General features: G+C 44.0%; 7 protein-coding genes across 9 annotated transcripts; 4 read left to right on the top strand and 3 right to left on the bottom strand.

Moving 5' to 3' along the window:
- The first annotated feature begins 12,240 nt into the window (after positions 1-12,240).
- On the top strand, positions 12,241-19,418 carry LOC110504664 (N-acetyllactosaminide beta-1,3-N-acetylglucosaminyltransferase 2-like). Its single transcript, XM_021583433.2, has 2 exons — positions 12,241-12,445; positions 17,712-19,418. The coding sequence occupies exon 2, from the start codon at positions 17,716-17,718 to the stop codon at positions 19,204-19,206; it is 1,491 nt and encodes a 496-aa protein (XP_021439108.2). The 5' UTR covers positions 12,241-12,445; positions 17,712-17,715; the 3' UTR covers positions 19,207-19,418.
- Positions 19,419-22,861: 3,443 nt separating this feature from the next.
- On the bottom strand, positions 22,862-31,201 carry LOC118946010 (leucine-rich repeat extensin-like protein 3). The gene is made up of 4 exons (XM_036969677.1): positions 31,193-31,201; positions 26,790-27,420; positions 24,411-25,012; positions 22,862-22,981 (listed from the first exon to the last, which is right to left on the bottom strand). The coding sequence occupies exons 1-4, from the start codon at positions 31,199-31,201 to the stop codon at positions 22,862-22,864; spliced, it is 1,362 nt and encodes a 453-aa protein (XP_036825572.1).
- Positions 31,202-31,562: 361 nt separating this feature from the next.
- Positions 31,563-45,152, bottom strand: LOC110504665 (cathepsin F). 2 transcript variants are annotated; one of them, XM_021583436.2, is made up of 13 exons: positions 44,582-45,152; positions 41,501-41,611; positions 40,640-40,721; positions 40,453-40,517; positions 40,268-40,346; positions 40,042-40,155; positions 39,134-39,282; positions 37,432-37,528; positions 37,122-37,322; positions 35,905-35,969; positions 35,683-35,773; positions 35,522-35,580; positions 31,563-32,988 (listed from the first exon to the last, which is right to left on the bottom strand). In XM_021583436.2, exons 1-13 carry the CDS (start codon positions 44,813-44,815, stop codon positions 32,914-32,916), a joined length of 1,422 nt encoding a protein of 473 aa, XP_021439111.2. In that variant the 5' UTR covers positions 44,816-45,152; the 3' UTR covers positions 31,563-32,913. The 2 variants fall into 2 exon arrangements, with proteins under 2 accessions (XP_021439111.2, XP_021439109.2); XM_021583434.2 differs by having other exon boundaries at positions 40,268-40,349; positions 44,582-45,137.
- A 10,471-nt stretch (positions 45,153-55,623) lies between these two features.
- Positions 55,624-59,633, top strand: LOC110504390 (inositol-trisphosphate 3-kinase B-like). Its single transcript, XM_021583156.2, has 6 exons — positions 55,624-55,627; positions 55,721-55,934; positions 56,358-56,562; positions 58,775-58,873; positions 58,964-59,035; positions 59,143-59,633. Exons 1-6 carry the CDS (start codon positions 55,624-55,626, stop codon positions 59,479-59,481), a joined length of 933 nt encoding a protein of 310 aa, XP_021438831.2. The 3' UTR covers positions 59,482-59,633.
- Positions 59,634-67,534: 7,901 nt separating this feature from the next.
- On the top strand, positions 67,535-112,551 carry LOC110504653 (autophagy-related protein 2 homolog A). The gene is made up of 40 exons (XM_036969695.1): positions 67,535-68,135; positions 68,550-68,712; positions 69,087-69,236; positions 69,470-69,572; positions 69,882-70,020; positions 70,286-70,474; positions 70,623-70,722; positions 72,391-72,561; positions 72,747-72,938; positions 73,050-73,293; positions 73,401-73,542; positions 73,670-73,768; positions 73,899-74,057; positions 75,093-75,366; positions 75,457-75,529; positions 75,691-75,859; positions 80,456-80,598; positions 82,055-82,179; positions 82,415-82,569; positions 82,810-82,960; positions 83,135-83,319; positions 83,455-83,535; positions 83,656-83,762; positions 83,884-83,976; positions 87,610-87,680; positions 87,789-87,865; positions 93,067-93,237; positions 93,414-93,540; positions 93,718-93,944; positions 104,226-104,455; positions 104,602-104,737; positions 107,349-107,573; positions 107,730-107,916; positions 108,089-108,254; positions 108,347-108,416; positions 108,521-108,603; positions 108,689-108,810; positions 109,006-109,160; positions 109,442-109,597; positions 109,735-112,551. The coding sequence occupies exons 1-40, from the start codon at positions 67,965-67,967 to the stop codon at positions 109,969-109,971; spliced, it is 6,018 nt and encodes a 2,005-aa protein (XP_036825590.1). The 5' UTR covers positions 67,535-67,964; the 3' UTR covers positions 109,972-112,551.
- A 2,942-nt stretch (positions 112,552-115,493) lies between these two features.
- LOC118946009 (multifunctional methyltransferase subunit TRM112-like protein) lies at positions 115,494-117,240 on the top strand. The gene is made up of 3 exons (XM_036969676.1): positions 115,494-115,655; positions 115,810-115,902; positions 116,501-117,240. The coding sequence occupies exons 1-3, from the start codon at positions 115,494-115,496 to the stop codon at positions 116,582-116,584; spliced, it is 339 nt and encodes a 112-aa protein (XP_036825571.1). The 3' UTR covers positions 116,585-117,240.
- Positions 117,241-124,606: 7,366 nt separating this feature from the next.
- On the bottom strand, positions 124,607-143,968 carry LOC110504391 (potassium channel subfamily K member 4). 2 transcript variants are annotated; one of them, XM_021583157.2, is made up of 8 exons: positions 143,628-143,968; positions 142,378-142,493; positions 134,179-134,462; positions 132,965-133,082; positions 132,511-132,671; positions 132,016-132,202; positions 131,702-131,838; positions 124,607-128,132 (listed from the first exon to the last, which is right to left on the bottom strand). In XM_021583157.2, exons 3-8 carry the CDS (start codon positions 134,365-134,367, stop codon positions 127,122-127,124), a joined length of 1,803 nt encoding a protein of 600 aa, XP_021438832.2. In that variant the 5' UTR covers positions 134,368-134,462; positions 142,378-142,493; positions 143,628-143,968; the 3' UTR covers positions 124,607-127,121. The 2 variants fall into 2 exon arrangements, with proteins under 2 accessions (XP_021438832.2, XP_036826269.1); XM_036970374.1 differs by having other exon boundaries at positions 142,409-142,493.
- Positions 143,969-144,179: the final 211 nt, after the last annotated feature.

Genomic DNA, 144,179 nt, shown 5'->3' with positions numbered 1-144,179 from the left:
TGTACTTTAATGTTGTTGTATGGGTGAAATTAAAAGAATCTCTGCTTTGCCTAGCCCCATTGAATAAAAAGTATTTCTTATAGCCCAACTTTTCTTTCTTTACAATTTAAACATTTAGCATAGACAATGTAATTGTTGTGGGAGTCTTAGGCAAACCATCTTCATTATCACAGTGGCACCTCCAAGTGCCACTCAGACCTTGGAGAAAAGTATCTGTCATTGAACTTGGTGGTAGTAGTTGTGTGTTTTCAGATAAGGAGCCCATCATCTCTATATATTTTACCTCTTGGTGATGTCATTCGGAAACATAATGTTAACTTTCACGGCTATGCGGATGACACACAGCTGTACATTTTAATGACACACGGTGAAGCCCCAAAATTGCCCTCCCTTAAAGCCTGTGTTTCAGACATAAGGAAGTGGATGGCGGCAAATGTTCTACTTTTAAACTCGGACAAAACAGAGATGCTAGTTCTAGGTCCCAAGAAACAAAAAGATGTTGAATCTGACAATTAATCTTAATGGTTGTACAGTCGTCTCAAATAAAACTGTGAAGGACCTCGGCGTTACTCTGGACCCTGATCTCTCTTTTGAAGAACATATCACGACTGTTTCAAGGACAGCTTTTTTCCATCTACGTAACATTGCAAAAATTAGAAACTTTCCATCCAAAAACTATGCAGAAAAATGTATCCATGCGTTTGTCACTTCTAGGTTAGACTACTGCAATGCTCTACTTTCCGGCTACCCAGATAAAGCACTAAATAAACTTCAGTTAGTGCTAAATACGGCTGCTAGAATCCTGACTAGAACCAAAAAATGTGATCATATTACTCCAGTGCTAGCCTCTCTACAATGGCTTCATGTTAAGGCTAGGGCTGATTTCAAGGTTTTACTGTTAACCTGTAAAGCATTACATGGGCTTGCTCCTACCTATCTTTCTGATTTGGTCCTGCAGTACATATCTACACATAAGCTATGGCAACAAGACGCAGGCCTCCTTACTGTCCCTAGAATTTCTAAGCAAACAGCTGGAGGCAGGGCTTTCTCCTATAGAGCTCCATTTCTATGGAATGGTCTGCCTATCCATGTGAGAGATGCAGACTCGGTCTCGACCTTTAAGTCTTTATTGAAGACTTATCTCTTCAGTAGGTCCTATGATTGAGTGTAGTCTGGCCCAGGAGTGTGAAGGTGAACGGAAAGGCACTGGAGCAACGAACTGCCCTTGATGTCTCTGCCTGGCCGGTTCCCATCTCTCCACTGGGATTCTCTGCCTCAAATCCTATTACAGGGGCTGAGTCACTGGCTTTACTGGTGCTCTTCCATGCTGTGCCTAGGAGGGGTGCATCACTTGAGTGGGTTGAGTCACTGGTGTGGTTTTCCTGTCTGGGTTGGCGCCCACCCCTTGGGTTCGTGCCGTGGGGGAGATCTTCGTGGGCTATACTCGGCCTTGTCTCAGGTTAGTAAGTTGTTGGTTGAAGATATCTCTCTAGTGGTGTGGGAGCTGTGCTTTGGCAAAGTGGGTGGGGTTATATCCTGCCTGTTTGGCCCTGTCCAGGGGTATCGTCGGACGGGGCCACAGTGTCTCCCGACCCCTCCTGTCTCCCCAGTATTTATGCTGAAATAGTTTGTGTCGGGGGGCTAGGGTCAGTCTGTTATATCTGGAGTATTTCTTCTGTCTTATCCGGTGTCCTGTGTGAATTTTAGTACGCTCTCTCTAATTCTCTTTCTTTCGCTCTCTCGGAGGACCTGAGCCCTAGGACCTTGCCTCAGGACTACCTGGCCTGATGACTCCTTGCTGTCCCCAGTCCCCCTGGTCGTGCTGCTGCTCCAGTTTCAACTGTTCTGCCTGCGGCTATGGAACCCTGACCTGTTCACCGGACGTGCTACCTTGTCCCAGTCATGCTGTTTTCAACACTCTAGAGACAGCAGGAGCGGTAGCGATACTCTGAATAATTGGCTATGAAAAGCCACCTGACATTTACTCCTGAGGTGCTGACCTGTTGCAACCTCTACAACCACTGTGATTATTATTATTTGACACTGCTGGTCATCTATGAACATTTGAACATCTTGGCCATGTTCTGTTATAATCTCCAAAGCCACCCTGGCCATCCCTCATAGCCTGGTTCCTCTCTAGGTTTTTTCCTAGGTTCTGGCCTTTCTAGGGAGTTTTTCCTAGCCACCGAGCTTCTACACCTGCATTGCTTGCTGTTTTGGGGTTTTAGGCTGGGTTTCTGTACAGGACTGTGTGACATCAGCTGATGTAAGAAGGGCTTTCTAAATACATTTGATTTGGATTATCTCCGGCTTCCAGACATTTCACCACCTAGAAGGGTTGGATTTGCACCAAAAAAATGAATGTACCTAGTATAATGTTTAGCCTCATATACATTGTCTACTGGTATCATTTTTAAATTGAGAACATATAGCTGAACAGTATGTAAACAATGTGTGAGCTAAACTATTCTCTGCTTCAGATGCACAGTGTCAAGGAGTGCATTGCAAATGCCCATAAGGATAATGCCATCATACTGTAGGCCAGTGGTTCCCAACTGCGGTCTTCGAATACCCCCAAAGGTACAGTTTATTGTAGCCCCAGACCAACACACCTGATTCAACTTGTCAACTAATCAGGCCCTAAATACATTAAATCAGGTATGTTTGTGATGTCTTGGTTGTTCCAAACTTCTTCCATTTAAGAATGGAGGTCACCGTGTTCTTGGGGACCTTCAACGCTGCGGACATTTTTTTGTACCCCGACACAGTCCTGTCCGGGAGCTCTACAGAAAACTAATTCGACCTCATGGCTTTGTTTTTGCTCTGACATGCACCATCAACTGTGGGATCTTTTATACAGGCGTGTGTGCGCGCGCCTTTTCAAATCATATCCAATCAATTGAATTTACCACAGGTGGACTCCAATCAAGTTTTAGAAACAGCGCAATGGAAACATGATGCACCTGAGTTCAATTGAGTCTCATAGCAAAGAGTCTGAATAATCTGAGTCAAAGGGGGGTTGGGTTAAATGCAGAAGACACATTTCAGTTGAATGCATTCAGTTGCACAACTGACTAGGTATTCCCATTTTCCTTATGTAAATAATGTTTATTTTAAATACATTTGTATACATTTATAAAAACCTGTTTTTTGCTTTGTCATGGGCTCTGTAGCATCACCATTTGTATTCCTGTTAGTATCACAAATAATGTGTTCAATGGTCACCAAGAGTCCATTTGAAGGAATTGTTGTACATGATGAAGAGGTGAAGATTTCCCAGTTAGCTGACGATACAACCCTGTTTTTGAGAAATTAAAAGTCAGGTTCCAGCAGCCCTACATAAAGTAGAGCAATTCTCTCAAGTGTCAAGTTTAGCATTGAATCTCAGGTATGAAGGGAAAACCCAGGTGCAGACCAAGTCAAATAAACAATAGTTGAATGTTCCAAACAGGGGTAGGCAATAGACAGGTGAAGGCAGGCAGGGGTTAGAAAACCAGAGGTGGGACAATGGTACCGGACAGCAGGCAGATTCAGGGTAAGGCAGAGATCGGTAATCCAGGGTAATCCAGAGGGGGGCAGCAATACCAGTCGGCAGGCAGGCTCAGAGACAGGCAGGCAGGCTCAGAGACAGGCAGGCAGGCTCAGAGACAGGCAGGCAGGCTCAGAGACAGGCAGGCAGGCAGGCTCAGAGACAGGCAGGCAGGCTCAGAGACAGGCAGGCAGGCTCAGAGACAGGCAGGCAGGCTCAGAGACAGGCAGGCATGCAGGCAGGCTCAGAGACAGGCAGGCAGGCTCAATGTCAAAACTGCGAAAAGAGAAACTGAAACGCAGGCGCTGAGACACAAAACACTGGTTGGCTTGAACAAACAAGACTAACTGACACAGAAATACAGAAAACACAGGTATAAATACACAGGGGCTAATGGGGAAGATGGATGACACCTGGAGCGGGGTGGAGACAATCACAAGGACAGGTGAAACAGATCAGGGTGTGACAGAATATTGCAAAATGTGAAAGTTTTGCACTGAAAGATACAGTGAGTCCTAGAATATGTGACATTATGTCAAATATGTTGTAACCTACTTAGCTGTCAATATTACCAAATTGAAATAAATGACTGTCAGTCCCTTAATTGAATCTATAAAAAATAAATGTAATTTATGGTTGGCAAGAGCTTTATCTCTTCAGGGTAGTATTGTCCTGTCAAAGGCAGAGGCTTTTATATTTTTACATCTTTAGAGATTCCCAAGTCTAAGTGTACCACTCTCCACAAATTATTTCATTTCATTTGGAAATATTTGCCACGCAAGATCAGGACTGATGTCATTACCAACAAGATCTGTTAAGGTGGTCCTAATGTCTCAGATTTTCTGCTGTTTAATCAGACTACAAAAGTGAACTGGATTAAGAGGTATCCCAAAAAACCTTATAGTCTTTGGAACCTAATACAACATTTTATTTTCCAGAAAATTGGGGGGCTTAATTATTTTACTCCAATGCCCTGATACTGTGGGTAAACTTCCTGTTAAATTAGCAACATTTCATGGCTCGCTTGCTACTTAGCTACAAATTAGCTAGCTAGCTGTGTCACTAACAAACTAGGCCTTGGCTTATTGTTGCGCGATAGGATGTCTGATGTCGAGTGAGCTAGCCGCGTCAGTTCGCACAAACTATAACCGGCCTTGTTAAACTAGTTAATGTTGGCTAGCTAATGTTAGCTAGATTGTTTTGCATGGGAGCTAACTTTAGCAAAATAGTATGCTTGCTGAACAAGCTTGCATTATTAGTAAAGAAAACATTCATGCTTGAAACACTGAGTTGACTATGTAGTTCTTTGTAAGTGTACATTTCTCAGTAGCTAATTACAGTGTCTTGCAAAAGTATTTATACCCCAAGGCATTTTTCCTATTTTGTTGCATTACAACCTGTAATTTAAATAGATTTTTATTTGGATTTCATGTAATGGACATACACAAAATAGTACAAATTGGTGAAGTCAAATGAAAAAAATAACTTATTTTAAAAAATTCAACAAAAAACACAGAAAAGTGGTGTGTGCATATGTATTCACCCCCTTTGCTATGAAGCCCCTAAATTAGATCTGGTGCAACCAATTACCTTCAGAAGTCACATAATTAGTTAAATAAAGTCCATCTGTGTGGAATCTAAGTGTTTCATGATCTGTCACATGATCTCATTATATATACACCTGTTCTGAAAGGCCCCAGAGTCTGCAACACCACTAAACAAGGGGCACCACCAAGCAAGTGGCACCATGAAGATCAAGGAGCTCTCCAAATAGGTCAGGGACAAAGATGTGGAGAAGTACAGATCAAGGTTGGGTTACAAAAAAATATAAAAAACTTTGAGCATCCCACGGAGCACCATTAAATCCATTATTAAAAATGTGAAAGAATATGGCACCACAACAAACCTGCCAAGACAGGGCCGCCCACCAAAACTCACAAACCAGGCAAGGTGGGAATTAATCAGAGAGGCAACAAAGAGACCAAAGATAACCCTGAAGGAGCTGCAAAACTCCACAGTGGAGTTTGGAGTATCTGTCCATAGGACCACTTTAAGCCGTACACTCCACAAAGCTGGGCTTTACTGAAGAGTGGCCAAAAAAAAAATCCATTGCTTAAAGAATAAAATAAGCAAACACGTTTGGTGTTCGGCAAAAGGCATGTGGGAGACTCTCCAAACACATGGAAGAAGGTACTCTGGTCAGATGAAACTAAAATTTAGGCTTTTGTCCATCAAGGAAAATGCACCTCTCACCAACCCGAGAACACCATCCCCACAGTGAAGCATGATGGTGGCAGCATCATGCTGTGGGGATGTTTTTCATCAGCAGGGACTGGGAAACTTGTCAGAATTGAAGGAATGATGGATGGCGCTAAATACAAGGAAATTCTTGAGGGAAACCTGTTTCAGTCTTCCAGAGATTTGAGACTGGGATGGAGGTTCACAACCCAGCAGGACAATGACCCTAAGCATACTGCTAAAGTAACACTTGAGAGGTTTAAGGGGAAACATTTAAATGTTTTGGTATGGCTTCGTCAAAGCCCAGACCTCAATCCAATTGAGAATCCATGGTATGACTTAAAGATTGCTGTACACCAGCAGAACCCATCCAACTTGAAGGAGCTGGAGCAGTTTTTCCTTGAAGAATGAGCAAAAATCCCAGTGGCTAGATGTGCCAAGCTTATAGAGACATACCCTAAGAGACTTTCAGCTGTAACTGCTGCAAAAGGTGGCTCTACAAAGTATTGACTTTGGGGGGGGTGAATAGTTATGCATGCTCTAATTTGCATCTTCAAAGTGGTAGGCATGTTGTCTAAATAAATCAAATGATACAACCCCGCCCCCAAAATCAATTTTATTTCCAGGTTGTAAGGCAACAAAATAGGAAAAATGCAGAGGGGGGTGAATACTTTCGTAAGCCATTGTATACGACCCTTGCTGTATTTATGGGTTGTTTGCCTACTTGGTCCAAGTTTCAAGCCGTGTTCGTAGCTACCAAGCAAATACAATGAAGAAAATTGACAGCTGCCATTTTGGCCAGAATGCTGATGAGTTGTTCAGGAATTGCTTTGGAAATTATTTGCGATTCACGTGCTGTAATATGTTGGGAATTTACTATTTTTAAGAATTTCAGTCTCTTTTTTTTTGGGGGGGGGGGGGGGGGGGGGGGTATTGTATATATTTTTTTGAATTGTTGTTACTTTCGTAAAAATAAAATGAAACAAACCCAAAACAATTGAGCTAAATCAATCTGTTAGAACAGACTGACCAGAAAGTCTTGAATTGATTCTGAATGGTCAAAAATATTAAGATTAGTCCTCCAGATGAAAGTAAGGTTACTGTATGTCAACTACAGCCCTTTAAAGTGGAACTGAAAGCATTTTAACAAAACAAACAATATCACACTTTTTATTTTATTTCTTCTGACAAGCGAGATATGGATATGGTCATTTTCACGTTTTTCATAAATTCTTAGAATGTTTGTGAGTTAAGTATACTAAGGCATTTGTGAGAATTCTATAGCAATATAGAGTGGGAAAGTGCCCATGTGTTTGGACAATTAATAGACATTACAGTAAATAGAACCTAATAAAATCTGTCTCCTCCGGAACTGGAGCCTACGCAGACCAGTGCGCCAAAGACAACAAGCCTTTATGCAAACAAGCAATTTTCCACAAGGGTCTGCCATCATTTACTTTTGAACTGGACTGTGTGTTTACAGGCAGTTGCAACAGTGCGACTTTAGATCTTTAGAATGCATTTGGCAAAAGCCACATAATACAGCTGAATGGATTTCTACAAATATGTAAATCCCACAGGAGTCCTCTTACATTTGGGAACTTTACAGTCCTATTGATCAAACAACCATAAAGAGGTAGGCTGTCTTTCCCTATACTTTGAGAGGGTTTATCTATTAATCTACCAACAATTCCTTACTGCATGTCATGGAATGTTGTTTTTTTTATATTTTTTTTTAATAACATTTATACTTACAATACAGTAACAAAAAAACATATCACTACATGTACACTACCGTTCAAAAGTTGGGGGTCACTTAGAAATGTCCTTGTTTTTGAAAGATAAATGTTTTGTCCACTAAAATAACATCAAATTGATCAGAAATACAGTGTAGACATCGTTAATGTTGTAAATCACTATTGTAGCTGGAAACAGCAGATTTATTTTATGGAATATCTACATAGGCGTACAGAGGCCCAATATCAGCAACCATCACTCCTGTGCTCCAATGGCACGTTGTGTTAGCTAATAATTTTAAAAGGCTAATTGATCATTAGAAAACCCTTTTGCAATTATGTTAGCACAGCTGAGAACTGTTGTTCTGATTAAAGAAGCAATAAAACTGTCCTTCTGTAGACTCGTTGAGTATCTGGAGCATCAGCATTTGTGGGTTCGATTATAGGCTTAAATTGGCCAGAAACAAAGTCCTTTCTTCTGGGTCGTGACTCGGGAGACCCATGAGGAGGCTCGCAATTGCCCAAGCGTCAACTGGGTTAGGGGAGGGTCTGGCTGTCCGCCAATTTGATATCACAAAATGTTGGTTAAAAAAATGTACTATTACATTTCTTACCCAGCAGGGTCACCCTTCAAACATAAATTGTGCATCTATCTTGACATGTTCTCCAAAACACAAATTAGATTAATTGATATAATTAATATGTCCTGAAGGTATTGCTTTGCATATATAATTCAATTATTTATAATGTACTGGGAAGTTATGTTTCTAAGAACTCTATAAGAGAGTATATTTCCTTCTTTATTAAATAAATCAAGCACAAATATAATATTTCTTTCAAACCACTTAGGGAAGAACAAAAACCATATATTTGTTGTTCTACAGCAGGGCCTTGTGTGGGGAGAAGTTGTGGACATAACATATTTTCCACACTAAAGGGCTTGTTCATGAAATTTGGACAGTTTGGTGGGTCATTTTGTTGGATAATGGTTGTATTTCCACAAAAATATGACAGGGAATGAAGTACCATATAGATTCAGCTCTAAGCATACATCTTTTTATCCAGTTTACTTATATCATGTCAACTTCAAGCCCATCATCAGCTCCATTTTTTAAATCTTTGGTGGCATTTTTAGAAACAATATTTAGTGCATTGAATTCAAAACGTTGCATAACCTGACAAAAAAAAATAAGAAGAAAACAAACAGTGTAGTGATATTAATAACTAGTTGAACTAGTAAGCTAGGTAGCTGTAAGGAAACCTGAGCTTAGAGAAAGAACTGGACTACCCTAAACAGAGGTAGCTGTGATCAATACGATGAACCCGTATTCACATTTCCAAACCTGGTGATATAAAATGGGGGAATGTAAAAATGACAATCAACTTATTACTCAAGAGTAATTTAGCTAACTCTTCACATTTTCATTTGACTAAGAAACAGGATGACATCGATTTCAAGTCAATCAAATCAAATGTTATTTGTAACATGAGCCAAATACAACAGGTGCAGTAGACCTTACAGTGAAATGCTTACTTAACCAACAATGCAGTTGAAAATATCTATAAAAAGTAAGAGATATGAATAACAAATAATTAAAGAGCAGCAGTAAATAATAGAGGGGGTACCGGTACAGAGTCAATGTGCGGGGGCACCAGTGTTGAGGTGATTGAGGTAATATGTACATGTAGGAAGAGTTATTAAAGTAGATAATAACAGAGTAGCAGCAGTGTAGAAGAGGTGGGGGGGGGGGGGGGGGGGCGGGTGCAAATAGTCTGGGTAACCATTTGATTAGCTGTTCAGGAGTCTTATGGGTTGGGGGTAGAAGCTGTTTAGAAGCCTCCTGGACGTAGACTTGGCGCTCTGATATTGTTTGCTGTGCAGTAGCAGAGAGAAAAGTCTATGACTAGGGTGGCTGGAGTCTTTGACAATTTTTAGGGCCTTCCTCTGACACCGCCTGGTATGGAGGTCCTGGATGTCAGGAAGCTTGGCCCCGGTGATGTACTGGGCCATACGCACTACCCTCTGTAGTGCCTTGCAGTAAGAGTCCGAGCAGTTGCCATACCAGGCAGTGATGCAACCCTTCATGTCAAATCTTTTCAGTCTCCTGTGGGTGAATAGGTTTTGTTGTGCCCTCTTCACGACTGTCTTGGTGTGCTTGGACCATGTTAGTTTGTTGCTGATGTGGACTCCAAAGAGCAATGTAGCTATATACCTGAGCACAATGTTTTCAAAACATTCAGTACATTCATGACGTCCTGGCAATCGATCTTCTTTCCATCGATAAATGCAAAAGGAATACTGTAGTTAACTGAGGGATGTCTCCCTTCATCTATGCCGCTGTAGTTAACTGAGGGATGTCTCCCTTCATCTCTGCGGCTGTAGTTAATTGAGGGATGTCTCCCTTCTTCTCTAGCCTCTTTTGCCACCGGTTAAAGTTTTTCCCTTGCATCAGCATCTTCTGGAGTGAGAGAATATTTGATTCGTAGTTTATTCTCCACGAGAAACCTGGACTCCTTGGCTTCTTGATTCTCATTGTGAACCACATGATGGTTGTCCGCGGAAATATGTCATCCCTTCGCTTTCTCAGGCTGCGCACCACGTCTACGATGTCCAACTGCTTGTCTCGAATCCTGGGCACAGAACGTGCAAAATAGAGGGCTTGCAGTTGCATCGCAAATCACCTACCAACCGCGGTGTTGGAAGAAGCTCTTGCTTCTGTTCCAACCAAGTACTAACACACCTGATTCAATGTATCAAACCTAATTAGTTTATAATTACGTGGGCTATTGCTGGGCTGGACAGAACTCTGCTCAACCAGTAGATCAGGTCTCAGTGGGTGGGGTTGGCCGCGTCCTTGTTTTTACTGAAATGTCTAACCTTTACAAACGAGTTAGATTACTTGTACATTTTGAAATTATATGAAAGTGTTGATTATTTGAAGTTAAGTGTTAACTTGTTGTAATTATTAACTTAACCTTTATTCAGGATGAACTAGTGTTGATGTTGATTAATCCCAGATCACAATCTTTCAATAAAGAGGGGAAGGGCATCTGTCTCTAATTAGTCTATTTCTGTGTTGTCTTATTTGATCGTCACTATTTTCTTCGGGATAACAGCCATGTGAACCCATTTTGCAGCTGATAATGACCTACATCAGTGGTTCCCAACTCCAGTACCCACAACATCACACATTTTTGTTGTAGCCCCAGACAAACATACCTGATTCAACTTATTTAGGGCCTGATGATTAGTTGGCAAGTTGAATCAGGTGTGTTTGTCCAGAGCTACAGTAAAACTGTACCTTTGGGGGTATATTCGAGGACTGGAGTTGGGAACCACTGGCCTACAGTATGATGGCATTAGCCTTATGGGCATTTGCAATGCACTCCTTGACACTGTGCATCTGAAGCAGAGAATAGTTTAACTCACACATTGTTTACATACTGTTCTTTTTTTGTACCTGCCTTGTGCTGACATGAAATTATTAGCATATCCAACTCTTGTGATCTAGGTTGGAATCAGAAGATGATGGGGATCCTTATCTGAAAACACACAACTACTACCACCAAGTTCAATGACAGATACTTTTCTCCAAGGTCTGAGTGGCACCTGGAGGTGCCACTGTGATAATGAAGATGTTTTGCCTAAGACTCCCACAACAATTACATTGTCTATGCTAAATGTTTAAATTGTAAAGAAAGAAAAGTTAGGCTATAAGAAATACTTTTTATTCAATGGGGCTAGGCAGAGCAGAGATGACACAATACTTTTTATTCAATGGGGCTAGGCAAAGTAGAGATGACACAATACTTTTTATTCAATGGGGCTAGGCAGAGCAGAGATGACACAATACTTTTTATTCAATGGGGCTAGGCAGAGCAGAGATTACACAATACTTTTTATTCAATGGGGCTAGGCAGAGCAGAGATGACACAATACTTTTCATTTCACCCATACAACAACATTATTAAAGTACACTATGTTTATAGTTTCAAACAATAGTCTTTTACATGTTCCAAATTACATTTTATATATTGATATGGTTTAAGGGGGCACATTTGTCATGATGACAAGGTGAAAGTGCTCTCCTCAAATGGCACAACAGAACTCTCAGATTGACCAAAGCACAGCATGTAACAACCATCTTGTGTAACTGAGGGATGTCTACTTTCATATCTGGAAAAGGATGAACTAATAGAAGTAGAAACTGATGCTGCTGCAGCATTGCTCATCTTCATTGTCGACATGGGTGTGGTTGAAATGTTGCCATCTTGGACTTCAAAATGTATGAACCCACATAAATCCCAACATGGCAACCACATGTGGGGCCAACATGGATACTGAGGACAACTTTATGAGAACCTTCTGGTTATCCTAGATGGGGGTCCAAGTGGTAACCATTCTTTAACTCACCTGGGATAAAACCTGGAGCCCATGTGGGTTATCACACAGTTGCCCACTAGGGTCCCTTAATAAGCCCAACATGGCAACCACACTTGGGGTCAGCTTGGATACTGAGGACAAAACTTTGTAGGTCCCTTTTGGGTTTACCTAATGTGGCCCATGTAACAGCCCTTTATTAACACTTATGTGCCCCACATGGAAATGTTGGCTGGGCTGGTTTTCAATTTAAAAAAGTTTTCATGAAGAAGGGCGTTTGTTTAGCTGCATTTAGTCATGGCTACCTTGTTTTGAGCCTGTTAAGTGTGTTTCTCATTGCTAGGTTTTATGGGTATTATGACTCAATAAAGCCAAACCTTGACTCAATAAAGCCAAACCCTTGACTTTCGCAATTGTGAAATACACGGTGTTGCTTACTGTATGTATACTTGAATGATCATTTTTCAACGGGAAATGTGCAAAAATGGAGTGGGACTTAAAAGTAAATAAACAACAGTAACATGTATGGTGCTGATTGATTGAAACTGAGTGATCGATCAGGTAAGGTATCTCTGTTCTCGTTTCTGACAATAGAGGGGAGTGTCCTTCATGTATATACCTGCAACTGGTTTTGCTGTAAACTGTAGGTAAATTCTTGCTCTGCCGCTATGCTGTTTCACAGTAGTTTGTATTGGTGGAGAACACTTCAAGGGGATCATTTGGTCTCCGGATCGTCTGAGAAGACCAAAGAAAAGATCATACCTTTGATTTATAGGCTATTATGTGATTATATAATTTACGTTTTGGCAAGCTCATTTTTATATCAATTGGCACACACGATGGATACAAATCCAAGTCAACGCTTATATTAGCCTATAATAGTCATATGGAAAAACATTTGTTTCAAAGGGGAAAATCAAGGTAGGATGTGGTCAAATTTACTAATTTTGAAGTACTCAGATATGCCTAATAGACGATCAATGAATTTTGAATATCATATAATTTTTAGATATTTCATTATTGATAAGGAATCTAAAGCCCTACTTTATTTTCCACTGTATATCCCAATACACATCACACTTGTTGTGCCATGTTTGTTACATACTCATAAATGGCAGTGCTTGACTTGGGATTAAATAAGTGCAGGGTCTGTCTTTTTCCAAGTCAATCCATTAGACTGTTCACCAAAATTCACAAATTACATTATGCTATAGAAACCTCTGATGGGTACATACACATTTTCCATGACTTAACCAACTTTTCATGACTATTATTATAGCCTACATGAAAAAGTAACCATTATTGACACTGAAAGGCAGCTGTGTCTGATCCCATGTAGGCCTACCATCTCCTGCCATTGTGCCCTTTATCAAGGAACTTAAACCCCCAGAAAGTAGAACTGTACTGTTAGTCACACGTTATCAAGATGTGGTCAACCTTCCACCTGGAGAGATCCTGTTTGTGCTTAGCTTTTGATCCAGCCCTGAAACACCCAAGTCTGCTTATCAAGGTCATGTTGAGCAGCTGATGTTTAGGCTATAATGTGGTTAGACTAGGGCTTGAACAAAAGCCTGCACACCCAGTAGCTATCCTGGAGGATGGTTGCCACCCTTGATATGCAATGTTACAGACTAGCGGCAAATAAACTTGAACAAAACGGAATCAGGAAATGAATGCCCACTCTCCATTTCAGATCAATGCAGATCCCACCTTCATTCAGCTTTGATCAACTTTGTGAATTTGGGCCGGCGATAAACTACTTTGTTTTATAGAGGAGTCAGTACGCAATTTCCCCAAAAATGATTAGAGCCGGTGTTGTGCCGAAAGTCTCCCCCGTCAGAATTATCCGCCCCTTCACGTCCTTCATTGCTGTGACTTGCTTGCTAGTTGATATTTCTGCTCTTCACTCCGTTGTCAGTTTAGCCTATATTTCACTGATCTTAGTAGCAGAAAGCAATTTATCTGCAGTTTTCGGTTTGGCTATTTGTTTCAAGTGTATGTGGCGGTTCTAGCTTGTATGGCGCTCTTGGTGACCCCCCCTCAGCCCCCGGTTCCGGTGTTGTGCAGAAAAGCTCCCCCTTGCCAGAATCCCCCCCGTCTCGCGTGAACTCGCACGCACTCAATTCTTCATTGCTGCGATTTGCTTGCTTGTTGGGATTTCTGGCCTGCATTTCATTATTTTTTTTTATGTCGGTTTGATCGCGTGGGAGGCACTAGTAATGTCTGCAGTTTTCGGTTTGGCTATTTGTTTCAGGTGTATTAGTCGATAAATACATCTCTTTGCTTTTCTGGCAGGGGGGAGCTTTTTGGCACAACACCAGCACCGCAAGATCCGCTACTGATTTTGTATTAGTCTATAAATAAATATCTTTGCCATAATTCGTCATCTCTCCCATGTCTTATTCGGAGAGTAATTTTTAAAGTGTAAGGATAATAATTCAACCACAGTTGTTCTGAAATGTTTATTGCTTGCCAACATTTTACTCCCTCCTCTATGTTTAATATAACACACATTCAGTTGAAGTGGGAAGTTTACATACTCCTTAGCCAAATACATTTAAACTCAGTTTTTCACAATGCCTGACATTTAATCCTAGTAAAAAGTCCCTGTTTTAGGTCAGTTAGGATCACCACTATTTTAAGAATGTGAAATGTCAGAATAATAGTTGAGAGAATTATTTATTTAAGCTTTTATGTCTTTCATCACAGTGGGTCAGAAGTTTACATACGCTCAATTAGTATTTGGTAGCATTGATTTTAAATTGTTTATCTCGGGTCAAATGTTTCGGGTAGCCACAAGCTTCCCACAATACGCTAGGTTAATTTTGGCCCATTCCTCCTGACAGAGCTGGTGTAACTGAGTCAGGTTTGTAGGCCTCCTTGCTCGCACACGCTTTTCAGTTATGCCCACAAATGTTCAATAGGATTGAGGTCAGGGCTTTGTGGTGGCCACTCCAATACCTTGACTTTGTTGTCCTTAAGCCATTTTGACACAACTTTGGAAGTATGCTTGGGGTCATTGTCCATTTGGAAGACCCATTTGCGACAAAGCGTTAACTACCTGACTGACGTCTTGAGATGTTGCTTCAATATATCCACATCATTTTCCAGCCGCATGATGCCATCTATTTTGTGAAGTGCATCAGTCCCTCCTGCAGCAAAGCACCCCCACAACATGATTCTGCCACCCCCGTGCTTCACGGTTGGGATGGTGTTCTTCGGCTTGCAAGCTTCCCCCTTTTTCCTCCAACATAATGATGGTCATTATGGCCAAACAGTTATATTTTTGTTTCATCAGACCAAAGGACATTTCTCCAAAAAGTATGATTTGCAGTTGCAAACCGTAGTCTGTCTTTTTTATGGATGTTTGGAGCAGTGGCTTCTTCCTTGCTGAGCGGCCTTTCAGGTTCTGCCGATTATAGGACTCATTTTACTTTTGTACCTGTTTCCTTCAGAATCTTCACAGGGTCCTTTGCTGTTGTTCTGGGATTGATTTGCACTTTTCGCACCAAAGTCTAGGAGACAGAACGCGTCTCCTTCCTGAGCAGTATGACGGCTGCGTGGTCCCATGGTGTTTATACTTGCATACTATTGTTTGTACAGATCAATGTGGTACCTTCAGGCATTTGGAAAGTGCTCCCAAGAATGAACCAGACCTGTGAAGGTCTCCATATTTTTTTCTGAGGTCTTGGCTGATTTCTTTTGATTTTCCCATGATGTCAAGCAAAGAGGCACTGAGTTTGAAGGTAGGCCTTGAAAGACATGCACAAGTTTTAATTTAATTTAATTTAACCTTTATTTAACCAGGAAGGGCTCATTGAGATTAAAATCTCTTTTTTAAGAGCGCCCTGGCCAAGAAAGGCAGCACCATTACAAAAAAATTACAGACAGACAACATGAAAAACTACAAGTAATCTAGTAAAAACCATTGAATTCACAAGAGTATAAAACAGCTAATTAAAAACATTGACAGATCAGGCATTCAGCCTCAAAATCCTTCATCAGTGATTTAAAAACACCAATCGGGACAAGTTCTTCCAATTTAAAAGTATTTTGTAAGGTGTTCCAAGATGATGGCGCAGAGTACATAAAAGCCCTTTTACCAAATTCAGTTCGGACATTTGGAACAGTTAGCAGGATAAAGTCCAGCGAACGAAGAGAGTACCCACCACATTTCTGAACAATAAAAATGCACAAATAAAAAGGTAGTAAACCCAAAATGGCTTTGTAGATAAAAGCATACCAGTGACTGAGCCTACGAGTGACTAGAGAAGGCCAGCCAATCCTGGTATACAAAGTACAGTGGTGCGTAAGGGTTTTGCAGTTTAAAATAAATCTCAAAGTGCCATGGTAAAGAGTGTCCATTGATCTCAAACACTGAGCGGAAGGAAGCATTCATATATAAAATATCCCCATAGTCTAGTAAAGGCATAAATGTAGCTGATACTAGCCTCCTTCTGGCTTCAAAAGAAAAACAGGCCTTATTCCTAAAATAAAATCCCAATTTCAGCTTCAATTTTTTTGTTGAGTTGGATCTCCCCCTTTTAAAAGTGGTAGGACAAATGCTGATTTCCAGATCTTTGGAATGTCATTACATTCCAGGGTTAGATTGAATAGAGATGTAAATGGTTCAGCTATGAAATCAGCTGCCAGATTTAAAAAGCAGGGATCCAAAAGATCAGGACCTGCAGGCTTTCTCTGATCTAAGGATTTCAGGGCTTTATGTACCACCTGCACTGAGAATGGCAAAAAGCTAAAAGTTTGACCAGCTCTCACTGGTTCACCCACACGGGGTTGTACAGAGACAGAGGACACTGAATCAAACAGCCTACCAGATGATACAAAGTGCTCATTGAAACAATTCAGCATTGAACAAGTACACCTCCAATTGACTCAAATTATGTCAATTAGACTATCAGAAGCTTCTAAAGCCATGACATAATTTTCTGACATTTTCCAAACTGTATAAAGGCACAGTCAACTTAGTGTATGTAAACTTCTGACCCACTGGAATTGTGATACAGTGAATTATAAGGGAAATAATCTGTCTGTAAACAATTTTTGGAAAAATTACTTGTGTCATGCACAAAGTAGATGTCCTAACCGACTTGCCAAAACTATAGTTTGTTAACAAGAAATTTGTGGAGTGGTTGAAAAACAAGTTTTATTGACTCCAACCTAAGTGTATGTAAACTTCCAACTTTATCTGTACATTAATTATTAATTTCGGTTGCCTATCGTGAAGTTTGTTCTATAGAAAGTATTTGACTCTGATGTGTGTCACAGAAAGTATTTGACTCTAGTCACAAAATTAAGGAAATTAGAGGGGGGGGGGGGATTCTGGCAAGGGAGAGATTTTCCTCAGGGGGGAGATTTTCGGCACAACACCTGTTCGGCGACGTGCCCAAGTCAAGCACTAATAAATTACTTAAAATAAGATGTATTCTTATCCGGTATTTGAAATTAAATATTTTACATTAAAGCAATTGTCTGAGGACGGTGCTGGACCATCTGACATAAAAACAAATGAGGACTGTTGATGAAAAAGCTTTAAATAAAGGTAAAAATCCAGGCATGTCACATGATTGTCCAAAACACAGGGCCCTAGTCATTATTCTTAGTTAGTCATGTAGCTGTATTGATTTAAGTGACAAAAGATTGCAATAATAAAATCTCCCACCTCTCTCCTCCCCTCCTCTCTCACTCCCCTTATCATTCCTCCCTCTCTCTCCTTACATCTCTTCCCCATTTCTTCCCTACTCTTCTCCAAATGTATCCCGCCACCTCTCCACTGCCTGCTCTCTCTCCCTTGCTCCTCTTTCTGTAGTTAAATGGCGTGCTACCATTGGCGGTGGCGGCGTGTTCTCCTATGCCTGTGCTGTACTCCAGGTGTCCTGGTGGGATCTCTCTGTGTGTACGTCACCCTGGCTGTGTGCTATGGTACTACCACCACCACAGGCCCAGGCGTTGCTGCCCCTATCCCACAAACTCCACCAGAGCGCTTCATTGCACTGGGGTTAACTAGTAATGGCACCGTGGCCCCCCATCCCACCAGCTCCTTCTGGGACCCCAAGCCCCACGGAGGAGCTCTCTGGAACCTGCTCCAGTTACACATTGACCGCCACTACAACCCCATCCTGATGCCCAGCAGAGAGTACAATTACCATCTTGATACCAATAATAACAATAATAAAAACTATTTGCGGTTTTCCTTCCCCACCTTGAGTGCAGGGTTCTCTGAGATTGGGAACTTGACGTCTCAAATGGCAGATTTCCCGGAGCTGCCCCTGCAGATGCAGATGTTTGTGCGCTCCATGCACTTCAGGGACTACCCTGTCCTCATTGAGCCTGCTAAACTGTGTGGGCGTGGGCCAAGGAAGGGACAGGGGCCTTTCCTAGTGCTGGCCATTAAGACCAAGGCTCTGAACTTTGAGAACCGTCAAGCCATCCGGCAGACATGGGGCCGGGCGGGATGGGTGGCAGGGGCGACAGGGAACGGCGGTGTGGTGCGGAGGGTCTTCCTCCTAGGGAAGAACCACGCAGAGTCCCGAGTTGACGTCAACGAGCTGCTGCAGCTGGAGAGCCGCCGGTACAGGGACATCCTCCAGTGGGACTTCCACGACTCCTTCTTTAACCTCACCCTGAAGGACGTGCTGCTGTGGGACTGGCTCTCCACCCGCTGCTCCATGGCACGCTTCGTCTTTAAAGGGGACGACGACGTCCTGTTGCGGACCCCTGCTCTCTTAGACTACCTCCGGGAGCAGACGATCCTGTCAGGTGCGCCTGGGTCAGAGTTTATGAAGGGATTCATGGTAGGGGATGTGATAGGAGCAGCCAGCCCCAACAGAGTCAACACTACCAAGTACTTTATTCCTGCTAGTTTCTATAATGGTCTGTACCCTCCGTACGGGGGTGGGGGAGGGGTGGTGTACTCAGGGGAGCTGGCCCTGAGGCTCAACCGTATTTCCCGGAGAGTTCACCTGTACCCCATTGATGATGTCTACGTGGGCATGTGCCTCCACAGGCTCGGGGTCCACCCCATCCACCACCCCGCCTTCCTCACCTTCGACTTCCCCAAGAAAGATAGGGAAGAGCGGTGTGCGTACCACACTATCTTACTGGTACACAAACGCAGCCCTGCTCAGGTGATGAAGCTGTGGTCAGAGATAATGAGGAACCAGACAGAGTGCAACAGCACCATCCTGAGAACTGAGAAGGAGAACAAGAATACATTTCTGATAGATTCATTTAGTGTGAAAGACAACAAGGGACAGGAACTTCTGACGGATCCATGGGGTAGTTCTGAAAATTCAGCTCTATAGAGAAGTAATCACTGACTGGTATGAAACTGACTTAAAGCTGCAATATGCAACTTTGTGAGTGACCCAACCAAATTCACAAATGTTAGCTATACGAGCTCAGGTGCATTTTGTTTCCAATGATTATCCTTGAGATTTTTCTACAGCTTGATTGGAGTCCACCTGTGGTAAATTAAATTGATTGGACATGATTTGGAAAGGCACACACCTGTCTATATAAGGTCCCACAGTTGACAGTGCATGTCAGAGCAAAAACCAAGCCATGAGGTCGAATGAATTGTCCGTAGAGCTCCAATACAGGATTGTGTCGATGCACAGATCTGGGGAAGGGTACCAAAAAATGTCTGCAGCATTGAAGGTCCCCAAGAACACAGTGGCCTCCATCATTCTTTAAATGGAAGAAGTTTGGAACCACCAAGACTCTCCCTAGAGCTGGCCCGGCGGAAGAAGGGTCTAAGTCAGGGAGGTGACCAAGAACCTCATGGTCACTCTGACAGAGTTCGTCTGTGGAGATGTGAGGTTCCCTGGCTGGGACCGAGAGACTGAAAAACAGCTTCTGAGTAACCGGCTACCACCCGGTTACTCAACCATGCACCTTATATACATAGACATGGAATCACTGGTCCCTTTAATAATGGAACACTAGTCACTTTAATAATGTTTACATACCTCTTTACTCATTTCATATGTATATACTGTATTCTGCTGTATTTTAGTCAATGCCATTCAGACATTGCTCGTCCGAATATTTATATATTTCTTAATTCCATTCTTTTACTTTTAGATTGTGTGTATTGTTGTGAATTGTTAGATACTACTGCACTGTTGGAGCTAGGAACACAAGCATATCTTGGCCAGGTCGCAGTTGTAAATGAGAACTTCTCAACTGGCCTACCTGGTGAAATATATATATATTTTTTAAAAGATTAGATTTTTTGAGGGAGAACCTTCCAGAAGGACAACCATCTCTGCAGCACTCCATCAATCAGGCCTTTATGGTAGAGTGGCCAGACGGAAGCCACTCCTCAGTAAAAGGCACATAACAGCCCGCTTGGAGTTTGCCAAAAGGACTCAGACCATGAGAAAAAAGATTCTCTGGTCTGACGAAACCAAGATTGAACTCTGGCCTGATTGCCAAGCGTCACATCTGGAGGAAACCTGGCACCATCCCTACGGTGAAGCATAGTGCTGTTTTTCAGTGGCAGGGACTGGGAGACTATTCAGGATCGAGGGTAAGATGAACAGAGTAAAGTACAGGGAGATCCTTGATGAAAACCTGCTTCAGAGCGCTCAGGACCTCAGACAGGGGTGAAGGTTCACCTTCCAACAGGACAATGACCTTGGCACACAGCCAAGATAGTGCTGGAGTGGCATCGGGACAAGTCTCTGAATGTCCTTGAGTAGCCCAGCCAGAGCCCGGACTTGAACCCGATCGAACATCTCTGGAGAGACCTGAAAATAGCTGTGCAGCAACGCTCCCCATCCAACCTGACAGAGGTTGAGAGGATGTGCAGAGAAGAATGGGAGAAACCTGTACATGTGATATCATTTTTGTTTTTGCTTTGTCATTATGGGGTTATTGTGTGTAGATTGATGAGGGGGAAAATACTATTTAATCCATTTTAGAATAAGGCTGTAACGTAACAAAATGTGGAAAAATTCAAGGGGTCTGAATAGTTTCCGAATACACCGTAGAGCTGTCATCGTCATTGAAAGCATGTTGGAAATTCTGAGGAAATGTTTATAGTAATATTTTTTTTATTATGATTTATCAGGAGGTGCTGCAGCACTCTTAGCACCCCACGGCTCTGCTGCCACTTGACTATGGGGAAGAGAGCTATTCACTGACTGGCTATCCTATTATGTAAAGCTGACGTGATGGTGATTGTCTATAGAGAAGGTGTGCTGCCACTTGACAATGGAGAGGAGCATGAGAATGGGGAACAGTACCGATTTATTAATGTAAACCCATTATTACTGTAAACCCATTATTACTGTAAACCTATTATTACTGTAAACACAACGATGTGAGGAACCTGAGGAAATACTAGACTGGTTGTTTTAAAACTGACTCAAATTATAGATGGTGATGGAGAAAGGTATCCTCTCAGCTGAGAACTGCCCTGTAATAAGGCCCCACAGTGTGATAAACGTGAACCTACGTTTGACAGAAATACTGGATGTCGTTTGTTTTTACTGATGTTGAAGAACTGTTTGTTTGTGACGGCATGTAAGTATTTGATGAAGTATTAAACAGAATGACCTACTTGGTACACAGTCAACTGTGAAGGCCATATACTGCATACATTGCTCATTGCCTCCTGTTGAACAGGTTTGGGTCGCATGCTGTGGGCAGGAATTGTCATGCTCAGTTTTTGGGCTCGGGGGCTAGTTATGAGCAAAGTCAGAATCATGAGGTGCAACGAACATGTTAAGATGAATTACATTTCATTGATTTGACCACTGCCACTGCATAATGGCTGAGTTAGATCTGAGGTTTGGTTATCCCAAACCAACAGATGAGTAGGTAAATAAGTGTGTAAATGAACCTCTCTGACAAATGTTGTGCACTTTCAATGTTTCTCTGAACAATAACCATTTTAATATTTGATTATTTAATTTTGAATCAGACATCTGGACAAAACTCTTAAACCTATCAGTCCTGAGACCCCCCCCCAAAAAAATCTGCTTTTAATTTATCTGCATGTCCAGACCTTATATTTAACCTCATAGTGATATGTTTTACCATTTTCTTTTTTAGGATAACCAGGGTTACAAAAATAACACAAAACAATTTGACAAACATGAGTTTTATTTGCAAATGTCAATAAAAAATGTCTGTCAAAGCAAAAACCTTATAAAAATGAATGTTTATGAATGCTATAAGTATAGAAATGGTTTGCTCAGTGAGAAATGAATATCCAACTAGTCAGTGATAACTATGTGGAGTTTGGAGTTGTGACCGCAAGTATGTGAGTTTATTACAGTATTATAGACACTATGTCCTGGGATTTCCTCTGATCGACGTACCTTCTACCGACTTGTATGGCTTGTGGACATCAGAGTGAGATTCTCAGCTTTTTTGTACCTCAAGCCATTCGGGATCCACTCTTGTCTGACAAACACCACTCTAGGTCAGCCCCCATAATTTACACAGTTGGTATCTATGGATACAAAAGAAATAGACAAATCCAACGATACAACCCAGAATGTAGCTCACAAACACCATGTTTAAAAGGGGTTAGAAGTCCAGCGTTGCAATGGGACTCATTGGGTTAATTATATTGTAAGTATTTTTCTGATGACACAATCATTATGTACATATATTATGACACAACCTCAGTCAGGGTGTCATGGACCAGTTCAATATTTCCACCATTCACCTCTTTTTCAACATAGCTTAGCAAAGCCTGCTCATGTTCCTCTCTAGGACAGGTGGTATAAGTACTGTATGATATACCTAACCTACATTATGTCCATGGGATGCTAAGTCCAACCCCCAAATACATGTTAAAACAGCAGGATGTTTGATTGGATTCATGGGGTGGGAGAGTACAATCCTCAATATATTCTTCAGCACCAGTGTATTCTGAGGGGGACATTGGTGTGAACATCTGTCCAGGGGATTGTCATAAACATCTCAACAATACAAGCTGCTCTACACTCTGTCCTCTTCTTCCTTCTTCTCATCCTCAGTGTCTTCCCCACTTTCACTGTAGTGGACATTACAGCGGTTGGTGTTGACGAAGACATCGCTCTCGTCATCCTCTGAGTCCCCCTTTCCAGGCAACATGCACACACTGCTTTCAGCTTGTGCCTTCCTCAGTGTGTGTGTGTGTGTGTGTGTGTGTGTGTGTGTGTGTGTGTGTGTGTGTGTGTGTCAGAAGTCAAATTACATCCCTTGGGGGGGGGGGGGGGGGGGGTTAGGATTATTTGAAACAATTGTTTTTATATTTGAACAACAGCAGGACAAACAATAGCTTATCAAGTGTGTTGGCCTTGCAGTTACCATGGTAATGCAGGTGCTGGCAAAATGGGGTTTACTGGTATGTTACTTCTATAGGTGAAGCTACACTATATGTACTAAAGTATGTAGACACCCCTTCAAATTAGTGGATTCGGCTATTTCAGCCACACCCGTTGCTGATAGGTGTATAAACTAGAGCACACAGCCATACAATCTCCATAGACAAACATTGGCAGTAGAAGGGCCTTACTGAAGAGCTCAGTGACTCGCAACGTGGCACCGTCATAGAATGCCACCTTTCCAACAAGTCAGGTGGTCAAATTTCTGTCCTGCTAGAGCTGCCCTGGTCAACTGTAAGTGCTGTTATTGTGAAGTGAAAATGTCTAGGAGCAACGACAGCTCAACCGCGAAGAGGTAGGGCACACAAGCTCACAGAACGGGCCTTCCGAGTGCTGAAGTGCGTAAAAATGGCCAAGCAGCCGCACACAAGCCTAAGATCATCATGCGTAATGCAAAGCGTCGGTTGAAGTGGTGTAAAGTTCGCCGTCCACGGCTGGAGTGGTGTAAAGTTCGCCGTCCACGGCTGGTGTGGTGTAAAGCTCGCCGTCCACGGCTGGTGTGGTGTAAAGCTTGCCGTCCACGCTGGAGTGGTGTAAAGTTCGCCGTCCACGGCTGGTGTGGTGTAAAGTTCGCCGTCCACGGCTGGAGTGGTGTAAAGCTTGCCGTCCACGGCTGGTGTGGTGTAAAGTTCGCCGTCCACGGCTGGAGTGGTGTAAAGTTCGCCGTCCACGGCTGGTGTGGTGTAAAGCTCGCCGTCCACGGCTGGAGTGGTGTAAAGTTCGCCGTCCACGGCTGGTGTGGTGTAAAGTTCGCCGTCCACGGCTGGTGTGGTGTAAAGTTCGCCGTCCACAGCTGGTGTGGTGTAAAGCTCGCCGTGCACGGCTGGTGTGGTGTAAAGTTCGCCGTCCACGGCTGGTGTGGTGTAAAGCTCGCCGTCCACGGCTGGTGTGGTGTAAAGTTCGCCGTCCACGGCTGGTGTGGTGTAAAGTTCGCCGTCCACGGCTGGTGTGGTGTAAAGCTCGCCGTCCACGGCTGGTGTGGTGTAAAGCTCGCCGTCCACGGCTGGTGTGGTGTAAAGTTCGCCGTCCACGGCTGGTGTGGTGTAAAGCTCGCCGTCCGCGGCTGGAGTGGTGTAAAGTTCGCCGTCCACGGCTGGTGTGGTGTAAAGCTCGCCGTCCACGGTTGAAGTGGTGTAAAGTTCGCCGTCCACGGCTGGTGTGGTGTAAAGTTCGCCGTCCACGGCTGGTGAGGTGTAAAGTTCGCCGTCCACGGCTGGTGTGGTGTAAAGTTCGCCGTCCACGGCTGGTGAGGTGTAAAGCTCGCCGTCCACGGCTGGTGTGGTGTAAAGTTCGGCGTCCACGGCTGGAGTGGTGTAAAGTTTGCCGTCCACGGCTGGTGTGGTGTAAAGTTCGCCGTCCACGGCTGGTGAGGTGTAAAGCTCGCCGTCCACGGCTGGTGTGGTGTAAAGTTCGGCGTCCACGGCTGGAGTGGTGTAAAGTTCGCCGTCCACGGCTGGTGAGGTGTAAAGCTCGCCGTCCACGGCTGGTGAGGTGTAAAGTTCGCCGTCCACGGCTGGTGTGGTGTAAAGTTCGCCGTCCACGGCTGGTGAGGTGTAAAGCTTGCCGTCCACGGCTGGTGTGGTGTAAAGTTCGGCGTCCACGGCTGGAGTGGTGTAAAGTTCGCCGTCCACGGCTGGTGTGGTGTAGAGCTCGCCGTCCACGGCTGGTGTGGTGTAAAGTTCGCCGTCCACGGCTGGTGTGGTGTAAAGTTTGCTGTCCACGGCTGGAGTGGTGTAAAGTTCGCCGTCCACGGCTGGTGTGGTGTAAAGCTCGCCGTCCACGGTTGAAGTGGTGTAAAGTTTGCTGTCCACGGCTGGAGTGGTGTAAAGTTCGCCGTCCACGACTGGAGTGGTGTAAAGTTCGCCGTCCACGGCTGGTGTGGTGTAGAGCTCGCCGTCCACGGCTGGTGAGGTGTAAAGTTCGCCGTCCACGGCTGGTGTGGTGTAAAGTTCACCGTCCACGGCTGGAGTGGTGTAAAGTTTGCCGTCCACGGCTGGTGTGGTGTAAAGCTCGCCGTCCACGGCTGGAGTGGTGTAAAGTTTGCCGTCTACGGCTGGTGTGGTGTAAAGTTTGCCGTCCACGGCTGGTGTGGTGTAGAGCTCGCCGTCCACGGCTGGAGTGGTGTAAAGCTTGCCGTCCACGGCTGGAGTGGTGTAAAGTTCGCCGTCATTGGACTCTGGAGCAGTGGAAACATGTTCTCTAGAGTGATGAATCACATTTCACCATCTGGCAGTCCAACGGACGAATCTGGGTTTGGTGGATGCCAGGAGAACGCTACCTGCCTGAATGAATAGTGCAAACTGTAAAGTTTGGTGGAGGAGGAATAATGGTCTGGGGGTGTTTTTCATGGTTTGGGCTAGGCCCCTTAGTTCCAGTGAAGGGCAATCTTAACACTACAGCATACAATGACATTCTAGATGATTCTGTGCTTCAACTTTGTGGCAACATTTTGGGGAAGGACGTCATCTCTAGCTGACACCTTTGTTAACAGGTATGGTGTTCATTTTTTTGACTGACATTTTAGATCTATTTTGGATCCTTAGGATGTCCCTACCTCTATCAAGTATACATGTAAAATGGTTAAGTTTAGTCTTAGTTTAAGGTTCAGAGTAAGGATATCCCAAGGAATCCGGAAAGCAGTGACTGTTCATAGAGTGAGAGACGGGCAGTGGCGACACAGACATTCATTTGTTTGTTTTTTACAAGCGGCAGAAGTGATTCTGAAGTGATTCTGAAGTGATTCAGAAGTGATTCAGAAGTGATTCTGAAGTGATTCTGGAGTTTCTTCCCCAGATAGTTTCCTTGGAGACGTTTATGTATTTAAATCCAAAATATTGCCAGATTGGTTTTCACAGCTGTTTCATAAATTGTTCATTATTGTGAATTGTAACGCATCCCTTGACGGTGTTTGTTAGTTCAACATTATTAATTGTTGTATCATAAGACATTAAATAGATATATTTAACCACAAGGGTCTAATAATGAGCTATGATAAAAATAAATCATAATAGAGGACTACTGAAATAATACTATTTCAGTGTAGATAAAGGAAGGCCTGTTTAAAATGAAAACATGCCAGACAGACAATGCAGTGTATGAATCAAAGGTATTTGCATACGAATGGAGTGGAAATTAGCTGACTTTGTGATCTGTAAGGTAAGTAAAAATTGTATTTAATTTATTTGTATTTTAATCCCAGCCCCCACAGGAGGCCTTTTGCCTTTTGGTAGGCCGTCGATGTAAATAACAATTTGTTCTTGCCTAGTTAAATAAACTTGCCTAGTTAAATAAAGGTTAAATAATTTGTAAAAATAAATAACATTAATGTGTGGGGGGGGGGGACTGTCCGCAATAGGCTGAGAGAGGCTGGACTGAGGGCTTGTAGGCCTGTTGTAAGGCAGGTCCTCACCAGACATCACCGGCACAACGTCACCTATGGGCACAAACCCACCGTCGCTAGACCAGACAGGACTGGCAAAAAGTGCTCCGTTTTGTCTCACCAGGAGTGATGGTCGGACTCGCGTTTATCGTCGGAGGAATGAGAGTTACAATAAGGCCGGTACTCTGGAGCGGTGGAGGGTCTGGAGCGGTCTGGACCGGTGGAGGGTCTGTCACGGTCTGGAGCGGTGGAGGGTCTGTCACGGTCTGGGGCGGTGGAGGGTCTGTCACGGTCTGGGGCGGTGGAGGGTCTGTCACGGTCTGGGGCGGTGGAGGGTCTGTCACGGTCTGGGGCGGTGGAGGGTCTGTCACGGTCTGGAGCGGTGGAGGGTCTGTCACGGTCTGGGGCAGTGGAGGGTCTGTCACGGTCTGGGGCGGTGGAGGGTCTGTCACGGTCTGGGGAGGTGGAGGGTCTGTCACGGTCTGGAGCGGTGGAGGGTCTGTCACGGTCTGGAGCGGTGGAGGGTCTGTCACGGTCTGGGGCGGTGGAGGGTCTGTCACGGTCTGGGGCGGTGGAGGGTCTGTCACGGTCTGGGGCGGTGGAGGGTCTGTCACGGTCTGGAGCGGTGGAGGGTCTGTCACGGTCTGGGGCGGTGGAGGGTCTGTCACGGTCTGGGGCGGTGGAGGGTCTGTCACGGTCTGGGGCGGTGGAGGGTCTGTCACGGTCTGGGGCGGTGGAGGGTCTGTCACGGTCTGGGGCGGTGGAGGGTCTGTCACGGTGGAGGGTCTGTCACGGTCTGGGGCGGTGTGTCACAGCGTCATTGGACTGAGCTTGTTGACATTGCAGGCAATCTCAATGCTGTGCGTTACAGGGAAGACATCCTCCTCCCTCATGTGGTACCCTTCCTGCAGGCTCATCCTGACATGACCTTCCAGCATGACAATGCCACCAGCCATACTGCTCGTTCTGTGCGTGTTTTCCTGCAAGACAGGAATGTCAGTGTTCTGCGATGGCCAGCGAAGAGCCCGGATCTCAATCCCATTGAGCACGTCTGGGACCTGTTGGATCGCAGGGTGAGGGCTAGGGCCATTCCCCCCACAAATGTCCGGGAACTTGCAGGTGCCTTGGTGAAAGAATGGGGTAACATCTCACAGCAAGAACTGACAAATCTGTTGCAGTCCATGAGGAGAAGATGCACTGCAATACTTAATGTAGCTGGTGGCCACCAGATACTGACTGTTAATTTTGATTTTGACCCCACCCTTTGTTCAGGGACACATTATTCCCTTTATGTTAGTCACATGTCTGTGGAACTTGTTCAGTTTATGTTTCAGTTATTGAATCTTGTTATGTTCATACATATTTAAACTTACATGTTAAGTTTGCTGAAAATAAATGCAGTTGACAGTGAGAGTTTAGGTCTTCATGTGGATCAAATCTGTAGGCTACTGTGGGCTAAATCAATAACAAACAGCTGAAATGTTCAGGCTTCATCCTGATCTGTGATCAAAACAGGCTGGGGTGTTTTCGGTTCCATTTAGTCTAAGGTTATGCGTAAGCACGCAACTGCACTGAAATGAATAGCCTGATTCAATGGGATTCTCCTGAATAATACATAATTTGTATCTGTTCAGATGTTTGGTCTATTCATAGACCCATAGCGATTCTAACTTTTTGGTATTTTGCGCTAGGCATAGCTCTAAATTGCAGAGCATTTAATAACCAACCACATTATCCTGTGATGTTGAGGCTGAGCAAGACCTTCCATAGGCTAGTAGACAATGCAGAAATAATCGTGGAGTTAATCATTATTATAGCCTAGATCACTTTATATAATCTGAACCATTGTTTTTCCTATGGCTAAGCATGGTAGCATACAGTGCCTTGCGAAAGTATTCGGCCCCCTTGAACTTTGCGACCTTTTGCCACATTTCAGGCTTCAAACATAAAGATATAAAACTGTATTTGTTTGTGAAGAATCAACAACAACGACATTTATTGGATATTTCAAACTTTTTTAACAAATCAAAAACTGAAAAATTGGGCGTGCAAAAGTATTCAGCGACAAGAAAAATTATTTGAAGCCTGAAATGTGGCAAGAGGTCGCAAAGTTCAAGGGGGCCGAATATTTTCGCAAGGCACTGTATGCTTTTTGCTTGTCGCTTTAACAAGGGTTAGGCCTATATCCTCACATACCCCCTCAATCTAAACCCTGCTTTTAACCATAATACATATCCACAGAAATCTACAGTCGAGGCCAAAAATTTTGAGAATGACACAAATATTAACTTTCACAAAGTCTGCTGCCTCAGTTTGTGTGATGGCAATTTGCATACACTCCAGAATGTTATGGCGAGTGATCAGATGAATTGCAATTAATTGCAAAGTTCCTATTTGCCATGCAAGGACAAGGCTGGAGATCACGCTGTCATGCTGATTGAGTTCGAATAACAGACTGGAAGCTTCAAAAGGAGGGTGGTGCATGGAATCATTGTTCTTCCTCTGTCATCCATGGTTACCTGCAAGGAAACACATGCCGTCATCATTGCTTTGCACAAAAAGAGCTTCACAGGCAAGGATATTGCTGCCAGTAAGATTGCACCTACATCAACCATTTATCGGCTCATCAAAAACTTCAAGGAGACCGGTTCAATTGTTGTGAAGAAGGCTTCAGGGCGCCCAAGAAAGTCCAGCAAGTGCCAGGACCGTCTCCTAAAGTTGATTCAGCTACGGGATCGGAGCACAACCAGTAGAGCTTGCTCAGGAATGGCAGCAGGCAGGTGTGAGTGCATCTGCACGCACAGTGAGGCAAAGACTTTTGGAGGATGGCCTGGTGTCAAGAAGGGCAGCAAAGAAGCCACTTCTCCAGGAAAAACATCAGGGACAGACTGATATTCTGCAAAAGGTACAGGGATTGGACTGCTGAGGACTGGGGTAAAGTCATTTTCTCCAATGAATCCCCTTTCCGATTGTTTGGGGCATCCGGAAAAAAGCTTGTCCTGAGAAGACCAGATGAACGCTACCATCAGTCCTGTGTCATGCCAACCATTCATGTGTGGGGTTGCTTCTCAGCCAAGGGACTGGGCTCACTCACAATTTTGCCTAAGAACACAGCCATGAATAAAGAATGGTACCAACACATCCTCAGAGAGCAACTTCTCCCAACCATCCAGGAACAGTTTGGTGATGAACAATACCTTTTCCAGCATGATGGAGCACCTTGCCATAAGGCAAAAGTGATAACTAAGTGGCTCGGGGAACAAAACATCGATATTTTGGGTCCATGGCCAGGAAACTCCCCAGACCTGAATCCCATTGAGAACTTGTGGTCAATCCTCAAGAGGCGGGTGGACAAACAAAAACCCACACATTCTGACAAACTCCAAGCATTGCTTATGCAAGAATGGGCTGCCATCAGTCAGGAGGTGGCCCAGAAGTTAATTGACAGCATGCCATGGCATGTGAACTATGAAAAAAATATTTTATTTCTCGAATGTGTTTATAGCGGCTAAGAAACGGAAAAAAACGTATGCGCTTTCTTTCCTTTTCAGCAGCTCTTACCCCAGTTTCACTACGGGACTTATGAGATGCTTGTAATTATACTTCAGTATTCCATAGTAACATCTGACAAAAATATAAATAGGTGAAATCATGTTATCAGTTTGTTTTGGTATTTTAACCTGCGTGTCCTGACCGCGTCTGGTGTGGGTAGACAAAATCAACCTGTGCGTAATGGCGCTAGTGCGGTCTGGTCAGCATGTAAGTTTGTAGTCACCATCACATGCTGACCACATGCTCAAGTGTCTGACCACACTTCAGTCGGTAGTAATGCACTGTAAAGTTTGTTGCCTACCTCCATATTAAGTCAAAATAAGAAAAAGAAGCCCGTAGGGAGGAGAGATGATGAGAAACTATTTCGGTTTACAGTTTTATCTGTGGATTAATTGTCGGTGTAGAGGACCTTGTGCCTTTCAAGTAAAATAACCCCGTGTTTATATCCCAGGATAAATTAGCTAACAGCAGCAAGCTAGCTAGCTAAATTTCCATAAATGTGTAATAATTTTCAACCTGCCCACAAATTCATATAATTGGTTCAGAGTATGTTCTGATATTTCAACCCGTGTGTGCCCATCGCTTCTAGTGTGGATGAACAAAATCAACGTGCTCGTGTCCGGTTTGGTCAGCATGTTATAGTGCAATTAACGTACGGTTAAGTGTTGCGTTGTGGCTTTGCCAGCATGCATCTAAAAACATTTTTTGAGTTTTCCCCACCAAGATTTACATGCTAAAATCACCACTGGGTATTGACTCATGTTGTGGTACTCCGAGTTAACAGATAGCAAAAATATAATGAGCATAACATTGTAGGTGGCATACATATCCAACAACAGGCTAACTAGTAATACATTTAAAAAAATGTCAGCCAGCGCAAGGTGATGCCATAAAATGAACAAGTTTTGTTTTGGGCCAAGTGGCAAGCTGTCCACACCCACATACACTTGAAATTGGCCACTTGCTACATACCTTACACATTTTTGCAGTTCAGATGTACATCTTCACTGTAGGTCAAAGATTCTGGGTTGTCGAATGGCATGTGAACTATGAAAAAAATATTTTATATCTCGAATGTGTTTATAGCGGCTAAGAAACGGAAAAAACGTATGCGCTTTCTTTCCTTTTCAGCAGCTCTTACCCCAGTTTCACTACGGGACTTATAGCAAAGAGTTAAAGCTAGCAAATATATTTATAACTAACCCTTCTGTCTGTAGTTGTATTATTTTCCTTGTCTGGGGAGCATTCAAGAACCGAATGCTGCTGTGAATAGATAGTATGTGTTTCTCCAATGAGCCAGACAACATAGATATTGACGTCAGAAATGACAGCTCACAAAAGATAAAGGCTAAAATATGTTTTATTCAACCTTAGTTTGTCTAGTTACACAGCACAGCAATATGTAACACAGTTAATAGGCTACACATCAGCCAATGTATGATCCTTTTACAATCCCAGAAACCATTGCAAACCCACTCATTCTAAATACTTGTACAGTGAAGTTGTAAATGGTAAACAAGGGAGAGATTGACATTACATGGTATTGCACTGAACAAGTTACAACAGAGGGGAAACTAGCAAAAATGCACAAGCATTAATTCTAGAGCATCAGCAGTGGTCACATTCAGGGGAACATAACGGACACCAAAAAGCATTACTGAACTCATTTAGACTCTGTTATTGTAAAGAGATAGATGCCAGAATTTACCTCTGCCTAAAACACAACAATTAAATAAAATATTCTAAAAAGACTACTATACTGAACAAAAATTTAAGCAACATGTAGTGTTGGTCCCATCTTTCATGAGCTGAAATACAAGATCCCAGAAATGTTCCATAAAAAGCTTATTTCTCTAATTGAGTGCACACATTTGTTTACATGCCTGTTAGTGAGCAATTCTCTCTGCCATGATAATCCAGCCACCTGATAGGTGTGGCATATCAAGAAGCTGATTAAACAGAATGATCATTACAAAGGTGCACCTTGTGCTGGGGACAATAAACACCCACAAAAAAATGTGTTGTTTTGTCAAACAACACAATGCTGCAGATGTCTAAAGTGTTGAGCAAGTGTGCAATTGGCATGCTGACTGCTACCCAGTGGGTGGGCCTGGCTCCCAAGTGGGTGTGCCTATGCCCTCCCACTTGGTCATAGGACCACCTATTCCCAAGTGGGTGTGCCCATGCCCAGTCATGTGAAATCCATAGATTAGGGCCTAATTTATTTATTTCAATAGAATGATTTCCTTACATGAACTGTAACTCAGTAAAGTTGTTAATTGTTGCATGTTTTGTTTATATTTTTGTTCAGTCTAGCTAAAATGTAAAAACCTATAGTAAAATCACAACAAAAGATCAGTACTACCTTGAAACTATAACTTAATCGGAGCTGGCTTGTTTTGGTAAAGAAGAATGAGGTGAGGTATGAATGAATACTGCCTCTTCTATTTCAAGGTGTCAACAGGTCTTCCAGTGCACTGTTCTGACTACACAATTATGGGGGCAGGGTGAGTAGCATTGCAGTTTGGTCAGTTTGTAGGTGTGTGTGTGTGTGTACATGTTTGGGGGAGGGTGTTGAGTTTGTTTTTTGTGCCAGGAAAAGATTGGCATCAACTATTATTCCGGTCATGTGTGTGTGTGTGTGTGTGTGTGTGTATATGCATGTTGAAATAAATGTGTGTGTGTGTTCTCGCCTAGTTCACAATGGCAGACGAGCACATCTTGTTGATCCCACAGAGCCTGGATCCCCTGTACAGGTAGTAGTAACCCTGGAAGGAAGGAACAGGCAACAAGACATGAACACAAAAATACACGTCAAAACTTCTATTTGCACAATATGTTCCAAGAGTTCAGGCTTGACTTCACTCAGAAAAAAAGGGTTCCAAAAGGGTTCGGCGGCTGTCCCCACAGAAGCTATTTTAGATCCAAGTAAAATTATTTGGGGTTCCACGTAGAACCCTCTGTGGAAAGGAGCAGGTAATGGCGCCGGAAGAGATGGCTGCCGGTTTACGGTCCCCGAACTAATTGTGCTAGTGTCTGTTTTTTCGCGTTATTTGTAATTTATTTTGTACATAATGTTTCTGCCACCGTCTCCTATGACCGAAAAGAGCTTCTAGATATTATCAGGACAGTGATTACTCACCCCGTACTAGAATATTTTTTTCTTTAACGAGTCAGACGCAAAGGATTTACTTCAGACAAGGCCCTAATCCCTGTCATTGGCATGAAAAGGAGACGGAGATATCAGGGACGTAGGTCTGGGTGCCTTGTAAGGAACCGACGATGAGTGTGTAATCTGCCTCTACCAACATAAAATCATTGGATAACAAAATAGATGCGCTACAAGCATGTACAGTGAGGGAAAAAAGTATTTGATCCCCTGCTGATTTGTACGTTTGCCCACTGACAAAGAAATTGTCCGTCTATAATTTTAATGGTAGGTTTATTTGAACAGTGAGAGACAGAATAACAACAAAAAAAATCTAGAAAAAACGTATGTCAAAAATGTTATAAATTGATTTGCATTTTAATGAGGGAAATAAGTATTTGACCCCCTCTCAAATCAGACGCGTAAACATTCATTCAAACAACACTTTAGTGCATTTTACCAGCTGCTCTTCGTTGTGCGTCAAGCATTGCGCTGTTTATGACTTCAAACCTATCAACTCCCGAGATGAGGCTGGCTAGTTAGCGTTTCAAACTTCACTCGCTCTGAGCCTTGGGTTGGTTGTTTCCCTTGCTCTGCATGGGTAACGCTGCTTCGATGTGGTGGCTGTGGTCGTTGTGTTGCTGGTTCGAGCCCAGGGAGGAGCGAGGAGAGGGACGGAAGCTACTGTTACACTGGCAATATTAAAGTGCCTATAAGAACATCTAATAGTCAAAGGTTAATGAAATACAAATGGTATAGAGGGAAATAGTCCTATAATAACTATAACCTAAAACTTCATACCTGGGAATATTGAAGACTCATGTTAAAAGGAACCACCAGCTTTCATATGTTCTCATGTTCTGAGCAAGGAACTGAAACGTTAGCTTTCTAACATAGCACATATTGCACTTTTACGTTCTTCTCCAACATTGTTTTTGCATTATTTAAACCAAATTGAACATGTTTCATTATCTACTTGAGGCTAAGCTGATTTTGATGTATTATATTAAGTTAAAATAAGTGTTTTTTTTCAGTATTGTTGTAATTGTCATTATTACAAACATTTTTTTAAATTTAAATGTTTTTTTATTTTTAAATCCGCCGATTAATCGGTATCGGCTTTTTTGGTCCTCCAATAAATCGGTATCAGCATTAAAATCATAATCGGTCGACCTCTAGTCCAAACACACCAAGAGTGTCGTGAAGAGGGCACGACAAAGCCTATTCCTCCTCAGGATACTGAAAAGATTTGGTATGGGTCCTGAGATCCTCAAAAAGTTCTACAGCTGCACCATTGAGAGCATCCTGACTTGTTGCATCAATGCCTGTTATGGAAACTGCTCAGCCTCCGAACCGCAAGGCACTACAGAGGGTAGTGCATATGGTCCAGTACATCACTTGGGCCAAGCTGCCATCCAGGACCTCTATACCAGGCGGTGTCAGAAGAAAGCCCTACAAATTGTCAAAAAGACTTCAGCCACCCTAGTCATAGATTGTTCTCTCTGCTACCGCACGGCAAGCGGTACCGGAGCGCCAAGTCTAGGTCCAAAAGACTTCTTAACATCTTCTTCCCCCAAGTCATAAGACTCCTGAACAGCTTTTCAAATGGATACCCAGACTATTTGTATTGCCCCCCCCCCCTTTTACGCTGCTGCTACTACTCTCTGTTTATCATCTTTGCATAGTCACTTTAACTCTACCTACATGTACATATTAGCTCAACTCACCGGTGCCCCAGCACATTGACTCTGTACCGGTACCACCTGTATTGTTATTTTACTGCTGCTCTTTAATTATTTGTTACTTTTATTTTTTACACTTATTTCTCTTTAACTGCAATGTTGGTTAAGGGCTTGTGAGTAGGCATTTCACTGCCTGTTGTTTTCGGCGCATGTGACAAATAACATTTGTTTTGAAATGGAACCCAAAATGGTTCTATTTGGAACCAAAAGGATTCTACCTGGAACCAAAGGGGGGTTTACCTAGAACCAATGGGTTCTCCTATGGGGACAGCCGAAAGAACCCTTTTTGGTTCTTGATAGCACCTTTTTTCTAAGAGTAGGTTTTATGCATGCATTGTAAACAAATACACTGTTTGCAAATCCCCACATAACTCCTTGTCATAGAGATTCACTGTGACAGCTTCCTCTTACCTGTTCTCCATAGTCCTCTCCCCAGCTGTTCTTGATGGCCCAGAAAGGCTTGCCTTGACCTGTACACAGAAACAACCAGACACACATGACTCACACATTCTGACTCATCAGTGTTGTTATTACGCTAGGCTAATGTAAGGTAAATAAGTAGTCAGTCTCACGTTCTCCGTAGCCCACGAGCAGCACTGCATGGTCAATCATCCAGGGGTTGCAGAATATCTTCAGAGGGTGGGACACGCCCTTCCTGTAGAACTGAGGAGAAACAAGGAGAGAAAAGCAGGTGGGATTAGATAGATAGATACTAGTCACTTCATTGTTCAGTTGTGTTTTAGTGATGCTAATTTAAGTATCAATAAGGAGCATACTGCAGTGAGGCCTGTTACCTGCATTGCGAATGCGTTCAGGGCCACAGATACTGGTCCGTTCTCAGCCAGCCAAGCAGCGATTTCTAAACATAAAAAGGGAAGGAAACCAAGATTAACACATGAAGCCAACCCTCTTCCATCTGTACCGCATTGTTCAATCTTCATCCAAACCTTCAACCTATCATCTGTACCGCATTGTTCAACCTATCATCTGTACCACATTGTTCAACCTATCATCTGTACCACATTGTTCAACCTATCATCTGTACCGCATTGTTCAACCTATCATCTGTACCGCATTGTTCAACCTATCATCTGTACCGCATTGTTCAACCTATCATCTGTACCGCATTGTTCAACCTATCATCTGTACCGCATTGTTCAACCTATCATCTGTACCACATTGTTCAACCTATCATCTGTACCACATTGTTCAACCTATCATCTGTACCACATTGTTCAACCTATCATCTGTACCACATTGTTCAACCTATCATCTGTACCACATTGTTCAACCTATCATCTGTACCGCATTGTTCAACCTATCATCTGTACCACATTGTTCAACCTATCAACCTATCATCTGTACCGCATTGTTCAACCTATCATCTGTACCACATTGTTCAACCTATCATCTGTACCACATTGTTCAACCTATCATCTGTACCGCATTGTTCAACCTATCATCTGTACCACATTGTTCAACCTATCATCTGTACCACATTGTTCAACCTATCAACCTATCATCTGTACCACATTGTTCAGTCTTCATCCAAACCTTCAACCTATCATCTGTACCACATTGTTCAATCTTCATCCAAACCTTCAACCTATCATCTGTACCACATTTTTCAGTCTTCATCCAAACCTTCAACCTATCATCTGTACCGCATTGTTCAATCTTCATCCAAACCTTCAACCTATCATCTGTACCACATTTTTCAGTCTTCATCCAAACCTTCAACCTATCATCTGTACCGCATTGTTCAATCTTCATCCAAACCTTCAACCTATCATCTGTACCACATTGTTCAATCATCATCCAAACCTTCAACCTATCATCTGTACCACATTGTTCAGTCTTCATCCAAACCTTCAACCTATCATCTGTACCACATTGTTCAATCTTCATCCAAACCTTCAACCTATCATCTGTGTCTTTCTCTCGGTGTACCCTACCCACTCGGCTCTCTCTCACACTACTTTTTTCAAAGTGTTGTTCTCCTTCCACTCGCCGTTCTCGTCCTTGGACAGCTCCACGGAGCTGTTGATGTAGGCGGTGACTTTGTCTGTGGTGAAGTCACAGCTCTGCTTCTTGCCGGTGTAGCTGTAGTCAGTCTCTGTCTCCAGACCACCCAGCTTCTCGATAGCTTCATATGCATTTGATGGAAGCCCGCCCCCACAGGCCTGGTCCACAGTATCACAGTCCACCAGCTCTGTGGGTGACAGGACATTGAACCAATCAATTCAAGGCTCTTATGGAGAAAAGGGAAACAGTACTGTTGTACAGGTAAGTGTATGATACCTACAAATGCTTGTGCTTACCTTGCTCAGAGAGAGACACTAGTTTACCCGTTTTCACAAACCACTGGCCCTCAATGTTTCCTGTCACTGAGAATGCCCAGCAAGAACCACACATGCCCTGCAATACAAACCACACAATCAGTCATAAACACACAGGCCTTACCTACCTCCACATTTTCCATGAATTGTGTCATATCTACAGTATGAATGAAAGTATGACTTTTGCGTACCTATAAATGTTTAGTGAACCATCAAAGCAGAGTCATTAATACTTTATGAATGCTATATAAAGCCTTAAGTTTATTTGCCCGATCAGAAATACAAATCATACATACAGTGGGGCAAAAAAGTATTTAGTCAGAAACCAATTGTGCAAGTTCTCCCACTTAAAAAGATGAGAGGCCTGTAATTTTCATCATAGGTACACTTCAACTATGACAGACAAAATGAGAGAAAAGAAAATCCAGAAAATCACATTGTAGGATTTTTTATTAATTTATTTGCAAATTATGGTGGAAAATAAGTATTTGGTCACCTACAAACAAGCAAGATTTCTGGCTCTCACAGACCTGTAACTTCTTCTTTAAGAGGCTCCTCTGTCCTCCACTCGTTACCTGTAATAATGGCACCTGTTTGAACTTGTTATCAGTATAAAAGACACCTGTCCACAACCTCAAACAGTCACACTCCAAACTCCACTATGGCCGAGACCAAAGAGCTGTCAAAGGACACCAGAAACAAAATTGTAGACCTGCACCAGGCTGGGAAGACTGAATCTGCAAAAGGCAGCTTCTGTCTGAAGTTTGCTAGAGAGCATTTGGATGATCCAGAAGAAGATTAGGAGAATGTCATATGGTCAGATGAAACCAAAATATAACTTTTTGGTAAAAACTCAACTCGTCGTGTTTGGAGGACTGGAGAATGAGAAGAATGGGAAGAATGGAGAATGCCGAGTTGCATCCAAAGAACACCATACCTACTGTGAAGCATGGGGGTGGAAACATGATGCTTTGGGGCTGTTTTTCTGCAAAGGGACCAGGACGACTGATCCGTGTAAAGGAAAGAATGAATGGGGCCATGCATCGTGAGATTTTGAGTGAAAACCTCCTTCCATCAGCAAGGGCATTGAAGATGAAACGTGGCTGGGTCTTTCAGCATGACAATGATCCCAAACACACCGCCCGGGCAACGAAGGAGTGGCTTCGTAAGAAGCATTTCAAGGTCCAGGAGTGGCCTAGCCAGTCTCCAGATCTCTACCTCATAGAAAATCTTTGGAGGGAGTTGAAAGTCTGTGTTGCCCAGCAACAGCCCCAAAACATCACTGCTCTAGAGGAGATCTGCATGGAGGAATGGGCCAAAACACCAGCAACAGTGTGTGAAAACCTTACAGAAAATGTTTGACCTCTGTCATTGCCAACAAAGGGTATATAACAAAGTATTGAGATAAACTTTTGTTATTGACCAAATACTTATTTTCCACCATAATTTGCAAATAAATTCATTAAAAATCCTACAATGTGATTTTCTGGATTTTTTTTCTAATTTTGTCTGTCATAGTTGAAGTGCACCTATGATGAAAATTACAGGGCTCTCTCATCTTTTTAAGTGGGAGAACTTGCACAATTGGTGGCTGAGTAAATACTTTTTTGCCCCACTGTAAACATTTACAGTCGTACCTGTAGTCATCTCCAGTCTGTAAGACAATCTCTAAACCCGGTCCTACCTGGTTCTTGACGGGGCTGACCGCTCCATGCTCTCTCCAGTCCCAGTTGGGCGGGGCGGGGCCACGGGGCATGGCTGCAGGCTTCATGGACTGCTGGAGGTTCTGCTGGCTCAGCAGGGGGTTCAGGTACAGAGTCCTAAACTCCTCCTCTGGAGGGAGAGAAAAAGAGGGTCGAGGGAGGAGAGGAAGAAGAGAGAAGGATTATTCACAGTGTACAGCTGAGGAGTTGTATTGTAGCTTTGTGGAACTAGCTTAGAGCTCTGCTACCCGACCAGAGCCCGACGGGCCCCGACATTATACATTGGGTTAGGGCCGGGTAGGGTCTGTTTTTTCATTAATAACTAGGGTACGGTCAGGACTCGGGTGTCATTAAATTGATCACTAACATTTTGAAGCTGAGCCATTTGCTCATGCTCTGCTGCCGACTAAGGTCAAACATGGTGTCAGAGGTGTTTCAACCTCGTCAAATACAAGTCAGGAGACACTCAGAGAGCATGCAGAACAAGCTGCATGCAGGGAGTGAGTGACAGACAGAGAGGAGCAGCTAATAGATTTACTAACGGAGGAGGTTATTTCTGATTTGGGGTTTTGAGCCGGGGCTTAAATTTGGCAGAAGTAATCGGGCCATTGGTAGGGTGGGGCCTGAGCGCCACAGGCATGGGTAGGGCTCGGGATTCAAATCCATTCCTATGCAAGGCTCTAAATCAACTACGTAGAAGAGAAATTACTCAACAGATTAGCTCTCTTTGCAAGGGAACATGTTTTAAACTGTCACAGAATCACACACAGGAAGTGCTGTTGCTCCAGAGAGGGCAGACAGTGAGCTCTCCAGCACGCTCAGTGGTTGTTCTGGAATTGCTTCAGGCTTGTTAATCTGCATTCTCACACATGTGCGTGCACACACACACCTGTGAGGTCGCTGAACTTGGTGACCCCGTACTCGGCTGTGCCCTGGTCCACAGACTGGAGCTTCTCGGCAGTCTTCAAGTTCTCATGGAAGACACGCAGCCGCCGGTCAGCCTCTGTAGCAGCAAAGGTCAGACAAAAATGTTATGTTTAGATGTTTTACCATCTCATCTGTGGAGGTGGATGGATGGTATTGTGTAAAATGATGGATTGACATTTCTCTCTCACCCTCTTGGCTGCTGTAAGTCCTATTGTATCTGACCATGAACTCTTTGAACTGACCCAGAAGCTCCACAGAATCCACTGACTCCTGTCACAAAAGACAAGTTGATTATTCACAAGTAGATTAAATATTTACGCATACAGAATAAAAGAGAAACTCAAAAACACACAAACGCTATGTTTTCTATTACCTCAACTGGTTTGGTGGAGAGGGGCAGAAATTCAACTTTGTTGGTCTCAACTGGTTTGGGATCAACTGGAAACCAATGATCATGAAAAACAATTAGGATGTAGCTATGAGTATTTATACAAACAATCCCGAAACAAATAAATGCACAAAGGTAACTTTAGTTCCACAGTTGAACCAATGACACTAACCTGCTGGCTGGCACTTCTGTTTGAGAAGGGTGGACTTGCTCTCCCAGGGAATGTCCCAGACCTCAAACACACATACCTCTGTCTGACAGAGAACACATCAGCGGAGAGAACATGGTTAGTGAGATAACCTGTTTATTTTATTTAGCTACTGTGTTCATGACTTCTTTATATACAGTATATTAAAACGTAATGTATTGTTATGTGCACTTTAGGGAAATGCCTGTTTAAATGATTCACGTCAAATGAAATGAGCTGTTTAAAAACAGAGGAATGGTACAGCACACAGGCCACATACAAAGGATATGTAGTGTAATGTTAACAATAATAACTAATTTCCTGTCAACAACAGTCCATTTCTGAACCTATACAGAAGTGAAGCACAGGAGTGAACACCACAAACACTTCGTTCCCTTGACCTTGGAGACATTTCTGATTAAGTTTCTGCTAAGTCATGAAAACAAATACAGCAGGCGGAACAAAGAGGGAACGGTAGCGGTCTGCTTGTGCCCATAGCTGCAGTAACACTGTGTCAAATCCAAGTCATGAGAAGTTATTTATCTTGGTCACATGACTAGTGGAAGGGACAGCTGAACAGACGTTTATAATAACCTACAGTAGACCCTGATACACACACAATGGCCTTGATACTGGGCACTCTTCAGTGTTGCCAGTTTATTTTTAATGAGTGGTTTAGGTATTGCCAATGTTCACTATTGCAAAACATTGGGGTTTTATTTGAGTTGATGAGGAGGCCTCTGATATTAGTTTAGCTGTACTTTCTCTGCAACCCTCTCTCCAACAACCCACACCGTTATCATCCTAAAACAGAAAAACAAACAGACACACACATACTGGCCTCACCTTCAGGTTGTGTTCCTCTGGGTAGAAGTCACAGATCCTCAGTCTGGCAGCCTTTTTACACTGGGTGTTACTTAGTTCCACCGTGATGCTGTATCGAATACCCTTCACCTGCTACAAGGCAGGAAATACACAGTGAAGGTGGCCTCTTTGAAAAAAGAAACAACATCAACTCCGCGGTTTTTGTTTTGCCATCTAGCATACCATTTAGCTCTGACATCACTTTCAAGACCTAATCCAGTAATTATGGCATTTATAGGCCTAGCTAAACGGGCTGATTATGCTGGAAATTACAGGTATCTTAGTTAGCTCGTCTGGCTGAGACAATAGTTTTGTTGAAACCAGTGTTGGGGAAGTTACTCTGAAAATATAGTTTATCACGCTACCAATTACTTCACACTGAAAGACGTTAAACTAAAAAGGTACCCTTAAGAAACATAGTTTACTGAACTAAAATTACCCTGGAAAAGTAGTTCATTACATCCAAACTACTTTGTGATAATATGTAAATCTGAAATGTCAGACTACAAATTGCAAGAACAGATCACATGTTAACAGAATGTGTAACAGCCTATCAAACACAAACTGTTTCAAGTGATCATTTGGCAGATCTGATGCTGAAAAAGCAAGAAAATTCTTGCCTACTTCACCCATATTTTATTTTTGCAAAAAGAGTAGTGTGTAGTTCAAGTAGTTAGCTACATGGCAAAAAAGTAGTTAACTACTTGAAAGCACTACCTTAACTACCACCAAACTACTGCAAAATGTAGTTTGATTAGTTGAGCCCCACGTTTATAAAATAACTTAATAAATAAAAATGCTTTTTGGCATTAATACGTGTCACATATCATTTTGCAAACAATGTAAAAAAATATATATATCATTGAGTTAATAAAGCCGCATACAAACATGGAATCTTTTTTGTTTTCTTGAGTAAGGGAGCTCCAAAATGCAGGTGTTTCAGCCTAGCTCCGTGCTTTCTGTGGCGGTGGCGCAAGCCAGCAGAAAATACGGAATGTTGCGCTGTGATTGGCTCAGTGTTCAGTCACTCATGGGGACACTACGTCACCGCCAAGTCAAAGGGTAGAGGTCGGAAATTCAAGCCCCTTGGATGCTGCCATACATTAGAAGTGCCCATCCAAGAAGACTCAAGGTCATTGGTCACAGATAAAAAAATAAAATCACGTTATAGCTACAGTAGCTTTGATTGGACTGATCATGTCAACATCATACTTTCAAAATCTTAGCTAGCAGTCATCATCATGAATCAAGTTGACAATCCACTGGCAAATACTTTTTAATCCTTGTCATATGAAGATAAATAATAAAGAGAAATTATAGATAAAACGTATCGGTGCTCATCGGCCATAAATATTACACAACAAGTTTGAAATCAACAATGAGTGGTTTGGAAGGAATCACTGGCTAACTGCAAGCATTGCAACGCAATCATTAGCCTGCTGTTCAGTGGAGTAGCTGTGTTGTCCCAAGCCAAATTTAAGGGTGTCTTTTCCTAGTTTAAAATGATAAACATTCAACATTGGCCATGCTGTCACTGAACCATGCCATACTCAAAACAACTTAACTCAGAACTGCAAAATCTAACTTTAGGGAGTTCAAGACAACTGGGAATTGGGAAAAACGAGTACGACTGGGAAAATATGTTTTGAACTTTCATCCAACTCCGAATTGTAAATCGGGAACTCTGGCCTCTTTCTAGAGCTACGACCTGAAGATCACTGACGTCATCATGATTCAACCCCCCCAGAGAATGCAGAGAATGCCAGACTAAATTTGCCCACAAAAGGACCAACACGCCACAACTAGGAGAGTCCAAAAATGTCTTGTATGCTGCTGCATAAATGATGTAATATGCCAGAGAGATATGTATACTGTAGCTAAGAAAGTAATACTAAGTGTATGTTGTGTATTAAGCTGCTAGTAGCCCATGTGCCTCACCCTAATAATTTGGTCCATTTTTTCCTCTTAATTTCGTGTACTGTTCTGACTTGGTGGTGCACATGTAGCCTATAACCTGTTTTAGCGAAATGTAATCATTGAATATTGTAAGACCTTTTATTGTCTGCTTATATGCCCCATTGATTTATCCTACGGTTCTGACTTGGTGTACAGGGAGAACACTAAGAACGGCCCATGTTCTGAATTCTGTCGCTGTACATTTCAAAAGTGCTGATCAAATATTTATATTGACTTCGTCCGTCCTAGCTCACTCATTAATGGCTTAATTGAAATTACGAATTGCCTCTTATCTGCTTGTTATAACCCCTTATGCCATAGTTTGTACATCTCAATTATCTGTAGAAAGCACATTTGTTTAAGCAAGTCAACCATGTTTTTTTAAAGTCAGTAAATGAGGCTGAATGAATTGTTTCGCTGCCAGACAAGACTGAGCTGATAGCCTGTTTGTGGGCACTGTTTGTCACCATTATAGTACAATGAATGTATTGTTTAGTGTTGTGGCTTTGCTGGCATCATCCCACATGTATTTATTTTTGCCATGCCAAGATTTGCATGCTAAAATTGCCAGTGGATAGGAGTCATGGGACACTGGCATTATTCCTGTGGACATAAAATGTCATGTGGATATAGAGAGGCCTTTCAGGCTATAGTCATTAGCAGTGGTGATTTTAGCATGTAAATCTTGGTGGGTGGAATGCATGCCAACAAAGCCACAAAAAAATGTGGGGCTCCACCTGCCCTGAATGACGGGTCGCCACTGTTCATTAGGCAGTATGAATAGGCTTAGCTAACCATGTGGAAAACTTCACTGAAAGCATTGTTAAATATTAAGAGTGCTTGGTTGGGCTGCAGTAGAACAATTTAGGCTGAGTTACACAGATGTCATGCAGTTCAGATGCACTAGCACAGGTTGGTGCGCTCTGACGTAGGCGGCGGTATTATCTAACGAAATCAAATCTGTGATGGCCTATTCGCCACATATTATGGCCTACAATCACAATGGACATAAACTTCATTGTAGGCTAATAACATGTAATTATTTACATAGCACAAGTTATGACATTACAATAAACAAATATTCATTTTCACAAGACTGTAGTCTACCTGTTTACTGGCAGAGAGGATCTTGCTAACTCTGCGAACGTGCATCGCATTGGACCCCATGTTATAGCGCTCTTCTGCAAACTTCAGTGCCTTCTTTAGACCTGGGTCGTTTTCCGACAAACGGACGGCAGACCCGGGTGCCCCCATCAAAGGGCCATCCAAATCGGCCAGAACCGAGCCCAAAACCGCTAGGATTAGGCAAAGAAGAACAGGGTGGCGAAATCCGACGTCCATGTTGACTCGTCTGTTTGTAGAGCAGTAAAACTCCAACCGAGGGTGGACGGTGAGATTATAAAATGGGATTTTTGTTTTCCTAGTTACCTATCAATGCCACAACAAATCAGAAGACCGCCCCAAATAGAAATGGTTACACAATGGTTACAATGGCCGTGTTCGAGAGGATCAAACCCGCAATGTATCATGGGTAAATTCTGACTGACTGACTGAGCTACAATAGTTAGTAGTCATTGACGGGTGATTTGTAGATCAGTCAGTCGGCAGTAGCCTGCAATCGTTTTGATGCTCTGAAACACGGCCATTGTTGTCTGAAACAACGACGGAACAATGGTGCGCGGAGCTACAGGGACTGAAAATATGCATATACCACCCTCTGCATCCTACTGCTGCCTTGCTTCTGAAGCTAAATAGGGTTGGTTCTGGTCAGTCCCGGGATGGGAGACCAGATGCTGCTGGAAGTAGTGGTGGAGAGCCAGTAGGAAGCACCCTTTCCTCTGGTCTAAAAAATAATCCCAATGCCCCAGGGCAGTGTAGATTGCAGTCTTTCGGATGGGAAATTAAACGGGTGTCCTGACTCTCCGAGGTCACTAAAGATCCCATGGCATTTATTGTAAGCGTATGCATGTTAACCCTGGTGTCCTGGCTAAATTCTCATTCTGGCCCTCAAACCATCACGGTCGCCTAATAATCCCCAGTTTGCAATTGGCTCATTCATCCCCCTCCTCTTCCCTGTAACTATTCCCCAGGTCGTTGCTGTAAATGAGAACGTGTTCTCAGTCAATTTACCTGGTAAACTAAGGGTTAAAAAGAATAATAATAATAATAATAAGATAATAATACATATAATATTTGAATTAATATCCATTCCAGAGACAATAAATGGTGTAATATCCTATTGTGAAGAGACTGGCTCAGACTTGGTGCCAAATTTTGAAATATTTCAACATCCAAAATATTACTCAACACCTCTGAAGTCTGTGATGAACTATTCCTTATGCAGATAAAGGATAAATAACTTGTGCTGGTATGGGTGATACTGATATCAGTTTAGTGTTCTGTTTTGCCAGTTAACTGCTTGTATTCTTGTTTACTTCTTGTTTAATTATGGGTTATTTTGCAAACACAGGCCTTAGATTTTGAAGATAAAATATTAATTTAGATTTTTTTTTTAATTTCACATCCATTTAAGTAAAGATGTTTATATATATATATATATATATATATATATATATATATACATACATATGCTTTAAATATATACAGTGGGGCAAAAAAGTATTTAGTCAGCCACCAATTATGCAAGTTCTCCCACTTAAAAAGATGAGAGAGGCCTGTAATTTTCATCATAGGTACACTTCAACTATGACAGACAAAATGAGAAAAAAAATCCAGAAAATCACATTGTAGGATTTTTTATGAATTTATTTGCAAATTATGGAGGAAAATAAGTATTTGGTCAATAACAAAAGTTTATCTCAAAAGTTTATTATATACCCTTTGTTGGCAATGACAGAGGTCAAACGTTTTCTGTAAGTCTTCACAAGGTTTTCACACACTGTTGCTGGTATTTTGTCCCATTCCTCCATGCAGATCTCCTCTAGAGCAGTGATGTTTTGGGGCTGTTGCTGGGCAACACAGACTTTCAACTCCTTCCAAATATTTTCTATGGGGTGGAGATCTGGAGACTGGCTAGGCCACTCCAGGACCTTGAAATGCTTCTTACGAAGCCACTCCTTCGTTGCCCGGGCGGTGTGTTTGGGATCATTGTCATGCTCAGGTTTTCACTCAAAATCTCACGATACATGATCCCATTCATTCTTTCCTTTACACGGATCAATCGTCCTGGTCCCTTTGCAGAAAAACAACCCCAAAGCATGATGTTTCAACCACCATGCTTCACAGTAGGTATGGTGTTCTTTGGATGCAACTCAGCATTCTTTGTCCTCCAAACACGACGAGTTGAGTTTTTACCAAAAAGTTATATTTTGGTTTCATCTGACCATATGACATTCTCCCAATCTTCTTCTGGATCATCCAAATGCTCTCTAGCAAACTTCAGACGGCCCTGGACATGTACTGGCTTAAGCAGGGGGACACGTCTGGCACTGCAGGATTTTAGTCCCTGGCGGCGTAGTGTGTTACTGATGGTAGGCTTTGTTACTTTGGTCCCAGCTCTCTGCAGGTCATTCACTAGGTCCCCCCAGTTGGTTCTGGGATTTTTGCTCACTGGTCCTGTGATCATTTTGTCCCCACGGGGTGAGATCTTGCGTGGAGCCCCAGATCGAGGGAGATTATCAGTGGTCTTGTATGTCTTCCATTTCCTAATAATTGCTCCCACAGTTGATTTCTTCAAACCAAGCTGCTTACCTATTGCAGATTCAGTCTTCCCAGCCTGGTGCAGGTCTACAATTTTGTTTCTGGTGTCCTTTGACAGCTCTTTGGTCTTGGCCATAGTGGAGTTTGGAGTGTGACTGTTTGAGGTTGTGGACAGGTGTCTTTTATACTGATAACAAGTTCAAACAGGTGCCATTAATACAGGTAACGAGTGGAGGACAGAGGACCCTCTTAAAGAAGAAGTTACAGGTCTGTGAGAGCCAGAAATCTTGCTTGTTTGTTATTGACCAAATACTTATTTTCCACCATAATTTGCAAATAACTTCATTAAAAATCCTACAATGTGATTTTCTGGATTTTTTTTTCTAATTTTGTCTGTCATATTTAAAGTGTACCTATGAGGAAAACTACAGGCCTCTCTCATCTTTTTAAGTGGGAGAACTTGTACAATTGGTGGCTGACTAAATACTTTTTTGCCCCACTGTATGTCCTTGTCCTCTCCTTTGGTTTATTTAGGGGGCGTCTTATAGAAAATGAAAATAAATAATTAAAGTCAGCAACAACCATAGTAAATCACACGAATAGACATCAAAATCACTCAGTCATCCTAACATTATACAACATGTAATGGTCTTATTCAGCAAATAAGTGAAAAGAAAGTGGTGAACTGAAACCCATCTCACAACTTTCCCAAAGGAATAAAAAGGAGGCAATGGAAAATAAACCAAAGAAACAGAAGATCAACTATCCAGAAAATAGTGGTTAGGAAGTGATACCTGTCAAGGAACACACCACCACACCCACCTAAAGTCTTCCAGCTACAGAATGATATGCGATTGTTTTGGCCCACATACCATGATAATTCAACAGACAGAGGCAGACAAAGCACAACCTTACACTTCAACCTGCACCACAGCCATCTCCTTGCACAATACAGCCCATTGCAAACGTACATGAGGGACTGATTGGAAAGTGGTGTGTTGTGAAATATGAGGAAGACCCTTACCCTGGTATTATACAAGATGCAGAAAGCTGTGCTCTAGTCAAGACGATGAGTAGTATGGGAGCCAATCAATTATTTTGGCCAATGACAAAGGACACTGTATGGTACCAACCAGAAAATGTGCTTGGGCTTGTCCCTGAGCCTCATCCAGTGACTAAACGGCATATGATGCTTGATGGTGCAGTCTGGGAGGAAATTTGCTCTCTCATTAAGCAATATAGAGCATTATTAAGGGCAAAACCTAATCTCGAGTGAGTACACACCTGTCTCATGAGTCTGAATCAATAGGCTACAGCCAGTGAACAATCATTTGTTTAATGTCAAGCAGTGTTTCCAACCTTTCTGCCTAATGCTTTGAATCCCAAAATTGTTCTAAAAGGTGCTTTAAGTTCTTGAGGCATGTATCATTGTTTTTTGAGGTTTTGAATGGTGTGTTCTAGATCTTAAATCAAATTAAACATGTACAACTGCCACCATTAAAATGTTGTTTTATATGAAATGGCATTTCCAACATGCACATTGGCTACCCGGACTATCTGCATTGTGTCCCACCACCCGCCAACCCCTCTTTTATGCTACTGCTACTCTCTGTTCATCATATATGCATAGTCACTTTAACCATATCTACATGTACATACTACCTCAATCAGCCTGACTAACCGGTGTCTGTATGTAGCCTCGCTACCGAATATAGCCTCTCTACTGTATATAGCCTCGCTACCATATATAGCCTCACTACTGTTATTTTTCACTGTCTTTTTACTGTTGTTTTTATTTCTTTACTTATCTATTGTTCACCTAATACCTATTTTTACTTAAAAATCACACTGTTGGTTAAGGCCTGTAAGTAAGCACACCTGTTGTATTCGGTGTACGTAACAAATAAACTTTGATTTGATTTGAATGCCAAGAGTGTGCAAAGCTGTCATCAAGGCAAAGGACGGCTACTTTGAAGAATATAAAATATATTTTGATTTGTTTAACACTTTTTGGTTACTACATGATTCCATATGTGTTATTTCATAGTTTTGATGTCTTCACTATTATTCTACAATGCAGAAAATAGTAAAAATAAATAAAAACCCTTGAATGAGTAGGCGTGTCCAAACTTTTGACTGTATGTGTGTGTTCATGTGTGTGTGTGTTTGTTTGGGCGCATATGTATGAGGTGAGAGATTCGTCTTCATCAAAGGCTAGCTGGGATGGACGAGAGCGAGGACATACATTTTCCCTGACACCCAAAAGTACTGGTTGCATTATGAATGCTTAGCAGGACAGGGAAATGGTCTAATTCACACACGTATCAAGAGAACATCCCTGGTCATATCTACTGCCTCTGATCTCACTAAATGCAAGCTTTGTTTGTAAATTATGTCTGAGTGTTGGAGCGTAACCCTGGCTATCCGTAAATTTAAAAAACTAGAAGATGGTGCCGTCTGGTTTGCTTAAATATAAGGAATTAGAAATCATTTCTACTTTTACTTTTGATACTTAAATATATTTAAAACCAAATACTTTTACTCAAGTAGGATTTTACTGGGTGACTTTTTCATTTTCTATTAAGGTATCTTGACTTTTACTCAAGTTTGACAATTGGGTACTTTTTCCACCACTGACTACAGGTAAGTACGCACTTGTACACACACCTGTGTGAGACGTATCATGTGCTGTGTGTTTCCTATATCATGATGTTGTGTTTGGGTGTGCTTTTCACTCAGAAATCGAGTAGTGCATCTGAAATTCTTCATCGGATACACTACTGGAGCCACATCAGATTACAGCAACCCATCTGAGCCAGGAGGAAGAGTCCATTCTCATGGCATGAGGGGGAGATGGACATCAGAACGTTTCAGAGTGAGATAGACATCAGAACGTTTCAGAGTGAGATAGACATCAGAACGTTTCAGAGTGAGATAGACATCAGAACGTTTCAGAGTGAGATAGACATCAGAACGTTTCAGAGTGAGATAGACATCAGAACGTTTCAGAGTGAGATAGACATCAGAACGTTTCAGAGTGAGATAGACATCAGAACGTTTCAGAGTGAGATAGACATCAGAACGTTTCAGAGTGAGATAGACATCAGAACGTTTCAGAGTGAGATAGACATCAGAACGTTTCAGAGTGAGATAGACATCAGAACGTTTCAGAGTGAGATAGACATCAGAACGTTTCAGAGTGAGATAGACATCAGAACGTTTCAGAGTGAGATAGACATCAGAACGTTTCAGAGTGAGATTGACATCAGAACGTTTCAGAGTGAGATAGACATCAGAACGTTTCAGAGTGAGATAGACATCAGAACGTTTCAGAGTGAGATAGACATCAGAACGTTTCAGAGTGAGATAGACATCAGAACGTTTCAGAGTGAGATAGACATCAGAACGTTTCAGAGTGAGATAGACATCAGAACGTTTCAGAGTGAGATAGACATCAGAACGTTTCAGAGTGAGATAGACATCAGAACGTTTCAGAGTGAGATAGACATCAGAACGTTTCAGAGTGAGATAGACATCAGAACGTTTCAGAGTGAGATAGACATCAGAACGTTTCAGAGTGAGATTGACATCAGAACGTTTCAGAGTGAGATAGACATCAGAACGTTTCAGAGTGAGATAGACATCAGAACGTTTCAGAGTGAGATAGACATCAGAACGTTTCAGAGTGAGATAGACATCAGAACGTTTCAGAGTGAGATAGACATCAGAACGTTTCAGAGTGAGGTAGACATCAGAACGTTTCAGAGTGAGATAGACATCAGAACGTTTCAGAGTGAGATAGACGAAGAATAAATATTTGCTGAGGAAGGGGTGGGGAATATGGGCATGTCTCTTGACCCAGAGTTGGAAAGGTAATCTGAGATGGAACGGCAATCTGGAACGGTAATCTGAGATGGAACGGTAATATGGAACGGTAATCTGAGATGGAACGGTAATATGGAACGGTAATCTGAGATGGAACGGTAATATGGAATGGTAATCTGAGATGGAATGGTAATCTGAGACAGCAAAGCAGCCAGACAGTATCCCCAGCACACTGACTGGAACTTCAACCTGTGTGATATCCTGATGGAGAGCTCCAGTGGAGTAATGACCAATAGGTGGCGCCAAAGTATTATCTTTAGGGGCGGCCCTCATGTATTTTGTTACCGTAAAACAATAGGAAGATTTGTTACATTTAAACACCTGCTTATATGTTTAAATCTGTGTGAATGTACTACTTTTTGTGTCTTCTTTTATTTCACTTATTTAAAGTTGTGTGATAATTCATGCAAAAACCAGACAATGTTGAAATATTTCACCATATGCCTCCACCTAAAATGGCCATTTTACTGTAGCCTACAGTATTGCACAAATGGAGTAAGGGTTAAATCAGATTATCTGAGTATTATGAAACATCCAGGGTGGATGACAACACAAACAAAGTGCCTTCCTCATGTTCATATATTTGCAGGGCCGGTTCCAGGTATAGGAGACATAAAAGGTTGTTTAGGGCCCCAGCCGCTAATGACATGACATTCTTTATAAAATTGCTACTTTTTCTCTTCGCCCCATTGCGAAATGTGTGGAATTGCTGAAAACGTGCTTTAAAACAGAAATGTCTCTAATGAACTTTAAAACAGAAATGTCTCTAATGAACTTTAAAACAGAAATGTCTCTAATGAACTTTAAAACAGAAATGTCTCTAATGAACTTTAAAACAGAAATGTCTCTAATGAACTTTAAAACAGAAATGTCTCTAATGAACTTTAAAACAGCATCAATAAATGTTTTGCCGCGAGATGGAGGGCCCTCAAAAGGCTAGCGCTGGCCTTTATATTTGCATGTTACAGACAAACATTCCCATGTCTCCCATGTTCTCCTCATCATTTCATTTAAAAAATATTACAAATGTTTTTATTGGTGTTTGTATAGAATTTATGTATTTACATCCTACATTTCACATTCTGTCATTATGTCACTCAAAAACATGCTCACAGCACAATCTGTCCAAAAATGTCTGCGTATACCGTTTGATTTTATGTAATTATTAAGCCACCTAAGATGTTTTAAAATGTCCTATAGTAGCATAGGCCTGTTAGTAAAACCCCTATGTATTTGGATACTAGACAGAGCACCCCATTCAGATGACACAGATGCATTTCCTAAGTAACACACAAACAAGAGAGACTCCTGTCAACCTGCAGTTCACAGCCATACTGCCAGTCACACTCACTCACCACAGTGTTTTGAAAACTTTGTTGCGTCACAGCATGCAAAATACTGTCAGGGCCACGTCAGGGATAACGCAGGGAGACAGAGCTAGAGCCTATCCCATTCTACTACAGTCCTCCGACTGTACATGTGTCATTTCTATAGACAAAATGAACCCCTAGAGTCCATAAAGGGTTCCACAGATTTATCAAGGAGATGCTGTTGGATGCACAAGGTAGGCTACTGCTAGCACCTTTTAGCATATGTATTTCAGCATCCTTATTGCAACACCTAAATAGACATTGCATTGTCAGTCCTGTACGTGTTTTTAAAAAAAAAAGTTATATCTATAGCTTATTCATGTATCTTATTGTTAGTGAAACAATTATATTCTTAACCATTCAAATTCCTTCATTGTGTTTTGTGCTGTATATGATTTTATAAAGATGTTTTCACATATGGAACATATCATCTATACTCAGGAGACTTATCGAACACTCACAAAGAGGACTAGATCTACGAACATTGGAGTGAAGTTATCAGGATAGCTACATCCCCTGGAATATCACCCTTTCACCTGGGAATGATGGACAACACAACACCCCCAGCTCTGGAGGAAATGAAGGATGTAGGGAGAGAAAAGCAGACGGTAGAAGGAGAGTTGGGGAACGGAGAACATGACGATGACAATGAGGATGGATTTATTGGACTCTTGAAGGATGTTGACCAACATCTGCCCACTGCTGACAGGACACCCAGTGTGTTTAGTGGGGTGAAACCCCAAACCAAACTTCTCTCTAGCCCGGACTCACCATCTAACAGTCTGGAACTACAAGACCACGATGGAGGACCCAGGCAAATGGGTGACACAGAACCAGGCTCTGAACTGCATTTGACTCAAGGCCTTTTGTTTGATATTCAAAGATATGACAGTGGAGTGCGGGAGAGGGGAGAAGAACATGTAGAGGAGGAGGGGTCAGAGAGTGAGAGAGTAAAGGATTCAAGGATGAACAGAAGGAGCGCAAATGAGAGATGGAGACTGAGTAAAAGGGAGAGGTCGGGAGAGAACATGCCAACAGCAAAGACAAAGGGATGGGAAAAGATGGAGAAAAGAGAGAGATGGAGCAGGTCAGGGAGGATGAGAAAGATGGAAGAGGAAGAGGGGATGCAAGATGGAGGTGTGCTGAATGAGAGGAGCGAGGAGAGGAAGAGTACAGAGCAGACACGTGATAAAGAGACCAAGCTTGAGAGGATAGGGGACAGAATGACAGACAGAAAGGACACAGGGGATAGAGAGACAGACAGAGGGGACACAGGGGATAGAGAGACAGACATAGGGGACATAGGGGATAGAGAGACAGACAGAGGGGACACAGGGGATAGAGAGACAGACAGAGAGGACACAGGGGATAGAGAGACAGACAGAGTGGACACAGGGGATAGAGAGACAGACAGAGGGGACATAGGGGATAGAGAGACAGACAGAGGGGACATAGGGGATAGAGAGACAGACAGAGAGGACACAGGGGATAGAGAGACAGACAGAGGGGACATAGGGGATAGAGAGACAGACAGAGAGGACATAGGGGATAGAGAGACAGACAGAGGGGACATAGGGGATAGAGAGACAGACAGAGAGGACATAGGGGATAGAGAGACAGACAGAGGGGACATAGGGGATAGAGAGACAGACAGAGGGGACATAGGGGATATAGAGATAGACAGAGAGGACACAGGGGATAGAGAGACAGACAGAGGGGACACAGGGGATAGAGAGACAGACAGAGGGGACATAGGGGATAGAGAGACAGACAGAGAGGACACAAGGGATAGAGAGACAGACAGAGAGGACATTGGGGATAGAGAGACAGATAGAGGGGACATAGGGGATAGAGAGACAGATAGAGGGGACATAGGGGATAGAGAGACAGACAGAGGGGACATAGGGGATAGAGAGACAGACAGAGAGGACACAAGGGATAGAGAGACAGACAGAGGGGACATAGGGGATAGAGAGACAGACAGAGAGGACATAGGGGATAGAGAGACAGATAGAGGGGACATAGGGGATAGAGAGATGGAAGGAGAAAGATCAGGGGATAGAAATACAGAAGGGGAAAGTGTCAGGGATAGAGAGAAGGGTGGAGAGAAGGAAGGTGCCAGCAGCCTTAGCTCTGAGGGGAGCTGTAGTGAAACCCACTGGTCTCCTTCACCCCATCCCATCCTCTCCAGGATGCTTATGCATTCCTCCGTCTCTTCCTCTGCTTCCTCATTCAACTGCTCCTCAGCGGAGAGCGATGAGGTCTTCAGCGAAGGAGAGGACACTGCCAGCAAGAGGAGTACCATGAGGAGGGTGAGATTGAGAACTGAACACGAAAAGAGAAAGAGTGTAGGCCTATTACATACTTTTGGAGATCATATCTTAAATAGACAATATCTCACTGGTTTCATCCACTGTAGGCCTACACTGTAAATATTAGGGCTGGGAATTGCCAGGGTCCTCACAATACAATATTATCACTGGTTTCATCCACTGTAGGCCTACACTGTAAATATTAGGGCTGGGAATTGCCAGGGTCCTCACAATACAATATTATCACCATATTTAAGTGCCGATATGATATGTATTGCGATTCTATATGTATTGCAAATCAATTCTGGGATTTTATTCCGATTCCGTGGTCCTGACATATTGTCTGCTGCAGAGAGACACGAGAGAGCATAAGAAAACCAGTTATGAAGGATAAGTACTGTCATTTTGGTGCAGGTACAGCCAACTAGCGCAAAAATAATATTGCAATATTATCAAATCGATACAATACATCGTTAAAAATATATGTAACTGTATCGATTATTTCAGTTGATGCCTTTATTCTCCATGAAAGAATGTGTGTAATTTCCATCCCATTCTCAACCCCTCTGTCTAACTGCAGTCTGCGATTTGCATGAGTTTGAAAGCGAGCCTTGAGCCAGGCACATTTGAATAGGATTTGCATGGGTCCTACTGATGGAGATAGGGGAGACCGGAGAGGGGGGTGATGGGTGTTCCACCAGTGCTTTCCCACTCCCCTTAGTGTGGACCTACAGTATTTTGACTCAAGTTATGCCCATTATGAAGCTAAAGAGAGAGATCACAAAAGGCAGGCTATTTTATGTGAATAAGACAATGGAAATTCTCTTTACTCCAGTGTCGCTCCTGGAGGACCTTCCTGACCATGATGCAGTGGTCAGTGCGTCGGCAGAGTTCATGGGTCCAGCTAGCAGGACATCAAGGCATGTGTCCATTTAACAACACAAACACATCGCTATCGCACTTTATATGTACTGTATAACTCACTCTATCACATCTCTCCCCTGCCTCTGTGTTGCTAGGTAACTTCCAGCTGAGTGAGGGGGGCGAGGTGCTGAAGCGTTTCAGTGAGGTGGAGGCTGTGTGTCTGCAGGCCCTCATGGCTGACCCCCTGCGTCCGTTTGTACCGCAGTACCATGGCTCGGTCAACAGGGGGGGTAACAGTTACATCCGCCTGGAGGACTTACTGAGTGGCCTGAAGAACCCTGTCATCATGGACTGCAAGATGGGCGTGAGGTACTGTCTGTGTGTGTGTGTGTGTGTGTGTGTGTGTGTGTGTGTGTGTGTGTGTGTGTGCGTGTGTGTGTGTGTGTGTGTGTGTGTGTGAGAGAGAGAGAGGAGTCTGGTGAGGGAGGACGGCTCATAATAATGGATGGAATGGAGTGAATAGAATGGTGTCAAACACATGGAGCACCATGTATTTGATGTGTTTGATAACAGGCATTTTATTAATTCCGTTCCAGATATTACTATGAGCCTGTCCTCGCCATATAAAGTGCCACCAGCCACCACTGGTGTGTGTGTGTGTGTGTGTGTGTGTGTGTGTGTGTGTGTGTGTGTGTGTGTGTGTGTGTGTGTGTGTGTGTGTGTGTGTGTGTGTGTGTGTGTGTGTAACTGTTTGTAATAAGAACTATTGTTGACCATAATGGTTCCTCTCAGGACATATCAGGAGGAGGAATTAACCAAATCACACACCAAGCCCACCCTGAGGACTGATATGTACCAGAAGATGGTAAAGGTTGATCCAACGGCTCTCACTGTGGAGGAACATGAGCAGCGAGGCGTGACGAAGTGGCGCTACCTGCAGTGGAGGGATAACACCAGCTCCACCTCCACACTAGGCTTCAGGATTGAGGGCATCATGGTGAGAGACACGGCTTCAACGCCCAAACCTCTTCTGTCCTCTGATTGGCTAAATGATAAAAAATCTTATTTTGTGCAAGTCTTTATTTATTGACATCATCATTGATGTTTTAAAAGTCCTGACTGTTCTTGACCCCTGTGTCTCTCAGGCTACTAACTTCTCTGAATTATATATACTGGGGTTATATACAGTTCATTCGGAAAGCATCCACTTTGTTGCGTTACAACCTTATTCTAAAATGTATTTAATTGTTTTTTCCCCTCATCAATCTAAACACAATTCCCCATAATGACAAAGCAAAAACAAGGTTTTTTAGAAATGTTTGCAAATGTATTAAAAATGTTTAAAAATGAAATATCACAACTACATAAGTATTCAGACCCTTTGCTATGAGACTCGAAATTGAACTTAGGTGCATCCTGTTTCAATTGATCATCCTTGAGATGTTTCTACAACTTGATTGGAGTCCACCTTTGATAAATTCAATTGATTGGACATGATTTGGAAAGGCACACACCTGTCTATATATAAGGTCCCACAGTTGATAGTGCATGTCTGAGCATAAACCAAGCTTTGAGGTCGAGGAATTGTCCGTAGAGCTCAGAGAAAGGATTGTGTCGAGGCACAAATCTGGGGAAGGGTACCTAAACATTTCTTCAGCATTGAAGGTCCCCAAAAACACAATTGGCTCCATCATTCTTAAATGGGAGACGTTTGGAACCACCAAGACTCTACCTTGAGCTGGCCGCACGGCCAAACTGAGGGGAGAAGGGCCTTGGTCAGGGAGGTGACCAAGAAAGTGATGGTCACTCTGACAGAGCTCCAGAGTTCATCTGGGGAGATTGGAGAACCTTCCAGAAGGACAACCATCTCTGCAGCACTCCACCAATCAGGCCTTTGTGGTAGAGTAGCCAGACGGAAGCCACTCCTCAGTAAAAGGCAGCCCGCTTGGAGTTTGCCAAAAGGCACATAGACTCTCAGACCATGAGAAACAAGATTGTCTGGTCTGATTGAACTCTTTGGCCTGAATGCCAAGCGTCACGTCTGGAGGAAACCCGGCTCCATCCCTACTGTGAAGCATGGTGGTGGCAGCATCATGCTGTGGGATGTTTTCAGTGTCAGGGACTGGGATACTAGTCAGGATCGAGAGAAAGATGAACCGTGCAAAGTACAGAGAGATCATTGATGAAAACCTGCTCCAGAGCGCTCAGGCCCTCAGACTGGGGTGAAGGTTCACCTTCCAACAGGACAATGACCCTAAGCACACAGCCAAGACAACGCAGGAGTGGCTTCGGGACAAGTCTCTGAATGTCCTTGAGTGGCCCAGCCAGAGCACAGACTTGAACCTGATCAAACATCTCTGGAGAGACCTGAAAATAGCTGTGCAGCAACGCTCCCCATCCAACTTGAGAGAGCTTGAGAAAATCTGCAGAGAAGAATGGGAGAAACTCCCCAAATACAGGTGTGTCAAACTTGCAGCATCACACCCAAGAAGACTCAAGGCTGTAATCGCTGCCAAAGGTGCTTCAACAAAGTACTGAGTAAAGGGTCTGAATACTTTAAAAAAATCTAAAAACTTGTTTTTGCTTTGTCATTAGGGAGTATTGTATCTAGATTGATGATGGGAAAAAATGATTTAATCAATTTCAGAATAAGGCTGTAACATAACAAAATTAAGAAAAAGTCAAGGGGTCTGAATACTTTCCGAATGCACTGTGACTGGAGTTATGTATACTAGGCTTCTGTATGCTGGGCTTCTGTATGCTGGGCTACTTTATGCTGGGGTTATGTATGCTGGGATTATGTATGCTGGGATTATGCATGCTGGGTTTATGTATGCTGGGGTTATGTATGCTGGGGTTATGTATGCTGTGGTTATGTATGCTGGGCAACTTTATGCTGTGGTTATGTATGTTGGGGTTATGTATGCTGGGCTACTTTATGCTGGAGTTATGTATGCTGGGTTTATATATGCTGGGATTATGTATGCTGGGATTATGTATGCTGGGATTATGTATGCTGGGTTTATGTATGCTGGGCTACTTTATGCGGGAGTTATGTATGCTGGGTTTATGTATGCTGGGATTATGTATGCTGGGTTTATGTATGCTGGGGTTATGTATGCTGGGGTTATGTATGCTATCGCCAATTAACACTTGATCTGATTGAATCTAGGCCTTAGTCTGCGTCTGTCCCTGTGTGTCCATGTTAGATGGAGAACGGCAGCGTACAGCGGGACTTTAAGATGCTCACCCCAGCCCAGGTCACCGAGGCCCTCCTCTCCTTCACCAAGAGTCATCTACACATCCTGGTCAGTCATTCACCATCAACAGCTCTAATAATGTAGCTGAATATTTCTCCTTTTCACCCTGCACTCTCCCTTCCTGTTTCTCACCCTTAGAAGGCCTACCATTCCAGACTTCAGGCTCTGGATGGAGCCCTGAAGGAATCCCCATTTTTCAAAGCCCATGAGGTCAGTTGATATGTGTTACTTAAACATGTCAACCCTCCCTCTACTTCATAATAACGTATTTAGCCTCAGGACTAGTCATGCAGTAATGTTTTGGGTTCACCTGGCAGGTGATTGGCAGCTCGCTCCTCTTCGTCCACGACTGGACCAGTAAGGCCAGCATCTGGATGATAGACTTTGGGAAGACCACCCCGTCGCCCAGCACTGTGCAGCTGAGGCATGACGTCCCGTGGGCCGAGGGGAATCGGGAGGATGGGTACCTGATCGGGCTGGCCGCCCTCACCTCCCTCGTGGGTCAGGCCATCAGCCAGGCAGCCTGCAGACAGGAGGAGAAGCATGGAGAGGAGCTGGGCAGTGTCGCACACACCCTGCAGGAACAGGAACACACACAGACTAAAAGTCAGGGTGGTCAGGGCGAGGCAGCACAGAATGAAGATACTTCTGATTGAAGAAGAGAGGCCACATCAGGACAATATTCACAGGAATGTGTTCTCTAATTTACATGGATGATGTTTGTGGATAATTGCAATAGACACTATTAATGGATAGAATTATCTTAACTGTTTAGAAATAGGACAATATTTTTTATATTTTTCACAATAAAAACAACCTACTGTACAAATTCCTCGTCTATAGACATCATATTGACAGTTATCAATATATTCTTACTCAAATTTGCACCATAGACCATGGTCTGGTTTGTCTCATTTGCTTGTGCCATTAAGGAAAATAAATTTGAATAGCCACAGTAGATACTCCAGGCTTTGTGGTGGTGGTTATCTCCTGAACCATCACTGCAGGACAGGTGAGGGAGGTTAACACCAAACATCAGACGCAGCCAACAAAAACAGGGTCTTTTATTACACATTTCTTCAGCATTACATCTGTGGCACACGTTGGCAAAGTTCATGAGGTCAAGGTTGACAGGAATTGTCTTGTCAATAGATGTCCCTGTGCCCTATCAGAGATACTGTACTTTTGAGGAGATGGGAAACTGCAATGGAATTCTATTAACGCCCATTGTGTACGATGCCCTGCATCGTCAATGGGTCGCGGGGTGCATTCTGGGCAATTCGGGACAAGGAGAGCTCTCCTTCAAGGAGTGAATGGGAGTCAGCTGGGCGCTAACTAAAAAAAAACAAATCAAATCCAATGTTACTTGTCCCAAGCACCAAATACAACTGGTGTAGACTTTTTCCTTAAATTCTTGCTTACGAGCCATTCCCAACGATGCAGTGTTCAAAAATAAATATAAAATAGTAACAGGAAAAAAATTAAATACACAAGAATGGAGCTATATACAGGGAGTACCAGTACCAGATCAATGTGGAGCTATATAGAGGGAGTACCAGTACCAGATCAATGTGGAGCTATAAACAGGGAGTACCAGTACCAGATCAATGTGGAGCTATATACAGGGAGTACCAGTACCAGATCAATGTGGAGCTATATACAGGGAGTACCAGTACCAGATCAATGTGCAGCTATATACAGGGAGTACCAGTACCAGATCAATGTGGAGCTATATACAGGGAGTACCAGTACCAGATCAATGTGGAGCTATATACAGGGAGTACCAGTACCAGATCAATGTGGAGCTATATACAGGGAGTACCAGTACCAGATCAATGTGGAGCTATATACAGGGAGTACCAGTACCAGATCAATGTGGAGCTATAAACAGGGAGTACCAGTACCAGATCAATGTGGAGCTATATACAGGGAGTACCAGTACCAGATCAATGTGGAGCTATATACAGGGAGTACCAGTACCAGATCAATGTGGAGCTATATACAGGGAGTACCAGTACCAGATCAATGTGCAGCTATATACAGGGAGTACCAGTACCAGATCAATGTGCAGCTATATACAGGGAGTACCAGTACCAGATCAATGTGGAGCTATATACAGGGAGTACCAGTACCAGATCAATGTGGAGCAATATACAGGGAGTACCAGTGCCAGATCAATGTGGAGCTATATACAGGGAGTACCAGTACCAGATCAATGTGCAGCTATATACAGGGAGTACTAGTACCAGATCAATGTGCAGCTATATACAGGGAGTACCAGTACCAGATCAATGTGGAGCTATATACAGGGAGTACCAGTACCAGATCAATGTGGAGCTATAAACAGGGAGTACCAGTACCAGATCAATGTGGAGCTATAAACAGGGAGTACCAGTACCAGATCAATGTGGAGCTATAAACAGGGAGTACCAGTACCAGATCAATGTGGAGCTATAAACAGGGAGTACCAGTACCAGATCAATGTGGAGCTATAAACAGGGAGTACCAGTACCAGATCAATGTGGAGCTATAAACAGGGAGTACCAGTACCAGATCAATGTGGAGCTATATACAGGGAGTACCAGTACCAGATCAATGTGGAGCTATATACAGGGAGTACCAGTACCAGATCAATGTGCAGCTATATACAGGGAGTACCAGTACCAGATCAATGTTGAGCTATAAACAGGGAGTACCAGTACCAGATCAATGTGGAGCTATAAACAAGGAGTACCAGTACCAGATCAATGTGGAGCTATATACAGGGAGTACCAGTATCAGATCAATGTGGAGCTATATACAGGGAGTACCAGTACCAGATCAATGTGGAGCTATAAACAGGGAGTAACAGTACCAGATCAATGTGGAGCTATGTACAGGGAGTACCAGTATCAGATCAATGTTGAGCTATATACAGGGAGTACCAGTACCAGATCAATGTGCAGCTATATACAGGGAGTACCAGTACCAGATCAATGTTGAGCTATAAACAGGGAGTACCAGTACCAGATCAATGTGGAGCTATAAACAGGGAGTACCAGTACCAGATCAATGTTGAGCTATAAACAGGGAGTACCAGTACCAGATCAATGTGGAGCTATAAACAGGGAGTACCAGTACCAGATCAATGTACAGCTATATACAGGGAGGGGAGAGCCCCATTCACATTGACAGGGTTGTAGTGGAGCGGTTCGAGAGCTTCAAGTTCCTTGGCGTCCACATCACTAAGGACTTAACATGGTCCACAAACACCCGCACAGTTGTAAAGAGGGCACGGCAGTGCCTCTTCCTCCTCAGGAGGCTAAAAAGATTTTGCATGGATTCTCGGATTCTCAAAAAGTTCTACAGCTGCACCATCAAGAGCATCTTGACTGGCTCCATCATCGCTTGGTATGGAAAATGCACCGCCCTTGACTGCAAAGAGCTACAGAGGGTGATGCAGACAGCCCAGTACATCACTGGGGCCAAACTCCCTGCCACCTGACACAAAACAAATAAATATATATTACACACACTTTTACACTCATCATTTGCTGGTGCTGCTCTGTTCTTAACTTACTCTTATTATCTATCCTGATGCCTAGTCACTTTACCCTGCCTTCACTTTTGAGCCAGGAGAGGTTGACATGCATATTATTAATATTTGCTCTCTGTGTACATCCAAGGGCCAGCCATGCTGCCCTTCTGAGCCAATTGCAATTGTCCTAAGTCCCTCTTTGTGGCACATGACCACATGACTGAACAGTAGTCCAGGTGCAACAAAACTAGAGCCTGTAGGACCTGCCTTGTTGATAGTGCTGTTAAGAAGGTAGAAACTAGAGCCTGTAGGACCTGCCTTGTTGATAGTGCTGTTAAGAAGGTAGAAACTAGAGCCTGTAGGACCTGCCTTGTTGATAGTGCTGTTAAGAAGGTAGAAACTAGAGCCTGTAGGACCTGCCTTGTTGATAGTGCTGTTAAGAAGGTAGAAACTAGAGCCTGTAGGACCTGCCTTGTTGATAGTGTTGTTAAGAAGGTAGAAACTAGAGCCTGTAGGACCTGCCTTGTTGATAGTGTTGTTAAGAAGGTAGAAACTAGAGCCTGTAGGACCTGCCTTGTTGATAGTGTTGTTAAGAAGGCAGAAACCAGGACCTGTAAGACCTGCCTTGTTGATTGTGCTGTTAAGAAGGCAGAGCAGCACTTTATTATGGACAGACATTCATCTTAGCTACTGTTGTATCAATATATTTTGACCATGACAGTTTACAATACAGGGTTACTCCAAGCAGTTTAGTCACCTCAACTTGCTCAATTTCCACATTATTTATTACAATATTTAGTTGAAGTTTAGGGTTTAGTGAATGATTTGTCCCAAATAAAATGCTTACATTTTTTTTATTTATATTTAGGAACAACTTATTCCTTGCCACCCTTTCAAAACTAATTGCAGCTCTTTGTTAAGTGTTGCAGTCATTTCAGTCGCTGTAGTAGCTGACATGTATAGTGTTGAGTCATCCGCATACATAGACATACTGTCGTTACTGAAAGCCAGTGGCATGTCGTTAGTAAAGATTTAAAAAAGTAAGGGGCCTAGACAGTTGCTCTGGGGAATTCCTGATTCTACCTGGATTATGTTGGAGAGGCTTCCATTAAAGAACACCCTCTGTGTTCTGTTAGACAGGTAACTCTTTATCCACAATATAGCAGGCAGTTTGCTGAACACATCTACAAGATAGGAAAGGAGGGCTCCCCAATCTGTGTCCTCAAACACAGCCACAAGGGGGTGTGAGTTCTCAGACAGAAAATCACTTATTTTGGCACGCAGCTCAAAAAGCCTCTTTAGCGTTTTCCCTCTTGATAGCCAATGGACGTCGGCATGAAGCAGTAGCTGCTGGTGCTCAGTCCCACTGTCATCACAGAGCCTTTCAAACAGTCAGTGATTCAGAGGCCTGGACGAGATAAAGTTAATCACTTTCACTGCGTCATTCAAAACATAATGTAACCTAGGACTCATTCTCTTGCTAGCCAATTCCTCTTTGTGAATGATACAGTGGGTTTGACCTTTTTATGGGCAATTAATAATTTCACTCTCCCGTGCATTGATGCAACACCATCGGTGCACACATGAACACAGGATTTCCAATCCTGATTGAACTCTGAGAAAGAGCAGTCAATAACGTGAAACACATCTTCACCTGTAGTTCTCTCCGTTAGCTTCTTGCAGAAAAGAATGTGTTCATTAATTTGCGAAATGTCTCTGTATCGCACAAACGCAATCAACTGGGCTTCCCCACTGACATCAGTTGATTCGTCCAACCGCAGAGAAAATGGACAGGAATTTATTTTTTATTTTTTCACCTATTGATCAACAATATCAACGCCCATGACGTCGATCCTATGGCACACCGTGTTAATGGACAATGGTACAGTCTGCAGTGCATCAGGTGCTGTCTTATCATTCATAGTTTCTATAAGGATAACAGCAGCAGGCACTCAAGCGCCCGCAGCAAAGCATCACTTGTGCACTTGGCAGAAGCAGAGGATCAAAATTGAGCCAACGGGCGTGTGCAGAGGTCAGATAGACAGAGCAATGCGCACAGACCAAGTACAAAAGTAGGCCTATAAATATAAAATAACTACAGATTTTACACGAGTGCCCTCAGTAAATGTTTTCCTGACTATTAAAATTGAAATATTTGAATATATTGTTTGCGGTAATATTTTTCAAAATATTTTGTTTCTTCACATTTTAGAAGATTTTCTCAAGTACACCCTGGAGATGGCTTTTTCACCTCCTCTCCTACACCCACTCCTGCCTGTGTGTGCACCTTTGCTGTGACTTCTGTTGCAGAGACAGCTTCCCCACTCTCATTTATGGCACAATTGAGTGGGAAAAGTCGCTAAATGCTACCAAAGCAATAGCAATAATCGGTGACAAAACTCCACAAAGGCACTGAAAAGTAGATGCATTTGTCGCTTGCCTCTACCAAATAAAGTCGCTGGAGGGGTCTGAACTCAATCCAAAGTCACCCAATTGGAAACACTGGTGACCGTTGGTCAGACTGAGGCATGCTCATGTTTTAAATGTTGATAACGTGTATAATTGCACCGGAGTCAGAACCTATAATGGCATTTTAAGTCAGAACCGTCCAGAGTAGTGATGCTAGTCGGGCGGGCGGGTGCGGGCAGCGATCGGTTGAAGAGCATGCATTTAGTTTTACTAGCATTTAAGAGCAGTTGGAGGCCACGGAAGAAGTGTTGTATGGCATTGAAGCTCGTTTGGAGGTTTGTTAACACAGTGTCCAAAGAAGTGCCAGACGTATACAGAATGGTGTCTTCTGCGTAGAGGTGGATCAAAGAATCACCCGCAGCAAGAGCGACATCATTGACATATACAGAGAAAAGAGTCGGCCCAAGAATTGAACCCTGTGGCACTCCCATAGAGACTGCTAGAGGTCCGGACAACAGGCCCTACAATTTGACACACTAAACTCTACCTGAGAAGTAGTTAGTGAACCAGGCGAGGCAGTCATTAGAGAAACCAAGGCTGTTGAGTCTGCCGATAAGAATACGGTGATTGACAGAGTCGAAAGCCTTGGCCAGGTCGATGAAGACGGCTGCACAGTACTGTCTTTTATCGATGGCGATTATGATATCGTTTAGGACCTTGAGCGTGGCTGAGGTGCACCTGTGACCAGCACAGAAACCGGATTGCATAGCAGAGAAGGTACAGTGGGATTCTAAATGGTCGGTGATCTGTTTGTTAACTTGGCTTTCGAAGACTTTAGAAAGGCAGAATAGGATGGATGTAGGTCTGTAACAGTTTGGGTCTAGAGGGTCTCCTCCTTTGAAGAGGGGGATGACCGCGGCCGCTTTCCAATGTTTAGTAATCTCAGAAGAGCAGTTTCGCTAGCCAACAGGCAACAGCACTTCTACAATAACAGTATTAGTAAAGAGAGTACAGTATGAAGATGGGCTAAAACTGCTTTTCCAATAGAAATCCCTGATCACACTTGTGGGCGATATCATGTCAATGTTGGCTAGCTAATGCTCAAAACAACTGGGAACTTGGAAATCTCAGACTTCAGTGCCTTCAAGATAACTGGGAACTCGGATATAAAAAATAAAATAAAAACTCCGACTGGGGAAAATAGTTTTAAAAGGTCATCAAACTCGGGAACTCTGGCCTCTTTTTAGAGCTCGTACTTTCCGACCTGATGATCACTGACATCATGATTGACCACGTATTTTTCAGAGTTCCCAGTGGTCTAGAACACACCATAAGCTCAAGTGTGGAAATACGTCATTGTGTCTAACAGTAGTGTAGCCCTGAGCTGCACATGTGCAGGCCGTCAAATCAAAGGCACTCCTTCAATATAAAGTTGTTTTTGACGTGTCAGTTTGTCACGTTCGCAAGGTTGGAGTAATAACATGTTCAACTACATAAGACATTGGCTCGAATATAGGTTGTGCCTTTAGATTCAGAGAAAATTAACAACTAAGGAAGAATTCTTCCCTTCTCTCATTGACTTCTCAAACCTTGGCCTGGTTCCCGAAAGGCTTGCGTTGTTCAGTGTTATAAAGTACTTAATTAAGTAAAAAGTCATTTTTTGGTGGTGTCTGTACTTTACTATTTATATTTTTGACAACTTTTACTTTTACTCCACTACATTCCTTAAGAAAATAATGTACTTATTACTCCATACATTTTCCCTGACAAAAGTAGTTGTTAAATTTCAAATGCTTAGTAGGACAAGAAATTTGTCCAATTTGTTCAAATTTGTCCAATTTGTTCAAATTTGTCCAATTCACACACTCACACGCATCCCTGGTCATCCCTACTGCCTTTGATCTGGCAGACTCACTAAGTACAAATGTTTTGTTTGTAAAATATGTCTAAGTGTTGGAGTGTGCCCTGGCTACTTGTACATTTATTTTTGTATTAATAAAATCATTCCATAATATAAGGATTTTGAAATTATTTATACTTTAGAATGCTATTTGGCCCTAAACACTGAGTGCACAGTGGCAGAATACCTGACGACTGTGACTGACACAAAAATAAGGAAAGCTTTGACTATGTACAGACTCTGAACATAGCCTTGCTATTGAGAAAGACTGCCATAGGCAGACCTGGCTGTCAAGTAAGTCAGAAAATTTGGTGAAAACTGAGGTGCACTTCATAACCTCCTGCCAAATGTATGACCATATTAAAGACATATTTCCTTCTGATTATACAGACCCAACAAATCCAATTTTGACAAACTCTCATATAAATTGGGGGAAATACCCGTGTGCAATCACAGCAGACCTGTTGCCACAATAAAAGGGCAACCAGTGAAGAACAAACAGCATTGTAAATACAACCCATATTTATGTTTTTTTATTTTCCCTTTTGTACTCAAACTATTTGCACATCGTTACAACACTGTATATAGACATAATATGACATCTTTCTTATTTTGGAACTTTTGTGAGTGTAACGCTGTTACATTTTTATTGATAATTTCACTTTTGTTTATTATCTATTTCCCTTGCTTTGCCAATGTAAACATGTTTCCCATGACCCTAAAGCCCCTTATATTGATTTAATTGATAATCGGAGATTTCCGAGTTCCCAATTGTTTTGAAGACTAATGTGGTTAGCTGATACGTAAAATAACTATCCAAGCGTCGTAGCTAAGATATGGCATGTAACAGCAACGCCTGGGCAGAGGAACGCAGTTTGGTTTTGACCTTCCAAAGATGGCGTATTTATAATTTCGGCCTTTGCAATTGACGCAATGACGTCCCCCACCGTACAATCAATTCGCGTATGAAAACAATAAACAACCCTGAAAAACGGTGAAACGCGAGATATGCAAGAGGACCTGTCGCTAAGTTTAGACAGAAATACCGTTAAAAGAGGAACTGAAACAACAAGTATAACGTCTTGTAAAACGACGTTGGACTCATCGGTCCTGATACAAAGGATTTCCGAGAGAAGGGTTTCCCCCTTCCTTAGCCCCCTACTAGGCTCTAACGTTAGCTAGCTAGCCAGTCCTGTAGCTCGTACTTCGTTAGTACACTTTGTTTGATTTGTTATGCAGTTGTCGGAGGACTATTTTCGCATTCGTTTTCCTCCATCGCCTCATCGCTCCCTCACCCTGAACTCGCTGGCCCTATGTCTCGCTGGCTTTTCCCCTGGTCAGGCTCAATCAAGAAGCGGGCCTGTCGGTACCTCTTACAGCATTACCTCGGTCACTTCTTTCAAGAACGACTGAGTTTGGAACAGCTGAGTTTGGACCTGTACAATGGTAGTGGTGTCATCAAAGAAATCAACATCGATGTTTGGGTGAGTTAGTCAATGTAGTAAGGCAGTTTAACTGTCAAGGAACAACGGGTCCCTTTTGTGTGTTCCCATGCACTCCGACCCTCAACTTTTTTGCAGTTTCAAGACTTGAGTATAACAACAATATCAACGCCTCTCGTGAGTTCAAGGAACAGCAGTTTCGATAAATATTTTTGTCAGCATCTGATTGGAAAATAACTCTCCTCATCCAGTGTCCCTGCAGTTCAGTTGACATATACTGTATATGACTTAGCTCTCGCCAACTCACTCACTTTCAATCTGCACATCAGACAAAACCATTGCCTGACGCCATTTCCACCAGCTGTTTATTGTAGGACAAGGTGTTTCTTTTTCCAACATCTTCCACTCATCTCTATTCATATCTCATCGCCCATTTCCTTCCTTCCCTCCCCCCAGGCGGTCAACGAGCTCTTGGAGTCTCTTGGGGCTCCACTTGAGATTGTGGATGGGTTTGTGAGCAGCATAGAGGTGACAATTCCCTGGTCAGCTCTTGTCACTGACCACTGCACCCTCGTCATCTCAGGCCTTCAGATAACATGCAGACCCAAGTACAGGACCAGTAAGTCTCAGTCTGACAGCCAGTCTTACCTTGTTATTGATCCAGCTCCTGTTCCTGTCACTGCCTCAGGCCTATCAGGTTCAGGAAGGAAGTTGTGGTAACCATTGATTAGCTAGCTACCTTTTAGAATGTCATTGTCAACTAAGACAAATACAGTTGTCTAGTACTAGCTAACTCTTTGTTGTAAACCAATGTCAGAGCTCAAGAGAAGATGCGTTGCACTATCCCAGGCCCAACATTTTTCAGAGCCAGCTACAAACCAATTAACAAAATGACTGTTGCTCAGTCATACAGTACAGTATGTCCATGAGTCATCACTTAGCATTGATTACAGTCACTGAATTATGCCTTGTTTTTTTTCCGTTTACGTGTAGGTGGGGGTTTGGACTCCCAGGGCTGGTCCACATGCATGACCTCCAGCATGCAGCTGGCCCAGGAGTGCCTAAAGGACCCCCCTGAGGCGTCCGAGGAGCCGCCCGCTCCACTGGAGGGCTTGGAGATGTTTGCACAAACTATTGAGACTGGTGAGTCAATGTGTAGGCCTTGTTTGCACGTGTGCATGGCAGTGAAAAGCACTGTGCCTTTTTGAAGATGACCTATTTGTTCAGTTGTTTTCAAACTGCTGAGTCAGTTGTGTACCATCAAGTCCAAGCTTGTGAAATAAGGACTCATATCACATCACTGGTGTCCCTTGTTAGTGTCTTTGTGACCAATATGCTTAGTGATAATGGATGTCCCTTTTTGTGTTGTGTTGCAGTCCTGCGTCGGATAAAAGTCACCCTCCTGGACACCATCGTCCGAATCGAGCACCAGCCCCTGGACATGGAGACGGGCATTGCCTTAGAGGTGCACATTAAACGGTATGTTGGTTCTCACCACACTGACACTCACACTTCCTGTGGTGGTCTGTTCACCTTTGACCGGTTTAGAAGTCAGGATGGAAAGGAGATAAGGAAACACTTGATTCAAACTTGCAATGCCAAACAGTCACTGGATTTGTCTGTACATCCAAAGAGAACCTTTGAACCTCGGAGAAGCTTCACTATCTTTGGTAGAGCCTGTATGGTGAATGTGTGTGTGGTGGGTGATTTGGCTGAGGTTGAAGGTTATATAGCGTTATTGTGCTGAGTGCTCATCTCTGCCCCCGGTGGCTGTGTGGTGCGCTGTAGGCTGGAGTACTGTGACGAGGCGGTAAGGGACCCCAGCCAGACGGTGCCTGTGGACATCCACCAGCCCCCTGCCTTCCTGCACAAGATCCTCCAGCTCAGCTCTGTTCAACTGCTGTACGAGACCACCGGAGGGCCCCAGGTAGCATACAGTTTCACATTGACCATGGCACTTATCAACCCCCTCATGTACACTGTCACTCTCACGTGCATATACTCACATTGGGTCCCAATATAACACACAGCTCTTATAGAGACTAAATATTAACTTAGAAACGACTCACATACACTCATACAGTATTTCCTCTCGCTCTCCTTCTAGTGTGAGAGGTAATATGAGACTTGGGGCTGACAGACTATCCAGCAGTGGTGCTAAGGGTTAACCCTGGTAATCTTTCTCTCCTCAGGGTCCTTTAAGAGCTGACACCCCTGGCTCAGCCTCAGCCAGCGACGAGGAGGAGGAGGAGACTGACCCTCCAGCTGCCCCCACCTCCCTCCCTCCGGCCACCCAACGGCCCCTCCTCATCGGCAGCTGCTCTGGCTTCATGGAGACCATGGTCAAGATCAAACAGAACGACATGCTGCCTGGACCTAAGGTGTGTGTGTGTCTGTCTGTCAGTGTGTTTGCATTGGGTTTGGTTCACTTCCTTCCTGTGTGCTTAACCTAGTTTTTAAGAACACAGTTTTGCTTTTGTCTTGTTCTGTCTCTGTTATTACAGCGAATTGTCTCTCCTTATCTTTCAGTTGGAGCTGGATGGGAAGGTGGGCTGCCTCCACCTGCTGCTCTCTCCAGACCAGATCACTCACCTGACCGACCTTCTGTCTGCCCTCTGCATCGACACAGGTGAGGAAAGACTGTGGTTTACTTGTACCTCCCCACCTGCATTCCACCTACACTGAGTATACAAAACCTTAGGAACTGTTATTTTCATGACATAGCTCTCACCTGAATTGACATGGTCAGTCTATGAGCCCTTATTGATGCCCCTTGTTAAATCCACTTCAAGCAGTGTAGATGAAGGGGAGGAGACCGGTTAAAGAAGGATTTTTAAGCCTTGAGACAATTGAGACAGGGATTGTGTATGTGCCATTCAGACGGTGAATGGGCAAGGTAAAATATTTGAAGTGTCTTTGAACTGGGTTTGGTAGTAGGTGCCAGACGCAGCGATTTGTGTCAAGAACTGCAACGCTGCTGGGTTTTTCATGCTCAACAGTTTACATGTGTATCAAAGAATGGTCCACAACCCAAATGACATCCAGCCAACTTGACACAACTGTGAGAAGCATTGGAGTCAACATGGGCCAACATCCCTGTGGAACACTTTCGACACCTTGTAGAGTCCATGCTCTGATGAATAGAGCATGGACTCTACAACGAGGGGGGGGTGAAACATAATATTAGGAAGGTGTTCTTAATGTTTTATACAGTTAGTGTATGTGTCTTAGTTCCACATCCTAATGTCATTGACAGTGAAACAAAACTGCCTTTTAACCATGCACATCTTCATCCACACTGTGTACTGCAGAGCCTGTATGATTCCTTCCTGTCTATCCTACCAGAGCCTGTATGATTCCTCCCTGTCTATCCTACCAGAGCCTGTTTGATTCCTTCCTGTCTATCCTACCAGAGCCTGTATGATTCCTTCCTGTCTATCCTACCAGAGCCCGTATGATTCCTTCCTGTCTATCCTACCAGAGCCCGTATGATTCCTTCCTGTCTATCCCACCAGAGCCTGTATGATTCCTTCCTGTCTATCCTACCAGAGCCTGTTTGATTCCTTCCTGTCTATCCTACCAGAGCCCGTATGATTCCTTCCTGTCTATCCCACCAGAGCCTGTATGATTCCTTCCTGTCTATCCTACCAGAGCCTGTTTGATTCCTTCCTGTCTATCCTACCAGAGCCCGTATGATTCCTTCCTGTCTATCCTACCAGAGCCCGTATGATTCCTTCCTGTCTATCCCACCAGAGCCCGTATGATTCCTTCCTGTCTATCCCACCAGAGCCTGTATGATTCCTTCCTGTCTATCCCACCAGAGCCTGTATGATTCCTTCCTGTCTATCCTACCAGAGCCTGTATGATTCCTTCCTGTCTATCCTACCAGAGCCTGTATGATTCCTTCCTGTCTATCCTACCAGAGCCTGTATGATTCCTTCCTGTCTATCCTACCACAGCCTGTATGATTCCTTCCTGTCTATCCTACCACAGCCTGTTTGATTCCTCCCTGTCTATCCTACCAGAGCCTGTATGATTCCTCCCTGTCTATCCTACCAGAGCCTGTATGATTCCTCCCTGTCTATCCTACCACAGCCTGTATGATTCCTTCCTGTCTATCATACCAGAGACTGTATGATTCCTTCCTGTCTATCATACCAGAGACTGTATCATTCCTTCCTGTCTATCCTACCAGAGCCTGTATGATTCCTTCCTGTCTATCCTACCAGAGCCTGTATGATTCCTTCCTGTCTATCCTACCAGAGCCTGTATGATTCCTCCCTGTCTATCCTACCAGAGCCTGAAGCCAGTGGTGCTGGGGTTCACAGCCGTCCCCTGGACTCTGAGGACCTGCGTCTGATAGAGGAGGACTTGAGCAAACAGTTGAGCTCCAGCCCCGGAGATAGAGATCCGGACTGGGATGAAGAGCCTGACATGGAGCCCTACCTCACCGGTCTGGAGAACGGGGGTACGTGGGTTAGTGGAGGGAAGCTATAGTTGGAATGCAATATGGAGGCTAGTGAATTTGAGGTCACATTAGCTTTTGTTTGCTGATGCATAATTTGCGTTCTTGGCATTTCTGTGAGAGATTAGTTGAACTAGACATGTGAAGCATAATGCACCTTTTCTCTGTTTACACTCTCTGTCTTTCAGATATGTTCTTCTCCATGGGTCCTGGTATGACTAGCAGTGCGACGTCAGCGCTCTCTGGCAGCTCTCTCTCCGACAGCATGGCGTCGTCTACACACAGCCAGGCTAGCTACGCCCAGGGCCTTCCACAGGGTCCCAGGTGTTATCCTGTACCAGGATCACTATCCAGCCTGCCCCAGTGTAGCAGAATACCAGGTAACTCTCACAGCATCTTACTACATTGTTTTGTACACATTTCACAGATAACAAAAACTATATTATACAACCTATCTTCCTGATTCATCTTATTAACCCCTCCTCGTCCAGGGCGAAGTAGCCAATCTGAGCCCCTGAAACCAGAGGCATTGCTCCGCCTCTCGCTTGGCGGGCTCACCCTAACCCTACTGGAGCAGGAACCACACCCCGGGCCGGACGGAGTGTCCTCATTGAACCAGGTGTCTCAGGTGTTCTTCCGGGAGCTGGCCTTCTTCAAAGACAGCATGTTCAGTGAGAGAGACTTCCACCACCTCAGAGCTAGCTTCGCTAAAGCATGCCCGCACTCACACTTAAGGTACAAACACACAATAGTCTCTTCAACATTGGCCATCACTCCTCAGATATACCAACAAACCTGCCTGCCCTACATACCCTTAAATAGTCATTTGCTCAATCTCTCAGGATGACTGGAGCAGCGGTACAGGTGGCGTGTGAGATGCGCAGTGCGGGTCGCCACTCCCGTGCTGTGACCTCTGACCTATCCTTCAGTAGGCTAGAGCTGCTTGAGTGTGTCTGGGAGCCAGGAAAGCCCCAATACACTGAGGTAGGACAGGGGCTGTTATTTGAGATCATCTGAGTATTTCTACACACCATTCAACAGAACAGTGTGCTACAGCATGGGCTAGCATTGCCAGGATATAACTCCTCACTCCTCTTTCCTCCTCCTCTAGTTGCTCCAGTTCCAGCGTGCTGGGATGTTCACAGTGGGAGATACAGCCAGACCCTGTGCACAGCTACACTACAGTCTCACAGAGAAACACCTGCGCAAGGTTAACCATGACAGTGTCCATGTTGTGTGTTGGCGTCATGTTCAAAAGCTAATATATCATTAATTCAGTCTGTTTTGGTTTCCTCCGTTAACCTGCTACCCCCTCCTCCTGATATGTCTCTGTATTGCAGGGGAGGCAGCGTGTGCAGCGTAGAGACAGTGTAGTGAGGGTAGAGTTGGGAGAGCTGAGTGCTGAGTTGGACCTGGACATACTGAGTCGACTGGAGCCTCTGAGCAGAGCCTGCAGCCACTGTCCCACACAGACCGGAGGAGGACCCGTCCACACACAGGTAAACACTTAGCAAGCCACCAGCCACTAAGAGGACCCGTCCACACACAGGTAAACACTTAGCAAGCCACCAGCCACTAAGAAGACCCGTCCACACACAGGTAAACACTTAGCCAGCCACTAAGAGGACCCGTCCACACACAGGTAAACACTTAGCAAGCCACCAGCCACTAAGAGGACCCGTCCACACACAGGTAAACACTTAGCAAGCCACCAGCCACTAAGAGGACCCGTCCACACACAGGTAAACACTTAGCAAGCCACCAGCCACTAAGAGGACCCGTCCACACACAGGTAAACACTTAGCAAGCCACCAGCCACTAAGAGGACCCGTCCACACACAGGTAAACACTTAGCAGGCCACCAGCCACTAAGAGGACCCGTCCACACACAGGTAAACACTTAGCAAGCCACCAGCCACTAAGAGGACCCGTCCACACACAGGTAAACACTTAGCAGGCCACCAGCCACTAAGAGGACCCGTCCACACACAGGTAAACACTTAGCCAGCCACTAAGAGGACCCGTCCACACACAGGTAAACACTTAGCAAGCCACCAGCCACTAAGAGGACCCGTCCACACACAGGTAAACACTTAGCAAGCCACCAGCCACTAAGAGGACCCGTCCACACACAGGTAAACACTTAGCAAGCCACCAGCCACTAAGAAGACCCGTCCACACACAGGTAAACACTTAGCCAGCCACTAAGAGGACCCGTCCACACACAGGTAAACACTTAGCAAGCCACCAGCCACTAAGAGGACCCGTCCACACACAGGTAAACACTTAGCAAGCCACCAGCCACTAAGAGGACCCGTCCACACACAGGTAAACACTTAGCAGGCCACCAGCCACTAAGAGGACCCGTCAGAAAGCCACTAGCCACTAAGATGAGCCATTTGATAATGGTTGATAAGGATTTTGATATGCCTGCCTCACAATTGAAGTTAAATTGCAGGTTTTCTTTGTTTACATTTTTTATTGGAATATTCTCCCCTCTTTTTCCTCCAACTCTTCTCCCATCCCTCTCTCAGACCCAGAGCAGTGAGCTGCACTCCTCTCTCTCCCTCCTCTCGCCCCACGCCATCCTTAAGCTCCGCTTCCCCATCCCGGACCTCCGGCCGCTCCCCTTCCGACGCCCGCCTTCCCAGAGAGCCATGCGGCAGGAGACCCTGGTACTGGAGCTGTGTGACCTGGATATCTGCTCCCAGGAGGGCCTTGACCTCCAGCCAGATCACCATGCACCCCCTGTCCCCTCCCACAGCTCCCTCACACAGCTATTGGAGGCCAGCTTCAGTGACATGCACGGTGAGGAACACACACACACACAGTCGAATATACATACACACACAGTAACGGTCACATTTTGAGCAATTGTTTGTTCATTGTCTCTCTCAGGAACGTATGAGGGCTGGGAGGGAGGCTCCTTCCCCTGTATCAGAGTCAAGAAGAGTCAAGACTCCATGGCCAAGTGAGTGTGTTTCTGGAACATTTGTTTTAGGAGAGTTTGTTTCACTTGCTGTGTCACTTGAATTGAATGTCTTTCATCAAAAACCTACTGTACACCAATTCCACAGCTGTATAGTATACATCTCCCTGTCTTTCTTTGTCTACCTCCCTCCCTCTCTCCAGACTGTCAGTGCGTGTGAGTGGAGGAGAGGGTCTGGGGTCAGCGTTAGGGGGGGTAGGGGTGGGTCTGATGAGGGACCTGGGCTCCATGTCGTTTGAGAACCCCTGTGAACTCCGAGAGAAGACCAGCTCTCCCTTCTCCTCCAACCGCACCATGTTCGAGACTGAGGAGGTACCGCACCATCCCATCACAAACACCTCTCTCACCCCTGGCCATTTCTCTCTCACCCCTGGCCATTTCTCTCTCACCCCTGGCCATTTCTCTCTCACCCCTGGCCATTTCTCTCTCACCCCTGGCCATTTCTCTCTCACCCCTGGCCATTTCTCTCTCACCCCTGGCCATTTCTCTCTCACCCCTGGCCATCCCCCTCTCTCACAACTGGCCATCCCCCTCTCTCACAACTGGCCATCCCCCTCTCTCACAACTGGCCATCCCCTCTCTCACAACTGGCCATCCCCCTCTCTCACAACTGGCCATCCCCCTCTCTCACAACTGGCCATCCCCCTCTCTCACAACTGGCCATCCCCCTCTCTCACAACTGGCCATCCCCCTCTCTCACAACTGGCCATCCCCCTCTCACACAACTGGCCATCCCCCTCTCACACAACTGGCCATCCCCCTCTCACACAACTGGCCATCCCCCTCTCACACAACTGGCCATCCCCCTCTCTCACAACTGGCCATCCCCCTCTCTCACAACTGGCCATCCCCCTCTCTCACAACTGGCCATCCCCCTCTCTCACAACTGGCCATCCCCCTCTCTCACAACTGGCCATCCCCCTCTCTCACAACTGGCCATCCCCCTCTCTCACAACTGGCCATCCCCCTCTCTCACAACTGGCCATCCCCCTCTCTCACAACTGGCCATCCCCCTCTCTCACAACTGGCCATCCCCCTCTCTCACAACTGGCCATCCCCCTCTCTCACAACTGGCCATCCCCCTCTCTCACAACTGGCCATCCCCCTCTCTCACAACTGGCCATCCCTCTCTCTCACAACTGGCCATCCCCCTCTCTCACCCCTGGCCATCCCCCTCTCTCACCCCTGGCCATCCCTTTGCATGTAAATCTCTCATGGCTTAAAGTGGAAGAGATTGACTTCATCCATACTTGTTTTTGTAAAAAGTGTTGACAAGCTGAATGCACCGAGCTGTATGCTTAAACTACTAGCACACAGCTCGGACACTCATGCATACCCCACAAGAAATGCCAACAAAAGTCTCTTCACTGTAATACATAGAGCCATGGCTACATTGAACTTTTCCACATCAGGTACTTTTCCACAACTATTTCACATCAGGTAACTAATATAAGCAGTATAATCATATTTTTTTAAAAACTGATAAAAATACACCTTATGGAACAGCAGTGTCTGTGAAGAGACATGCACACACACACACACACACACACACACACACACACACACACACACACGTAACAGTACCAGTCAAATGTTTGGACACACCTACTCATTCAAGGGTTTTTCTTTATTTTTAGTTGTAAAATAATAGTGAAGACATCAACATTATGAAATAACAAATATGGAATCATCATATAAACATGTATGGAAATATGGAATCATATATGGAATCATCATATAAACATGTATGGAAATATGGAATCATCATATAAACATGTATGGAAATATGGAATCATATATGGAATCATCATATAAACATGTATGGAAATATGGAATCATATATGGAATCATCATATAAACATGAATGGAAATATGGAATCATATATGGAATCATCATATAAACATGTATGGAAATATGGAATCATATATGGAATCATCATATAAACATGTATGGAAATATGGAATCATATATGGAATCATCATATAAACATGTATGGAAATATGGAATCATATATGGAATCATCATATAAACATGTATGGAAATATGGAATCATATATGGAATCATCATATAAACATGTATGGAAATATGGAATCATGTAGTAATCAAAATATATTTTTGATTCTTCAAAGTAGCCACCCTTTGCCTTGATGACAGCTTTGCAAACTTGGCATTCGCTCAACCAGCTTCACCTGGAACGCTTTTCCAACAGTTTAGAAGGAGTGCCCACGTGCTGAAGACATGTTGGCTGCTTTTCCTTCACTCTGCGGTCCAACTCATCCCAAACCATCTCAAATGGATTGAGGTTGGGTGATTGTGGAGGCCAGGTCATCTGATGCAGCACTCCATCACTCTCCTTCTTGGTCAAGTAGCCCTTACACAGCCTAGAGGTGTGTTGTGCAAACCAGATGGGATGGTGTATCACTGCAGAATGCTGTGGTAGCCATGCTGGTTAAGTGTGTCTTGAATTCTTAAATAAATCACCGACAGTGTCACAAGCAAAGCCCCCACACACCACCACCTCCATGCTTCACAGTGGGAACCACACATGCAGAGATCATCCGTTCACCTACTCTGCATCTCACAAAGACACTGCGGTTGGAACCAAAAATCTTACATTTGGACTCAGACCAAAGGACAGATTTCCATCGGTCTAATATCCATTGTTCATGTTTCTTGGCCCAAGCAAGTTTCTTCTTCTTATTGGTGTCCTTTAGTAGTGGTTTCTTTGCAGCAATTGGACCATGAAGGCCTGATTCACGCAGTCTCCTCTGAACAGTTGTGTTTGTTGCTACATTTACTTGAACTGTAATCTGAGGTGAGGTTAACTCTAATGAACTTATCCTCTGCAGAAGAGGTAACTCTAGGTCTTCATTTTCTGTGGCTCTTGGTGTTTTTTGCAACTGCACTTGAAGAAACTTTCAAAGTTCTTGAGATTTTCCCGAATTGACTGACCTTCATGTCTTAAAGTAATGATGGACTGTTGTTTCTCTTTGCTTATTTGAGCTGTTGTTGCCATAATATGGACTTGGTCTTTTACCAAATAGGGCTATCTTCTGTATACCACCCCTAGGGTTGCACATTTTGGGGAATATTCAGAGATGGAAACTTTCTGTGGGAATATATGGGAGTTAATATGACTACCATTTAAATGTAGATGTTTTTTACATTGGATATATTTACCATACCATATGGAGACAGAAACAAACCTTTTACCTTATCATAAGTAGATATAATTGCAAATGATTATCCTTCCAATATATATATTTTTTAAATATTTAAGTTACATATTGAACTTTTAATTAAAGAGTTGACTCTTCGAATGGGAGGATTTCACTGAACAACTAAAATGAATATTGAACAATCCCCAGTGATCCATCGCATCTCTCAAAAAGTCCCTTTCCAACCCTGTTGAGGATGGCTCGTTGTCAGGCTCAAAAAGCCTCAGGTTTGCCCATATGGCCACCAATTTTTCAACCCTTGTATTGGTCAGCCTGATGAGTGAGTGTGTGTGTGTGTGTGTTCCCAAACAAGGACCAGTTGTGCTCTGAGGTGGCTGATGTTGGTGGGATTTGGAGGATGATGGAGACAACAGGGGAAAGAGCCTCAGATCCACAAAGTCCCTTCCACCAGGTGGCTGATGAGATATGTTGGCACAACTGCCATATTGCATCTCCATCCCAAGGCCCTTGCTTGAAAGTGTACTTCGCCAGACTGCCAAGAACCTTGCCCTCATCCAGGCCAAGGTGGCGAGACATGGTAGTGATGACACCATAGGCCTTGTTGATCTGTGCACCAGACAGGTGGCTCTTGCCAGCATTACTTGGGGTCCAACATGTACACTGTGGCATGGATGGGCTTCAGGCAGAAGTCCTCACGCTTTTTGATGTATTTCAGAACTGCAGTTTCCTCTGCTTGGAGCAACAGTGAAGTGGGCAGGGCAGTACAAATTTCTTCTTTTACATCTGCAAGAGTCTGAACATCAGACAGGATGGCATCAATCTGTGCAATTAAAAAAATAAAAAATAATGTTTAAACCTTTAATCAACTAGGCAAGTCAGTCAAGAACAAATTCTTATTTTCAATGATGGCCTAGGAACACTGGGTTAACTGCCTTGTTCAGGGGCAGAACAACAGATTTTTACAGCGTCAGCTCGGGGATTCCAACACTAACCACTAGGCTACCCTGCCGCCCCAATGGCCACTGCTATAGATTTCAGGCTGCTTACCACTCTCTCCCAAAATACATCATCCAGGAGGATCCTCTTGATGACACTGTCCATATCAGCAGACTGTGATATGGCCATTTCTTGGAGAGACTCATTCCCCTCCAGGAGATTGTCAAACATGACAACACCACTCCAACGGGTGTTGCAGCTTCAATGTGGTGCTCTTATTCTTCTCACTTTGGTGAGGTAGATTTCTGCTGTAACTTGATGGCCCTTCACATACCTAACCATTTCCTTGGCTCTCTTGTAGAGTGTATCCATTGCATGAGCAGCACAGCCAATGGGTGTGATGTGAGGGTAGGACTCCACTTTAGACCAAGCAGCCTTCATGTTCGCAGCATTGTCTGTCACCAGTGCAAATATCTTCTGTGCTCCAAGGTCATTGATGACTGCCTTCAGCTCATCTGCAATGTAGAGACCAGTGTGTCTGTTGTCCCTTGTGTCTGTGCTCTTTTAGAATACTGGTTGAGTGGTGGAGAGGATGTAGTTAATTATTCCTTGCCTGACCATCCCGCTCTCACTCAATCACCTGACCATCCCGCTCTCTCACATAATCGCACACTTCCTGAAGATATTGGGGTTTTATTTGACCCATTTTCCGAAAGTCGCAGTCTAATCTTTTCTCATTCTCCCTCTCCTCCTCATCCTTCTGTCTACTTTCATTGCCCCCCCCCTCTCAGATGGTAATCCCAGCAGACCCAGAGGGGATGCAACAGTTCCAGTCTCAGTGTGTGTCTCAGTGTCAGTGTGTAGTAGATGTCTTTCTGCCCCTGGCCTACATCTTCCTGCCCAGCAAACAGGCCTTCCAGAGCATCTACAACAGGTCTGTGGGTCTCTTTTTCTTCTAGTTTGCTTATTTGTACAAAAAAAGTCAATGTACAGTTGAAGTCGGAAGTTTACATACACTTAGATTGGAGTCATTAAAACTTGTTTTTCAACCACTCCACAAATTTCTTGTTAACAAACTATAGTTTTGGCATGTCGGTTAGGACATCTACTTCATGCATGACAAGTCATTTTTCCAACAATTCTTTGGAGACAGATTATTTCACTTATAATTCACTACATCACAATTCCACTGGGTCAGAAGTTTACATACAGTAAGTTGACTGTGCCTTTAAACAGCTTGGAAAATTCCAGAAAATTATGTCATGGCTATAGAAGCTTCTGATAGGCTAATTGACATAATTTGAGTCAATTGGAGGTGTACCTGTGGATGTATTTCAAGGCCTACCTTCAATCTCAGTGTCTCTTTGCTTGACATCATGGGAAAATCAAAAGAAATAAGCCAAGACCTCAGATAAAAAGTCTGGTTCATCCTTGGGAGCAATTTACAAACACCTGAAGGTACCACGTTCATCTGTACGAACAATGGTACGCAAGTATAACCACCATGGGACCACACAGCCGTCATACCGCTCAGGAAGGAGACGCGTTCTGTCTCCTAGAGGTGAATGTACTTTGGTGGGGAAAGTTCAAATCAATCCCAGAACAACAGCAAAGGACCTTGTGAAGATGCTGGAGGAAACGGGTACAAAAGTATCTATATCCACAGTAAAACGAGTCCTATATTGACATAACCTGAAAGGCCTCTCAGCAAGGAAGAAGCCACTGCTCCAAAACTGCCATAAAAAAGCTAGACTACGGTTTGCAACTGCACATGGGGACAAAGATTGTACTTTTTGGAGAAATGTCCTCTGGTCTGATGAAACAAAAATAGAACTGTTTGGCCATAATGACCATAGTTATGTTTGGATGAAAAGGGGGGAGGCTTGCAAGCCGAAGAACACCATCCCAACCGTGAAGCACAGAGGTGGCAGCATCACATTGTGGGGGTGCTTTGCTGCAGGAGGGACTGGTGCACTTTACAAAATAGATGGCACCATGAGGGAGTAAAATGATGTGGATATATTGAAGCAACATCTCAAGACATCAGCCAGGAAGTTAAAGCTTGGTCGCAAATGGGTCTTCCAAATGGATATTCTCTCTACTAATTATTCTGACATTTCACATTCTTAAAATAAAGTGGTGATCCTAACTGACCTAAGACAGGGAATTTCTACTGGGATTAAATGTCAGGAATTGTGAAAAACAGAGTTTAAATTTATTTGGCTAAGGAGTATGTAAACTTCCTACTTCAACTGTATGCACTCACTACTGTAAATCTCTCTGGAGAAGAGTGGTCTGCTAAATGACTAACGAGCCAATGTGAACATTTTACAATCTCTCATTCTCTTTTTCTGTCCTTTCCCTCTGTCCTCCTCTCTCCATCCCTGTAGGATCAATAATGACCTGTTAATGTGGGAAGCCCCTCCCCCCTTAGGTTCTAAGAGCGACCACAGCCCCCTACACCGTCGCCAAGACGATGACAACTTCCAGCTTTGCAAGTCTGCCTTCAGACTAGGTGAGACCCCCATACTGAGACTTGTAAACCACTTCAGACTGGTCAGACACTCATTCAGAATTGGGTAATCCCTGGGTAGCAACTTGTTGACATCTTTAGTTCATTTAAATCTCTGATTTAAGATGGCTTGCCAAGTAGTATGAGTTGAGCATCTCTTTAGTCAGCACACCTGCAGACCATCTGAAATGTGTTGCTGCTCAGTAGTTCTATAACTGTGATGTTTCTGGTCTCTCAGACTCGGATTCCGAGGAAGAAGATGCTCAGTTCTACACAGCCGGTGAATCAACCAGACGTAGGCAGTCAGAGTCCCGCCCTAACCACACCCTCAGCCTGCTCTCTCTCACCATTGTCATAGGAAAGGGCCGCCTCCAAGCATTGACGGACAGCAAGGTGAGCCATTGATGAACCAGCTACATCTTACAATGGTTAACTAGGGATAGAGACTGGAGAGATTTTGGATCCTGGTTCAGTTCCTGACTGGACCTTACATAATGAGCGATATTAGAGCAAACATAAATGTAATTTGAATTTGAATTACAAAAATGGAATGATTGAATGTATATATACTATGACGCTTCTAAAGAAGACACTTGCTTAAATACATTGTTTTCTGTTTCTCCTCTCCTACAGGGAGAGACGGGAAGTCTGGAGGACCGTCATCATGGTGAGCTCCTATTGGACCTGGAAGGGGGGAAGATGTTCAGTGTGGTGCAGCATCAGAACAACCCCCATCTCAGCTTCCTGTGCCTGGAGAGCAGGAGGGTGGATCTCTACCACAAAGGTGAATGGAATGACCGTGTGATATCAGGCTTTAGGTCTGGTAGTACCTACCTAATCATGTGTAGTAGTGTGATAGTCCATGTTATCATGTAGATTTTAGTCATGAGCTAATCTCTTCTAAATGACTGACAGCCCTTTCCTTTCTAGCCACCAACCCTTTTCCTACCTCTCACAGCTGTAGTGAAGGACTCCCCTGTCCCCGGGCGGTTGGAAATGCCCAGCTTCACTCCCCCAGGGCATCTAGACCTTACCATTTACCCCACAGAGGTGGGGCTGAGCAGTGTGAGTGGCAGGGAGACTGAGGTCCAGATGTTATCCACAGCCATCAAAATCACCCTGGACCCGCAGAAGAATGTCAAGGTAACACGCGTATCTTCTCAATTATTCTTTGAATTAAATATCACCTTTTGATTGTGCTTATAGGTTAGCTGTGCTTATGATGAAGAAAGCTTAAGAAATATAATTAACTTAATTCTCTGTTTGTATGTTTTACAGGAGTTTCTGGTTGCCCTTCGTCTCCATGGTGCCACTATGCGACATCGCATGGCACAGACCAATCACAGCTGGCACGAACAGGTATGGGGATCCTAATAAATACTACATCTGAGATGCTTCAGGCACCTTACATGATTTGACTGTTTGGGTGTGTGTTTGGTTCGTGAGTCTTGTTGATTAGTCTGTTTTTCTTCATGACAGCTGGTTGATTTTTTGGATGTCATTGATGACCCGATCCTGGGCTACACATCTCCTGTAGTTATTACCGTCCTACACACACACCTGGCTACCTGCGTCGTGGACTACAGGTACACACACACTCACACACACCAGATTTACGTATGTGGACAAAGGAAGATAATACATTATTAACATAAAATTATTTTTCACTTCTCCCTTCTCTCCCCTTTGTCTCTTTCTGTCTTTCAGGCCCCTGTATCTTCCATTGAGGGTGTTGTTCACAGCAGAATCCTTCTCTCTCTCCAGTAACATCATAGTAGACACTGCCACCTTTCACCTCAGGTACAGTAACAGTGAACCTCAAAATATGTTCTTCCTTTAGTTCATTAATGGCCAACTGGTGGCCCCCCTTTTTGTAAGCCCAATTAAAATAAATAATCTATATTTTTTGGAACTCAGTCGGGGTCTCAACCTACTGTTGAGAGTTAGAATAATAGAATACACAAGGCGCAATTTCTAAATTTGGTTGTGCATCAGCAGTCACTTAATTAGGCCATCAGTTAGTCTAGCAGCCAGCTATCTAAACTTGGAGTAAGCATGCTTGAATTACTGATCGGGTTGGGACCCATTGATCATCAGTTAGTAGCAAAAATGGTATTGCTAACCTGAGGTAGAGTACTTGATGAAAAGCTGTAGACCACGCCATCTACCAAGAGTTTATCCAAAGTTTTCCTATCTGTCTATTTACCACCACAAACCGATGCTGGCACTAAGACCGCACTCAACGAGCTGTATTCAGCCATAAGCACACAAGAAAATGCTCATCCAGAAGCGACGCTCCTAGTAACAGGGATTTTAAACCTCTAGTGACACCCCATCCCGTGAACGGGACCGTTGTCATCATCTGACACTAATTAGCATAACGCAACGGACATAAATCTTCCTAGAAAATATTCCTATTCATGAAAATCACAAGTGAAATATATTGGAACACAGCTTAGCCTTTTGTTAATCACCCTGTCATCTCAGATTTTCAAAATATGCTTTACAGCCAAAGCTAGACAAGCATTTGTGTAAGTTTATCATAGACCAGCATAGCATTATGTCCTGCTAGCAGCAGGCAACCTTGTCACGGAAATCAGAAAAGCAATCAAATTAAATCGTTTACCTTTGATGAACTTCGGATGTTTTCACTCACGAGACTCCCAGATAGCCAAAGATTATTTTTGTAGGTGAAATAGCTCCGTTTGTTCTACACGTTTGGCTGAGAAATCGACCGGAGATTGCGGTCACGACAACGCAATTAGCTCCATAATATCGACAGAAACATGGCAAACGTTGTTTAGAATCAATCCTCAAGGTGTTTTTCAAATATCTATTCGATAATATATCAACCGGGACAGTTGGTTTCTCAGTAGAAGCGATTGGAATAATGGCTACCTCTGTACTTTACGCAAGATTTTCTCTGGGAGCATCATGTGACCACTTGCGCAATGTAGCCCCTTACGGGTATTCTTCAACATAAATGCGTAAAACTACGTCACAATGCTGTAGACACCTTGGGGAATACGTAGAAAGCGTAAGCTGGTTGATAGCACATTCACAGCTCAATAGGGACTCATTGGAACGCAGAGCTTTCAAAATATGGGGCACTTCCGGATTGGATTTTTCTCAGGCTTTCGCCTGCAACATCAGTTCTGTTATACTCACAGACAATATCTTTACAGTTTTGGAAATGATAGTGTTTTCTATCCAAAGCTGTCAATTATATGCATATTCTAGCATCTTGTCCTGACAAAATATCTCGTTTAAAACGGGAACGTTTAAAAAAAATAATAATGAAAATACTGCCCCTAGAGTCGCAACAGGTTAATGCAGGCAAACTTATATTAGTTTTACCTCATTTCTACCAGCATGTCACGTGTAGCCAGAGGGTGGAAAAAAACTCTTGACCATCTTTACTCCACAAACAGACGCAAACAAAGCTCTCTCTCACCCTCCATTAGGAAAATCTGACCATAATTCTATCCTCCTGATTCCTGCTTACAAGCAAAAACTAAAGCAGGAAGTACCAGTGACTCGCTCAATACGGACGTTGTCAGATGACAGATGCTACGCTACAGGACTGTTTTAATATGTTCCGGGATTCATCCAATGGCATTGAGTATACCACCTCAGTCACTGGCTTCATCAATAAGTGCATCGGCAGTGATCATACGTACATATCCCAACCAGAATTAATGGGTTACAGGCAACATCCGCAACGAATTAAAGGCTAGAGCTGCCGCTTTCAATGACTGAGACACTAATCCGGATGCTTATAAGAAATCCCGCGATGCCCTCAGACGAACCATCAAACAGGCATAGCGTCAATACAGGACTAAGATTGAATCCTACTACACCGGCTCTGATGCTCGCCTGATGTGGCAAGGCCACAAGTTTCCCAGTGACGCAAGCCTACCAGACAAGCTAAATTACTTTTTATGCTCGCTTCGAGGCAAGCAACACTAAAGCATTCATGAGAGCATCAGCTGTTCCGGATGACTGTGTGATAACGCTCTCCGTAGCCGATGTGAGCAAGACTTTTTAAACAGGTTAACATTCACAAGGCTGCAGGGCCAGACGGAATACCGGGACGTGTACTCAGACGTGCGCGGACCAATTGGTGTCTTCACTGATATTTTCAACCTCTCCCTGACCGAGTCTGTAATACCTACATGTTTCAAGCAGACCACCATAGTCCCTGTGCCCAAGAGAACTAAGGTAAACTCCTCCCTCTGCAACTGGATCCTGGACTTCCTGACGGGCCGCCCCCAGGTGGTAAGGGTAGGCAACAACACATCTGCGCGCGCTGATCCTCTACACGGGGTCCTCTCAGGAGTGTGTGCTTAGTTCCCTCCTGTACACCCTGTTTACCCACGACTGCGTGGCCAAGCACAATTCCAATGCCATCTTTGTTTGCTGACGACACAACAGTGGTAATCCTGATCACCGACAATGATGAGACGGCCTATAGGGAGGAGGTCTAAGACCTGGCAGTGTGGTGCCAGGAGAACAACCTCTCCTTCAACTTGAGCAAGTCAAAGGAGCTGATCGTGGACTACAGGAAAAGGAGGGCCGAACATGCCCCCATTCACATCGACAGGGCTGTAGTGGGGCAGGTCAAGAGTTTCAAGTTCGTGGTCCAAACACCAAGACAGTCATGAAGACGGCACGACAACACATTTGCCCCCTCAGGAGAAAAAAAATGATTTGGCATGGGTCCCCAGATCCTCAAAGTTCTACAGCTGCACCATCGAGAGCATCTGACAGGTTGCATCACCTGGTATGGCAACTGCTCGGCATCTGACCGTAAGGCGTTACAGAGGGTAGTGCATACGGCCCAGTACATAACTGGGGCCAAGCACAGGACCTATATACAAGGCGGTGTCAGAGGAAGGCCCAAAATATTGTCAAAGACCCAAGTCGTAGACTGTTCTCTTTGCTACCGCACGGCAAGCGTTAACAGAGCGTCAATTCTAGGTCCAAAAGGCTCCTTAACAACAGCTACTCCCAAGCCATAAGTCTCCTGAACAGCTAATCAAATGGCTACCCGGACTATTTACATTACACTGCTGCTACTCACTGTTTTTATTATCTATGCAAAGTCACTTTACTCCTACCTACATGTACAAATGACCTCGACTGACCTGTACCCCTGCACATTGACTCGGTATCGGTACCCCCTGTATATAGCCTCGTTATTTTATTATGTTACTTTTTATTTCTTTTTTTCTTTAGTTTTTCTTGAACTGCATTATTGGTTAAGGGCAAGTAAGCATTTCACAGTACTTAGCGCATGTGACAAAATAATGTTTGATTAGAAATGTGTAGAATTGCAGGACGGGGACGGGGACTGGGACGGGGACTGGGACGGGGGGGGTTAGGAATAACCTAATAGTTGGCTATTGAAGTTTGATGGTATTTCCTCCTCAGGTTTATCCTGGATGATTCTGCCTTGTTTCTCTCTGATAAGTGTGAAAGTGACGTAGTGGACCTGAGACGAGGTATGACTCATAATTAACTGTACCGTGTGTGCGTGTGTACATCTACATCTGACTGTGTTTGCAGTTCTAATGCTCTCTCTTTCTCTCTCTCGCTCTTTCTCTCCTCAGACTATGTGTGTGTTCTGGATATTGATCTGCTAGAGCTGGCCATCACCACATGGAAAGGAAGTGATATTGGGAAACTGGTAAGTTCTTAGCCTGACAATTTTATGTGATTACACATCTGTCGGTGTGTTTGAACTCAAATCTACGTTCTCTTTAGTTCTTCTTACCTCTTCTCCTCGCCAGCGAGATGACGCTCGACGGAGAAGGGTGACAACTTACGAGTTCTAACCGAACTTTGCTAATTAGTTACTTTTATTTTGTTGATCTTTTTTGTACAAAAAGTTCATACTATCACATATCAAATGTTAATATTTACATACACATATTTAGCAGATGTTCTTGCGGGTGTACCGAAATGCTTGTGGACATCAGATCGACAGTTAGTAACCTCGATTTCGACTTCAAATATAACTTCAACTACCACAGCAGTTCCACTGTTTATACCAGACCCTGTTCCATGAGCCACCAAAACAATGCAGGAGTCCTGGTGAAATTAAGGTGAAGAGAGAACCGAATGGCGCTCCCCTCCATTCTATTGGCAAATGTCCAGTCACTCGAGAATAAGACGTATGAGCTTTTTTTCGAGAGTCTCCTGTCAGAGCGGAGAGTCTCCTGTCAGAGCGGAGAGTCTCCTGTCAGAGCGGAGAGTCTCCTGTCAGAGCGGAGAGTCTCCTGTCAGAGCGGAGAGTCTCCTGTCAGAGCGGAGAGTCTCCTGTCAGAGCGGAGAGTCTCCTGTCAGAGCGACTTGAAAAGCTGCAATATTATGTCTTACTGAAACGTAGCTGGATGATGACGCAATGCACGTAGTACTCTGTGGATTCTCCATGCAGCGGAAGAGTTCTCATTCGTAATTACCACGGCTGTCGACATCATGCCCCAAGCAAACACCCCTCTGGCCCTCAACAAACTGTATGGGGCCATAAACAAGAAACACTGCCTCTGGGTGAGCGGTTTCTTGTTTGTTTATGGCCCCATACAGTTTGTTGAGGGCCAGATGGGTGTTTGCTTGGGGCATGATGTCGACAGCCGTGGTAATTACGAATGAGACCTCTCTTTAGAATTAAACTTTAAACTTTTTACTTCGCTTCTACCAACGTCTCCTGTGTCACTAGGGGCGCTAAAACTCCAGACCACTTTTATTCTACCCAGAGAAAGGCATACATGACCCTCCCTCGTCATCCCTTTGGTAAATCTGACCATGACTCCATTCCAGTGATATCAGTGATGCACTCAATATAGAAGTGATTGGATAGCATTGAGGAGTTTACAACAACAGTCACAGGCTACATCAATAAGTGCAAAGACGATGTCGTCCCCACAGTGACTATAAGAACTTATCCAAACCAAAAACTATGGAATACAGGGCCTCCCGGGTGGCGCAGTGGTGTAAGGCACTGCATCGCAGTGCCACCAGAGATTCTGCTTTCGAGCCCAGGCTCTGTCACAGCCGGCAACGCACAATTGGCCCAGCTTGTTCCGTGTTAGGGACGTTTTGGCTGGCAGGGATATCCTTGTCTCATCGCGCACTAGCGACTCCTGTGGCGGGCCGGGTGCAGTGCACGCTGACCAGGTTGCCAGGTGTACGGTGTTTCCTCCGACACATTGGTGCGGCTGGCTTCTGGGTTGGATGTGTGTTGTGTCAAGAAGCAGTGCGGTTGGGTTGTGTTTCGGAGGACGTGGGTTGTGTTTCGACCTTCTCCTCACCCGAGTCCGTGCGGGAGTTGCAGCGATGGATACCACGAAATTGGAGAGATAAAAGTGGTAAAAAAAAGAAATGAAAATACTACTGCGACGCAAACAGAGTTACACATGGATTAAACAAACGGACAGTCAATAACACAATAGAAAAATACAGTGTGTGCAAATGAGGTAATATTAGGGAGGTAAGGCAATTAATAGGCCGTAATGGCGAAGTAATTACAATTTAGCAATTAAAAACTGGTGTGATAGATGTGCAAGTAGAGATACTGGGGTGCAAAGGAGGAAAAAATAATAACAGGTGCAGGTGCAATGATATGTGAGCTGTATGGGGCCATTAAATGTACAGTAGGAGGAAGGTGGAACCCGATTACACCGGGTCTGATGCTCATCGTATGTGGCAGGGTTTGCAGACAATAACGGATTACAAAGGCAGACCCACCCATGAGATGTCCTGTGATTTTATTTTTGATTTAACCTTTATTTAACTAGGCAAGTCAGATAAGAACAAATTCTTATTTATGATCACGGCCTACCGGGGAACAGTGGGTTAACTGCCTTGTTCAGAATGACAGATTTTTACCTTGTCAGCTCGGGGATTCAATCCAGCAACCTTTCGGTTACTGGGCCAACGCTCTAACCACTTGCTCGCTTCGAGGAATACAACACTGGGTCTCGCTGCCGGGCAAGATGGAATACGAGGTCGCGTTGTCAAAGCATGAGCAGACCAGCTGGCAAGTGATTCATGGACATTTATTTAGAGCAATTTTTTTTGTCTTTATTTTTTAACTCCTTTCTCGTGATATCCAATTGCGATCCAATTCCAATCTTGTCTCATCGCTGCAAGTCCCCAACGGTCTCGGGAAAGGCGAATGTCGAGTCATGCATCCTCAGAAACATGACCAGCCAAACCGCGCTTCTTAACACCCGCCCACTTAACTCTGAAGCCAGCTGCACCAAGGAGTCAGCCTGCAGGCGCCCGGCCTTGGCCCTGGATGAGAGCAGTGGTGCAGTTGTTGATATTCTTACGAGACATAACCCCAGACTTTGAAATTACAGAGGAGCTTGCTTCAGTGCAGTCAATGAAGAGCACAACCACAGGGAAAGATTCATTGGAGGAGGTTAATAAGTGTGTGCACCAAAGCTGGGACTGAGTTTTGAAAAGTTATCCAGTGTGACCACTGATGGGTGCCCAAACGTGACAGGAAAAAACACTGTCCTTTTGAAAAGGATACAATATCAAGTAGATGAGCTGAACCAGGATCAGCAAATTATTTTCCTGCATTGCATTATTCATGAGGAGGTTCTCTGTAAATGTGTTCTGAAAATGAGCCATGTTGTGGATACAGTCACTAAAGTGGTAAACTTCATAAGAGAAATCTTTAAACCACAGGCAGTTTGTCTCTTCTAACAGTGAGACCGAGTAGGGGAGATCTGCATGACCCGACAACACAAACGTGAGATGGCGAAGGTGCTTAAAAGGGTGTGGGACCTGAAGTCGGAGATTGCTGAGTTTTTGAAAATGAAATAAAAAAACATTTCGATTTCCCTCGACTGCAAGATAAAGAATGGTTGGCTGATTTTTCCTTCTCTGTGGACATCATGGCCCTCATGAATTAACTGAATTCCAAACTACAAGGGAAGGGCCTTTTTTGCACATCAAATGTACAGCCTTGTCAAAGCCTCCAAGGGAAAATTACTCCTCCTGACCGACCTGCCAAGTAGAAGCCAACAATCTCTCCCACCTTCCGACACTACTAGTCTGTTCCCTATCAGATGACCTTCCGACACTACTAGTCTGTTCCCTATCAGATGACCTTCCGACACTACTAGTCTGTTCCCTATCAGATGACCTTCCGACACTACTAGTCTGTTCCCTATCAGATGACCTTCCAACACTACTAGTCTGTTCCCTATCAGATGACCTTCCGACACTACTAGTCTGTTCCCTATCAGATGACCTTCCGACACTACTAGTCTGTTCCCTATCAGATGACCAGCGGGAGAAGTATACATCACTGCTGCGTGCTTTGAACTGTGAGTTTTCTCGTCATTTTAAGGATTTCAAAGTGTTGGAAAATGACATCCTCTCCTTTCACCTTCAATGTGGATAACGCTCCCACTGACCTGCAACTCGAGTTTCTCGATCTTCAGTCTGATGCTTGGAGAACTACTCAAAACAATGTCACTGCCGAGGTTCTATGCATCTCTCGATGAACAAAACTTTCCAAAGATTATGTTCAGAAGATGTTTGGTTCAACCTATGTATGTGAACAGACATTTTCAGTGATGAAATCTAAGTCAAGGCACAGATCATCTCTTATTGACTCTCACCTCTCAGCAATCCTGCGCATAGCGACATCAGAAACTATACTTTCACTGCTCTAGTCAATGCCCATCAGACTTCACTCCTCACACCGATTGAGTAGTTTAAATATAATGTTGAGCTCTCTCTCTTTCTTGTCTTTTTGTGCATACCCGTTAACAAGAGTTCTGTCCGTGGTGGTGAATGCACAGTGTACTTTTCCTTCAATGCAGTTCATTGCATGTTTAATAATGAAAATACCTACCAAAAGGAGGACATGGATATGGTTTATTTCTGTGCATGTTAAAAAATGTAAAATAAGTAGCATATCTGGACATGATTTACAGTAGATATATCTGTCAACATAGTCATGCATATGATGTATAATCCTGTAATATGATTCTGGCCCTCCATGGAAAATAATTGCCCAGGCCTGCCCTAGACCCACTCCAATTCGCATACTGCCCCAACAGATCCTCAGATGATGCAATCTCAATTGCACTTCACACTGCCCTCTCCCACCTTGACAAGAGGGGAAGTAACTGTGAGAATCCTGTTCATAGACTACAGCTCAGCATTCAACACTATAATCCCCTCCAAGCTCATCACCAAGCTAGGGATCCTGGAACTGAACCCCTCCCTCTGCAACTGGATCCTGGACTTCCCGATGGGCCAACCTCAGGTGTTGAGGGTAGGCAACAACACCTCTGCCACGCTGACCCTCAACACTGAGGCCCCTCAGGGGTGTGTACTTAGTCCCCTTCTGTACTCCCTGTTCGCCCATGACTGTGTGGCTACTTTTTACTCCATACATTTTCCCTGACACCCAAAGTACTCGTTACATTTTGAATGCTTAGCAGGACAGGGAAATGGTCCAATACACATACTTATTACTGCTTCTGGAGGACTTACCAAACACACATGCTTTGTTTGTAAATTATGTCTGTGTGCTGTAGTGTGCCGTCTGGTTTGCTTAATATAAGCAATTTGAAACTATTAATACTTTTACTTTTGATACTTAAGTATATTTAAAACAAAATTATTTTACTTTTACTCAAGTAGTAATTTACTGGGGGACTTTCACTTTTACTTGAGTCAATTTCTTTTAAGGGATCTTTACTTTTACTCAATTATGACAATTGGGTACTTTTTCCACAACTGCGTGTAAAAAAGTATTTCAAGGTAAAGTGTCCACCAGTTGTTTTTGGCGCATGTGACAAAAATTGTTATTTGATTTCTATTCCAATCTCCTCACCTTCTTTCGGTCTCTTCCCCTAGTCCCAACCTCTGTTTGAGCTGCGTTGCTCCAACAACGTGGTCCACCTCCACACCTGTGCTGACTCCTGTGCTGCCCTGGTCAACATGCTGCAGTACCTGGTGTCCCAGGGAGACCTGCACCCGCCCCCCCGACACACATCACCCACTGAGATTGCTGGACAGAAGCTGCCGGTAAGACAGACAGGCCAGTAGACCAATAGACTAGTAAACTAGTATAATATTACCTTTAAGGTCTGGAACAGATTTTGTATGAACAAATGAAGAAAATGAAACTGTGTAGCGACTGGAAAGGAGCCTATCTGAACCTCTCAACTATCTGTTTTCTGTCTATATGTGACTTGTTTTAGTTGTCAGAAAGTCCCGCCTCCTTGCCACCCTGCCTTCCAGCTGAGACTGCTGAGATCAACCAGTATGATCTCCTTGATGCTTTGATTGACACAGAGAGGAGCCATCCAGATGAGGATATGGACTCAGGTAAAACGGAGTATTAAATGATAGTGTAGTTCAATATCTCCAATTATAAATCCCTTCTGTACATTTGATAGATGAAATGGATGCCATTAGCTATTCCTGTGTGTGTTTCCTATTTCTAGTGCATATTAATTTTCACTGTAAAAATGGAGTCTTCTAAATGAACATTTCTATGTCTAGGATCTCCCACTGTCCCGCGGGGCTCACCTGTTTCAGTCTACCTGTTTCCTGGGGAGGACCCCAAGCTCCGCCCACCAGTTGTCATTGAGGGGGAGGAGTCAAAGCTTGACAGACTGGTAGCGACGGCCACTGAGGTGCAGGTGGATATGATGTCAGAGGAGGGCTCTGATGGTTCAGAGGACAACGAGGACTTCTGTATCCTAGAGGCTCCTGGGATGGGTATACCTGTGAGTCTGTTTCTTTATTTCATTATGTCTCTATACACTCTGTACTCTCTCGCTCTGTACTCTCTCGCTCTGTACTCTCTCGTTCTACTCTCTCTATACTCTTTCTCTATACTCTCTCTAGTCCCCCTCTATACTCTCACTCTATATATGTGTGTGTGTGTGTAAACAACAATTGTTTAGACAGATTATTTCACTTAAAATTCACTGTATCACAATTCCAGTGGGTCAGAAATTTACATACATACACTAAGTTGACTGTGCCTTTAAACAGCTTGGACAATTCCAGAAAATGATCTCATGGCTTTGGTAGCTTCTGATAGGCTAATTTACATCATTTGAGTCAATTGGAGTTGTACCTGTGGATGTATTTCAAGGCCTACCTTCAATCCCAGTGCCTCTTTGCTTGACATCATGGGAAAAGCAAAAGAAATCAGCCAAGACCTCAGAAAAAAAATTGTAGACCTCCACAAGTCTGGTTCATCCTTGGAAGCAATTTCCAAACGCCTGAAGGTACCACGTTCATCTGTACAAACAATAGTACGCAAGTGTAAACCATGGGACCACGCAGCCGTCATACCGCTCGGGAAGGAGACGCATTCTGTCTCCTAGAAATGAATGTACTTTGGTGCGAAAAGTGCAAATCAATCCCAGAACAACAAAACAACAACAAAAAGGACCTTGTGAAGATGCTGGAGGAAACAGGTACAAACGTTTCAATATCCACAGTAAAACAAGTTCTATATCGACATAACCTGAAAGGCCGCTCAGCAAGGAAGAAGCCACTGCTCCAAAACTGCCATAAAAAAGCCAGACTACGGTTTGCAACTGCACATGGGGACAAAGATCGTACTTTTTGGAGAGATGTCCTCTGGTCTGATTAAACAAAAATAGAACTGTTCGGCAATAATGACTATCGTTATGTTTGGAGGAAAAAAGTGGGAGGATTGCAAGCCAAAGAAAACCATCCCAACCGTGAAGCACAGAGGTGGCAGCATCATGTTGTGGGGGTGCTTTGCTGCAGGAGGGACTGGTGCACTTTACAAAATAGATGGCATCATGAGGGAGTATGATGTGGATATATTGAAGTAACATCTCAAGACATCAGTCAGGAAGTTAAAGCTTGGTCGCAAATGGTTCTTCCAAATGGACAATGACCCCAAGCATACTTCCAAAGTTGTCAATTTCTTAACGACAACAAATTCAAGGTATTGGAGTGGCCACCACAAAGCCCTGACCTCAATCCTATTGAACATTTGTTGGCAGAACTGAAAAAGTGTGTGTGAGCAAGGAGGCCTACAAACCTGACTCAGTTACACCAGCTCTGTCAGGAGGAATGGGCCAAAATTCACCCAATGTATTGTGGGAAGCTTGTGGGAGGCTACTCGAAAGTTAAACAATTTAAAGGCAATGCTACCAAATACAAATTAAGTGTATTTAATGCCATGTCTTTGGCATCATTAATTTGATGACTGTTATTTTATCAAATCAATTCTCTAATTATTATTACGTGATTAAACTAATCATGTAAATGTAATTAACTAGGAAGTTGGGGCACCAAGGAAAATCTTCAGATTACAAAGTTAGAATTTTCCTAATATAACTCTTCAGATATTTTAATATATGATCAATTAGTCTTCTAATTATTATTCTTTACGTTACGTTAGTCTCATTCCAAACATCGTAAATGGTTGGTTATCTGCACGAACCCAGCCTTTACTATGAATCATCCATGCACAAATTGTCTTAATCATTTATTTACTAACTAAATTATGACAGAAATGCATAAACAAACAAACAGTGGATATGGTTACAAGGAAATGATAGGAGAGGTTCCCTAGTGGGCTAAGCCGATATAACGGCTTGGTGGACAAAGTGAAGTGGGTGTGGACTGAGAAGGGTGCGAAAGACAAATGCAGTCACTACACAGTTGATAATTATATTAATTTAAATTCTAATCCTTTGCTCATGAAAGCTCACTCATTCGGGAATAATTGCAATCAATATATATTTACGCCCAGTGTGTCGTCGTGATCTCTGTTGGAATCGTCCGTCTTTCTGTTGGAAAGTTTATCTGCGCGTCTCTCTCTCTGCTTTCCTAAAGTCTTTCGTGGTTAGAATGTATACTTCACAGTACCATTCTTCCAAGATGGCGTAGCAGTCAGGTGTCTTTGTCCTGTCCCTTGTATATATCTTTATACATATTTTTCTTCGCATATCTTTAAAAAATATTTAAAGAAATAAAACCAACTTCTAAATACTCTCCTGCAACCCGCCTCACCCAATGTGGCGTGGATCTGCTTTTTTTTCTAAAGTATTTATATTTACTTTGGATCTGGAATCTCTCAACTGAAGCTAGCCAGCTATCAGTTAGCAAACCATTGCTAGCGGTCATTAGCTAACCTTTTGCTCGGAAAGCTCTCGCCAGTTCGAACAACGTGACTCAAACCAGAGCATAACGGACCTATTTCTCCCCATATCCCGGATTCCTACCGCAAACACTTAACATTTTCATCTGGATCTTCGCAACTAGCTAACCGCAATCCCGGGTGACCACTCCGGAGCAAGCACCAATTAGCCTGAAGCTAGCCCGGCCAGGGCTCCTGTGCTACCACCGAAGCCCATTCCTGGGCTACAATATCCGGTCCCCTTCTACTGCCGGTACGGGGCACGGAACCCCGCCGATCCTCTACGACTGGAATACCAACATAATCTGCCTGAGGATTCCAACAGGCCCCTCAGGCGCGACGCCCGCTGAAGGCCCATTCTACTAACCTGCTAGGCCTGCTATCTACTTAGAGCTACTTGGAACCCCACTAATCCACGACTGGTCTATCGCCGTCACCGCACGAAGAGGCAAAAACAGACTTACCCCCATTGCGATGTCCCGCAAAGGCTAACTTGCCTGCCCCGGTCTGCTAACTGCTTGCTTGCCTGCCCCGGTCTGCTAACTGCTTGCTTGCCTGCCCCGGTCTGCTAACTGCTTGCTTGCCTGCCCCGGTCTGCTAACTGCTAGCTTGCTTGCCCCGGTCTGCTAACTGCTAGCTTGCTTGCCCCAGTCTGCTAACTGCTAACTTGCCTGCCCCGGTCTGCTAACTGCTAGCTTCTTTAGCCCCGGCCTACTAATTGTTAGCGTGTTCGCATCGGCCTTCTAACTGTCTGAATCGCCGTGTCCCCAGTCAGCCCAACCACTCACTGGACCCATATGTTCACTTGGCTACGCATGCCTCTCTCTAATATCAATATGCCTTGTCCATTACTGTCCTGGTTAGTGATTACTGTCTTATTTGCCTGTAGATCCTCTAGCCCTGCTCAATATGCCTTAACCAACCATGTTGTTCCACCTCCTACATATGCAATGACATCAACTGGTTTAAACATATTTAGAGACTATATCTCTCTCATCATTACTCAATGCCTAGGTTTACCTCCAATGTACTCACATCCCACCTTACCTTTGTCTGTACACTATGCCTTGAATCCATGCTATCGTGCCCAGAAACCTGCTCCTTTTACCCTCTGTTCCAAACGTGCTAGACGGCCAGTTCTCCTCTGTTACTCTGGTGATGTAGAGGTTAATTCAGGTCCTGCAGTGCCTAGCTCCACTCCCACTCCCCAGGTGCTCCCATTTGTTGACTTCTGTAACCGTAAAAGCCTTGGTTTCATGCATGTTAACATTAGAAGCCTACTCCCTAAGTTTGTATTACTCACTGCTTTAGCGCACTCTGCCAACCCGGATGTCTTAGCTGTGTCTGAATCCTGGCTTAGGAAAACCACCAAAAACCCTGAAATCGCTAACTATAACATTTTCTGCCAAGATAGAACTGCCAAAGGTGGCGGTGTTGCAATCTACTGCAAAGATATACAGAACTCTGCAGGCTTACTATCAAAGTCTGTACCCCAAACAATTCGAGATTCTACTTCTAAAAATGCACCTTTCCAGAAACAAGTCTCTCACTGTTGCCGCTTGCTATAGACCTCCCTCTGCCAACAGCTGTGCCCTCGATACCATATGTGAATTGATTGCCCCCCATCTATCTTCTGAGCTCGTGCTACTAGATTACCTAAACTGGGACATGCTTAACACCCCGGCCATCCTACAATCCAAGTTGGATGACCTCAATCTCACACAAATTATCAATGAACCTACCAGGTACAACTCCAAATCCGTAAACAACACGGGCCAAATCCGTAAGCACGTCATCCTAACTAACTCGCCCTCCAAATACACATCTGCTGTTTTCAATCAAGATCTCAGCGATCACTTTATAACTTTAGTCCGTCCCCTCGCCCCTACCTGGGCTCGAACCAGGGACCCTCTGCACACAGACAACAGTCACCCACGAAGCATCGTTACCCATCGCTCCACAAAAGCCGCGGCCCTTGCAGAGCAAGGGGAACCACTACGTCAAGGTCTCAGAGCATGTGACGTCACCGATTGAAACGCTATTAGCGTGCAACACCGCTAACTAGCTAGCCATTTCACATCGGTTACACTTGCATCCGTAATGGGTCTGCGACCAAACGACCACCCCTCATCACTGTCAAACGCTCCCTAAAACACTTCTGCGAGCAGGCCTTTCTAATTCACCTGGCTGGGGTATCCTGGAATGAACATTGACCTCATCCCGTCAGTAGATGATGCCTGGCTATTCTTTAAAAGTGCCTTCCTCACCATCTTAAATAAGCATGCCCCATTCAAAAAATGTAGAACTAGGAACAGATATAGTCCTTGGTTCACTCCAGACCTGTCTGCCCTTGACCAGCACAAAAACATCCTGTGGCGTTCTGCATTCGCATCGAATAGCCCCTGTGACATGCAACTTTTCAGGGAAGTTAGGAACAAATATACACAGGCAGTTAGGAAAGCTAAGGCTAGCTTTTTCAAACAGAAATTTGCATCCTGCAGCACAAACTCAAAAAAGTTCTGGGATACTAAAGTCCATGGAGAGTAAGAGCACCTCCTCCCAGCTGCCCACTGCTCTGAGGCTAGGAAACACTGTCACCACCAATAAATCCACAAAAATTGAGAATTTCAATAAGCATTTCTCTACAACTGGCCATGCTTTCCACCAGGCTACCCCTACCCTGGTCAACTGCCCGGCACCCTCCACAGCAACCCGCCAAAGCCCCCACCATTTCTCCTTCACCCAAATCCAGATAGCTGATGTTCTGAAAGAGCTGCAAAATCTGGACCTCTACAAATGAGCCGGGCTAGACAATCTGGGACCTCTCTTTCTAAAATTATCTGCAGAAATTGTTACAACCCCTATTACTAGCCTGTTCAACCTCTCTTTCATATCGTCTGAGATTCCCAAAGATTGGAAAGCTGCCGCGGTCATCCCCCTCTTCAAAGGGGGTGACTCTAGACCCAAACTGCTACAGACCTATATCTATCCTACCCTGTTTTTCTAAGGTCTTCGAAAGCCAAGTTAACAAACAGATTACCGACCATTTCGAATCCCACCGTACCTTCTCCGCTATGCAATCTGGTTTCAGAGCTGGTCATGCGTGCACCTCAGCCACGCTCAAGGTCCTAATCGACATCATAACCGCCATCGATAAGAGACATTACTGTGCAGCCGTATTCATCGACCTGGCCAAGGCTTTCGACTCTATCACCACATTCTTATTGGCAGACTTGACAGCCTTGGTTTCTCAAATGATTGTCTCGCTTGGTTTACCAACTACTTCTCTGATAGAGTTCAGTGTGTCAAATCAGAGGGCCTGTTGTCCGGACCTCTGGCAGTCTCTATGGTGGTACCACAGGGTTCAATACTCGGGCCGACTCTTTTCTCTGTATACATCAATGATGTCGCTCTTGCTGCTGTTGATTCTCTGATTCACCTCTACGCAGACTTCACCATTCTGTATACTTCTGGCCCCTCTCTGGACCCTGTGTTAACTAACCTCCAGACGAGCTTCAATGCCATACAACTCTCCTTCCGTGGCCTCCAACTGCTCTTAAATGCAAGTAAAACTAAATGCATGCTATTCAACCGATCACTGCCTCCACCTGCTCGCCCGTCAAGCATCACTACTCTGGACGGCTTTGACTTAGAATACGTGGACAACTACAAATACCTAGGTGTCTGGTTAGACTAAACTCTCCTTCCAGACTCACATTAAGCATCTGCAATCCAAAATTAAATCTAGAATCGGCATCCAATTTCGCAACAAAGCATCCTTCACTCATGCTGTCAAACATACCCTCGTAAAACTGACCATCCTACCGATCCTCGAATTCGGTGATGTCATCTATAAAATAGCCTACCACACTCTACTCAACAGACTGGATGCAGTCTATCACAGTGCCATTCGTTTTGTCACCAAAGCCCCATACACTACCCACCATTGCGACCTGTACGCTCTCGTTGGTTGGCCCTCGCTTCATACTCGTTGCCAAACCCACTGGCTACAGGTTATCTATAAGTCTCTGCTAGGTAAATCCCTGCCTTATCTCAGCTTACTGGTCACCATAGCAGCACCCACTCGTAGCACGCGCTCCAGCAGGTATATCTCACTGGTCACCCCCAAAGCCAATTCCTCCTTTGGTTGTCTTTCCTTCCAGTTCTCTGCTGCCAATGACTTGAACGAACTGCAAAAATCTCTGAAGCTGGAGACTCATATCTCCCTCACTAGCTTTAAGCATCAGCTGTCAGAGCAGCTCACATATCACTGCACCTGTACATAGATTGGCTGTTTACAGATGGGCTATCTACCTATCTCATCCCCATACTGTATTTATTTATTTATTTATTTATTTATTTATCTTGCTCCTTTGCACTCCAGTATATCTACTTGCACATTCATCTTCTGCACATCTACCATTCCAGTGTTTAATTGCTATATTTTAATTACTTTTTTATTGCCTTAACTCTCTTATCTTACCTCATTTGCACTCACTGTGTATATATACTTTTTTGTTTTCTTTTGTTCTACTGTATTATTGACTGTATATACTTACCTTACCTTACCTTACCTTACCTTACCCTACCCTACCCTACCCTACCCTCTCAGAGTTACACATGGAATAAACATACCCCACTCTTCCACCAAGGCACCTGCAAGTTCCCAGACATTTCTGGGGGGAATGGCCCTAGCCCTCACCCTTCGATCCAACAGTTCCCAGACGTGCTCAATGGGATTTCGATCCGGGCTTTTCGCTGGCCATGGCGGAACACTGACATTCCTGTCTTGCAGGAAATCACACACAGAAAGAGCAGTATGGCTGGTGGCATTGTCATGCTGGAGGGTCATGTCAAGATGAGCCCGCAGGAAGGGTACCACATTAGGGGGGAGGATGTCTTTCCTGTAACGCACAGCTTTAAGATTGCCTGCAATGACAACAAGCTCAGTCTGATGATGTTGTGACACACTTTCCCAGACCATGACGTACCCTCCATCTCCAAATCAATCCCGCTCCAGAGTACAGGCCTCGGTGTAATACTCATTCCTTCAACGATAAACGCAAATCCGACCATCACCCCTGGTGAGACAAAACAGCGACTCGTCAGTGAAGAGCACTTTTTGCCAGTCCTATCTGGTCCAGCGACGGTGGGTTTGTGCCCTTAGGCCACGTTGTTACTGGTGTTGTCTGATGAGGACCTGCCTTACAACAGGCCTACAAGCCCTCAGTCCAGCCTCTCTCAGCCTATTGTGGACAATCTGAGCACTGATGGAGGGATTGTGTGTTCCTGGTGTAACTCGGGTAGTTGTTGCTATCCTGTACCTGTCCCGCAGGTGTGATGTTCGGATGTACCAATCCTGTGCAGGTGTTGTTACACGTGGTCTGCCACTGCGAGGACGATCAGCTCTCCCTCCTGTCTCCCTGTAGCGCTGTCTTAGGCGTCTCACAGTACAGACATTGCAATTTATTGCCCTGGCCACATCTGCAGTCCTCATGCCTCCTTGCAGCATGCCTAAGGCACGTACACGCAGATGATCAGGGACCCTGGGCATCTTTCTTTTGGTGTTTTTGAGAGTCAGTAGAAAGGCCTCTTTTTAGTGTCCTAAGTTTTCATAACTGTGACCTTAATTGCCTACCGTCTGTAAGCTGTTAGTGTCTTAACGACCGTTCCACAGGTGCATGTTCATTAATTGTTTATGGTTCATTGAACAAGCATGGGAAACGGTGTTTAAACCCTTTACAATGAAGATCTGTGAAGTTATTTGGATTTTTACAAATTATCTTTGAAAGACAGGGTGCTGAACATTTTATTTTTTTGCTGAGTTTACAATGTAGAAAATAGTAAAAAATAAACCATTTGAATAAGTAGGTGCGTCCAAACTTTTGACTGATACTGTATATACTCTCTCTATATATACAGTGAGGTAAAGTATTTGATCCCCTGCTGATTTTGTACGTTTGCCCACAAAGAAATGATCAGTCTATAATTTTAATGGTAGGTTTATTTGAACAGTGAGAGACAGAATAACAACAACAAAATCAAGAAAAACATGTCAAAAATGTTATAAATTGATTTGCATTTTAATGAGGGAAATAAGTATTTGACCCCCTCTCAGTCAGAAAGATTTCTGGCTCCCAGGTGTCTTTTATACAAGTAACGAGCTGAGATTAGGAGCACACTCTTAAAGGGAGTCCTCCTAATCTCAGTTTGTTATCTGTATAAAAAACACCTGTCCACAGAAGCAATCACTCAGATTCCAAACTCTCCACCATGGCCAAGACCAAAGAGCTCTCCAAGGATGTCAGGGACAAGATTGTTGACCTACACAAGGCTGGAATGGGCTTCAAGACCATCGCCAAGCAGCTTGGTGAGAAGGTGACAACAGTTGGTGCGATTATTCGCAAATGGAAGAAACACAAAAGAACTGTCAATCTCCCTCGGCCTGGGGCTCCATGCAAGATCTCACCTCGTGGAGTTGCAATGATCATGAAAATGGTGAGGAATCAGCCCAGAACTACACGGGAGGATCTTGTCAATGATCTCAAGGCAGCTGGGACCATAGTCACCAAGGAAACAATTGGTAACACACTATGTCGTGAAAGCACATATACATGCCCGTCTGAAGTTTGCCAATGAACATCTGATTCAGAGGACAACTGGGTGAAAGTGTTGTGGTCAGATGAGACCAAAATGGTGCTCTTTGGCATTAACTCGCCGTGTTTGGAGGAGGAATGATGCCTATGACCCCAATAACATCATCCCCACCGTCAAACATGGAGGTGGAAACATTATGCTTTGGGGGTGTTTTTCTGCTAAGGGGACAGGACAACTTCACCGCATCAAAGGGACGATGGACCATCAAATCTTGGGTGAGAACCTCCTTCCCTCAGCCAGGGCATTGAAAATGGGTCATGGATTGGTATTCCAGCATGACAATGACCCAAAACACACAGCCAAGGCAACAAAGGAGTGGCTCAAGAAGAAGCACATTAAGGTCCTGGAGTGGCCTAGCCAGTCTCCAGACCTTAATCCCATAGAAAATCTGTGGAGGGAGCTGAAGGTTCGAGTTGCCAAACGTCAGCCTCGAAACCTTAATGACTTGGAGAAGATCTGCAAAGAGGAGTGGGACAAAATCTCTCCTGAGGTGTGTGCAAACCTGATGGCCAACTACAAGAAACGTCTGACCTCGGTGATTGCCAACAAGGGTTTTGCCACCAAGTATGAAGTCATGTTTTGCAGAAGAGTCAAATACTTATTTCCCTCATTAAAATGCAAATCAATTTATAACGTTTTTGACATACATTTTTCTGATTTTTTTTGTTCTGTCTCTCACTGATCAAATAAACCTACCATCAAAATTATAGACTGATCATTTCTTTGTCAGTGGGCAAACGTACAAAATCAGCAGGGGATCAAATACTTTTTTCCCTCACTGTAGATATACTCTCTTTTCCTCTACAAACTCTCTTCTTTATCTCCCTCTACTCTCTATATGCTCTTTTTTATATGCACTCTCCCTCTATACTCTCTACACTCTCTCCTAATACCCTCCCTCTATACTCTTTCTTTGTACTCTTTCTCTACTGTCTCTATACTTTCTCTACACTCTCCTACACTCTCCCCCTCTACCTCTCTACACTCTCTCTACTCTCTATACTCGCTTTTTCTTTATACTCTCTCTATACCCTCTTTATACTCTTTCTATATTCTCTCTATACTCTCTCTCTACTCTTGCTTTTTTATTTGATATTTTTCCTTCCTCTGTATCTCACTTTTAACTTCCTGTCCCAGTGTTCCTATTAGTCGTAGTTCACATGGAATTTAATTGTGACATTAAGTACTAAACCTGTTAATTAATTCACCCCCTCCCCAGCCCAGAGACGGGGAGCCTCTTGTGACAGTGCTAGCTGAGGGTCCTATCAGGGTTAGGGAGGGCCACTTCTCCCGGCCGCGGGGCAGCTCTGACCTGCTGCGGGCCCCCAGCCGCTTCCCTGTCCCCGAGAGCAGGGTGGTGCTACGAGAGGTGTCTGTTGTCTGGCATCTGTACGGAGGGAGAGACTTCGGGGGCAAGGCCATGTCTACACACACTCAGCATGGAAACAGGTCCCTATGCACACATGTACACACAACCCAGCAACAGGCACTTGAATTTGGAAGATTTCTCTCTTACTGATCATCAAGCTCCTTTCTCCCTCCCTCTCTATCTCCCTCTCTCCTCTCCTCTCCTCCCCTACCCTCTCGCTCTCTAGGGGTCGCTCTGCCCCCTCTGGGATGCGTGGATCCCCGTCCCGCTCCACTGCCCCGTCCCGGCCTCAGAACTCGTGGCGCTGGGCTGGAGGCGGTGGACGACAACACAACTTGCTCATGGAGATCCAGCTCACCAAGGTAGGGAGAGTATGTACTCTACATAACCGAAAGTATGTAGACACCTGCTCATCGAACAACTCGTTCTAAAATCATGGGCATTAATATGAAGTTGGTCTATAACAGCCTCCACTCTTCTGGGAAGACTTTCCACTAGATGTTGGAACATTTCTGCGGGGACTTTCTTCCATTCAGCCACGAGCATTAGTGAGGTCGGGCACTGATGTTGGGCGATTAGGCCTGGCTCGCAGTCAGCGTTACAATTAATCCCAAAGGTGTTTGTTGAGGTCAGGGCTCTGTGCCGGCCAGTCAAGTTCTTCCACACCGATCTCGACAAACCATTTCTGTACGGACCTCACTTTGTTCACGGGGGCATTGTCACGCTGAAACGGGAAAGGGCCTGCCTCAAACTGTTGCCACAAAGTTGGAAGCACAGAATCGTCTTGAATGTCATTGTATGCTGTAGCATTAAGATTTCCCTTCACTGGAACTAAGGGTTCTAGGCTGAACCATGAAAACAGCCCCAAACTATTATTCCTCCTGCACCAAACTTTGCAGTTGGCACTATTCATTTGGGCAGGTAGTGTTTCCCTGGCATTCACCAAACCCAGATTCGTCCAAACGTGATTCATCACTCCAGAGAACGCGTTTCCACTGCTCGAGAATCCAATGGCGGCGAGCTTTAGCATTGTGCATGGTGTTCTGTGAGCTTATGTGGCCTACCACTTCGTGGTTGAGCCGTTGTTGCTCCTAGACATTTCCACTTCACAATAACAGCACTTACAGTTGACTTGGGCAGTTCTAGCAGGGCAAAAAATTTGCTGAACTGACTTGTTGGAAAGCTGGCATCCTATGACAGTGCCAGGTTGAAGTCACTGAGCTCTTCAGTAAGGCCATTCTACTGCCAATGTTTGAGTATGGAGATTGCATGGCTGTGTGCACGATTTTATACACCTGTCAACAACAGGTGTGGCTCAAATAGCCGAATCCACTCATTTGATGGGGTGTCCACATACTTGTGTGTGTGTATATAGTGTAGATATATCTTGAAAAATACAGCCAGAATGATGCTGTGTTTTGCATTATACCAGCTGTATTTCTGTATTCTGAAAATTATAAATCTTAAACTTGATTGCAGACATGCAAAACATTTTGGGACTATATAAACAATGGACTAACGAAACAAATACCAAAATGTTTTTTAGGGTGTAGTTTTCCTTTAACCATACTCTGAGTGTGTGGTAATAAAGACATAAGACCTGAATGTGACAGAGGTGATAGAACATTTATGCCACTGTAGTGGTTGAGGGTTAACTAACCATGTTGTAGTGGTTGGGGGTTAACTAACCGTGTTGTAGTGGTTGGGGGTTAACTAACCGTGTTGTAGTGGTTGGGGGTTAACTAACCGTGTTGTAGTGGTTGGGGGTTAACTAACCGTGTTGTAGTGGTTGGGGGTTAACTAACCGTGTTGTAGTGGTTGAGGGTTAACTAACCATGTTGTAGTGGTTGAGGGTTAACTAACCATGTTGTAGTGGTTGGGGGTTAACTAACCATGTTGTAGTGGTTGGGGGTTAACTAACCATGTTGTAGTGGTTGAGGGTTAACTAACCATGTTGTAGTGGTTGGGGGTTAACTAACCGTGTTGTAGTGGTTGGGGGTTAACTAACCGTGTTGTAGTGGTTGGGGGTTAACTAACCGTGTTGTAGTGGTTGGGGGTTAACTAACCGTGTTAGATCTAGCAGGGCAGAAATTTGACAAACTGACTTGTTGGAAAAGTGGCATCAAATGAAATGTATTTATAATGCCCTTCCTACATCAGCTGATATCTCAAAGTGCTGTACAGAAACCCAGCCTAAAACCCCAAACAGCAACAATGCAGGTGTAGAAGCACCTGCATCCTATGACCGTGCCACCTTGAGAGTCACTGAGCTTTTCAGTAAGGATGATGGTGCCACCTTGAAAGTCACTGAGCTTTTCAGTAAGGATGATGGTGCCACCTTGAGAGTCACTGAGCTTTTCAGTAAGGATGACGGTGCCACCTTGAAAGTCACTGAGCTTTTCAGTAAGGATGACGGTGCCACCTTGAAAGTCACTGAGCTTTTCAGTAAGGATGATGGTGCCACCTTGAAAGTCACTGAGCTTTTCAGTAAGGATGACGGTGCCACCTTGAAAGTCACTGAGCTTTTCAGTAAGGATGATGGTGCCACCTTGAAAGTCACTGAGCTTTTCAGTAAGGATGACGGTGCCACCTTGAGAGTCACTGAGCTTTTCAGTAAGGCCATTCTACTGCCAATGTTTGTTCATGGAGATTGCATGGCTGTGTGCTCGATTTTATACACCTGTCAGCAACGGGTGTGGCTGAAATAGCCGAATCCACTAATTTGAAGGGATGTCCTGTATATACAAAAGTATGTGTGTGCAAGGTGTGTCCGTCCTTACAATACTTGCCTTTGATTCTTTTCTCCGTACAAACTAGAAAGCTAATTCATTTTCCCCATCATAAGGATATGTTCAGTTCAAGTGTAGCATAAGTGTCAACCAGTCCTTTGGTGGAGGCAGCAAAAAGCTACATAGCAAAAAGCTCCACTAGTTGTTTACAACCATTTAGTTAAATATGTCATTCCTGTTCCAGGTGAGCTTCCAACACGAGTCCTACCCAGTGGTGGTGTCTGCGTCTGGTCCGGCTCTGGAGGGAGAGGGGCCTGGGGTCGGGGCTGTGGGGGAGCAGCCTCTGTCCCGCCAGGTGTTCATTGTTCAGGAGCTGGAGGTACGCGACCGCCTGGCTTCGTCCCAGCTTAACAAGTTCCTCTACCTGTACACCAGCGAGAGCATGCCACGCAGGACACACTCCAACATGGTGAGAGAAGAGGCTTTTTAAAGCCATTTATCATTATTTCCTTTCCGTTGTGAAAATCTTTTTTTATTAATGATTCTCATTTCCAAGGGAATTCTAAAGTTTTCTATGAGATTGGTTTGTTGTAATCCTATCTAATGTGTTGTCTGTGTGTCCCAGTTAACAGTGAAGGCCCTGCAGGTGTGTCCAGACTCTGGTGTAGGTGGTCCAGAGTCTTGTTTAAGAGTGAGCCTCCTCCCCCTCCGACTCAACATCGACCAGGATGCCTTGTTCTTCCTGAAGGATTTCTTCAGTAGTCTGGCTGCTGGAGTTAACCCCTACCTGCCTGTGGACCCTGTAGCTGAGAGTGAGCACCTTCACTGTGTTCTCTGTACGCTACATAATAAGTAGAGTCACATGGATCAGGAAGAAAATCATACATAGCATACATGGTGCTCTGTGTCATGTATCTCCTCCTCACCCACTTGATACTTTCTCCTGTTTTCTTCATTTTCTCTTTTCTCTCTTTCCTCTCACAGTGAAGACAGACCCTTCCCAGAAGCCCGCTGAGGATGGGGTCAGTGGCACGGAGACCACTGCTGGTCTGGGTCCTGACCTCACCACTTCTGTAGAAACCACCTATAGCGAGCAGAGCTCCTCGTCCGCTGGCTCCACCTCTTCCACTGATCAGCCAATCTACTTCCGGTAATTGACTTCATCCTCCCAAAGAGTAAATCTACAGTCTATTTAGAATGTGTGGACATTATGTATACGTTGTCTTTCCTTCTCTTTGGAAGGGAGTTCCGTTTCACCTCTGAAGTGCCCATCTGGCTGGACTACCAGGGCAAGCATGTGGTCATTGAGCAGGTGAAAGGACAAAGAACATTTAACTACGAACACAGTGAACTCATCTCTGTGGTTATATTTTGTTATGTCACACACGTGACATTTGCTATGTGATTGTTTCCTAGGGGACGTTTGCTGGGATTCTTATTGGTCTGGCCCAGCTGAACTGCTCTGAGCTGAAGCTGAAGAGACTCTGCTGCCGACACGGGTACAACAACACAAACTCTGTTTCTCTGTAGTCTGAAGCAAGTGTCTTTTTCATAACGCCTTTCTCTAATATCTCTTCCTTACAGACTTCTAGGCGTAGATAAGGTGATTCAGTACGCTGTCACTGAGTGGCTGACAGACATCAGGAAGAACCAGCTGCCGGGCATTCTGGGAGGTCTAGGCCCCATGCACTCTGTAGTTCAGCTGTGTAAGTACAGGACAGGACGTCACTTGTTTGGTGATCTTTGTTTCTTGGCTTCTTTGATATTGTCCCTTTAGTAGTTCCTGAGTGATAAGCATAGTAATAGAATTGTTCTCTTGCAGTGTGGTTATAGCTAGCATACTATCACGACCTCATTTAGTGTTGATCTCATTTGTTTTTTGTGTAACTTTCTCTCTCTAGTCCATGGAGTGAGGGACTTGTTCTGGATGCCCATAGAGCAGTACAGGCGGGACGGCCGCATTATCCGGGGCCTCCAGCGGGGGGCAGCGTCCTTCGGCACCTCCACTGCTTCTGCTGCTCTGGAGCTCAGCAACAGACTGGTGCAGGCCATACAGGTACTACTGACCTCTGAACTCTAACCACAGACAGATCAGCTGGCTACAGACTGTTGAAACAATGCATCCTATGTACCACACCCTATACACTAACCTTACAGTCACATGTCATAGATTGTGGCCAAAAGGTTAGCATACCTACCTCCTGTAGGAAAGAACTGAATGACTAGTAGGAACCGTATGGGTAGAAGCCACTGGGACCAGTAATACAGATTCCTCCATTGCTATGATGTGCCTTACTCTACTGAAGTGTTGTAATATTCCTGTGGTTTCTCCTCTAGGCCACAGCGGAGACAGTGTACGACATCCTGTCCCCAACGCCCCCCCTGAACCGTTACATCACAGAGGGCCGACCGCCCTCCAACCGGTCCCGCCGCGCCCACCAGCCTGCCGACCTCAGAGAGGGCGTAGCTAAGGCCTATGACACCGTCAGAGAAGTACGTGTTCTACTGATCAACAAATCAATCAATAAAAGTTAATTTAAGTCAACCGCTTTAGGATAATAGCAACAACAAAAGGCTTAGCAACTTTCATTTGAACACACAAACTTATCCTCTGTCTGCCTGTTTCCAAGGGCATGATGGACACAGCTCAGACGCTATGTGATGTGGCGTCTCGCGGGCATGAGCAGAAAGGCCTGCCTGGTGCTGTGGGCGGAGTCCTGCGGCAGATCCCGCCCACCGTGGTCCGTCCCCTAATAGTGGCCTCTGAAGCAACGTCCAACCTACTGGGGGGCATCCGGAACCAGATCAAGCCAGATGCACGGAAGGAGGACTTCTTAAAATGGCGCTCTGAAGAAGGCCTAGAATGATGATTCTGGGGGATGAAAGGTTAAAGATATGGGGGTGAAATTGTTATGTGTGTGAACAGATGAAAGGAGTGAATGTGTGAAAACGTGAGTTTTAATTTTTAAAAAGAACTACTGCAGAGTGATTGACACCCAGTATTTTATGTGGTTCCATATGGATCAAGATAAAACAATTGTATCTCTTTCTTCAATGCAATCAAATAGAGCTCAGTTCAGTTCACTATCCTTGCAGCAGTGTGTACATGATGAGGATACTCTACCTTTCTTAGTATGTCAACATATCACTGTCACTCTGGGTTGTCTTCATCTTTAGATGTCAACATATCACTGTCACTCTGGGTTGTCTTCATCTTTAGATGTCAACATATCACTGTCACTCTGGGTTGTCTTCATCTTTAGATGTCAACATGTCACTGTCACTCTGGGTTGTCTTCATCTTTAGATGTCAACATATCACTGTCACTCTGGGTTGTCTTCATCTTTAGATGTCAACTCTGTCAAAGGACAAACAGAGCTCTAGTCTAGCATAAGGTCTGTTGTAGTAGTAGGTGGGATTAAACATGTTCATCAGTAGCTCTCGCAATCTTCTGTCGATCAGACTATGGGCCAGTTTCCCAGTTTGAGATTACACCTATTCCTGGACTAAGAAGCACCTTGAATGGCGATCCTTAATTGAGCATGCATTTTAGGAGTAGGCTTAATCTGAGTCTGGGAAATCATTCTATTGAGCCCAAATCAGTGTCCACATGGATTGGTTGGTAATATCCGTCTCTCCTGTAGTCATGGAGACTGAAAGACTGATCTAGTGGCCTTAGCTGAGATCCTTACAGATAGCTGAGATCCTTACAGAGAGCTGTTAATCAAAACCTAAAAAACAATTCTTGGATTGTTCCATCCTAGCCAGCACACATCCCCAGCGTTGTTTGTGCCATACGTTTGTTCAATGATGGGTTCCCTGGCCTCTCCTTCTTTGGTTTTAAACCAGTGTGTTTTTAGTTTTTTTACCTTCCTGAAACCTATACTCATCTCTCTGTATGCTTACTTGTTCATAGTTGACCTGTGTTAACAATGACCTGGGCTTGGCTGTGTTAACAATGACCTGGGCCTGGTTGTGTTAACAATGACCTGGGCCTGGCTGTGTTAACAATGACCTGGGCCTGGCTGTGTTAACAATGACCTGGGCCTGGCTGTGTTAACAATGACCTGGGCCTGGCTGTGTTAACAATGACCTGGGCCTGGCTGTGTTAACAATGACCTGGGCCTGGCTGTGTTAACAATGACCTGGGCCTGGCTGTGTTAACTAAATGACCTGGGCCTGGCTGTGTTAACTAAATGACCTGGGCCTGGCTGTGTTAACAATGACCTGGGCCTGGCTGTGTTAACAATGACCTGGGCTGGCTGTGTTAACTAAATGACCCGGGCCTGGCTGTGTTAACTAAATGACCCGGGCCTGGCTGTGTTAACTAAATGACCCGGGCCTGGCTGTGTTAACTAAATGACCCGGGCCTGGTTGTGTTAACTAAATGACCTGGGCCTGGCTGTGTTAACTAAATGCAGTCACGGTAGAATTTGGACGATGAACTGAATGAACTAGAGAAACGTACTTTCCTCTCTGTCAAATGGCTTCGCTTGAGTTTAATGCTTGCCAGCGCTTGGTCATCTGATTTGTACTTGCAGTATGTTAACTGTTTCTTTTGTCAGCGCAAGGAGGTCGCCCTCAGGGCCTTGGACCTTATCGCCAGTCTGGTTTCTTCCTCTCAACAGAACAATTGCTTGACTCGTCTCATTAGTTGCCTTCCTCCATTTTGTATTTGTATTTTCTAATTATGGTAAACACTAGTATTATCATATTATTTTTCAAAATAAGTGTTGGTGGGATGTGTCTAGAGGGTTAAGATGGGGGGAGGAAGAGGGATTGTGGTAAAAAATGTAACATTATTTTTTGTTCAATACGTTTAAATTGTGTGTGTGAGTGTGTGTGTGTGTGTGTGTGTGTGTGTAATGCATGTTTGTGGGTTAGTGGTTTCTTGTGAGGGTGACCCGTGGGTTGTATTGGTCACAGGTCTGTAATTACCATTTACCTGTAAGAATGACCTGTATGGGGCCTCCCGGGTGGCGCAGTGGTAAAGGGACTGCAGCGCCAGCTGTGCCACCAGAGACTCTGGGTTCGCGCCCAGGGTCTGTCGTAACCGGCCGCGACTGGGAGGTCCGTGGGGCGACACACAATTGGCCTAGCGTCGTCCGGGTTAGGGAGGGTTTGGCCGGTAGGGATATCCTTGTCTCATCGCGCACCAGGGACTCCTGTGGCGGGCCGGGCTCAGTGCGCGCTGTGTTAAGAAGCAGTGCGGCTTGGTTGGGTATCGGAGGACGCATGACTTTCAACCTTCGTATCTCCCAAGCCCGTGCGGGTGTTGTAGCGATGAGACAAGATAGTAGCTACCAAACAATTGGATACCACGAAATTGGGGAGAAAAAGGGGTAAAATTCACAAAAAAAAAATGAAAAAAATGGATGACCTGTATAATACCAAGACAATGAGTACAGAAAAATATATACAAAAAAATAAAACTATATAAAAAAAAACAGAACTTCTCGGTTTTTGTGATTTTTGGAGGGGACAGTTTACAAAATACTGCTAGGAAGATGTTTATTTCGAGAGCTGTTTAATGATGTTTAAGATGTTTAATTCAAGAGCAGCAGTAAATAACAATAGCATGGCTATATACCGGTGTCGAGGTAACATGTACAGTTGAAGTCAGATGTTTACATACACTTAGATTGGAGTCATTAACTTGTTTTTCAACCATTCCACAAATTTCTTGTTAACAAACTATAGTTTTGGCAAGTCGGTTAGGACATCTACTTCATGCATGACAAGTAATTTTTCCAACAATTCTTTACAGACAGATTATTTCACTTATAATTCACTACATCACAATTCCACTGGGTCAGAAGTTTACATACAGTAAGTTGACTGTGCCTTTAAACAGCTTGGAAAATTCCAGAAAAGTATGTCATGGCTATAGAAGCTTCTGATAGGCTAATTGACATAATTTGAGTCAATTGGAGGTGTACCTGTGGATGTATTTCAAGGCCTACCTTCAAACTCAGTGCCTCTTTGCTTGACATCATGGGAAAATCAAAAGGAATAAACCAAAAAGATTGTAGACATCCACAGGTCTGGTTCATCCTTGGAAGCAATTTCCAAACACCTGAATGTACAACATTAATCTGTACAAACAATTGTATGCAAGTATAAACACCATGGGACCACGCAGCCGTCATACCGCTCAGGAAGGACACGCATTCTGTCTCCTAGAGATGAACGTACTTTGGTGGGAAAAGTGCAAATAAATCCCAGAACAACAGCAAAGGACCGTGTGGAGATGCTGGAGGAAACAGGTACAAAAGTATCTACATCCACAGTGAAACAAGTCCTATATCGACATAACCTGAAAGGCCGCTCAGCAAGGAAGAAGCCACGGCTCTAAAACTGCCATAAAAAAGCCAGACTACAGTTTGCAACTGCATATGGGGACAAATATCATACTTTTTGGAGAAATGTCCTCTGGTCTGATGAAACAAAAATAGAACTGTTTGGCCATAATGACCATTGTTATGTTTGGAGGAGAAAGAGGGAGGCTTGCAAGCCAAAGAACACCATCCCAACCATGAAGCATGGGAGGTGGCAGCATCATGTTGTGGGGGTGCTTTGCTGCAGGAGGGACTGGTGTACTTCACAAAATAGATGGCATCATGAGGGAGTAAAATGATGTGGATATATTGAAGCAACATCTCAAGACATCAGTCAGGAAGTTAAAGCTTGGTCGCAAATGGGTCTTCCAAATGGACAAAGACCCCAAGCATACTTCCAAAGTTGTGGCAAAATGGCTTAAGGACAACAAAGTCAAGCTATTGGAGTGGCCATCACAAAGCCCTGACCTCAATCCCATAGACAATTTGTTGTCAGAAAAAGTGTGTGTGAGCAAGGAGGTCTACACACCAGTTCTGTCAGGAGGAAGGGGCCAAAATTCACTCAAATTATTGTGGGAAGCTTGTAGAAGGCTACCTGAAATATTTGACCCAAGTTAAAGTCAATGCTACCAAATACTAATTGAGTGTATGTAAACTTCTGACCCACTGGGAATGTGATGAAAGAAATAAAAGCTGAAATAAATAATTGTCTCTACTATTATTCTGACATTTCACATTCTTAAAATAAAGTGGTGATCCTAACTGACCTAAGACAGGGATTTTTTACTAGGATTAAATGTCAGGAATTGTGAAAAACTGAGTTTAAATGTATTTGGCTAAGGTGTATGTAAACTTTCGACTTCAACTGTACATGTAGGCAGAGTTATTAAAGTGACTATGCATAGATAATAACAGAGAGTGGCAGCAGTGTAGAGGTGGGGTCAATGCAAATAGTCTGGGGTGGCCATTTGATTAACTGTTCAGGCTTGGGGGTAGATGCTGTTTAGAAGCCTCTTGTACCTAGACTTGGCGCTCCGGTACCACTTGTCGTGCGGTAGCAGAGAGAACGGTCTATCACTAGGGTGGCTGGAGTCTTTGACAATTTTTAGGGCCTTCCTCTGACCGGTGATGTACTAGTGCCTTGCGGTCAGAGGCTGAGCTGTTGCCATACCAGGCAGTGATGCAACCCGTCAGGATGCTCTCGATGCTGCAGCTGTAAAACCTTTTGAGGATCCATGCCAAATCTTTTCAGTCTCCTGAGGGGGAATATGTTTTGTCGTGCCATCTTCATGACTGTCTTGATGTGCTTGGACCATGTTAGTTTGTTGGTGATGTGGACGCCAAGGAACTTGACGCTCTCAAACTGCTCCACTACAGCCCCGTCGATGAGAATGTGGGCTTGCTCGGTGCTCCTTTTCCTGTAGTCCACAAGGGGGCAACGTTCTGGTCTAGAAGCACAGTTTCGACTGCTCCTACAGTTCTGCTTCAGTACTGCAGTTTACCTGACACGGCCCAGAAAGACAATGTTCATACATTGCCACATAGAGAAGTCAAATTTGAACATTCCAAATAAAACATTGTGCTCAAAACATCCATTGAATAATTCAAATAATTGTCGCTTAGGCTGATTTTGTTTTCTCCATCACTTACAGCCGAAGATACTAACATTCTATATTCATCGAATATCTGCCATGTTCTAAGATGACGTGATGTCATCACTGCTCACGATGCTCCCTGTGCACACTGAGTGCTATTGAGCGTGTAATGTTGGTCCGTATCAACCGGATATAGATGTTCAATGAATCGGCGTATGCAAACATGAGTAGATCACCTTTTAAACAATGGTCAGACATCTTTGATGCAGTCTCCAGTTATTATTATACCTCAGTGGTGACAGCATGGGCAGTGCCATTGAGGCTATCTCCATTGTAAAGTAGTCCATTTTATTCTTCACTATTGGATGATTCCTCCTGATGACCCAGTTGGACATGACTACAACAGGAGGGATTAGCCAATGAAATTGGAAGTCCCACCCAGTTGACTTCATTAAAATGTTGGATGCCCTCAATTGTTTTGTCTATGCTAAGAAGCTCTTTTGGCCACTAGAGGCATCTATCATTCTCTATGGTCCCTTCCTGTTTTGTTCCGTTTGCTCTGTTTACTACCGTTTGGTTCTTAAACTAAGTCATTTAAAGCTACTGTATCCAACAGAGGTAGAATAGTTAACTAGTCTTACAGCTATTCTTTGGTCTATCTAATACAGATAAGTTTTACCTGAATTCTAAGTCTTGATTCTTGTTCTAGTGATTGTGGTTGTATGGCAATATTACTGTCTTATACTAATTCCTAACTGTGGTCTTTCTCCAGCTGGGTCTTCTCCAGGGCTCACCTGCAGAACTGGTCACAGACTATGAGAAGAATGAAGACTTCCTGTGTAAAATACACAGGGTTTTGCTGGAGGTGAGGTTCACCATAAATAATAACCTGATATTGGTCTTCATTACTTGAGTCATAGTTCTATCAACTCCTATTTTGGTGAATCGGCTGCACACTGCTTTTATTACAAGGGGAATATGAGGACATCTAGTGTTCAGGTTAGGTAGAGTCCCAGTCACATTCTCTCTGGCTGTTTCAGTCTGCTTGATAAATTGTAGGTTGTGTGATTGTAGGTTTCCATTCTTTTCCTATGTAAACACAGTGTATTGTGTAACCTATAACCCTATTGTCACTAGGGCTGTGACAATACCAGCAGCGCAATATGTTTTCCATGGCAAAAATAAAAACATGAAGCAGACCAAACTCTTTGGTCCTTTAAAAACCTGCTGTATGTAAAATAGTGTGTGCTATAGCTTGGAAATAAATACATGTGACTCCAGATGACGACATAATGATGTTTGTTTCCAACATTAGGGCTGTTTTTCTAAAGAAGTTAAATCCGCTTTGTGTTTTGTTTCCTTGCCACGATACTAACGAGTATCTTCCTGGCCCTAATTGGCACACACACGCACAAAGAGTAACCACAGGTGATGTGAAGTGTATCTGTCTCTCTTCTGTCCAGGTGAAGGTGCTGGAGGGCTGTCTGCAGTGCCCAGAGTCTGGCTGTGAGTTCCCCAACATGCTGCTGAATGAGGATGAGGCATAGAGGAGAGTGGTTGGGGGGGTTGGTTACCCCCAACATGCTGCTGAATGAGGATGAGGCATAGAGGAGAGTGGTTGGGGGGGTTGGTTACCCCCAACATGGGCTCTTAGATGTACACCACGTATCCACACGGTAACCCCCCCATTTGCCCATCTCCACCATCTCACACCAACCATTCATTGTATGGGACTGCTGGCATTAGAAGTGAGGGGGAAAAAATGGAATCCTGTTAAAGACTGTATAGGAAGAAATATATGTTGAAGTGGTTATATAGTACAGTACATGTGGCAATGGGATGTGAATACACCGCTGCCCCCAGAAAACCACAGAACGGATCTGAATGCTTCTATGTTGTCCAATATCTGGGAGATGATTTTGTTTAATTTATTAATTTAATACAAAGTATAATTCCTTGGTTTCCTTGACACCCTAAAATACTTTCCCTTGTAATTAAGTTACACAGACAAATAAATCCAGGTTCAGACCTCCAATACAGTTAAACATGCATACCGGTAGTATATCCACTCATGAATGAAAGGTAATGTCAAATTGTGATAAATCACCAAACCATGTCCTTGAGTTTGTTGTCGCAGGTCAGGAGAACTACTGAGAGCTACAGTGCCTTGCGAAAGTATTCGGCCCCCTTGAACTTTGCGACCTTTTGCCACATTTCAGGCTTCAAACATAAAGATATAAAACTGTATTTTTTTGTGAAGAATCAACAACAAGTGGGACACAATCATGAAGTGGAACCTCATTTCTTGGATATTTCAAACTTTTTTAACAAATCAAAAACTGAAAAATTGGGCGTGCAAAATTATTCATCCCCCTTAAGTTAATACTTTGTAGCGCCACCTTTTGCTGCGATTACAGCTGTAAGTCGCTTGGGGTATGTCTCTATCAGTTTTGCACATCGAGAGACTGACATTTTTTCCCATTCCTCCTTGCAAAACAGCTCGAGCTCAGTGAGGTTGGATGGAGAGCATTTGTGAACAGCAGTTTTCAGTTCTTTCCACAGATTCTCGATTGGATTCAGGTCTGGACTTTGACTTGGCCATTCTAACACCTGGATATGTTTATTTTTGAACCATTCCATTGTAGATTTTGCTTTATGTTTTGGATCATTGTCTTGTTGGAAGACAAATCTCCGTCCCAGTCTCAGGTCTTTTGCAGACTCCATCAGGTTTTCTTCCAGAATGGTCCTGTATTTGGCTCCATCCATCTTCCCATCAATTTTAACCATCTTCCCTGTCCCTGCTGAAGAAAAGCAGGCCCAAACCATGATGCTGCCACCACCATGTTTGACAGTGGGGATGGTGTGTTCAGCTGTGTTGCTTTAATGCCAAACATAACGTTTTGCATTGTTGCCAAAAAGTTCAATTTTGGTTTCATCTGACCAGAGCACCTTCTTCCACATGTCTGGTGTGTCTCCCAGGTGGCTTGTGGCAAACTTTAAACAACACTTTTTATGGATATCTTTAAGAAATGGCTTTCTTCTTGCCACTCTTCCATAAAGGCCAGATTTGTGCAATATACGACTGATTGTTGTCCTATGGACAGAGTCTCCCACCTCAGCTGTAGATCTCTGCAGTTCATCCAGAGTGATCATGGGCCTCTTGGCTGCATCTCTGATCAGTCTTCTCCTCGTATGAGCTGAAAGTTTAGAGGGACGGCCAGGTCTTGGTATATTTGCAGTGGTCTGATACTCCTTCCATTTCAATATTATCGCTTGCACAGTGCTCCTTGGGATGTTTAAAGCTTGGGAAATATTTTTGTATCCAAATCCGGCTTTAAACTTCTTCACAACAGTATCTCGGACCTGCCTGGTGTGTTCCTTGTTCTTCATGATGCTCTCTGCGCTTTTAATGGACCTCTGAGACTATCACAGTGCAGGTGCATTTATACGGAGACTTGATTACACACAGGTGGATTGTATTTATCATCATTAGTCATTTAGGTCAACATTGGATCATTCAGAGATCCTCACTGAACTTCTGGAGAGAGTTTGCTGCACTGAAAGTAAAGGGGCTGAATAAATTTGCACGCCCAATTTTTCAGTTTTTGATTTGTTAAAAAAGTTTGAAATATCCAATAAATGTCGTTCCACTTCATGATTGTGTCCCACTTGTTGTTGATTCTTCACAAAAAAATACAGTTTTATATCTTTATGTTTGAAGCCTGAAATGTGGCAAAAGGTCGCAAAGTTCAAGGGGGCCGAATACTTTCGCAAGGCACTGTAGATGACGTGGCAATCCATGACTATATTTTGGACTGAGGGAAAGAGAAAAAGCTCCAGCCAGGGATAAGTTGTTTTAGAGGAAGTCTTTTTCTACCCACGCATTGCAATGCCACAACTAACCACTAGGCCCATTTGATCCATTCACCCCCAGGTCAGACAGTCAGAAGCACTGGCTGTTGCCAAGCAACCCTAGATCCACATAGGAAAAATTTGCTCTGAGCGGCTATGGGGGGGGGGGGGGCACACTGTCTGAAGCTTTGGGGCACAGCATTAACGTTCATGTTGAAACAACAAAGTGTTCCCAATCTTCCTATGCAGTGTTATCATTTTCAGAAACCTTGCCAGGAGAGAAAAAAGCCTGTCCGCCCGCCACAAGCTTTTGGGCTGACTGCGTCTCATTCTCCCTCTCTCTCTACCTCCATCTCTCTCTCTCTTTCTGTCTCTTTATCTATCTCTGTTACTTTTCTCCCTCTCTCTCTCTCTCCCTCCATCCCTCTCTCTCTCTCTTTTTATCTCTCTGTCCCCCCCCCCTTCCCCCTCTCTCGCTCGTACCTATCCCTTCTACTTACTGCAATTACAGCCTTGGAGCCGAAACTATAATAACAGCATAATGGGATGAGGAAACTGCAATAAAAGCCTCCGCTGACAGATTAACAATCCCGGGCTTCTGAACTGTAATTAACAATGAAAGTGTCAAGAAGAGGGAGAGAGAAAGACCGAGACATGGTGGGACTGGATAACTGGGCTACTCGTTTCTTATAACTGAATGAAAACATTTCAGTAAGTTCTAGGAGTGGGACAAGTGTGTTACATTTATGTAGGACACACACTTAGGAGACATGTCACAGTTATAGAAATAACTAAAGGGAAGACAAATGAGACCATGTCAGTCAAATATGACAAGCCAAGGAATTCGCAAACTCCATTTATCACTTTTTTGCTTTTCAATAGCGACTGGGTATGAAACGGTGGTTTAATATGTTTGAACATAATACTTACCTGAGGATAGAAGGGAGGCCTGTGCAAACATTTTTGTGGTGGGGAAAATCTCCAGAAATATGTATTCGTGTGTGTACTGAATAACACACACCCATCACTGTGGTGGCACACCACCCACTAGCTCTCACATGCCACCTCTCTCTCACACACACACACACACACACATTGCATTGCACACTGAAGTTACTGTCCCACAGCTCTGGATAATATTTTTCTTGCCAAGGAATGAAAGAATGGCATCAGACCTTTTTGCTATAGTGGACGTTTTTCCCTCTGATATCCATATAAAATAATTAAAAGGAGGATTCATTTTCTAAGGATGGGATTGTACCAAAGCTTGATAATAAAAGAGAGCCGCACACTCTTGGAGCTCAGATGCAAAAAATGTAATACCAACGTTTCGACAGCCAAGCTGTCTTCATCAGGGTATAATCACAAACACTGTGGGATGACTCGTTTATATAGTGTCAAAAGACACAGGTGTCTGTAATCATGGCCAGGAGTGGCCTAATATCATTGGTTAATAATCAAATATTAAAATGTCATACAAAGAACAGCATACAAAACAAATGGATAGCATACGATCATAGATTAATTTGACTATACAAGTTTACACACAATTACAATGGCAAAGTCACAATAATCACAAGAATGGCTTCAGATCAAAGTCTACGTTGAGACCAAAGTGCGCAAGGGTCTTTAGATTAAAGATCCAGGCAGCCTGTCGTTTTAACAATAAATTATCAAGGTCACCCCCTCTCCTAGGGAGGGTGACATGTTCGATGCCAATATAACGCAGAGACGAAATCGAGTGGCCTGCCTCCAAGAAGTGGGCCGCAACTGGATAAGTAAAGTTTTTACACCTAATGGTGCTACAATAGATGGCATCATGAGGATGGAAAAGGATGTGGATATATTGAAGCAATATCTCAAGACATCAGTCAGGAAGTTAAAGTTTGGTCGCAAATGTGTCTTCCAAATGGACAATGACCCCAAGCATACTTCCAAAGTTGTGTCAAAATGGCTTAAGCCCTGACCTCAATCCCATAGAACATTTGTTGGCAGAACTGAAAAAGCGTGTGCGAGCAAGGAGGCCTACAAACCTGACTCGGTTACACCAGTTCTGTCAGGAGGAATGGACCAAAATTCACCCCACTTACTGTGGGTAGCATGTGGAAGGCTGCTCGAAATGTTTGACCCAAGTTAAACAATTTAAAGGCAAAACACTCAATTAGTATTTGGTAGCATGTAAACTTCTGACCCCCTGGGAATGTGAATAAATAAATAAAAGCTGAAATAAATAATTCCCTCTACTATTATTCTGACATTTCACATTCTTAAAATAAAGTGGTGATCCTAACTGACCTAAAACAGGGAATTTTTACTAGGATTAAATGTCAGGAATTGTGATAAACTGAGTTTAAATGTATTTGGCTAAGGTGTATGTAAACTTCTGACTTCAACTGTATATTTACACTGAGCTGCACTTCGATACATGGGTCGAAGATGGAAGACTGGTTTACCCAGCAGTGATTGTCCTTTGAAGAATTGTTCTGGTCGTAGTGTTGCAGAGCGAATACCTTAAAGTACCCTGTCGTTCTTCTGAGATTAGCTGTCCTTTCCTAGGCCATGTGCGTTTACAGCTGCTGTTGATAACTCCACGTCTAGGAGGTTTCACTTCTTCTTTAGTGAAAAGTCGTTCAAAGTTCATACCAAGTTGTCATAATCAGCTCGCGCTGTATTCTGGCTGGTCAGGTCGGAATTCACCATTCCAGCGTGGTGATCATCACCTCCACGTTAAAATTCACCATTCCAGCGTGGTGATCATCACCTCCACGTTAAAATTCACCATTCCAGCGTGGTGATCATCACCTCCACGTTAAAATTCACCATTCCAGCGTGGTGATCATCACCTCCACGTTAAAATTCACCATTCCAGCGTGGTGATCATCACCTCCACGTTAAAATTCACCATTCCAGCGTGGTGATCATCACCTCCACGTTAAAATTCACCATTCCAGCGCGGTGATCATCACCTCCACGTTAAAATTCACCATTCCAGCGCGGTGATCATCACCTCCACGTTAAAATTCACCATTCCAGCGCGGTGATCATCACCTCCACGTTAAAATTCACCATTCCAGCGTGGTGATCATCACCTCTACGTTAAAATTCACCATTCCAGCGTGGTGATCATCACCTCCACGTTAAAATTCACCATTCCAGCGTGGTGATCATCACCACGTTAAAATTCACCATTCCAGCGTGGTGATCATCACCTCCATGTTAAAATTCACCCTTTTAAACATTTGGACAGCAGTCCTAACTTTTCTGGAAGTAAATATGCACTGCAAAAAAACACTGTCCCTTTCTCTCTCCCTCCTCGACCGCTCTCCCTCCTCCTCTCCCCCCACTTCCGCTCCCTTCCCTGTCCCTCCATGTCCTACTCTGTTCTTCCTCAGGTCTGGATGATGAGCTGCTTCAGCAGCAGTTGCGGGGGCCAGGGTCAGGGCTGGCTAAGGGCCAGGTAGATTTTAGTACCAAGAACCCCCACCTCATCCTCACCTCAAGGCCCAGCGACAGGGTCGACAACCCAGGCAAGATGACCCGCAAGAAGAGGGCCACCGCAGACACCACCACCTGCTCCAGGTAGGGTAAGCACCTCAGATCCAGATATCAAAAACGTAATGTTATCTACAACCATAGAAGATACTTAGAGGTTTCTCTTTATTTTGGTCTTTGATATACAGAATTACTACACATTTGTTCATAACAATATTACAATCATCAATAATGTTGCAATCAATCTATTGGAGGCTTATAGTCCTGAAATGGATAAAGTGCCTGTGTGGATCAGAATGAGAGTGTTTTCTCTCCATGTCTTCTAACTGTTTTAGGAACTCTGACGTGGTGTCTGCGATCTCTCTACATCGACTTCCGCCAGGACCTGGACTGGAAGTGGATCCACGAGCCGAAGGGCTACAAGGGCTGCCCATACCCCTGGAGCGCTGACAACCACTGCAACATGGTTAGTTAACCCCCAACCACTACAACATGGTTAGTTAATCCCCAACCACTACAACATGGTTAGTTAACCCTCAACCACTACAACATGGTTAGTTAACCCCCAACCACTACAACATGGTTAGTTAACCCCCAACCACTACAACACGGTTAGTTAACCCCCAACCACTACAACACGGTTAGTTAACCCTCAACCACTACAACATGGTTAGTTAACCCTCAACCACTACAACATGGTTAGTTAACCCCCAACCACTACAACATGGTTAGTTAACCCCCAACCACTACAACATGGTTAGTTAACCCTCAACCACTACAGTGGCATAAATGTTCTATCACCTCTGTCACATTCAGGTCTTATGTCTTTATTACCACACACTCAGAGTATGGTTAAAGGAAAACTCCACCCTAAAAAACATTTTGGTATTTGTTTCGTTAGTCCATTGATTATATAGTCCCAAAATGTTTTGCATGTCGGCAGTCAAGTTTAAGATTTATAACTTTCAGAACACAGAAATACAGCTGGTATGATGCAAAACACAGCATCATTCTGGCTGTATTTTTCAAGATATATATACACACACACACACACAAGTATGTGGATACCCCTTCAAATGAGTGGTTTCGGCTATTTGAGCCACACCTGTTGCTGACAGATGTATAAAATCGAGCACACAGCCATGCAATCTCCATAGACAAACATTGGCAGTAGAATGGCCTTACTGAAGAGCTCAACGTGGCACCGTCATAGGATGCCAGCTTTCCAACAAGTAGGTTCATCAAATGTTTGCCCTGCTAGAGCTGCCCCGGTCAACTGTAAGTGCTGTTATTGTGAAGTTGAAATGTCTAGGAGCAACAATGACTCACCTGCGAAGTGGTAGGCCACACAAGCTCACAGAACGGGACTGCCAAGTACTGAAGTGCATAAAAATGGTCTGTTCTCTGTTGCAAACCTCACTACCGAGTTCCAAACTGCCTCTGCAAGCAACGTCAGCACAAGAACTGTTCATCGGCAGCTTCATGAAATGGGTTTCCATGGCCGAGCAGCCACACACAAGCCTAAGATCACCATGCACAATGCCAAGTGTCGGTTGGAGTGGTGTAAAGCTCGCCGCCATTGGACTCTGGAGCAGTGCAAACGCGTTCTCTGGAGTGTTGAATCACGCTTCACCATCTGGCAGTCCAATTGATGAATCTGGCTTTGGCAGATGACAGGAGTTTTTCATGGTTCGGGCTAGGCCCCTTAGTTCCGGTGATGGGAAATCTTAACGCTACAGCATACAATGGAAAGGAAACCACTGTAATTTGTTATTATCATTGTCACAGCTATTATCATTGTTTTTTTATGTGATATTTCATGTGGTACTTTCTCTTGCCCTCACACACAGATCCTGCTGCTGTTTAACAAGCTGAACCCTGAGGCGTCGGCATCTCCGTGCTGCGTACCTCAGGACCTGGAGCCTCTGACCATCGTTTACTTCATGGGCCGAACGCCCAAGGTAGAGCAGCTCTCCAACATGGTGGTCAAGTTCTGCAGGTGCCGCTGACGCAGGAGTCCAGCGGCGGGCCAGGAGGAGGGACTTTAACCAAAACTACAACAAACTACCACTTTTGGTCCTCAAACAAAAAGGACATACTGACCATCTCTAGATTGTCAACCCTTCATTTCACTATGACACATTTTACACAGTCTGGCACAGATGATTTGTTTTCTCACACGCATGAAACACTGAAAATCGTCGTCAGCAATGGGTCTTTTCCCCACTTTCATAAGACTCTGATCTCTACCAAGTTGACTGAAGGGCCCAGTAACTCTGTTACTTAAGATCTGTGCATATATACTGAAGGGAGATGATTTTGATTTGAACTATGGTCTGAAAGAAAGAGAAGCAGAGGGAGAGAAGGGTCTGGGAGGGAGGGAGAGGAAGGAGTAGAAATGAGGCTGAGAGATAGAGGAGAGAGGGAAAGCGAAAGAAAGTAGGGTAGAGTGTGAGGTTGTGTGTCCAGGCAGTAGGGGCCTCCAGCCAGCTCTGCGGTCGAGGGCTGACATCTGCCGCCGTAAACAGGATGAAAAAGATTTCCAGACAGTGACCACTTACGCCAAATTTAAACCCATTTGTGGTGGGAGCAGAGGAGAGAGGGAATAAAACAGAAAGAGGCTTTGAAGGGAGAGACGTGGGCTCATAGGCCCAATTTGGAACACATCAGCTTTGTGCGGGGATAGCTATTTTGCAGCCTTAGCAAATTTGTAACAATCAGGTCTGTCGTAATTGGTCTTTTCACAGCTATAACCACACGTATCTGTCATGTACATTTACGTCTTACTTGATTGCTGTTGCATGTACAATATGTTAGATCGTCTTTGAAGTTTGGCCACGTTAATCACTTTTGATAAGAGGGCTCAACCCAAAATAAGTCCACCCTGAGGCTCAACTTATATTTGAGCGGTTGACACTGAACCTAGTGAGAAACAGAGTGGGTCGGCTGTCGGCCACCAAGTCGGTCCGTTTTATGTGCCAAACACAGAAAGGTGATGAAAATAAGATAATGCCTAGAGAGTTGGACATTGAGTTTGAAAAGTAACCAAACTGGGCTTCCATGAATCCTCTCATCCTCCTCCCCCAGTCCCTCAGCCTTTCTGGGGAAAGGACGTGTGGCCTCTGTAGGGGGAAGAGGACATTAGGGGTGCTGCAGTGAGGTCCCGCTCCCCCCCAGCATCTGTTAGTCCTTTCCACCTAACCACCCCTTACTATATTCAACCTGCACTTATCCCACATTAACACTCTTCTGGGTGTGTGTGTGTCTGACTCAGTGACATTGAGAGCATGTGTAGTGTGTGTGTGCTTTTGTAGTTTGTTTGCTGTGTGTGTGTGCTGTACACGTACGATCTGACATCCCTTCCACCCCACGTCTCCCCAAGGCCTCTCCGTGTATTATGTCATCTCAGGTAGGTTTGATGGGACTTCCCTTTATATTCCGAGAAACAGAATGCCGTCAAAACAAAATGTATGGGTCATTCCACGAATTGAATCCCTTTTGAATCCCTTTGATATTTTAAAAAGGCCCAATGCAGCTGCTTTTCTCAATATCAAATCATTTCTGTGTAACAATTACGTACCTTATTGTGATGGTTTCTTTTTGACCATTTTGATTGACAACAAACAGCTTTTTAGCAAAGAGCAATTTTCCTAGCAAGAATTTTGCTAGGACTGTCAGAGTGGTCTGAGTGGGGAGGGGAAAACTAGCCGTTATTGGTAGAAAGGTTTGGAACTTTCTTATTGGTCTATTAACTCATTTACCGACTGGTGTTGTCACCAAACAGGCCAAAACTCCATCCCACCAAAACAGGCAAAAATGTCAATTTTTTTTTCAAACAGCTCTAACACTAAAAGGGCATTATCATCATGTTAGTGTGGAAATATCTATACAACTTTTTGGGAAGTTTCTATTCAATTGCCCCTGCCTGCTGCACACAAAAACATACATACCTAATCCAGTCAGTGAGGATTTCCGATTATTTAAGATGAAATGGTCAACCCTGTTACTTTATTTGGCACTTAAAGTATTTTTTTAAATTTAACCTCTTGAAAATCATGTTTTTTATTAAGTTGAACTCTGTGCTTTTTATGACAGAATGTTACAATTATGTAAAATAAAATGTTTTGCACCAAATGACACTTCCCAAAAGGGATTCCTGTTGTGGAACGACCCTTATTCAACCAGAGCACTATATATCCCACATGCTGAAGGACACTGGGATATACAGAGAAATGGATGTCTGAAGCCAGATCTAACATGGTTATTCAAAAAAGTCCTTTAGTCAGTGATTTAAAAACCATGGCTGAGGTTTGGGCTGAGCTCCAGTAGCGGACAGCACAGCAGGCTACACCTTCACAGAGGAGATGTTGTATTACACTTACCAGCCAGGAGATGGTGCTATTTCTCAACCCAGTGAGTCTGACTTGACTGAGCTTAGACAGTTTATATATTCTATATCTGTGCTGCTGAGTACATGCATTAGTTTTCATACAAATATATCTCAATGGCGACTATGGTCCTCAGTCAGTGAGATCTAGTATATTGTTGGCCTTTATCCCCAGTACATAATATAACATTGAGCTTTGAGGTCTGCTTCTCCTGTGAACACTAGTAATAAAGACCAGCCTTACTCTCCCCCTTCATGACCTGTGCCTGTCAGACTGTTCATCAGTCTCTGAGATGGGAGAGAGGGGGTTGGGTGGGGGGTGGGGGGTTAGAGGGGGACTGCATGTCACTGTGTCAGTCTCTGAGATGGGAAAGAGGGGGAGGTGTCGGGGGGTTGGAGGGGGGCAGCATGTCACTGTCCCTGTCCTTCAGGGTGCTCCGGTGGGGCAGCTGCCTCCTTATGCTCCTCCTGCGGGGCTTACGGGGGCGAGGACTGACAGCCCCCTCAACCGGCTCGTTCCTGTCACTCAACGTGTCCGACGACTCGTCAATGTAGGCCAAGTTCTCCCCAAAGAAATCTAGCATTTTGCAGCCTGGCGGAGTGGGCATGGGGAGCGGCATGGGTTTCACAGAGAATATGGGCGACATGGGGATGGGCTTGGTGGGGTTGTGGGACTTGGGGAGCTGCTGGAGAGGCACAGGGAACCGGACATCCTCCTGGAAAAATACCTGTCTGGATCCTCCCTGGCTTCCCCTCTCCCCAGTACAGAGAGACCCACTGGCATCAAAACTGGCAAAAGTTATCCCCTGCCCTGGTGTACACATGTCAGAGGTGTGAGAGTCAGAGGAGGAAACTTCTGATCTGGAGTCAGACTCTGGAGACTCGGACAGCGACTTAGACTCAAACGCAGACTCCCCTTGCAGCATCATCATAGCAACAGGATCACGGATATAATCTAACTCCATCACAGAGCGCGCCGCAGGCATCGACAGCGACCTCGCCACCATCCGTCCCAACGGCCTGCCCTCTGACCTCGCACTGACTCTGGAATCCGCCCCTGGTCCTAACCTCGTCCCCTCATTCCTAAACTCGCCCCCCCCTAACCTCACAACCTCCAGACGGGTCATGGAGCGGGTGTGGGAGACCCACCTATTGGGCAGATGTCCATTCTCCCCTATGGCGCCCTGCCTGCCGTGGTGCCCCAGCGCCCCCCTGCGGACCCGCCGCCGGGTGCTGCGTTTCCAGCGCCGCCGCTGCAGCAGGAAGGGGTCGTTGAGGTCCAGAGGGTTGGGGATCCGGAAGTCCATGGACATATTCTGGATGTTCTGGGTCCAGTCTGTAGCATGGGCCCTCAACTCCTCCATCTGAGAGACAGGGGGAGATGGGAAAAGGGTGAGAGAGGTGTGTGTGTGTGAGAGAGAGAGGCAAAGAGAGGTGTGAGAGAGACAGAGAGAGGCAAAGAGAGGCGTGGGAGAGACAGAGAGAGGCAAAGAGAGGCGTGAGAGAGACAGAGAGAGGCAAAGAGAGGTGTGAGAGAGACAGAGAGAGGCAAAGAGGTGTGAGAGAGACAGAGATGGGCAAAGAGAGGTGTGAGAGAGACAGAGATGGGCAAAGAGAGGTGTGAGAGAGAGGCAAAGAGAGGTGAGAGAGAGAGAGGCAAAGAGAGGTGAGAGAGAGAGAGGCAAAGAGAGGTGAGAGAGATAGAGGCAAAGAGAGGTGAGAGAGATAGAGGCAAAGAGAGGTGAGAGAGAGAGGCAAAGAGAGGTAAGAGAGAGAGGCAAAGAGAGGTAAGAGAGAGAGGCAAAGAGAGGTGTGAGAGAGGCAAAGAGGTGTGAGAGAGGCAAAGAGGTGTGAGAGAGGCAAAGAGGTGTGAGAGAGGCAAAGAGGTGTGAGAGAGGCAAAGAGGTGTGTGAGAGGCAAAGAGGCAAAGAGGTGTGAGAGAGGCAAAGAGGCAAAGAGGTGTGAGAGAGGCAAAGAGGTGTGAGAGAGGTGTGTGAGAGGCAAAGAGAGGTGTGTGAGAGAGACACAGCTGCATGTGAGCTCCCACGTTTTTCAGCATGTTTTTACTAAAAGGTAGATTTAGAGTTAGATAAACATAGATTTTTTTGGCAGGGACATATACAGGATACTACCTTCCACAACATAACCTTCACTCCAAATCAAAACTCCTAACCTACAACCTGGTTTTGGATGGAATTACCTGGAAGGATTCCTACTACCGAAGACGATTATTTCCAAGCTATACAGCAAATGCTATGGAAAACAACAGAAACCTGAAAACACCATCCAACCTGGAACTGAGTGAGTAATGTTTAGTCTGAAGCTACTTTTTATTTAAAGCCAAGAAGAAAAATACATTACCATGATATATTTGACTTTATAAGGACTGAATGCTAAGTTAAGGCTACCAAGCTTGCTAGGACAGAACAGATACAACTTCAATTAGCACTGAGGTGTGAAGTGAGAGGTGTCAAAGGCCTTGAGCCCAACAATGGCAGTAGAGTCGCACAGCCTACCCACACAAAGGCAGAGGCCTAGAAGCCCCCTCCCGCTGCTCAGAGGTAATTACAATACAGTACCCTCCGTACGTAAACAATTATAAGGCACGAAAAGAGTACAAAATGAAGCTCCTTATGGAAAATCAAGAAACACTTTTTGCTGACTATTATAAAAATGGGAATATAAGCAACTTAATCTTCCACACAGACCACCCAGTGCTATATTAACACACTGCCCCTCTGTTAAGAAGGGGGGGGGGGTAGCGATGGGTGGAAACTCAGGATATTAGACAATGAAGACTGAGTCAACCAATGTGAACTTTTACTGTTCCAGATTTGTACAGTAATGGTTCAGGGCAAACAATTTCAGCTGGACTTTCACATCACAGAGATATCTTATCCTGCTGAGCTCTCTCTTGAGAAAGATACCCCGAGCGTGTCAGACCAGACCTCTTCATTATACAACCCCGCAGATGAGCAACCCGTAAAGGTTGACAGGAAAGTCAACCTCCCAGCACAGAGTACTACTCCCTAGTTGAATTGAAGGATAAATTCTGTTTGGGGGAAAACCATACATGACAACATCTATGTACACAAACAACAACAAGTGTGCTGTTAAAACTGGCACACAAAAAAACACCCACTTCAACATATATATCAACAAATTGGCAAAGGCACTATAACAGTCAGCATCCAGCCTCACCCTACTAGAATCTGAAATCAAATGGACTGTTTGCTGATGATCTGGTGCTTCTGTCCCCAACCAAGGAGGGCCTACAGCAGCACCTAGATCTTCTGCAAAGATTCTGTCAGACCTGGGCCCTGACAGTAAATCTCAGTAAGCCAAAATTAATGGTGTTCCAAAAAAGGTCCAGTTGCCAGGACCACAATACATATTCCATCTAAACACCGTTGCCGGAGAGCACACAAAAAACTATACATACATCGGCTTAAACATCAGCGCCACAGTTAACTTCCACAAAGCTGTGAATGATCTGAGAGACAAGAAGGGCCTTCTATGCCATCAAAAGGAACATAAAATTAAACATACTAATTAGGATCTGGCTAAAAATACTTGAACCAGTTATAGAACCCATTGCCCTTTATGGTTGTGAGGTCTACAGTCCGCTCACCAACCAAGAATTCACCAAATGGAACAAACACGAAATTGAGACTGCATGCAGAATTCTGCAAAAATATCCTTTGTTTACAAGAATTATACCGATACCCGCTAATTATCATAATCCAGAAAAGAGATGTTAAATTCTACAACCACCTAAAAGGAAGCGATTCCCAAACCTTCCCATAACAAAGCCATCACCTACAGAGAGATGAACCTGGAGAAGAGTCCCCTAAGCAAACTGGTCCTGGGGCTCAAGAGTGGTGCAGCGGTCTAAAGCACTGCATCTCAGTGCAAGAGGTGTCACTACAGATCCTGGTTCAAATCCAGGCTGTATCACATCTGGCTGTGATTGGGAGTCTCATAGGGCGGCACGCAATTGGCCCAGCATCGTCCAGGTTTGGCCGGGGTAAGCAGTCATTGTAAATAAGAATTTGTTCTTAACCGACTTGTCTAGTTAAATAAATATATTACAAAAATAAAATAAAAAGAGAGTAGACAGGCTATGTGCACACTGCCCACAAAATGAGGTGGAAACTGAGCTGCACTTCATACCCTCCTGCCAAATGTATGACCATATTAGAGACACATATTTCCCTCAGATTACACAGACACAAAGAATTCGAAAACAAATCTAATTTTAATAAACTCCCATATCTGTTGGGTAAAATACCACAGTGTGCAATCACAGCAGCAAGATTTGTGACCTTTTGCCACAGAAGAACAAACACCATTGTAAATACAACCTATATTTGTTTATTTTCCCTTTTGTACTTTAACTAATTTGCAACACTGTATAGACATGATATTACATTTGAAATGTCTATTTTGGAACTTGTTTGAGTAATATTTACTGTTCACATTGTTTATTTCACTTTTGTTTATCCATTTCACTTGCTTTGGCAATGTATACATACGTTTCCCAGGCCAATAAAGCCCCTTGAATTGAATTTAGAGAGAGAGAAAGGTGAGAGAGAGAGAGAAAGGTGAGAGAGAGAGAAAGAAGTGAGAGAGAGAGAGAGAAAGAGGTGAGAGAGAGAGAAAGAGTTGAGAGAGAGAGAGAGAAAGAGGTGAGAGAGAGAGGTGAGAGAGAGAAAGAGGTGAGAGAGAGAGGTGAGAGAGAAAGAGGTGAGAGAGAAAGAGGTGAGAGAGAGAAAGAGGTGTGAGAGAGAGAGACAGAGTGAAAGAAACCCAGAGACAGAGAGAAAGACCGAGGGATAAAGGATAAGTAAATATTGACAGTTAAAATCCAAAGTGCCCCCAGTAAATCCTTGTCCAGCCCTTCACTTTGTGTGTCCCACTCACTACCACTCACCTCAGCACGTGTTTTCTTGGACAGCACCCGCAGCCAGTTCCCGATCATGGTGAGTATGGAGGCAAAGTAAGCCAGGCCAAACACTATCCAGAGCCACACCAGGGGCTTAAACAGATCTCCGTCCCGTCGGTTAGCACCTACGCACAGGGACATTTACGCATTGATGCATGCACGTGCACACACAAACAAAGGACCTTCGATAGGTACCCATGAAATGATTTGTATCTTTCATAGCGTGTATCCTGAAAGGGATGTGTAGAGTATGTACTCTCCAGATTCTATACTGTCCAAAGTGTGTACAGTTCACTTCACACCTGCTACGTAGTCTCCAAAGCCGACCGTGGTGAGGGTGATGACCACAAAGTAGAGCGCCTCCAGAAAGGACCAGTCCTCCACTTCCTTAAACACCAGCGTTGGCACGGCGAGGAAGATCAGACAGCCAATCAGGATGGACAGAACAGCAGACATGATCCGTACATAGGTGGGACTGACCCGCCGCTTCTGAGAGAGGGGCAGAGAGAGAGAGGGACACAAAATAAGGGAAAGAGTGAGGTGGATGGAGAGGGTAAGATCTTCCTCAAGACTCTAATAATGTGTATTTTCTTTGATAAAAAGTAATACAAAAAAAATGATTGCTAATTTCAGATTCTATTCTACTTGTGTGTAAACATGTTTCAAGTGCTAGAGTCCAAGACGGCGGCCTCTTCTGTTTACAGCACAGTGACATCACTTAAGCAGCCCCTGAGATAGGCAAGTACAATGAGATGACATCCTAAAAATGAAGCAGCCCCGAGACAAGACAGTCTCACCAGGAAGATCGTCTCCATCTTCCACACGGCCTTCCTCAGCCCCGTCCCCATGTGGTCCCCGACACCAGCCAGCAGGAACCCAAACATGGGAATCCCTACCAGGGCATAACACACGCAGAACAGCTGGCCCCATTTGGTCCTGGGAGAAAGGTTACCAAACCCTGAGGACAAAGGGAAACCATACACATTCACTTATATGTTAATCTATATCATTTAAAAATTTGTCAATTTCGCCAGCAACCCACTGGGCACAGACGTCAATTCAACGTCTATTCTATGTTGGCTCAACGTAATTTCATTGAAACAACGTTGATTCAACCAGCGTGTGCTCTTGAGGTTTACTGTATTTTCCAAGATGGGATTATTTATTTTCTGTCAAATTCCAAATGCACATCTGGCTGATTAGGTTGTTACCAAAGGGTTTGCAGGAGGGGGAAAATGAACAAAGGCTCACCAATGGTGGTGATGATGGTACCACAGAAGAAGAAGGCGCTGGCCAGGTCCCACCTGCTAGTGAAGTTGGTGGAGCTGTGTTTTACGTCCAGGCCTGCCTCCACCGCCTTCACCACACTCTGACAGTACAGAGACAGAACAGAGGTTGGCTTTATCTACACCTGTCATTACCAGTCTTAGGCTGGTTCCATCTACACCTGCTCATTACCCGTCTTAGGCTGGGTCCACACCTGCTCATTACCAGTCTTAGGCTGGTTCCATCTACACCTGCTCATTACCCGTCTTAGGCTGGGTCCACACCTGCTCATTACCAGTCTTAGGCTGGGTCCATCTACACCTGCTCATTACCCGTCTTAGGCTGGGTCTACACCTGCTCATTACCAGTCTTAGGCTGGGTCCATCTACACCTGCTCATTGCCTGTCTTAGGCTGGGTCCATCTACACCTGCTCATTACCCGTCTTAGGCTGGGTCCATCTACACCTGCTCATTACCCGTCTTAGGCTGGGTCCATCTACACCTGCTCATTACCCGTCTTAGGCTGGGCCCATCTACACCTGCTCATTACCCGTCTTAGGCTGGGCCCATCTACACCTGCTCATTACCCGTCTTAGGCTGGGCCCATCTGCACCTGCTCATTACCCGTCTTAGGCTGGGTCCATCTACACCTGCTCATTACCCGTCTTAGGCTGGGTCTATCTACACCTGCTCATTACCCGTCTTAGGCTGGGTCTACACCTGCTCATTACCCGTCTTAGGCTGGGTCCATCTACACCTGCTCATTACCCGTCTTAGGCTGGGTCTACATCTGGGGTGTGTTCTTTTTAGGATTTTAGTTTTTGGTCAAAAAGACTAAAATCACCAGGAAGTCTGCTAAGTATTCAACAAAAAAATTTATAATAACTGACGTGATCGTGTAATGTAATTTTCAAAGCCCTTTTGGTGCTTAGTTGTGGTTAATTTACAAATGACCATCCGCGTCGACAAAAGTTGTCCTGCTGCTGAATCTAGTTGCCTACCCCTGGCTACACTTTCTCAGGTGGGGCTCTACACCAATCTTAGTCTGTTTAGATTCTTCTGAATCCAGTTGCCTACCCCTGGCTACACTTTCTCAGGTGGGGCTCTACACCAATCTTAGTCTGTTTAGATTCTTCTCAGATGTGTTTAAACTCATCTTCCCGGTCTGTGAAATGTGTGTGCGCTTTGGTGTGGGTTACCTTTATGAGGTCGCTGAGGTTCTGTGCAGTGACACATGAGTGGTTTCCGAGGAAGTCACGTGTGGTGCAGAGCAGCTTCTCATGCTCCTGGCTCTCCTTGGGGCTTTCCACGTTCCGGAACACCAACGCCCCCATCACCAGGTACAGCATGACCCCCGCCAGCAGGGCCAGCAGGGTGGGGCAGCGCATTGCCCCGAACTCACCCCCCACACCACAGGGGTCAGGGGTTAGGGTTCGCCAGAATTTGCTCTACGACCTCTTCCACGATACACACGGTGGCACAGCTAGACACACAGGCACCATTCTTAGAACTGTATGTGTGTATGGGCTTTTGCTATCATTGTGGGGACCAGAAGTCCCCACAAGGATAGTAAAACAAGGAACATTCAGACGAGTAAGGACATTTCGCCAGTCCCCACAAGGAAATAGGCTATTTTAGGGGTTAGGATTATGGTTAGAATTAGGGTTACGTTTAGGTAAAATAGGATTTTGAATGTGTGTTAGTGCTGAGCGATTAATTGAAATTACCAACATCCGTTCAATTATTTGAATTCCATTTCATCATTTTTTTTCCCCCTGCAAGCTCGCTCGATATGCAGTTTCTGAAGAGATAAATCAAATCAAGCCTGAACTGTGTAATGTACACTGAACGAAAATATAAACGCAACATGTAGTGTTGGTCACATGTTTCATGAACGGAAATAAAAGATACCAGAAATGTTCCATGTGCACAAAAAGGTTATTTATCTCAGATTATGTTCACATTCCTGTTAGTGAGCATTTCTCCTTTGCCAAGATAATCCATTCACTTGACAGGCATATCAAGAAGCTGATTAAACAGCATGACCTTGTACTGGGGACAATAAAAAGGCCACTCAAATGTGCAGTTTTTTTCCCACAACACAATGCCAGAGAAGTCTCAAGTTGAGGGAGCGTGCAATTGGCATACTGACTGCAGGAATGTCCACCAGAGCCGTTGCCAGATAATTTAATGTTAATTTCTCTACCATAAACCGCCTCCAATGTCGTTTTAGAGAATTTGGCAGTACATCCAACCGGTCACACAACCACAGGCCACGTATAACCATGCCAGCCCAGGACCACCACATCCGACTTCTTCACCTGTGGGATCGTCCGAGACCAGCCAACTGGACAGCTGATTAAACTGTGGGTTTGCACAACAAAGAATTTATGCATACACTGTCAGAAACAGTCTCAGGGAAGGTCATCTGTGTGCTCGTTGTCCTCAGGTCTTGGCCTGACTGCAGTTCGACGTCGGAACCGATTTCAGTGGGAAAATGCTCACCTTCGATGGCCACTGGCATGCTGGGGAAGTGTTTTCTTCACGGAGGAATCCCAGTTTCAACTATACCGGACAGATAGTGTATGGTGTTGTGTTGGCGAGTGGTGTGCTGATGTCAACGTTGTGAACAGAGTGCCCCATGGTGGCGATGGGGTTATGGTATGGGCAGTCATAATCTACGGACAATGAACAATAGCATTTTATCGATGGCAATTTGAATGCACAGAGATACCATGACGACATCGTGAGGCCTGTTGTTGTGCCATTCATCCGCTGTCATTACCTCATGTTTCAGCACGATAATGCACGGCCCCATGTCGCAAGGATCTGTACACAATTCCTGGAAGCTGAAAATGTCCCAGTTCTTCCATGGCCTGCAAACTCTGCATACTCACCAGACACGTCACCCATTGGAACATGTTTGGTATGCTCTGGATCAATGTGTAGCACAGTGTGTTCCAGTTCCGGCCAATAGTCATCAACTTCGCACCGAAATTGAAGAGGAGTGGAACAACATTCCACAGGCCACAATCAACAGCTTAATCAACTCTATGCGACGGAGATGTGTCGTGCTGCATGAGTCAAATGGTGGTCACACCAGATAGTGACTGGTTTTCTGATCCACGCTCCAATCACTACCATCATTGGGCTTGTATTTCTTATTTTATTCAGTGTTATTACAGCATTCAACCCACATTAATGGGTTAGTGCATTGATTGTAAAAACATTTTTTTACAAAACCATTATTCTTTTATTAATAATTTAACCAAAACCGAACAGACCTCAAAAAGCACTAATTGCTCAGCATTAACGTGTGTGTGTATATTCAATGATGATGATCCCTTTATGGAAATTAGATCACAGCAACAACGTTGATAATGGGGATTTTTTTCATCAAGGAAACAGCACAGAGCTGGGTCGTTCTCTGGTCATTTCCGGAACATGAAAGTAAGTGTGAGACAAGATATGAAGCTCATCTCCAATAGGAATTGAATCACTTTTTGACAGCATCCCTTTTGATTTAATCAACACGTTCCATACGTTTGTCCATGGAAGAAGAGAGCAGAACGGGACTTTTTGGACTGGAATTCACAAACATTCAAGAGATAAAGGTGCTCAGAGTTGACCCATTTTGCATACCCTGCAACAAGTCTTCATTACTGAGAAAGATAAGCAGTTGAGTTTGATATCATTTAAACGCTTACTAACAGGGTTGTCAAACTACTTGATAATTTCTTGGGGGGAAAAAGTTGCATAAAAACAGTTTTTTTCTTCATATTCGCATATGGTGTAGCTCAGACCCTACTCTATATTTGAGATTTTTGTGTCTGCCATCGGTTGAGCAGCAGCCAGCCAGCCAGAGGTTGAGACATAACATGGTGAGTGTCATAGAAATTCATAGAATGGACCTTTCCCTTCAGACCACTGCAAATTAGCTGGTACACCATTGACATTGTTTAATTGTATTGACATTGTAACTTCTAATTATTGTAGATTTCAAAAGATACTGCACACAAAACCATGAAAATGAATAAGAGGCCAATATGCAAAACAAATAATGTACTTAATGTAATTCATGCTCAAAAGAACACAAAAAGTGAAAAGACAGCCCATACGTTTCGGCCTTGTCTTCATCAGTACTGTACAAACAAATTAGGAAGACACGTACTTTAAGAGCCAATTTATGCTTGATCTGAAAATGTGATCGGAGACGCCGTATGCATGGTGTGACGCAATTGCGAAGCCTCTGGAGGCACACAGCCAAATTGAGCTCTGTACTACATCGCCATGCGCCTCAGGTTTTGTAACAATGTGGAGGACTCCGTATATCCCCGCATTGACATAATTGGTTAACGGTAGGTGAGGACGGGAGGTCCTGTATAAACAAACTAACTTCCTCGAAAACTCCTTCACAACAGCTCTGCGCTGCTCGGCCATGTATGAATGGCCCGACTTCTGCAGAGGCGATATCACAGTAAATGCTGCACGGCCAATGCAGACATCAGATTGACCATAAAGCGCCTTTGTTAAACATCTGCTGTGCTTAACAGGCGCAAGCAGCTAGTTGATCAGACTGGTGAATAGGGAGTCAATGCATATTATCAAGAAATATGTAGATGTTTTAATTGTTTTATTTGAAATTCAAATGTCGCATTTAATTGAAAATTGAAAACGATCTAGGCTGCGACAGATAGCCTTGCGGTTAGAGCGTTGGGCCAGTAACCGAAAGGTAGCAAGTTCGAATCCCCGAACTGACAAGGTATTAACCCCCTGTTTCTAGGCCGTCATTGTAAATAAGTTGTTCTTAACTGACTTGCCTAGTTAAATAAAGGTTAAAAAATATATAGCAATATCAGAAGCAATAGATATGAAATACATATATGCTAATATGATGAGGATACAATGAGGATGAAGCAGCTGTGCTTAACAAGGGACTTTCCTTTTTCCGACACCGAGACCCAACCCCTTCCAAACCAAGGGAGAACGTTTTTTCATTCAGGAACTAGTCTACCTCAGGTGTGTGGTGCCAATGAGGATAATCGTCGAGGATTCAGATCTAAGAGCATTCTGCCCCCTTGTAAATAACGCAGCGATTGACACGCTTTTGCAAGCTTGTGGCGAGAGATGTTGATAATTTGTTTGTTGGTAATGACAAGAAAATAGCTTCCAATTCTTGCAAAGACACAAAGAGACATGTTTTATTCCATCTAAAAAAAATCAAAACCTTATCTTCAAGACCTGTGATAAGGGAGGTGGATTGGCATGCATGAATATATCTGTCTATGATTTAAATCCATAGACAATTGTCTGACAGACTCCTACTGCAAACTCAAAGGTAACCCTACCTGTGTATAAAACTGAAACATACTTTTCTCAGCTGAGGCAGTTTACCTGACTGACAAGGAGCGGGGCTACCTCCTCAACAAGCAGCCCACCACAGCCTGTTATGTATATTTTCACCAAAAACGCACAATGATTACCAGAAGTTTCCCCTTGTTTCGACTGGGACAAGTAATGACTAACCAAGTCTTTGTCTAATTTCCATATCAGACCTCTTTACTAAACTACCATCCTAATGAAGAGACACAGGCGACTTCAATTATCTGAACTATGATAGGCCTACCTTTCTTGTAACTATGGACAACTAGTTTGTACACCAACATTCCCCACAACATTGGACTGGAGGCTTTACGTTGCTCTTTAGACTCCAGAGGGGCTCTACTCCTCCAACCCAAATGGCTGAGTTGGTACAAAGAACTGTGTTTTGTTTGGAGAGGATTATCTGTAATCCCGAGGCACTTCGATGGGCCCCTGAGTATGCCAACACGTACGGGCCTCATGATAAATTCCAATTCTAATCATCCTTTTTCTGATAACACTGTTCTACAAAACGCTATATTTATGTTTTTATCACACGAACATGCACCAAAAACGGAACTGGACTCGTTCCATTAGTATACATTTTATAGACAAATGATTTGACAATTCCTTCTACCGTCTGTCAAACCGAAAGCCTTCTTCACGCATCAAGTTAACATCTGACTCTGAGTAGGGGCTTGCCGTACAGCCAATTCTGATTCATCAGACGCTCACTCGCTGCACTAGAAATTAGGATTTTATTATTTAATCAAATTGTACTCAAATTTCCGTCAGGTTACTTCACAGAAAGTTTGGACTCTGCTCTCAATAAAGGCTATGGACAAACGTGACACATTACAAGGCAAACACAACAACAATAAAAAATATTTTTCTGTGGTGTGCTGTACCACACACTCATTACGGACCTGACATTAAAAATATTATTAGACAACACTGGCATGTATTGCAAACTGTGGGCTCAGATGCGTTTCATGATGTTCCCCTGTTCACTCACTCCACGTCCCGCTGCCTGGGACATGCTGGTTCGCGCAGACACTTGACGCATTGAACGTCTGGATGAAGCGGATGATTTCTTCCCCTGCCGCAATTGTGCGGGTATTCTAAAGTGCAACCGTTTAAAATCTTTCGTTACAAATAAAGAATACACCAATATATTCCTTAACTGTGGATCTAGCAATGTAGTGTATCTATGCTCTTGCCCATGTGGCTTGCAATACACCTGCATTACGCGAAGAGAACTACGGTTACGCATCAACGAGCACCGCAGTGCCATCCAAAGAAATGACCCGAAATCACCAGTGGCTAGATATTTCCTGAGGCTAATCATGCTGTGACTGATCTTAAGTTCTGTGCCGTCTCTCTCCCACGGCACTCTGAGTTTTTTAGCATACTTGGGTATTTCATATATATTGCTTCTGATAGTTATGTAGCCAATACGTTTTATTTTGTCAATTGTGACGTTTTAATTGTTATTGTTTTATATACTTCTACATATTCCTTGCTAATAGGCATAGACTGCATATTCTCCAGTAGGCTATCTAATCAACTATTTGCTGGCGCCTGTTATGGACAGCAGGTGTCTCCTTAAATACGTATCTTCCTAATTTGTTTGTACTGCACTGATGAAGACGAGGCCGAAACATATGCTCCGTTTTATAGCATCTTTCCCTTTTTGTATTATTTTGAGCTTGTATTAAATTAAGTACATTATTTTTAATCTCTGTATCCTTGGCGTATTATTTTTCATGGTTATGAGTGCGAATACCTTTCGAACTCTACATACTTAATAATTATTATGGTAACACACAGCCCAGTCTCATAGACATAACATAATAAATAAATCCGAGACTCAAATTAGCAAGAGGGTGCTTGGTCGGTGAATGGGTGGGCATATAATGAGGATGTCTAGCAACCCAAAGGTTGTGTGTTTGAATCTCATCATGGACAACTGTAGCTAGTTAGCAACTTTTCATCTACATTTTTGCTACTTTAACTTCTTAGCACGTTACCTAACCCTTTTTGCTAACCATAGCTCCGAACCTTAACCCTTAGCCTAGCTAACATTATAACAAGTTGGAATTCGTAACATACATTTAGCAAATTCACAAACACATTGTACGTTTCACAAATTCATAACATGTCCATCCGTTTCGTATGATATCCACAAATTAATACATACCATACGAAACGTAACATATTATACTAAATGGAGAGTATCAGATTTACAGTGGGGCAAAAACGTATTCAGTCAGCCACCAATTGTGCAAGTTCTCCCACTTAAAAAGATGAGAGAGGCCTGTAATTTTCATCATAGGTACACTTCAACTATGACAGACAAAATGACAGAAAAAAAATCCAGAAAATCACATTGTAGGATTTTTAATGAATTTATTTGCAAATTATGGTGGAAAATAAGTATTTGGTCAATAACAAAAGTTTCTCAATACTTTGTTATATACCCTTTGTTGGCAATGACAGAGGTCAAACGTTTTCTGTAAGTCTTCACACACTGTTGCTGGTATTTTGGCCCATTCCTCCATGCAGATCTCCTCTAGAGCAGTGATGTTTTGGGGCTGTTGCTGGGCAACACAGACTTTTTAACTCCCTCCAAAGATTTTCTATGGGGTTGAGATCTGGAGACTGGCTAGGCCACTCCAGGACCTTGAAATGCTTCTTACGAAGCCACTCCTTCGTTGCCCGGGCGGTGTGTTTGGGATCATTGTCATGCTGAAAGACCCAGCCACGTTTCATCTTCAATGCCCTTGCTGATGGAAGGAGGTTTTCACTCAAAATCTCACGATACATGGCCCCATTCATTCTTTCCTTTACACGGATCAGTCGTCCTGGTCCCTTTGCAGAAAAACAGCCCCAAAGCATGATGTTTCCACCCCCATGCTTCACAGTAGGTATGGTGTTCTTTGGATGCAACTCAGCATTCTTTGTCCTCCAAACACGACGAGTTGAGTTTTTACTAAAAAGTTATATTTTGGTTTCATCTGACCATAGGACATTCTCCCAATCTTCTTCTGGATCATCCAAATGCTCTCTAGCAAACTTCAGACGGGCCTGGATATGTACTGGCTTAAGCAGAGGGACACGTCTGGCACTGCATGATTTGAGTCCCTGGCGGCGTAGTGTGTTACTGATGGTAGGCTTTATTACTTTGGTCCCAGCTCCCTGCAGGTCATTCACTAGGTCCCCCCATGTGGTTCTGGGATTTTTGCTCACCGTTCTTGTGATCATTTTGACTCCATGGGGTGAGATCTTGCGTGGAGCCCCAGATCGAGGGAGATTATCAGTGGTCTTGTATGTCTTCCATTTCCTAATAATTGCTCCCACAGTTGATTTCTTCAAACCAAGCTGCTTACCTATTGCAGATTCAGTCTTCCCAGCCTGTTGCAGGTCTACAATTGTGTTTCTGGTGTCCTTTGACAGCTCTTTGGTCTTGGCCATAGTGGAGTTTGGAGTGTGACTGTTTGAGGTTGTGGACAGGTGTCTTTTATAGTGATAACAAGTTCAAACAGGTGCCATTAATACAGGTAACGAGTGGAGGACAGAGGAGCCTCTTAAAGAAGAAGTTACAGGTCTGTGAGAGCCAGAAATCTTGCTTGTTTGTAGGTTACCAAATACTTATTTTCCACCATAATTTGCAAATCAAATCATTAAAAATCCTACAATGTGATTTTCTGGATTTTTTTCCCTCATTTGGTCTGTCATAGTTGAAGTGTACCTATGATGAAAATTACAGGCCTCTCATCTTTTTAAGTGGGAGAACTTGCACAATTGGTGGCTGACTAAATACTTTTTTGCCCCACTGTATGTACAGGATAATATGAAACGGTCAGACTAGGAGTACCATCTCTTGAATGTTTCGGCATTCAGGTCCAAAAAGTCATTTTCGGAGCACTTCTATAGTAGGCAAATATGTATGGAAGGTTTTATTCAAATCAAAAGGGGTGCAGTCAAAAAGTGAATTCAAGTAGATATACCCATAGAGGAACGTATGACCTTACTACCGTTAAGACATTGTGCTCTAAGCCACCTCACTTGTCCACGTTTTATTCATCCTGAAGATCTGGTGATGGAGAGATCTCTCCTCGATCTCTCTCTCTCCTCTCTACCAGGCCCAGGGCTAAAAGGGGGAATAGTAGGAGGGTTCAGACCAGCGTCCACGTTAGGGCCCGTCATAATAACACATGGAGACACACACCAGACTACCCTGGATATCAGCTGGCTAAAGTTTAAACGATTAACCTCTGCCAACCTGCTAAACATACGTCTCGCTGTTAATCTAAGTATGTTTAGGGTGCTTATCTTTATTTAGTGTAAACGGTTTTCTTTAATTAAATGATATTCACCCCCCATCTACACAGGTACTGTATCATGAGAGTGCCGGTTCAAAGGCAGCCAATTGGGGAAGAGAACCAGAAGATGGCCATGGTGTTCCAAAGAACTTGTGTCAACGTTCTGATATTTCCCAGAGTTCTCTGTTAGCATTCTGATCTAATGGACTGCATTGGTTTGTATGGACGTTCTCGCCCTCAGCCTTGGCTGAAAATGTATTATTTGTTATCGTTGTCTAAACCGATCTTGACATATTTTGATATTTTTGTAAGACATGACTGACCTAACCCCAAAAAAGCAAACGTGTGTTTGATGTGTTGTGAAATATCCCAGCTCAAACAGTCTGACATATGTTGTAATAAATCATCATGTTTCCAAAATATTGCAATTAAAAACAAAAAGGAGTATCGAACTGCCAAGGAGAGACTTGGCTTTGGAACAAGTCTCCACCTAGCTCATAAGAATACTGCAGATATGGCCAAGTTTATATTTGTCTAACAATTCATTTTAAGATACATTTGTCATTAAATAAAATGTGATGTTATGAGTAATTTATACTGAGGGATTAAAGTTAAATCAAAGAATGTTTCCAACATTTCCCTCAGCATTTGATATTGCCCAAATCAATGACTGAAAGCTATGAATCAGTATTTGAGGAGAAAAACACAATCGAGCACGCAGTCAAGCAAGTAAGTAAATAATTCAATGAAACAATAATTCACAAAAACAGATACGGATGACCCCACCAGAACCAACACTTGAGAACAGAAAAACATTTTATCCATACAACGATGCTGGTTAGTTGTCCCTTGCAATCAACACAAACAAGTATATAAATATATTCAGACAGTACTGTATATGACTAAATGGTAAACAAACATCTGAACAAAGTATTTCCAAAGCAAGTAACTTTAAGTCCTACCTGATTTCAGGAGAAACTGAAGTACCGGTATGCGCTTCGCGGTGTCAAGGCTCTTCTCACCATCAAACGCTCTGTGAGTAGGAGTGTGTATGTCCACATTCTCAAAGAGTAGAAGAGTGTGTGTGTCGACTGAGTAAGAGTGTGTGTCCAGTGGTGGGAAGGTGTTTCCCCATGCTCAGGACTCTACAGCACTGTGATGGAGGAGAAGGGGGATTCTAGGAGGAGTGTGTGTGTGCATGTGTATCTTAGGGCCGGGAGTTTTGGGGCACTTTTTAAGCACTGTGGTCTGACACCAGCCTCTCCAAAGCTCGCTGTGGAGTCAGCCAAGCAAGCAGCACTGTGCTTTTACCAGTATTTCCAGCATTGTCCATTAGTTGCTACAGGTAGGAAATTCTAGGAAATATTTTGTGATTGACACAAGCTGTCTCCAATCAATCAATCAATGTCTGGTTGTGCGTGTGTTTAGCAGAGGGAATTGCCTAATCCAGGGGAGGCGTAGCTCTGCGAATCTTAATCGCACAAAACCTATTATTTGGCAAGGAATACTACTTG

This window comes from Oncorhynchus mykiss, chromosome 31 (assembly GCF_013265735.2).
Source record: "Oncorhynchus mykiss isolate Arlee chromosome 31, USDA_OmykA_1.1, whole genome shotgun sequence".
Taxonomy (NCBI): Eukaryota; Metazoa; Chordata; class Actinopteri; order Salmoniformes; family Salmonidae; genus Oncorhynchus; species Oncorhynchus mykiss.
This window is presented reverse-complemented; position numbering and strand designations above follow the sequence as displayed.

Bases quoted from the DNA above. Each gene is read 5' to 3' on its own strand.
- LOC110504390 (XM_021583156.2), top strand. The intron at 55,935-56,357 runs GTACTGTCTGTG...GGTTCCTCTCAG, and splicing joins GACTGCAAGATGGGCGTGAG to GACATATCAGGAGGAGGAAT. The intron at 58,874-58,963 runs GTCAGTCATTCA...TCTCACCCTTAG, and splicing joins AGAGTCATCTACACATCCTG to AAGGCCTACCATTCCAGACT.
- LOC110504391 (XM_021583157.2), bottom strand. From the start codon at position 134,367: ATGCGCTGCCCCACCCTGCTGGCCCTGCTGGCGGGGGTCATGCTGTAC. The intron at 132,672-132,964 runs GTGAGCCTTTGT...CTTTGTCCTCAG, and splicing joins TACCATCATCACCACCATTG to GGTTTGGTAACCTTTCTCCC. The intron at 131,839-132,015 runs GTGTGAAGTGAA...CCCTGTGCGTAG, and splicing joins CTTTGGAGACTACGTAGCAG to GTGCTAACCGACGGGACGGA.
- LOC118946010 (XM_036969677.1), bottom strand. The intron at 25,013-26,789 runs GTGAGACAAAAC...ACACCACTCCAG, and splicing joins GAGTCCGACCATCACTCCTG to CCGTGGACAGCAAACTTTAC. The intron at 22,982-24,410 runs GTGGACGGCGAG...TTGCCTGGAAAG, and splicing joins AACTTTACACCACTTCAACC to GGGGACTCAGAGGATGACGA.
- LOC110504665 (XM_021583434.2), bottom strand. From the start codon at position 44,815: ATGGACGTCGGATTTCGCCACCCTGTTCTTCTTTGCCTAATCCTAGCG. The intron at 40,518-40,639 runs GTTAGTGTCATT...ATTGGTTTCCAG, and splicing joins ACAGAAGTGCCAGCCAGCAG to TTGATCCCAAACCAGTTGAG. The intron at 39,283-40,041 runs GTGTGTGTGTGC...CTCTCCCTCCAG, and splicing joins CAAGTTCAGCGACCTCACAG to AGGAGGAGTTTAGGACTCTG.
- LOC118946009 (XM_036969676.1), top strand. From the start codon at position 115,494: ATGTTGGATGCCCTCAATTGTTTTGTCTATGCTAAGAAGCTCTTTTGG. The intron at 115,656-115,809 runs GTAGAATAGTTA...GTCTTTCTCCAG, and splicing joins AGCTACTGTATCCAACAGAG to CTGGGTCTTCTCCAGGGCTC. The intron at 115,903-116,500 runs GTGAGGTTCACC...TCTTCTGTCCAG, and splicing joins TACACAGGGTTTTGCTGGAG to GTGAAGGTGCTGGAGGGCTG.
- LOC110504664 (XM_021583433.2), top strand. From the start codon at position 17,716: ATGGCGTGCTACCATTGGCGGTGGCGGCGTGTTCTCCTATGCCTGTGC.
- LOC110504653 (XM_036969695.1), top strand. From the start codon at position 67,965: ATGTCTCGCTGGCTTTTCCCCTGGTCAGGCTCAATCAAGAAGCGGGCC. The intron at 80,599-82,054 runs GTCTGTGGGTCT...CCATCCCTGTAG, and splicing joins TTCCAGAGCATCTACAACAG to GATCAATAATGACCTGTTAA. The intron at 104,456-104,601 runs GTCCCTATGCAC...CTCGCTCTCTAG, and splicing joins CACACTCAGCATGGAAACAG to GGGTCGCTCTGCCCCCTCTG.